The following is a 144,179-nucleotide window of genomic DNA, read 5'->3' as shown; positions in this document are numbered from 1 at the left end:
AGTAAAAGTAGCAAAAATGGTGACAAATATCAGTTTAATTTTGTACAGGGGTCAAAAGTTAAAGTTGCTCCAATTTTTATATATATATATATATATATATATATATATATATATATATATATATATATATATATATATATATATATATATATATATATATTATATATATATGTGTGTGTGTGTGTGTGTGTATGATTGTGTGTATTGCAGAGATATAGATTGTAGCAATATTCAGCATGCAGATGAGGTCAAATTATCCTACATTGACATTATCAAGTGCCTTAAAAATGTTGGGAGTCAGGTCTTCAATGATGTTTTGAACCAGAGTAGATTTAATTTGCCTGGATGGAAGAAACATGGGGCCGATTTATATAAAGCCTCACATGAAGTGAGAGAAGTCTGGTTTGGTGCAGGCAAGCCTGAACAGGACCAAATCTTTGACTTCCACAAAAAAGCCAAAGCATGTAAGTATGCCATAAGATTTATAAAAATAATTAAAACATTATGCGGAAAGAATCACTGGCCAAAAAGCTTTCCAACTTGGATGTAAAATCCTTTTGGAAGGAGGCTAAAATAATGAATTGAAGCAACACCCCTCTGCTGACCACCATATGGAGTGTCAGGTGATGCTGCCATAGCTGCAATTTGGAAGAGCCTCATTGAGGACCTTTTCAACTGCCATAAGCAGGCACATGATAATTATCATGACAAGGTAAATAGCAGATATGAAGAGATTTTTGTGTCTAGGGAGGAGATTGGGAGGCCATCAAGAACCTGGAAAAGAACAAATCTTGTGGACTTGATGGTACAGTAGTGTTCAGAATAATAGTAATGCTATGTGACTAAAAAGATTAATCCAGGTTTTGAGTATATTTCTTATTGTTACATGGGAAACAAGATACCAGTAGATTCAGTAGATTCTCACAAATCCAACAAGACCAAGCATTCATGATATGCACACTCTTAAGGCTATGAAATTGGGCTATTAGTAAAAAAAAAGTAGAAAAGGGGGTGTTCACAATAATAGTAGCATCTGCTGTTGACGCTACAAACTCAAAACTATTATGTTCAAACTGCTTTTTTAGCAATCCTGTGAATCACTAAACTAGTATTTAGTTGTATAACCACAGTTTTTCATGATTTCTTCACATCTGCGAGGCATTAATTTTGTTGGTTTGGAACCAAGATTTTGCTCTTTTACTAATGTACTTGGGGTGTGCCACATGGGGTGTGCAGCCAGTACATTCTGAGTGCCGGTCCCAAGCCCGGATAAATGAGGAGGGTTGCGTCAGGAAGGGCATCCGGCGTAAAACAAGCCAACCCAACTATGCAGACTCAGAATCGAATTCCCATACCGGATCGGTCGCGGCCCGGGTTAACAACGTCCGCCACCGGTGCTATTGCCCAACAGGGTGCCGGTGGAAATTGGGCTACTGCTGGGCGAAGACGACGAAGAAGAGGAGGAAAACATTGCCACGAACAGCGGGAGAAGAAGAAAACTAGAAGGGTGGAAATGAGAGTGGGGACTTTGAATGTTGGTAGTATGACTGGTAAAGGGAGAGAGCTGGCTGATATGATGGAGAGGAGAAAGATAGACATATTGTGTGTGCAAGAGACCGAATGGAAGGGAAGTAAGAGCAGGAGCATCGGCGGTGGGTACAAGTTGTTGTACCATGGTGAGGACACGAAGAGAAATGGTGTTGGGGTCATTTTAAAGGAAGAGTATGTTAAAAGTGTGTTGGAGGTTAAGCGAGTGTCTGACAGGGTGATGAGTGTGAAGTTGGAAATTGAAGGGGTGATGATGAATATCATCAGTGCATATGCCCCACAGGTAGAGTGGAGGAAGGTGCACACAGGTGGACTACATTCTTTATAGGAGATGCAAGCTAAAAGAAATCACAGACTGTAAGGTGGTAGCAGGAGAGAGTGTCACTAGACAGCATAGGATGGTTGTTTGTAGGATGACTTTAGAGGTAAAGAAGAAGAGAGTGAGAGCTCAACAAAGGATCAGATGGTGGAAGCTGAAGGAGGAAGACTGTTGTGTGAAATTTAGCGAGCAGGTGAGAGAAGCACTAGTTGGAGGGGAAGCAATTTTGGACAACTGGAAGAGTACTGCAGATGTGGTGAGGGAGACAGCTAGGGCAGTACTGGGTATGGCATCTGGACAGTGGAAGGAAGACAAGGAGACTTGGTGGTGGAATGAAGAGGTCCAGGAAAGCATAAGGAGAAAGAGGTTGGCGAAAACGTTTTGGGATAGTCGGAGAGATGAAGAAAGTAGACAGGAGTACAAGGAGATGCGGCGTAAGGCGAGAAGAGAAGTGGCAAAAGCAAAGGAAAAGGCATATTGCGAGCTGTACAAGAAGTTGAATAGTAAGGAAGGAGAAAAAGACTTGTACCAATTGGCCAGACAAAGGGACAGAGCTGGAAAGGATGTGCAGCAGGTTAGGGTGGTAAAAGATGCACATGGTAATGTGCTGACAAGTGAGGAGTGTGTGCTGAGAAGGTGGAGGGAATATTTCGAAGAGTTGATGAATAAAGAAAATGAGCGAGAGAAAAGGCTGGATGATGTGGTGAGAGTAAATCAGGAAGTAAAAGAGATTAGCAAGGAAGAAGTGAGGGCTGATATGAAGAGGATGAAGAGTGGAAAGGCAGTTGGTCCAGATGACATTCCAATGGAGGCATGGAAATGTCTAGGAGAGATGGCAGTAGAGTTTCTAACCAGATTGTTTAATAAAATCTTGGAAAGTGAGAGGATGCCTGAGGAGTGGAGACGAAGTGTGCTGGTTCCTATTTTCAAGAACAAGGGTGATGTGCAAAGCTGCAGTAACTACAGAGGCATAAAGCTGATCAGCCACAACATGAAGTTATGGGAAAGAGTAGTAGAAGCTAGGCTTAGAAAACAGGTGAAAATCTGTGAGCAGCAATATGGTTTCATGCCGAGAAAGAGCACTACAGATGCAATGTTTGCTCTGAGAATACTGTTGGAAAAGTACAGAGAAGGACAGAAAGAGTTACATTGTGTGTTTGTAGACTTAGAAAAAGCTTATGATAGGGTGCCAAGAGAAGAGTTGTGGCATTGTATGAGGAAGTCTGGAGTGGCAGAGAAGTATGTTAGGGTAGTGCAGGACATGTACAAGAATAGTGTGACAGCGGTGAGATGCGCAGTCGGAATGACAGACTCATTCAAGGTGGAGGTGGGATTACACCATGGATCAGCTCTGAGTCCTTTCTTGTTTGCAGTGGTGATGGACAGGTTGACAGATGAGATCAGACAGGAGTCCCCATGGACTATGATGTTTGCAGATGACATTGTGATCTGTAGTGAGAGTAGAGAGCAAGTTGAGTCTAGTCTGGAGAGGTGGAGATATGCTTTGGAGAGAAGGGGTATGAAAGTCAGTAGAAGCAAGACTGAGTACATGTGTGTGAATGAGAGGGAGCCCAGTGGAATAGTGCAGTTACAAGGAGTAGAAGTGGTGAAAGTAGATGAGTTTAAATATTTGGGGTCAACTGTTCAAAGTAATGAAGAGTGTGGTAGAGAGGTGAAGAAGAGAGTGCAGGCAGGGTGGAGTGGGTGGAGAAAGGTGATTTGTGACCGAGGAATATCAGCAAGAGTGAAGGGGAAAGTTTACAAAACAGTAGTGAGACCAGCTATGTTGTATGGTTTAGAGACAGTGGCACTAACAAAAAGACAGGAGGCAGAGCTGGAGGTGGCAGAGCTGAAGATGTTGAGATTCTCTTTGGGAGTGACAAGAATGGACAAGATTAGGAATTAACATATCAGAGGGACAGCTCGGTGGGACGGTTTGGAGACAAAGTCAGAGAGGCGAGATTGAGATGGTTTGGACATGTGCAGAGGAGGGACCCAGGGTATATAGGGAGAAGGATGCTGAGGATGGAGCCACCAGGCAGGATGAGAAGAGGGAGACCAAAGAGGAAGTTCATGGATGTGCTGAGAGAGGACATGCAGGTGGTTGGTGTGACAGAGGAAGATACAGAGGACAGGGTGAGATGGAAACGATTGATCTGCTGTGGCGACCCCTAACGGGAACAGCCGAAAGACAAAGAAGAAGAAGACTAACGTGCTTGGGGTCACTGTCTTGTTGAAACACCCATTTCAAGGGCATGTCCTCTTCTTCTAACTGTCACAGCACTTACAGGTAACTCCAGACTGTCTTTGATCATCCTGGAGCTGATCAATGGGTGAGCCTTTGCCATTCTGGTTATTCTTCTATCCATTTTGATGGTTGTTTTCTGTTTTCTTCCACACGTCTCTGCTTTTTTGTCCATTTTAAAGCATTGGAGATCATTGTAGATGAACAGCCTATAATTTTTTGCAGCTGCGTATAAGTTTTCCCCTCTTCAATCAACTTTTTAATCAAACTACGCTGTTCTTCTGAACAATGTCTTGAACGTCCCATTTTCCTCAGGCTTTCAAAGAGAAAATCATGTTCAACAGGTGCTGGCTTCATCCTTAAATAGGGGACACCTGATTCACACCTGTTTGTTCTACAAAACTGACGAACTCACTGACTGAATGCCACACTACTATTATTGTGAACACCCCCTTTTATACTTTTTTTAACTAATAGCCCAATTTCATAGCCTTAAGAGTGTGCATATCATGAATGGTTGGTCTTGTTGGATTTGCGAGAATCTATTGAATCTACTGGTACCTTGTTTCCCATGTAACAACAAGAAATATACTCAAAACCTGGATTAATCTTTTTAGTCACATTGCACTACTATTATTTTGAACACTACTGTATGTGTGTAAATCAGTGTGTATAGTGTCTGTATGTCTATGTGCTAATGTGAGTGTATAAATGTATGATGGTTTATCTAATCTAATGCTAATCTGACCTCAATCTTTCTCTCTGGTTGTCAGTCGGTGACTGTAGTCATAACGCACAACCAAAACTCTCCTCCTCTGAAAAACGCATGAAGTGTAGAAGGTTTGTACCTGTTTATAAGCACAGAGAGTTTAATAACTCCTGCAGGCCTGTATTCAAATCGGTGTGACACCTCGCTGATACGCGTTTGACATAATGAAGCTTCATTGGGGGTCATGTGATTTTTTTGCAGGGTAAAGCGAGACATCGAAAGATCTCACAGCAACATTTCTGCTTTGAAATATCGATCCTGTGTCAACTTATCGTCTTCGAGCATAACATCACGAGCAATTGTGATCTTTTGACCAATCACTGGCATTTGCCATCTCCCAGACACATGATTTGGCAAGAACCTCTAATGGCGTGATTTATTTTATAAAAACAAACATACATGGACATAAGCTGGATGACACAGAAAGTCTGAAGACTTATTTCCATTGTGGGCCTCAACAAAGTAGAAAACAATATTATGTTATACATAAAAACAGTTCAATAAAAAACAAATATATTTACACAGACAACATCTCTAAAAACAAACCAAACTGTTGTGTGGCTGGGGTGCCTGGCTGGCTTTTGTTTCTGTCTTCTGTTTTTCCTTCCAGGTGGCATGCGTTCAGGACTGAGTGGCTGTGTGGCTGAGTTATTAGGACCTCACCCTGATTACCTGAGGCTGGTCATGTGCAGCTCGTCAGGACTCACAGCTGTGGTGCATCTATATGGATTGGGGCATGGTTGCATTTAAGTCTGGAGTACACAGTGTGTATTTGCCAGAGACTCGACCTTGTGACCAGATGGGTGAGATCGACGTTCGGAGAACCATCTCATCATCATGGACGCAGAGACCGTACCAGGTTTGATGCCATGGTCTGTGAAAGAGGAGGGGGTGAGGCCTCACGCTCTTCAACACACTTCCTGAGGTACTTTAGGTTTTGTGACTAACATGAGTACAGTCAGTAGCTATGGTGTCCCTCACACCTTATTACATTGAGCTGTTATGTTAGTCGTTTAATCAGCTTCCACTGCAGTGGAGAATTGAACTGGGTGTTCCATGCCTGCAGGGTGGGAAGCTGATTGGTGATTAAGCCAGGAAGTGTTTGCTGGTTATGTACACCTTTGAGTGGTCTCTCTGTGTGTGGAGTGGTGGACTCACATTATGGTTTCTTCTTTCACAGACTCGGTTGGTCGCGGCCACCTGGGGGGTGTCGGCGGGGTCCTTGGGTCTGAACTGTTCTGGCTCCGGACCGTTTGTGCTGCTGGGAGCGCACCGTTTTTCCACCTCGCCAGACCGCGCACTTATTTGTTAAGCACTCACTGTTATGTCATTAAATTCTGTTATCCTTTGAACCGTGCTCTGCTTCCTTTATGCTGGGTCCTACTGTCAAACGATGGTCGGTTCTCCGACTGCGTCCGACACATAACACAAACATTAAAAACATGATTTGTCAGTCTCTTTTTAAAAAAGAAAAGCTGGCAAACTGAACATCACATTAACTAAAACAGCTACATTTAATAGTGCCTAAAATATCTGCAACATTCATGAAAATCCTGGCCAATGGAAAAAGTAATGAAAAATTTAAATGCTTAAAATATTTTATTTAAAACTAAACCAAAACAGCAACTATAAAATAAATAAAACAGGCCAAATACATCTAATACCAGCAGTTTATCAGTAGATATATCTTCTTTTACGTGGAAGAAATGCTTTTTTACTGTTTGAAGCAATGTTTGTCTATATGTGAGTTGTGATAGGGAGTTTTTCCTTCCCACTGTGGCCAAGTGCTTGCTCATAGGGGGTCGTTTTGACCGTTGGGGTTTTCATAATTATTGTATGGCCTTGCCTTACAATGTGGAGCGCCTTGGGGCAACTGTTTGTTGTGATTTGGCGCTATATAAGAAAAAAGTTGATTGATTGATTGACTGGCATCCTGTCCAAGGTGAACCCGTGACCCTTAATTGGAATAATAAATGAATGTTGGGACTCAACCAGCCTCATGTGGGTGGGTAAGTTGTTCCATGTCTTCTATGCTGTGTGTAGAATTTATTATTTTTTTGTCCCGTATTTGTAAATCAGGGTATCTGTACTGGCGTTTGATTTTGCCTGATCGCCTAGCTGTGAATTTCTATTGTTCAGGCTTTGGTATGGCCTTCAGGTATTCAGAGGGCTTGAATAATATCACCTGGGAGTGAGGTATGACCAAGTAGCAGCAGGACTGCCATCTGGTCTGTACAAACTTGAAGCTGGACGATGGAAAAATTATTCTACACAATAACCAGATGTTCAATATCTGATATTTATTCCTACCTCAGACACACCAGGTATTTATGAAAGAATATACCTAATGTGCAGGCAATTTTGAAACAATTTTTGCTGTTACTAGTGTATAATTTTAAATCTAAGACTAAGCTTATCACTAACAAGCATTTTATTTATCCTTGGCAAAGAGCATCAATACATTTATTACATACTCGGTGAGGTCAAAGTGCTTCAGAACACTGCAGACTGAGGTGAAATCGGTAGCAGACAGTGTAATTTGATGTGTTTTTTCATTTTCACCAGTTTTTGTTTTGTTTGGGCAATGCGAGGCAGTGGGTTGTACTAACAAAGTGAGAAAGAAAATTAAAATCAATCACATCACACCAGGAGTATACATCATATCGCTCAGTATCATGTGCTACGTTGGTGGGAAACAATCAGCAGCAGACCACTCTGCTACGATATACAATCAGGTGTGAAGGAAATAAAACACCAGAGCTGAGTGAGAACGAGCCATTTTCTTTGGGTGAGGCAATATGGCGGACAGTGACTTCAGGGCTGTCCAATCTAGTGTGTTCAGCGCCTTATGGAATAATACCACCATCTGATGGATAAATAAGGATACAGCAACAACATCTTGTTCCATCTGGTTTTATTGTATTTATTGAAGCACATCGCATTCATTAGATAAAAAAAAGACACCTTATCTAATAATTACAAGAGATCAGGAAAGGGGCCATGTTGACCACAGCTTCACTCAGAACCACAGACTGACTGCACATCCACAAAGAAAATGTCTTTATGCAATTCCATTGCTTCCAATCCCTCAGCGTGGAAATTCCCGAGCGATAATCGAAAATTGGCCGATTTATAACTGACGATGGTCCACTGTGATTGGTCACAAAGTGTGGCTTTCCCCTTAAGGTGTTCCTGGATGAATGAAATTTCTCCAGGGAAGGGCACGGGGCCCCCAGACTGACGTGCCCGGCTGGAGGTGAACTCCTCTGAATCCCTGAGTGGTCGGTGGGGCTGTGGGACAAAAAGCTGGAAGTCTGGAGGGGGGCAAGTAGCAGGCTAGGGTTAGGCGATGGTAGTACAAGATCTTTTCTCATAATTAATAGATCCTGATGTTGTAATCTCGAAATAAGTTACCCAACATTTTTAGAGGCGTGGGTCTTTTTTCATTGAGGTGGACATTTTTATTATTAGTTGTTACTCTGATTCAAGTAAAAATAAGGATCACCTACTGGAAAAGATTCTATCCTTGGTGGAAAATAAAATATCACACAGAGTCACATCAAGTCTCATCACCAGCACATAATGATGTTTTTATATTTTGTATTGAAGCAATTTACGACTAATTCAACTATGTGAAAAAGCAGCTGCTGTATGTACATTTATCTGACACACACGTCTTGTGCAGTCGCTGCATCAGCATTTTGTCTTAAGCAACCACTGACTGAGCAGCTAATGGGTGAAATGGTTCAGCAGATTTTTCAGAGTCCAGTATGTTAAAGATTGAATTGTTTGTCAGCTGTAGTGATGCAAACTTTGTGAAACTGAATGTGGGAAAGACAAAAGAATTAATCATTGATTTTAGAAGGAAGGAGGATCTTTCCCCTGTTATTAATTAGGGTCAACAGGTAGAGCTTGTTGAAACTTGCAAGCATCTCAAGGTCTGTTTGCCAAATTAGACAAAGAACACTAAGGTGATGTTCAAGAAGATTCAGCCAAGACTGTTCTGAGGTGAGTTCCTTATTTTCCATATCGTCCAAAGATTTTCTATTTGGTGATGCTGGAGCTCTTCCTACTGGAGATTATTTTCACTTTGTGCCGCTAAAGCTGCAAATATCACAATAACCTGTTTAAGAAAAAAAAAACAAAACTATACAACTATGAATCAAATACAATAGGCAAAAAGATACCCTTTTACAGAGTGATATGCACTGTTATTAAATCTACCTTTTAGAACAACAGAGGACATACAAACATCATACTAGTTATCTGGGATCAGGTTGCAGGAACAACAGAGGACAATTTTTGGGAATTTAAAAATGACTTGAACATGTTTGAATTAAAGAAAAATTCAGACCTGCTGTGTCACATATTTAATTATATCTATGGGAATGTGACAAGTCCTAGAAAAGACTTTTTGCTTTCATTAACTTCCTTGCACACCGAGCTTCAAACAACGATCTGGACCCTCCTCTGAAGATTCTCCACCACGGAGACATTCTGCTGGTTTGTTTAGGCTCGAAGGCTCCCCCGTCTCAGCAGCTCTGGAGAGGACGGTCAATCAGTTAGAAATCACAACTGATTTTTAAAAATTAACCAACACTCAAAATGTGTGCTCATGCACGCATACATTTGCGTTCAAAATGCCAGCAGTGTGTTTATGCCTTTTATTTCCATACACACAGATGCATTGTGAACACTGTATATTCGATTCCAAATCAAAACAGGAAGAACAAGAGCAATCTGAGATTTCTGACGTCTGCCAATACGGATCAGATCACCTCCAAAATTCAGTGGAGCTTTCCAGGCCCTAATATCTATCTGTGGTGCAAATGTGGTGAGAATCCGTGAAGTAGATTTGACATAATCCTGCTAACAATCAGACAAATAAACTCCAATGATTTTATTACAGCATTACTTTTCTGTGCTCAGACAGAAAAAACGAACGTTTGGCTGTTCAAAAACAAATAGTATCTGCAAATGCTTTAAGTTTTCTCTTTCCTGTGAATCACTGAACTAATATTTAATTGTATAATCACAGTTTCTGAGAACTGCTTCACATCTGTGTTGCATGGAGTCGGCCAACTTCTGGCACCAGTGAACAGGTATTCCAGCCCAGGACTACATTCTACAATTCCTTTGCATTTCTGGTTTTGCCTCAGAAACACCATTTTTTTATGTCACGGCACAAGTTCTGTATTGGATTAAGATCCTGGAATTGGGCTGGCCACTCCATAATATTAATTTTGTTGGTCGAGAACCAAGATGGTGCTCACTTTTTGGTATGTTTGGGGTCGTCGTCTTGTTGAAACAACCATTTTCAAGGGCATTCTTCCTTGGATTCGTCTAAAGTTTTTAAATTCCCCCCATGTGCCAGTAACAGCCCCATTATCTCTGCCTCTTTGTATTGGTTATTGGTACACCAACAGTTTGATTTGGTGCAGGAACTATCAAATATGGCGATAACAGACACCACAAGTGTGGTGTTTAATGTGACACAGCACCAGTGACAAAAAAAGTTTTTGGCAAGGGCCAAAGGCCCGAAACTCCTGGCGGAGGTTCTGGGTGTTCTCCCCGAGAAAAAAATTGAGATCTCGGATGCATTCTGGTGCATTTTCAGGTCTATTTAACCCCCCCAAAAGCCTCCAAAAAAAATTCAATTTTTTGTTGGGTCAGGTCAGTTCTCCACCCCAGTCTTTTGACACAACTTGTACTGTGCTACCAGCGTTTAATCCAAAAAACATACACTGTGGTTCAGAAAAGTACACTGTAAAAGAAATGACAATTCAAAGAACTCAAAAATAATAATGATTCTCAGTATCAATTCAAATGGATCAACAGGAGTATTTATGGCACATTAATGCATCAACTTGTTCAATCTTCGCTCACTTCTGAGTTTTCCGAGTTTCGCCAGGAGCTAGGGCTGCAACAAACGATTATTTGGGTAATCGATTAACCTGATGGGGTTTCGACACGATTAATCGGATTAGCGGGGAATTTTTTTAAAATGTGCCAGGGAAACAATTTTTCCTCTCCTTCCATCACTTTATTTAACAACAGAACATTATTTGAAAACTTAAAATACTTGAAAATCAACAAATTGTCAAATGTCCCTTGGCTGTTGAAATATAAAATAATAAAGAATGAAACAGTTTATAATAAAGAACAAAAATAATTATTTCAAATGGCATTGCTTTATCAAAGTGCTGAGTTGCCATAAAACAACATTGAAACATGTTATAAAATATATGGTGAAAAAAGAGGTATTTTATTGCTGCAAATGAGCAATTAGCATAACCAGTTAACCATAAAACCTAAATCAAAAACTGTAGCCTGACTCATATGTGCAACATTCTCTGTATAACTTTTTCACAATGACACACGTGACTCATCCCACCTCTCTCTCTCCCTCCCTCTCCCACACCGTATTTGAGCAAATTTTGGAAACATGAACTCTTTCAACAGTAAAATAAAGCCTATAAATGAATTTCTGGAGCTCGTTTTATGTTTAGACTTTGACGGAGTTTTTTTCCCCACTGCAGCGCTGCTCGGCTCTGTCTGCGGGGGGGGGGGGCACTTCTGCAGAACTACCTGACAGCACGGCAGAGTGTGACGGCGCTGTCAGAACACTGATGGTGCGGTGTCGTTGTTCCACTGTCTGGGGAGATTGTCCGCTGCGTGGAGTGTGGCAGGAAAAACCGAAGACTTTCTCTCGCGAGGTGCGAGAAGAATTTGAACGTTTTAACCAAGAGAAAAAAAAAATGCCACTTGTCCGGTCGGACAATGATTTAGAGCTATTACTTGTCCGATCACATTTTACACTTGTCCCGGACAATCGGACAGGTGTTAATGTTGATGGTAGGACTTTGACAACATTAATAAAAAACTGTCAGTGCTGTTACTGTTCTTTCTTTTTCTCTCACTCTCTGCCCTTCAACTCACTGCTCTGGGAGACGCGCAGACAGCCTGAGCCTGATAGAGCCAACCGTCAGGCTTCATATCACTGCCTGACTTGTCATACTGAGACGTTAAGGCTGCTTACACAAAAATAAACAAACATTTGTTAACTTGCCCAGACACTGAGCTCTCCCCTTCCTTGTTGATGACTCCGATATATACTCAACAAAAATATAAACGCAACACTTTTGGTTTTGCTCCCATTTTGTATGAGATGAACTCAAAGATCTAAAACTTTTTCCACATACACAATATCACCATTTCCCTCAAATATTGTTCACAAACCAGTCTAAATCTGTGATAGTGAGCACTTCTCCTTTGCTGAGATAATCCATCCCACCTCACAGGTGTGCCATATCAAGATGCTGATTAGACACCATGATTAGTGCACAGGTGTGCCTTAGACTGCCCACAATAAAAGGCCACTCTGAAAGGTGCAGTTTTATCACACAGCACAATACCACAGATGTCGCAAGATTTAAGGGAGCGTGCAGTTGGCATGCTGACAGCAGGAATGTCAACCAGAGCTGTTGCTCGTGTATTTAATGTTCATTTCTCTAACATAGGCCATCTCCAAAGGCGTTTCAGAGAATTTGGCAGTACATCCAAACAGCCTCACAACCGCAGACCACGTGTAACCACACCAGCCCAGGACCTCCACATCCAGCATGTTCACCTCCAACATCGTCTGAGACCAGCCACTCGGACAGCTGCTGAAACAATCGGTTTGCATAACCAAAGAATTTCTGCACAAACTGTCAGAAACCGTCTCAGGGAAGCTCATCTGCATGCTCGTCGTCCTCATCGGGGTCTCGACCTGACTCCAGTTCGTCGTCGTAACCGACTTGAGTAGGCAAATGCTCACATTCGCTGGCGTTTGGCACGTTGGAGAGGTGTTCTCTTCACGGATGAATCCCGGTTCACACTGTTCAGGGCAGACGGCAGACAGTGTGTGTGGCGTCTTGTGGGTGAGCGGTTTTCTGATGTCAATGTTGTGGATCGAGTGGCCCATGGTGGCGGTGGGGTTATGGTATGGGCAGGCGTCTGTTATGGACGAAGAACACAGGTGCATTTTATTGATGGCATTTTGAATGCACAGACATACCGTGACGAGATCCTGAGGCTCATTGTTGTGCCATACATCCAAGAACATCACCTCATGTTGCAGCAGGATAATGCACGGCCCCATGTTGCAAGGATCTGTACACAATTCTTGGAAGCTGAAAATGTTCCAGTTCTTGCATGGCCAGCATACTCACCGGACATGTCACCCATTGAGCATGTTTGGGATGCTCTGGACCGGCGTATACAACAGCGTGTACCAGTTCCTGCCAATATCCAGCAACTTCGCACAGCCATTGAAGAGGAGTGGACCAACATTCCAGAGGCCACAATTGACAACCTGATCAGCTCTATGCGAAGGAGATGTGTTGCACTGCATGAGGCAGATGGTGGTCACACCAGATACTGACTGGTACCCCCCCCCCCACCCCCCCCCCAATAAAACAAAACTGCACCTTTCAGAGTGGCCTTTTATTGTGGACAGTCTAAGGCACACCTGTGCACTAATCATGGTGTCTAATCAGCATCTTGATATGGCACACCTGTGAGGTGGGATGGATTACCTCAGCAAAGGAGAAGTGCTCACTATCACAGATTTAGACTGGTTTGTGAACAATATTTGAGGGAAATGGTGATATTGTGTATGTGGAAAAAGTTTTAGATCTTTGAGTTCATCTCATTCAAAATGGGAGCAAAACCAAAAGTGTTGCGTTTATATTTTTGTTGAGTATAAAGAACCGCACCTATAACAGTGTTGTTTCATACAACACTGTTATAGGTGCGGTCAGACATCTGGGTCCCTGATGCGAGTGCACATACCAACGCACATAGTAACCAGTGAGCCGCTGAAAACAAACCGCTGTCACGCTCATTTCCTACTTGACGTCCATCACGCTCGCAGCGTTCTGACGCGACTTTTTCTACTTAATATACACCAGTTTTCATAGAGAATGCCACGATCGTGTGTTGCGGTTGGCTGTACCAACCACGATAAAAGATCAAAAAGTGCGTTTTTTTTGAGCTCCCAAAGCGCCACATTCTGCTTCTCTCCTCATTCAGCTCGGCTCGCAGGAACGCATTCTGTCTTCAGCTGTGAGTTCTCTTTCAGGCGTTCCAACTCTTCCTTTTAGGACACCTGTTCCATGTTAATGTAATCATGTGGCGCAGGACAAGGGGATTCCTCATGGTCACTCAGGTCAGCTGGAGGCAGGAACTCTCTGGGTGAGGTTACTGCTGTAGCAAGTTCAAGAGAGGCAGCTGCTATGAGTGCGACAGCGGTTTGTATTCAGCGGCTCGCTGGTTACTATGCGTGTTGCTATGTGCACGCACATCAGGGACCCGGATGACCAAATCAGCAGGCCTTTGCGAATTAACAGCAGTAAAGATGACTATATCAACAATGGTTGTGAGTGTGCGTACAGTTTGTTTTCAGCGGCAACCCAAAATGGCGAACATAGCTATGCAGAAGTGACGTAGGCCCGACCATACCATTTTCTTTGATTACTTGATAGTTAAAAAATAAAAAATCTTGACTTTTCTTGGAGTGACAGCAGTAATTTCCAGAAAACTAATCACTGCAGCACTGACAATTTCACCATATCAGGTGAAGACTGTACACAAACAGACCCAAACTACTGTTTACACACGAGAGCAAGCGAAGAGCACGTCAACAATAACTACACTACCAGTAAGAGATAGTTTCATCTACAGCCAGAAAACTATAAAGTCACCTGACCCACAAAAAAAAAAAGAAAGAAGAATCCAGCATAACATCACCTGCTTCTACATAAAAGGCTCTTTCAACAGCAACTATTTTATTATTTTTTAAAAAGCTGTTTCATTTTATATTTTAACAATAAATAAACGGATCATTAAAAATGTCCACGAATCAAAGTCAAAAGACATTTGCACAAGTAGAAGCTCTCCACTTATTGTGCTTAAATTCATATTTTAGAAATGACTCTGTCCTGATAACAACATTAAAGGCAATTACACATTTTAGCAAAATTACAAGTTTAAAATGACTATATATATATATATATATAAATCATCATGAGGTTTATGTCACAGAAATCTTACTTTACAATCACACTGCAGTCATTGTTAAATTATTTCCCGTGGCATTTATAATAAACATTTGTATTTATTTAGTGTCTGTTTTTCTGGCTGAAGTTAGATAAATCTACCAGACTTAAAAAAAATGTACAAATTTCCACGTTATTTTGTCTAAAAATAAATGTCCGAGGTTCCTTATGTTAAACAAGAAATTATCTAATATGAAATAACAGGTGGTTTTAATTTACAGATGAAAGGTTTCTAACAAACCATTTATTAATTTATTTAGCTATTTTAATTACAAGTGTTCTAAACTTTTTTTTTTTTTTAACAGTAATCAGAAATTCTGAGGTAACAAACAACAAAAAACATTTCCAAGGATTTTTGTTCAGAAAACTGCTCCATAAATGAGCAGTCCTGTGACACTTTTGTTTTGTACAGATCAGTGCTTTCTGTAGCAATCCGTTTTGTAGAGATCAGTGGTTTCTACACTGATCCTTTTTGTAGAGATCAGTGGTTTCTGCCACTAGTTTTCTGTGTTTTGGCCCGACGCATCGCTCCTATTGGACAACGCAAAGGTATGTCACAGCTCAGAGTGTCGAAAGTTGGACTGAACTTTGACTGCGTCAGCCTGCCGAAAAGCGGCAAAGCGCGCTCCTGTCAGAAGCACCGGTTTAGCTCGGCTTGACGCGACACATCTGATGCATCTAAAAAGCAATGCGTCTCAATGAAAATAATTCTTTTTAGACCGGTTTTTGACGTGTCTGACGTATTCAGTGTGAAAGGCCCATCAGAGTGAATCACTCCCCACAGAAACCCATGTTAAATTCTCCAACTTTACACCAGAAACGTGTTTACAGCCTGGTACCATAAAAGTTACGAGCAGGGTGCAACGCCCTGTAGTGGACTAGCAGGAAGAACCCCGTGCGCTAATAGTCAGTTCTGTGTTTTTTTTGGGGGGGGTGGGGGGCGGGGGTGATTCAGTGTTGGCCTTGTGGCTGTCAGTAAACTGTGTGATCCAGATATTTTGAAAGGAAAATTATGACTGGAGCTGCTTCTTTTGCTTAGAACAGATGAGAGCAGCTCATTGACAGCAGCTGGCTATGTAGTTTTAAAACAAGTGTTTTTAGTTTGCTCAGGTAAACATGGACCACCTTACAGGGGCCTGTACTACGAAGCGGGGTTAACTTACTCAGATGTAGCCCAGGGTCAACCTCTTAAACCGGGGTTGACAAAACCTGGTTTTCTCAAGTGGTGTTAATCGGTACTACGACGCTGAATAAGATGTTGATTTGTTGAACCTGTGTTAACCTAATTGGAGTTTGTGCGCATTCAAATAAAAGGGGCAGGTTGCAGCACACGTCACCATTTTTCAATGATGGCGCGGTCACCTTACTTTACCGAAGAAGAATGCACGTTTATTACGCAGAGCTACGAGGAATTTAAATTAATGTTAAGGGGGAAATCGAACACATCGTCTGCCAATAAAGCAAGACAGGCTTGTTGGCAACGTATTGCTGATCGGGTAAGTGCGTACGTACAACCTGTGGAATGTCTAATATGTGTAAAAAAAAATGACCTTTAATTAATTACACCCAGATGCAACACGATTCAGAAGGGGGCATAGGCCTACTAATAAATGTTAGGTTAATTTAATGTTTCCTAAATAGGCTACCTTGACTGTATGATTGCTATTCCTAATCCTGTCAATATTTCAGATACAATAGCAGTGCCAAATGCACCTGGCAGCAGGTGAAGATGAAATATAAAAACATCCTTCAGAACGGTAGGTTTATATTCATAGCTTGATAAGCCCCACTTCGCCTAATTAATGGACATGCATTAGACCTATTTTGATATTAGCAATTACCCGCGATTGTATAAAACCCTTCTTTGATTTGCATTGCAGATAAATGGCCATGGAAAACGAGAAATGCATCCAACAGTTTAGATAGAGCAAGTACTACCTTGCGAATCATACGACATACAGTATTCTTGCTCAGATGTTCAGCATCACTGATGGAATACATAAATTGTCCACTGGCAAAATAGGCACATTATCTGCTCGATCGTCGGGGAATTGCTACACTGTAAAAAAATGACTTGTTTTTACAGGAAAAACGCTGGCAGCTGTGGTTACCAGGGAATTCCTGTAAAATATACAGCAGCACAGTAGATAACATTACAGACATAATATGTATATGGATTTACAGTGAATGAACCACAGCTTACTCACATTAAAAGAACTGTTAAATCTACAAACAAGAACTCTCTTTTTGTACATTTAACTGCTGTATTTTTACAGGAATTCCCTGGTAACCACAGCTGCCAGTGTTTTCCTGTAAAAACAAGTCTTTTTTTTTTACAGTGTACGATGGGTGATGTTACAGACTTCTGGCCCGATCAGCTGACAAAGATAACGAATTCCCTCGGCTGAGAATCTATATCTTTCATAGAAAATATCGTCCGGGTATGTCAGCGGATTCTGGCGGTCTTTAAAAACCCTCGCCCTGCGAAGAGAGCCCCTCAATTTCTGCCCCAATATCAAACGGATCATCAAGGTAGGCCGGCATTGTCTTCAGAGTGATTGAAGGTGGATGGACGGTACTTATAAAGGGAGTGGTTAAGCGAAAACCTCAAGCTAACCGAGAACATAACCTGCTTTGAGCAGGTTTGGCACACAGCATAAATTGCCATGGCAGCATACCTCGATCAAAACCTATCCACCTTTCGTAGTACGAGTTAACCGGGAAGTGTCTCCACACGTCATCAACTTACTCTCGAGGTTACCCTGATAAGCCAGTAACCCCGCTTCGTAGTACAGGCCCCAGATCCCCTCTATGGTGCCAAACAAACTTTTAAGGACACTGTTGCCTGTTCAGTGGTTTACTCTGATACTTTTAACTCGTCTCATTTGCTTGGACTGTAACTAACCTTTAGCTTGCAAGTTCCATGGTTCTAACTCAACACTGAAACTGTTTTTGTCCAGAATGAAAAGTTGAGGAAAACAATCCAAAACCAGAAGGTAGGTGTAAAAAATAAATAAATAAATCCCAGAGTTGCTCTCGTACTTGTGTGGTCATTTGTGGTCAGTGCACTGTGAAAAAACTTCATGATTTTCTCAGAGACTCTAGTCTAAAGAAGTCATCATTCCACAAAAGACCAACCTATTCAAAATTTATTCTACTGACCAAGAGCTGTGCCGTTGTTCTTATCCACATACCTGCAAGTACAAACACCACAATTAGACTCGACTGTGCATTTCCGCTTTATATTCAGCAAACACTCTACATGTTCAGTGCACTGTGAAAGAGCTTCATGATATAATCAGAGACTCTAGTCTAGTTAATCATCATATTTGCTTTAACAATCCATTATTTACAGAACGTTTCATACCTGGTACTCGCCAGCTGTTTGCTGCATAAACTGCACCACTGCAGGGACCCTGAAAACACAAGTGGTCGCTAGAATTACACCTGCAGGTAAAGAGGGTGATCCTCTCACACGGTGGAAGGTATCAGAGACAAAAGTGGTGACAAAAAAAAAAAAAAAAAAGTGAAACCCTAAATCAGTTGGTTAGTTAGTTGGTTTTATCTTTTCTGTTGTGTTTTGTTTAGTCAGGTTCTTTTTGTGTGCCTTTTTCTCAAAAGTATACTATAGCATTATTAGTTGTTATTACTATTATTAACATTGTTAAATAAATAAATAAATGGTAAATGACTGCACTGATATAGTGCTTTTCCATCTGCATCAGATGCTCAAAGCGCTTTACACAGCAGGACTGCCTGTGTAAGAAAAAAATGAAAACCCCATAAGTGTGAAGTAGATAACTTAGAAAAACCCACACATGCACAGATGTGTTGTGCATTTCAGTCACGCTCCTTAAAAATGAAGAGAAAACGCGCAACTGATTTTGCAGTCAGATCAGCTCGGGTGATCCTAAACCAGTGATGTCCAAAGTATCCCAGAAAGAGCCGAGGGGGTGCAGGTTTTCTTTGCAGCCACTGACTCCAGCAGGTGATTTCACTGATGAACTCATCCCACCTGCTCAAAGTGATGTTAAACAGTGAAATCACAAGAAAGAAAACCTGCACCACCTCAGCCCTTTCTGAAATACTTTGGATGCCACTGTCCTAAACTAATCTAATCCAGGTCTTTTTCTGACAAATCAAGTTTTTAAACTGCTTTTTAAAATTAAATTGCCAATAACAGCCCCATTATCGCTGACTCTTGTGTTGGTACACCAACAGTTCAATTTGTTGCAGGGACTATTAAATATGGCGAAAACAGAGACCACAAGTGTGGTGTTGTCATGTGACAGCACTGACATTTTCACCGTATCAGGTGTAACCATGACACAGAGACTGTACACAAACAAACCTGAACTATTGTAGTCACACAACAGCACGAGCACGTCAACAATAACTACACTACCAGTAAGAGATAGCTTCATCTACAGCCAGAAAACTATAAAGTCACCTGACCCACAAAAAAAAAAAATATTTGATGTGAAATAAGGAGACAAAGGTGTGCTAGACGGGGGACAGTGAGACACATTAAAGTGTAATCTGATGAAATGAATGAAGAAGAGCCGGGGCCTCAGCCGTACCAACCTCATGTCTGATGTCCATCCACTGATCCACTGCGGACAGCGCTGATGAGACACAGACAGACTCTGGTTCAGAGTTCCACTCAAACATAAAGTCGTCCACAGGACTGAGGACTCAGTCTCAGTGCGCTGCGAGAAATCATCATCTAATCTCAGTAGAACCGAATAAGTGAATCATCACAGACTTTCTTAGCCACAGGACTAGCTACTCTGGACGGCTTGTTACCTGAGGAGTTTAGCCGACTCGCTCACTGCGCTCATCTGATTCAAGGAACGACGGCTAAAAGACAGAAATATGAGAATCACAATTAAGACCAAAAATCCCTTAAAAACACAGACTGTAAAACCCAGCAACATAAATCCACAAAGTATCAGTTCATCAATAACCCATCACATGTTTACAGGAGAGTCGGCAGGACATCTATTTTAATGGTACTACCACTCTGAGCAGTAATGATCATCCCCAGTATTTTAACAGTATTCTTAGCACTTTTTGGAGAGATAAAGAAAAAAGTAAAGGTATACAATTAACTGAATGTCCTTGAGTGGTCCAGCCAGAATCTGACTGAACATCTCTGGAGAGATCTGAAAATGTCTGTGCACCAACGCTCCCCATCCAACCTGATGGAGCTGGAGAGGTGGTGCAAAGAGGAATGGACAAAACTGCCCAAAGATAGGTGCACCAAGCTTGTGGCATCATATTCAAGAAGATTTGAGGCTGTACTTACTGCCAAAGGTGCATCAACAAAGTATTGAGCAAAGGGTATGAATACATGCAATTTTTTTAAAAACATTTTTTCAAAAATTTCAAAAGCCCTTTCATGTTGTTATTATGGGGTGCTGTGAGTAGAATTTTGAGAAAAAAAATTAATTCACTCCATTGTTGAATAAGGCTGTAACATAAAATGTGGAACAAGTGAAGCACTGAATACTTTCCAGATGCACTGCATACCTGGGTTTAATCTGGGCGGGGGTAAATTTGGCCTGCTACACCTGGTTTCAGTAGCTATCCTAGTACAGTAGTGAGAACAGGTACAACCCCTGGCAAAAATTATGGAATCACCGGCCTCAGAGGATGTTCATTCAGTTGTTTAATTTTGTAGAAAAAAAAAGCAGATCACAGATATGACACAAAACTAAAGTCATTTCAAATGGCAACCTTCTGGCTTTAAGAAACACTATAAGAAATCAAGAAAAAAAAATTGTGGCAGTCAGTAACAGTTACTTTTTTAGACCAAGCAGAGGGAAAAAATATGGACTCACTCAGTTGTGAGGAATAAATTATGGAAATTTTTTTGTAAATTTTCATCCCCAAAACTAACACCTGCATCAAATCAGATCTGCTCGTTAGTCTGCATCTAAAAAGGAGTGATCACACCCTGGAGAGCTGTTGCACCAAGTGGACTGACATGAATCATGGCTCCAACACGAGAGATGTCAATTGAAACAAAGGAGAGGATTATCAAACTCTTAAAAGAGGGAAAATCATCACGCAATGTTGCAAAAGATGTTGGTTGTTCACAGTCAGCTGTGTCTAAACTCTGGACCAAATACAAACAACATGGGAAGGTTGTTAAAGGCAAACATACTGGTAGACCAAGAAAGACATCAAAGCGTGAAGACAGAAAACTTAAAGCAATATGTCTCAAAAATCGAAAATGCACAACAAAACAAATGAGGAACGAATGGGAGGAAACTGGAGTCAACGTCTGTGACTGAACTGTAAGAAACCGCCTAAAGGAAATTGGATTTACATACAGAAAAGCTAAACGAAAGCTATCATTAACACCTAAACAGAAAAAAAACAAGGTTACAATGGGCTAAGGAAAAGCAATCGTGGACTGTGGATGACTGGATGAAGGTCATATTCAGTGATGAATCTCGAATCTGCATTGGGCAAGGTGATGATGCTGGAACTTTTGTTTGGTGCCATTCCAATGAGATTTATAAAGATGACTGCCTGAAGAGAACATGTAAATTTCCACAGTCATTGATGATATGGGGCTGCATGTCAGGTAAAGGCACTGGGGAGATGGCTGTCATTACATCATCAATAAATGCACAAGTTTACATTGATATTTTGGACACTTTTCTTATCCCATCAATTGAAAGGATGTTTGGGGATGATGAAATCATTTTTCAAGATGATAATGCATCTTGCCATAGAGCAAAAACTGTGAAAACATTCCTTGCAAAAAGGCACATAGGGTCAATGTCATGGCTTGCAAATAGTCCGGATCTTAATCCAACTGAAAATCTTTGGTGGAAGTTGAAGAAAATGGTCCATGACAAGGCTCCAACCTGCAAAGCTGATCTGGCAACAGCAATCAGAGAAAGTTGGAGCCAGATTGATGAAGAGTACTGTTTGTCACTCAAGACCATGCCTCAGAGACTGCAAGCTGTTATAAAAGCCAGAGGTGGTGCAACAAAATACTAGTGATGTGTTGGAGCGTTCTTTTGTTTTTCATGATTCCATACTTTTTTCCTCAGAATTGAGTGATTCTATATTTCTTTCCCTCTGCTTGGTCTAAAAAAGTAACCGTTACTGACTGCCACAATTTTTTTCCTGATTTCTTATAGTGTTTCTTAAAGCCAGAAAGTTGCCATTTGAAATGACTTTAGTTTTGTGTCATGTCTGTGATCTGCTTTTTTTCTACAAAATTAAACAACTGAATGAACATCCTCCGAGGCCGGTGATTCCATAATTTTTGCCAGAGGTTTTACAATGTACAGCTTAGAGGTGGTGGGACTAAAGGTGCACTGACACATGCATGACTTTGATTCACATCATGTCGTAATGATGATCCCACCCGCTGTGTTCCCTGCTGGATGCCGTGCTTTGTTTCACCACCTGCCATGCACTGTACACTGGATGCTGTGTATATAAAATAATTATTTCGTAGCGGATTCATCATTTTCTCTGCAAGTTGTCTGTTGAAAACGGCTCTATTCGCTTCCTGAATCACAGATGAACGCTCCAACAGCGCTGTTCTGAATGAGCTTGAGAAAGCATTGGAGCTGTCTAAAATGGTAATTATTTGTCATGTTTACATTGTTGCGGCTTGGTAAAATAGTTGCATTTTCTTTCCTTCTGGTCTGCAGCTGTTAAAAGTATGTTTATGATAGATTTAACATCTTGTTGTAATCGTTTAGATGAGCTGCGCATCTGTTGACGCAACCGCTCACTCTGTTCACTTCTTTACTCCACTTGACGAGTTGCACATCGTGCTGGTGAGCAGATCACACCACATAGCACGACATTCATGCGTGAAGGATTTTCTTGAACATTTCAAAATTCTCTCTGCGCAATTGCACTTTCCGCCGCCCCTCTCATGTTCAGTGTGCACCCGTTAAAGATAAGTTTGCTCTCCTGCATGAACCAGGTCACGCAAGTGCGTGAATCAAAGTTTTGCACGTGCCAGTGCACCTTAAGATAAAGACAGAAGGCAGTGCTCAAAATCCTGTGACTCCTTGGGGCGTGACTAGGATGGACATGATTAGCAAAGAACATATCAAAAGGAGGGTATATACAAGGGTAGGCTGAAAAGTTCTAAGGCTCACCAAGAAGGAGAAATGTCATTTCAATAAAACTTGGCATGCATTAAGTTCAACTCTTCTGATGACTGTTATTTTCTTCCAGGTTGTGAGGTAGTTACTGGTTCATAGCCAAGTTTGAAAGTTCGTGGTAGAGGGAAACGGCAAAAATGGACAAAATCTGGCATCGCGGTATGATTAAGTACCTGCATAAGAAGGGGTTAAAGCCCAAGGACATTCATGCGGATATGGTTGCTACATTAGGGGATGAAGCTCCCTCCATATCTACAGTGCAGAAGTGGGCAGCTGAATTTAAGAGGAGCAGAGAGAGCCTTGAAGACGACCCAAGGTCTTGTCAGCCTGCAACAGCCACAACCCAGAAAAACATTGACCGTTTTCATGAAATGGTGATGGATGACAGACGATCGACGATTAATCAGCTAATAGGTGCTGTGGGAATATCCCGTTAGAGAATTGAACACATTCTGCATGAAGAACTTGGCATGTCAAAGGTGTCAGCTCGGTGGGTGCCACGTCTTTTGACGCCTGATCAGAAACGCACCAGGCTAGTCATGTCGAAGGCAAACTTGGCACAATTTGAAGAGGATCCATCCAATTACATGGAACATTTTCTTACCCAGAATGAGTGTTGGGTTCACCAATTTGAACCAGAGACAAAAAAAAAAACAATCAATGCAGTGGAAACACCCAAGGTCACCACCTCCAAAGAAGGCCAAGGTTGTTTCATCTGCGGGGAAGGTCATGGTTTCAGTTTTCTGGGATGCCAAGGGCATTATGTTCGTGGACTATCTTGAAAAGGGACAAACCATAAATGGACAGTAATATTCTAACCTACTGAGACAGTTACACGGGGCTATCAAAAAGAAGTGACCAGGAAAGCTGACGAAAGGGGTGCTGTTCCATCAAGACAATGCCCCAGCTCACAAGTCAACAGTGGCCATGGCCATTATCCACGAGTGTGGATTCGAACTGGTAGATCACCCACCATACTCCCCTGACTTGGCACCCTCGGACTTTCATCTGTTCCCAAACCTGAAAAAAACTTGGCTGGGAAGCACTATCGGGGGCAATGATGAGGTGATGGCTGCCGTTGAGGACTATTTTGACTCAAGATGAAAGCTTCTATGTCAAGGGAATCGAAGCACTCAAGCACCGCTGGAAGAAGTGTGTGGAGTTACAGGGAGACTATGTAGAAAAATAACCCTGAATTTGTTCAATTCGACAACTGCATCATAGTCAGCTTTAGAACTTTTTAGCCTACCATAGGGAGAAAGATGATGATGGATAGTGGTGCAGCTTAGCTACAATTTCCATTAAAAAAAAAGTTCATTTTGTGATAAAAGCATGGAATTTGGCACACATATTCTATGTGTGCCAAATTCCATGCTTGAGCCTGGAATTCTTTGGGTTTGAGTCTGTCGATCGGCGCTTGGAGCGCGGCGCGCTCTCAGCAGTTGTGGGCGGTCTTTAAACCGGCTGGAGCACTCCTTAATCTGTGTAATCCCCATAAAATCGTCCCTGAAAGCCATATTAATTTTCCGAATGGTGTCCAGCTGGAGGTCTCTCAGTTTCTGGAAAAAAATTGATTCACACATGATTCAAATCCATACGTTTTTGAAAAAAATAAAGAGGTCGGATACTTTTATAACAGACCTCGTGTACTGCTCACGGAGGACATCTCCACGTCCACCCACAGATGGATCGAGCACGCATGCAAACGCTGGCTGCATCTCCGCAGTCACAGGAAGAATTATAAACTATAAGAGAAATCAGAGTGCACACCTGCAGCGCTGCACAAGAAGAAATCTAAACTAGAAGAGAAACCAGAGTGCACACCTGCTCATTGCAGCCTGGCTGCAGCTCCTCGGCCCTCTCACCTCCTCAAGCTTCTCACCCCCCCGCTGCGTGCAACTGACGCAGATATTCCTGCATTATTAGATACGCAGCATACGCAACTCAAAGCAGGCCTGGTGTGAAAGTTGGCTTTACTCTAATATTTTTAACTCATCTCATTTGCTTGGATTGTAACTGGCATTTAGCTTGCGAGTTCCATGGTTCTAACTCAGCACTGAAACAGATTGTATTTGTCCAGAGTGAAAAGTTGAGGAAAACAATCTAAAACCAGAAGGTCCGTAAAAAAAAAAAAAAAAAAAAAAAATCCCAGAGCTGCTCTTGTGTGTGGTCATTTGTGGTCAGTGCACTGTGAAAGAACTTCATGATTTTCTCAGAGACTCTAGTCTAAAAGAAGTCATCATTCCACAAAAGACCAACCTATTCAGAATTTATTCTACTGACCAAGAGCTGTGCAGTCGTTCTGATTCACATACCTGCAAGTACAAACACCACAATTAGACTCGACTGTGCATTTCCGCTTTATATTCAGTAATAAACACTCTGCATGTTCAGTGAACTGTGAAAGAGCTTCATGATGTAATCAGAGACTCTAGTCTAGTTAATCATCATATTTGCATATTTGCTTTAACAATCCATTATCATTGGTGGGCACAGTTCAACTAATCCGCTAACCAATAATTATCAAAGCTAATGTTTTCTTAGCGGATTAGCTTTTCAGATAACCTTTAAAATCATCAGTGGACCAATTAGCTTCCAATAAATTAATTCTGATAACTTTCAATCCAATAACATTTTTTTGTTGGTAAAGTGAGCAAAGTTAAACGGTCAAAAATGTTTGTAAACCCCAAAATCAAACATTATAGTCCCTGTGATGTTTGTGGCAGACTGGCTGTCGCTTGCTGATGACATCATTAAGCGCAAGGCGTGATTGGCTGGTCGCTGCATGGAGCATTGTGGGTAGTGTAGTTCGGGTTTACTTTGGACGTTACAGTGTTACCGTCTGCTCGACACAGAAACAAAACGGACTAATTTTAACATTATTTTATTTCTTTGTGGCTGACAGGATAATTTAATTGCCAAGACTCGGTGGGAGAGAGGAGCTCTCACGGTGCAGCTGTGTTAGAGGGACTTTTCTTCACCATTTAGACATCATTTTAGATAATCAGGACATTTTATGTGGATTATTACTTTTCTTCAGAATTTAATGAATCCCACCGAAACTAACAGGTAAGAATTTATATTTACTACATGTCTTTTACTCTGCCAATCAAAGCATTAATGGATGCATTTCGGTTGTTTAAGCCACAGGGTTCAAAGCGTGTGAATAAAGCAGCAACTTTTAGTTTGTAAATCATGGTGTATCTAATACCGAGATAAACTGTGACTTCTAATACTGTGTTTTACTGCTTTTCAAAGATGATGACAGTTTTTGGGGTTTTATTTTTTTATTCATTTATTTTTCATGCATTCTTTTTGTGTTTGTGATCCTGCCTGGGAATAACTTGATCTTTGAGTTTACCCAGCAGCCCCTGTGGCGCTTAAAGTGAAACCGGTTTATCAGAAGCCGACAGTGTAATCTGATGTGGCCGCATCCAAATCAGTACTAAAAGTTATCGGTTATCTGTAACTTGCATAAATTTTTTTAGCAGCTTATCGATTTAACGCTGTAAGAGATAACTTTTCAGTTAGCAGATTAATGGTTATCAAGCTAACTTTTTGGTTAGCTGTGCCCACCACTGTCCATTATTCACAGAACATTTCATACCTGGTACTCGCCAGCTGTTAGCTGCATAAACTGCCCCGCTGCAGGGACCCTGAAAATAAAAGTGGTTGCGAGAATTAGACCTGCAGGTGAAGAGGGTTGACCCTCTCACATGGTGAATCACAAACACACAGGTATCTGAAAGGGTGTTTGGCACAAAGGGTAAAAATTGTGAGCTGAAAATGGTCAGCAGATGCCTGCTGCAGTGAATTTATGTCCTTGTCAAAGAATCCGAACTATGTCTGTGCATGCAATAAGTGTACAATTAAAGATCAAAATGAAACCTATTGACACACAGCAGCAGCATGTCCATGAAAAAAAGTTGCACAGACAAGAAATCAGGGTTCCTACACAATTCTCCATTTTAAAATTCCAGACTTTTTCCATAATTAAATTTTCAGACTTCATAGAATTCAAGTGGTTAATGTGCTTGGTTTCAGTTCAGAAGGTTCCGGGTTCAAATCCCACCCCTGCCACATTTCTCCATGTAATGTGGAGTTGCGTCAGGAAGGGCATCCGGCGTAAAACCTGTGCCAATTCAACATGCAGATCCACCTTGGATTTGCTGTGGCGACCCCAAGTGCAAACAAGGGAGCAGCCGAAGGGACTTACTTTTATAGAATTCACCGCACAAAAAAAAGACTCCTTTTTTAAATAAATTATTTAAAAATCCATCTGTAAACACGTACCTTATGACACACTGTAGCATATTATACAAATGATGAATGTTTGAGTATATTTCTACTGACCATCTTTCACTGCATGAAATACACTCAAAATATAAACGCAACACTTTTGGTTTTGCTCCCATTTTGTATGAGATGAACTCAAAGATCTAAAACTTTTTCCACATACACAATATCGCTATTTCCCTCAAATATTGTTCACAAACCAGTCTAAATCTGTGATAGTGAGCACTTCTTTGCTGAGATAATCCATCCCACCTCACAGGTGTGCCATATCAAGATGCTGATTAGACACCATGATTAGTGCACAGGTATGCCTTAGACTGCCCACAATAAAAGGCCACTCTGAAAGGTGCAGTTTTATCACACAGCACAATGCCACAGATGTCGCAAGATTTGAGGGAGCGTGCAATTGGCATGCTGACAGCAGGAATGTCAACCAGAGCTGTTGCTTGTGTATTGAATGTTCATTTCTCTACCATAAGTCGTCTCCAAAGGCGTTTCAGAGAATTTGGCAGTACATCCAACCAGCCTCACAACCGCAGACCACGTGTAACCACACCAGCCCAGGACCTCCACATCCAGCATGTTCACCTCCAAGATCGTCTGAGACCAGCCACTCGGACAGCTGCTGAAACAATCGGTTTGCATAACCAAAGAATTTCTGCACAAACTGTCAGAAACCGTCTCAGGGAAGCTCATCTGCATGCTCGTCGTCCTCATCGGGGTCTCGACCTGACTCCAGTTCGTCGTCGTAACCGACTTGAGTGGGCAAATGCTCACATTCGCTGGTGTTTGGCACGTTGGAGCGGTGTTCTCTTCACAGATGAATCCTGGTTCACACTGTTCAGGGCAGATGGCAGACAGCGTGTGTGGCGTCGTGTGGGTGAGCAGTTTTCTGATGTCAGTGTTGTGGATCGAGTGGCCCATGGTGGCGGTGGGGTTATGGTATGGGCAGACGTCTGTTATGGACGAAGAACACAGATGCATTTTATTGATGGCATTTTGAATGCACAGAGATACCGTGACGAGATCCTGAGGCCCATTGTTGTGCCATACATCCAAGAACATCACCTCATGTTGCAGAGGATAATGCACGGCCCCATGTTGCAAGGATCTGTACACAATTCTTGGAAGCTGAAAATGTCCCAGTTCTTGCATGGCCGGCATACTCACCGGACATGTCACCCATTGAGCATGTTTGGGATGCTCTGGACCGGCGTATATGACAGAGTGTACCAGTTCCTGCCAATATCCACCAACTTCGCACAGCCATTGAAGAGGAGTGGACCAAAATTCCACAGGCCACAATTGACAACCTGATCAACTCTATGTGAAGGAGATGTGTTGCACTGCATGAGGCAAATGGTGGTCACACCAGATACTGACTGGTATCCCCCCCAATAAAACAAAACTGCACCTTTCAGAGTGGCCTTTTATTGTGGGCAGTCTAAGGCACACCTGTGCACTAATCATGGTGCCTAATCAGCATCTTGATATGGCACACCTGTGAGGTGGGATGGATTATCTCAGCAAAGGGGAAGTGCTCACTATCACAGATTTAGACTGGTTTGTGAACAATATTTGAGGGAAATGGTGATATTGTGTATGTGGAAAAAGTTTTAGATCTTTGAGTTCATCTCATACAAAATGGGAGCAAAACCAAAAGTGTTGCATTTATATTTTTGTTGAGTGTATTTGTTCCATTGAAAGAATGAAAAAAACGTTCAACTTGTGACAAGTTGTGTGAAAAGACTATTTTCCCATATTGGCAAGAAGACAGAACAATAATCCCCAGTCTGTCACATGGACTAGAATACAGTGTTATTACTGTTTGATATATATATATATATATATATATATATATAAAAAAAAATCATATTCCCTTTGGACTAATACTGTTCTCTCTCTACATTTATCTCAACATTTGATTTCAGCAATGATTTTATAAGAACTGATAGTGTCTTAAAATAAACTAAAAGGTGATGGTCTAGTGGTTAAGCGTTGGGCTTGAGACCAGAAGATCCTCGGTTCAAATCCCAGCCTGACCGGAAAATCACTAAGGACCCTTGGGCAAGGCCCTTAATCCCCTAGTTACTCCCAGTGTGTAGTGGGTGCCTTGCATGGCAGCAGACTGGCATCAGGGTGAAGGCGAGACATTGATGTGTAAAGCATTCCGAGTGTCTGATGCAGATAAAAAAGCGCTACATAAACACAGCCCATTTACCATTTATTTAATGCTTTGATTGTTGAGAAAGGTGTGTATAAATTAATTCATTATAAGCAAGTACTACAACCCCAATTCCAATGAAGTTGGGAATTTGTGTAAAATGTAAATAAAAACAGAATACAATGATTTGCAAATCCTCTTCAACATATATTCAATTGAATACACCACAAAGACAAGATATTTAATGTTCAAACTGATAAACTTTATTGTTTTTGTGCAAATATTTGCTCATTTTGAAATGGATGCCTGCAACATGTTTCAAAAAAGCTGGGACAGTGGTATGTTTACCACTGTGTTACATCACCTTTCCTTCTAACAACACTCAATAAGCGTTTGGGAACTGAGGACACTAATTGTTGAAGCTTTGTAGGTGGAATTCTTTCCCATTCTTGCTTGATGTACGACTTCAGTTGTTCAACAGTCTGGGGTCTCTGTTGTCGTATTTTGTGCTTCATAATGTGTCTCACATTTTCAATCGGCGACAGGTCTGGACTGCAGGCAGGCCAGTCTTGTACCCGCACTATTTTACTACGAAGCCACGCTGTTGTAACACATGCAGAATGTGGCTTGGCATTGTCTTGCTGAAATAAGCAGGGACGTCCCTGAAAAAGACGTTGCTTGGATGGCAGCATGTGTTGCTCCAACACCTGGATGTACCTTTCAGCATTGATGGTACCATCACAGATGTGCAAGTTGCCTATGCCATGGGCACTAACACACCCGCATGCCATCACAGATGCTGGCTTTTGAACTTTGCACTGGTGACAATCTGGACGGTCTTTTTTCTCTTTTGTCCTGAGGACAAAACATCCATGATTTCCAAAAACAATCTGAAATGTGGACTCAGACTACAGCACAGTTTTCCACTTTGCGTTTGTCCATGTCAAATGAGCTCGGGCCCAGAGAAGGCGGCCGTGTTTCTGGATGTTGTTGATGTATGGCTTTCACTTTGCATGGTAGAGTTTTAACTTGCACTTGTAGATGTAGCGACGAACTGTGTTAACTGACAATGGTTTTCTGAAGTGTTCCTGAGCCCACGCAGTAAGATCCTTTACACAATGATGTCGGTTTTTAATGCAGTGCCACCTGAGGGATCGAAGGTCACAGGCATTCAATGTTGGTTTTCGGCCTTGCCACTTACGTGTAAAAAAATTCTCCAGATTCTCTGAATCTTCTGATTAAATTATGGACTGTAGATAATGGAATCCCCAAATTTCTTGCAATTGAACTTTGAGAAACATTGTTCTTAAACTGCTGGACTATTTTTTCCACTCAGTTGTTCACAAAGTGGTGACCCTTGCCCCATCTTTGCTTGTGAACAGCTGAGCTTTCCCCATTCTTTTGTTGCCCCGTCCCAACTTTTCTGAAACGTGTTGCAGGCATCCCTTTCAAAATGAGCAAATATTTGCACAAAAACAACAAAGTCTATCAGTTTGAACATTAAATATATTGTCTTTGTTGTGTATTCAACTGAATATAGGTTGAATAGGATTTGCAAATCATTGTGATTTGTTTTTAATTTACATTTTACACAATGTCCCAACTTCAGTGGAATTGGGGTTGTATTATTAATAGCAAAGTTGTGATTTTTCGGTATACAAGTCGCATCGGTGTGCATGTTGCATGGCCTCCCAAACTAGCTAAAAAAAAAGTCAGAGTTGAGATTTATAAATTTTTAGTTTTGTGTTTTTAGGAGAAATGTGTATGAAGCATAATGCATTCACTTAAGAAAATCTCTTAAATTTAAAATAGTGTTTGACAAACACTATTTTTATTCACAGATAGTTGATATTAATATTGCAATAAATTGTTTTAAAACATGTTAAGTCTCGGTCCCACCGAATAATAACCCATGAATAATGAGCGACACTTAGGTGTGTCAGCGATTATTTGAAGAATGATCCACGTTTTAAGCAGTCACGTATCTGCTACTAAGGCGCCTCTATGTGCCTCTCTGTACCTCACATGTGCAGGTATCAGGCTCCAGCGAGCTACAACCGACCTGTCAGTTGAGCCCTGTCCAGCCTCGAAGGGCTCGTGTCGCCGCATATGATCCACGTCAAGCCACATATGATGTGTAGCTGGATGGTGATGCACATTTAGGCATGGATATGGTCTAAACCTCCAGCCCTCCCACACTTGCTTCCCCGATCCGATTCCGAGTCATCTGATTTTGAGTATCTGCCAATACCGAGTCCTGATTCGATACTTTAAAAAAAACTGAATGAACAATGAACAAATGCTAAATATATAATAATTTCATTTTAATCACCTTATTTTATTATTTATCACTTCAACAGTGCACTTCTCCTTGAGGTAGCTTGAACAATCAAGTAATAATCTACCAGACTTAAAAAATGTACAAATTTCCATTTTATTTTATTTGTCTAAAAATAAATGTCCGAGGTTCCTTATGTTAAACAAGAAATTATCTAATCTGAAATAACAGGTGGTTTTAATTTATAGATGAAAGGTTTCTATAGAACCATTTAATGATTTAGCTATTTTAATTACAAGTGTTCTAAACCTTTTTAAACAGTAATCAGAAATTTTGAGGTGACAAACAACAACAACAACAAAATATTTCCAAGGATTTTTCTTCAGAAAACTGCTCTATGAGCCATAATGTGACACGTTTCTGTTTTGTACAGATCAGTGTTTTCTGTCACTAGTCTTCCGTGTTTTGGCCCGTTTCCTATTGGAAGCTATGTCACAGCTCAGAGCGTCGAAAGTTCAAAAGTCTACTTGAAAAGTAAAAGGAAAAAAAAAAAACCCTTACATTTGCATCCTGACAGTCCTCAGTGTACCCCTCTGATGCTTTATCAGTGTTCAACAAGTTCAGAGCATGAATGTGAATGAAGACGGAAGCTCTTTAAGACGCGTTCCTAAGAGTGATGAGTGCGCACGTCGCTCATGCACACACCATCTCTTGCTCCGTTTTGCAGACAAACGATCACAGGACAATTAGTTGTTTTCTTTTTGTTAATCAGATGACAGATCGTCGTCCTGAGGACTTGGTCAGCACCAGGTCCTGCTGCGCACGGAAGGATGACTTGAGCAAGCGTTTCGGTGGAAAAGTGTCCATCATCCTCTTGTCAAACAGCAGAACTGAAAAAAACAAAAAAACAAAAAAAAACTTTGAGCGCGTAACTCCCCCCACCTCTGTCCGGGTTACAATTCCATCTCTTCTTCCCAAATTCACTGCGCAACGCTTGTTCCCTTTTCTCCTCTGGAACTGCATGCGTGTGCAAGAATGTCCGGTTGAACTCGTTTTTTCTTTTGTTCAATTAAAAAAAATAAATAAATAAATAAAGATTGGGTTGAACTTTGACCGCATCAGACTGCCGACAAGCGGCAATGCGTGTTCCCGTCAGAAGCATCGCGTCAAAAGCCGAGCTAAAGCGACGCTTCCGACGCCTCTAAAAAGCAACGCGTCTCATTGAAAATAACGCTTTTTAGACCGATTCCTGACGCCTCTGACGCTTCCGTGTTAAAGGCCCGTTAATCTGCAATAATGAGCTTGAAATAGCACTGATCAAAATAATTAAGGATAAAATCTATATCGGATTCCTGATCGGGATGCAACGTCCGATTTCGATCAAGTCTGAAACCACGTGATCGGGCCCGATTTCCGATCACGTGATCGGATCGGGACATCCCTACTTTAAAGTGTGGGTTTTCAATTCACAGCATCCATTCAAGATGTCACATTTTTAAAATGCAGTCCAAAAAAGACGCTTTACTGAGTGAGTGTGCACTCCCGCGCCAGGGGATACGAATTCTGACGGAGACAACTACTTTGGCAGGATACTGGCCAGTGTGCACATCCGTGCGCCAGGCTGCTGTTCACCTTTGTTCCAGAGTCATTAAATAAGGTGGCTGTTTTAATTATATACACCCGCTGCTACAACTGTGTGGATCACTTGCAAAAAACAAAAAACAAAAAACCCACATCCATAACCAGACCACCTAGAACCAAACCACAGATTCCTGGACAGTCGCCTCTGATGTTTCTTCTCGCTGGCTTTATTTATTTCTTCCGCGGCTTACAGTCACCGTGATCCAACTTTTAACTTTGTGTTCGTCCATTATTAACTGCAAAATCACTCTTTTGCAAGCATTGCGTAAATTCTCGTCTTGAGTGCCAGTCATTGCGTTCGTGCACACACACATCAGAGGTCATCTGATCCACTATAATAAGATGGTAAATTTATCAAAAACATACGTTTACAGCTGTTTATAAAGAAGGAATGAACATGCAACTGTTTTACCAGACTATAATCCGCTACAAAATAATATATATTTATATACAGCGTCCGGCGTACAAAGCAGGTGGAATAGTAGTGCGCAAGAGAGCCTGTCCTCGTAGCTGCCAAGTGCTTGGATAATGGGCTTTTAACAGCCTCGACCCCACGCTGTTGTTGCTAAATTTTGAACTTCTTGAAATTAGCGCCACGCTCAGAGATGTGCCCCGTTAGCCAAATATTCTGCCTCTAAGAGCCTCTCAGAGCCACTATTCTCCCACCATAGTTGAATGCCTCCTCTCGTAACAAAAAACATGCTGTGTGGCTCATTATTCGGTGGGACCAGGGCTTTAAACATTACACATTTTAATTTTTCATTCAGGAACACAGGCCAAATTTCCATGTTTTCATTGCTCATTAAGCTTCCCGCCCCCCCCAATCTGAAAATTGTTCAATTAATGGCAGAAAAAAAACTTAGACCCAAACACCGGGCTTTGCAATCCGTAACACCCCTAGTCATTACTTTTCCAGGCAGTCAACCTCCCTTTTCACACACTTACGCCAACAACGGAAAGTCTTTTGGATTGTCTGAAGAAATCAGGCATCTTCTCAGGGCACCAGAGACACACAGCTGCATCATGAGTGTAATGGCATCCCTTCAGATGTTCTTTCAGCTTTGGAAAAAGGAAAAAGTCAGAGTAAATGGACTGCATTTATATAGCACATTTCCATCTGAATCAGCATAAAGTGCTTTACAATGATGCCTCACATTCACCCCCCCCCCCCCCCCCCCCACACACACATTAGCGACTGGGAGATTAAGGACCTTGCCCAAGGGTCCTTACTGATGTTCTAGTCTGGCATGGATTCGAACAGTGGATGCTCTGGTCTCAAGCCCACTGCTTAACCACTACACCAGGGGTTCTCAATCCGGTCCTCAAGGACCCCTGAACCTGCATCTGTCCCTGCTCTGCCACAAGCTGATCTGCTAATTCAGGTGTCTGTTACGAGTTGATTGGCCATGCACCTGTGTCACAAGATGGCAGCGCGCATAGACGCTGCGGCTCAGTGCTCCCTAAAACCATTTTGCTTATTGAAATAATCATGCTGGAAGTTACACGTACATAAAAGAACTCCAGATTACAAGCCACACCAACAGTTCCAGAGAAAAAACCAGCATAGGGCCTACAAGTTGTACCAGTATTAAAAGCATATTAAGTGAGCATGAGGATAATAATTTATATGGCTGTTTGGAGCTGTGTTTTCATCTTGTTGGTCTTGTCAGTGTAATAAAATTCACTCCAAGAACGGTCCCCTCTGTGCTGATAATTTCTTTGTTCGCGTTTTGTTTTTTGCGTGCTGTGAAAATGGTAAAAGTCGCAAATCTGATGTGATCTGGATCGATTGTCATGTAACGGTCTGATAAGGGAAAATATCAGACCGTAAATCAGCCAATACTGTTGTAGCCACATAATAAAGTACGTACAAAACTGTGGATTTCAGTGGCAGTGGATACTGCACATTAACAAACACTGCACTCATTTCAAGTGTGGCATGTGATATTCAGCGGCATTCATCACTTTAACAGTGGAAGTGTAGAACCAGGGATGAGATTGGCAAATTTGATTTTCAGAGGAAAATAAGCCAGGGTCCAGGGGCCGCAGGCCCCGGCAGGTCCAGGGCAGAGCATTTTTGCTGTTTTAGAACATGTAAATTGCACTAAAATGATATTAAAACTATTATAAATGCCAGGTGTTCATATCTATAATTCAAACTATAAACCCTTACTAAGACCATCTACTGTACATGTGTGTTTTTGTGACCAAAATATTTTTTCATAACTAGACTTACTTGATTTTCAGCATTCTCCACTTTCAGCATGGCACACTTGTCAACAAACATACATGTACATGTATATCCTCAAATACATGTACATGTATAATCCAATGTTCTATGTCCATTGAACTGTCAGACCATATAAGGTTTATATTTAGTCGATGTGATCTCCACCTACAACACTGTCATCACGTGTATACATGTATATAATATACACACACATACATGTATATATAATTACAATGTTCTAGCACACTACAATAACGTCAAAATGTCTGTTTACATAATCCACTGACTGTGTGTGTGCGCAACACCAAAGAAAGGGCGGGAGAAATGCATATGAGTATATAACCTTTGCGCTGATTGGTCATAAGCTTTGTAATAACCAATGAAAACGTGCGTAAGTAATAGCTTCGACTGAGCTTCGATACTGTCTCAGTTTTTATGATTTGTTGGAGGGAAAACTACCGAATACAGTGGTCCCTCGTTTATCATGGGAGTTGCGTTCTAAAAATAGCCCGCGACAGGCGAAATCCGCGAAGTACTCAGCATTATTTTTTACAATTATAGACGTTTTAAGGCTGTAAAACCCCTCACTACACACTTTATACACTTTTCTCAAACAGGCATTAACATTTTCTCACTTTTCTCTCCTGTGTAAACACTCTTAAAGTTCAAACATTAGTAGAAAAATAAGTCCAGTATTATAGAATGAAACCAAAGATCAAAACCTGTTTTCAGGCCCAAACATTTGTTTGAGAAATAAAAATAGAACATTTTCCTATAAATAACTATGATGGCTTTTAGAACTAACGAATTTCATTTTAACAATCAACCTACGAGGTTGGACACATAAGAAATTATTAATAGTGACTGACCAGTATTCCACAGTTCCTCTGATCGCGCCTCTGCGTCCTGGCGCCGCTCCACTCTTTCCACTGAGTCACACCTCACTGCAGGTGTCTTTTTCCGAGTGAAGAACACAGTTATGGGTAGTTGTTGGCGCTCTTTTTTCTTCTGGGCGAGAAGCAGAACACAATGCGCATGCTGTTTCTTCGCTCACTGCCTCAGCTGTTACTGTTGCGAGACGGATGCGGGACCCGCAAAGAAGCCAAGTCAATAAAAAGATACAAACTTCTCTCAGTGGCCACGGAGCTCTGCGGTGCGGTTACCGAGACCATGCAGCGCTGCGGATTTTTCCGCAAGAATTCTATCCTTGCTGGAGCGCTCTGCATCAAAACAGCGAGCGTAGTCTATGGACCTGTTGCCAGATTTTGGGGGCATGCGCTGTCTAAAAAAAAAAGAAAGAAAAAGAAGCATGCAAAATTGCACTAAAAAAAGTAACTGAGAGCACGATATAGCGAGGGACCACTGTATTGGAAGTTGAAAGACTACACAGTTACCTTCCTAACACATGCTCATTGTGCACCTACTTCATACTGGTCACTGTCAGCACAGCGTTACTTCCGCGTTCGGCTGACTGACGGACTGATCGAACTTGCTGCATCGGTGATAAACAAAGACCACTCAGTGTTCTGAATAGATGACAATTTTATTAAACAAAGGTACTCCAGGCATTAAATTTTTTTTTTTTGCATTCTTACCCTCCCCCCCTAAAATTTTCTCACCGGATTTGGACGTTTCACAAAATCGACCCCTGGGACTGTCAAATCCATGGAAATCCACGGAAAAAAGTCTCATCCCTGTAGAACCTATTTTTCAATCTAATTGTTCTTAATCTATTTGTTGTTGCTTTAACCCGTCAGTATTATCAGTGCTTTAATATGGGATTTGTGGGCTTTGATGTGGTGTACTTTTTATTTCTGGCATTTCTTCTTTTAATACAGAATTTGTTGAGTGCTTTGATTCCTGGGAGACTCAGACATAAACAGTCATTATTAGTAATAATAAAAAAAGAATGTGCGTTCCCCCCCCCCCAAGTATATAAGTGAGACTGGACTAGAAGTTGTTGAATCTCTAAATAGTTATAACCCCCCCCCCCAACCCCAACAAAAATGGATTTCCTAGTCCAGCCCCTGGAAACCTGTAGTCACACAAGATGTAAAATATCCGTTTACCTTTTTACAAGAACACAACTTTCACAAAGCTGAAAGCGCCATTTCAGACAGCGCTGGTGGGCTGGAACATAAAAGTGAGGCACTTTGAAAATCTGCTGCATGGAAACGCGCTACAAACATGCAGCTGGAAGACGACGCAAAAAGCGGAGAATCCGTGTCTCAGCAGAGTTTATCTGGTGAGTCTGAAGCTAACTTGAGCGTCTTCACTCGATACGCTTCAAGGTTTCATTAAGACGTCACTAATGAAACTATCGTCTGATTCCTCAACACCTATCAGAATACATTTTCACTGCAAGTCAAAAAATAGTTTTAATGTAAAAAAAAAAAAAAAAACACAGAAACGGAAATAACACTCACCAAGTCAGAACACAAAGGAAAAGAAAGATCGAACCACAGCGCGTGGTCTTTTACGCAGGGTTCTTCACAGCACCGCCCATTTTGGTATCCAAAGTACTGCCTGTTAAAGTTTCTCACAGGGATTACTTTACTTTTCCACTGTTCCACACGTTGAATGAATGAATGAAAACTGTTTATTTCGAACATTTGATACAACAACAAATACAAGATAGATCAGTGAAGACAACAACAAAAAAAGTTCCTACTGTGTACCCAACATGTCCGAAAAGGGGTAGGGTGAAGCATCAGCTTATTTATCCCTATTTCTTCTTCCCCACAACCAGTAATACCCTTTGCCACATATACACATAGATTCCTACACACCTAAACCGATATATATATATATATATATATATATATATATATATATATATATATATATATATATATATATATATATATATATATATATATATATATATATATATATATATATATATATATATATACCTACTTACATACAAAATACTATATATTTACAAGCAGAAGCAAAAAACAAAAACACCCTAACCCTCATTACCCTTCCTCCTCCCTATACCTAGAAAAAAACATATTTTTTCTAGGTATAGGGACGTTTCCACACTTACACCACCATCTTGGAGGTATGCAGTTTATTCAACAGAATAAACTTGTTCAATCCAGGCCTGGATCCAGACCGGTTTGGAACAATGCAGTTACATCGGTCAGATTCACTGAACTCAGTGACTCTACACTCCGTGCAGTGGGCCCGATCGATCGCACCTTGATTGGCCCAGTCATCATCAAACCCCAAAGCTGTGAAGACTCTTGATACGCTAAATTATTTCAAGTGCTGACAGGTTATCTTTTTATATTTATTTATTTTATGTTTTTCTTTATTCGTTGACCCCTAGCATACCTTTGTACTTTGTGTAATTGTTTATCTTTAATCTTTTTTTAAAAAGACACTGTGTTGCACAACTTCTCATTCAAAAAAAAAAAAAAAGATACAAATGTAAAGAAAGTGTGAAGCGAAAATGAACAATTTTGAACACAAAATGCTGACACTTTCTTGTATATCTTCTTGGCCTTGTGTTTTGTTCGTTTGTTTATTGTATTTGTTGAAATAAAGGTTTGGATAGGGAAAAAAAAACCTTGATTGGTATGGAGCTAAATCAAGGCCAAAAGTGTTGTAATCTGAAAATAAAAAAGATTGAAAAAATAAATTTTGAAACTGAAAATTAAAGTGTTGTAATCTGAAAATAAAAAAAGATTGAAAAAATCAAATTTGAAACTGAAAATTCAATGTTTGTTCTTGAATTTTATAATCATTTAAAAAAGTATTATCAAAATAAAAAGTGTAAGATATATATTTTTCAGTTTAAATAAATTTTTGATTCAGCTCTGTAATTTTTTTGATCAAATAATTTATTTTCATTCATATTTCTTTTTTTCACTTTCAGATCTTATTTTTTTCAGTTTCAAACTTCTGGCCCTGTTCTGGCGTGGGAGGGCGTGGCTTCGATTGAGAGGGGCGTGGAATTGAGAGTGACAGCAGAGCAATCAGTCCTCACATGATGTTGCTTTCAGGAAACGTGGTTACTTTGATAGATAATGACTCTGCTCCCGTCTCCATCGTGGATTACAACGCGGCTGGCGCGTGAAAGAAAACAGAATGAAAGCTTATTACGAGGCTTTATACCCTCTAGATAAAGCTGTTTATTGTGAGCGATGTGTTGCAGTTGGTTCAGTGGATCCGTATGTTGTACCGGATAGTGACTTTAATGACGATGTAACAAAGTGGCCGGCAGTTTCACAGCGTAAACTTAATGTGACCAGAACCAAGCAGACCGCCTGTAAATCCAAAGCCAAAGCCAGAAGAGCGCTCCGGCTACTGGCGGTGTTTAGAAGCCCCACCCTTACAGGCTCGGCACTGAGGCGCTGAGAGAGATCCACCGCCACCAGAAATCCACCGAGCTGCTGATCCACAAGCTGCCGACCAGGTCAGCCTCGCCGGCCTCCTGCAGAACATCATAGCGGAGCTCTGAAAGCGGAGGTCGGTCTTGAAGTCCTGACCGACTTCTCTCACCAGGTGTTGGAAGGGCAGCTTGTGGATCAGCAGCTCGGTGGATTTCTGGTAGCGGCGGAGTGCCGCGGCGGAGTGTCACGGTGCCGCGCCTGTAGCGGCGAGGCTTCTTCACACCACCGGTAGCCGGAGCACTCTTCTGGGCGGCTTTGGATTTCCGGGCGGTCTGCTTGGTTGTGTCCATATTAAAGCTTTCTTCAGATCTGCTGAGTCAGGTCTCTCTGTGTGTCACTTAAAAAGCTCGTAACACTCCACTGCAGCCTGTAAAATGAGCGACCTGCCTCATTTTCATGCGGCGATGCTGCGCTGCGTTCACGGTCTTGTGTGTATTTGGGACACATCGGTTTTTTAGGTATAGGTGTTAAACTTTACAATCTTGCATATTTTCCAGTTTTTAAACATCAAAAATGACCGAGAGTGGTCTAGAATTACTTGTAATAGACATCTTTAGCATCATTTTTTTTTTACAGGTATCAAGACAACACAGTGGAGAGAAAGTGTTAAGTCATTATCTATCAAAGTAACCACGTTTCCTGAAAGCAACATCATGTGAGGACTGATTGCTCTCCTGTCACTCACAATTCCACGCCCCTGGTGGTCCCCAGGTGAAAAAAAGAAATATGAATGAAAATAAATTATTTGATCAAAAAAAAATTACAGAGCTGAATCAAAAATTTATTTAAACTGAAAAATATATATCTTACACGTATTTTTATTTTGATAATACTTTTTAAATGATTATAAAATTCAAGAACAAAACTTTAATTTTCAGTTTCAAAATTTATTTTTTTCAATCTTTTTTTATTTTCAGATTACAAAACTTTTGGCGTTGATTTAGCTCCAAAGATTGGCCCCTGAGGCGTGAAGCCGGCGGAAGTACAGAAAACGCCATCTTGTCTCCCCCAGAACTTCGAACGCCGATATAAAAAAAAGACGCTCGTAGCACACACAATTTAGATTAATATTCGCCGATTTAGCTTTGTTTGCACCGCAAAATGCCCTCTTGCGCTGCAATTAATTGCACGAATCGTGATACTCGTGAAAATCGTGGGAGAGGACTTACATTTCACAGGTATGTCCCAGCCATATACTTTCATGTTTGTTTGTTTCATGTTTGTTTGTTAATCAAACTGTGCCATGACGCTGACGACTACACTCTAAGAAATAAAATGTTGAATTTAATTGATAAAGGTAATGTAACTTTTTCTACATAATTTTGTCAATTAAGTGCAACACAATATTGGGATTTAAGTAATAATGTTTCATTTGATTTAATTCATGTCAATGACAATGTTGTTTTGCACTTAACAATGTTATGTGGAAAAAGTTACCTTAACTTTATCAATTAAAATCAACATTTTATGCCTAACAGTGTATGTTTCATTTCTAAGAGTGTATGTCAGGACTTGTCCCATCACTAATTCATCCCATTTCGTTGAAACATTGGATCGAGACAGTAGATACAAAGTACATCTATGTCAACATTGTTTTCTAACGTTAATATTTAAATGTAAGAAGCAGGTGGTGGCATAATTAGTGTAGATCTTGTTTGATTGTTCACCGACTCTCATTCTCAGTGTCTCGCAAAGTCACAGATAAAGTAGTCTAAAGTTACAGACCAGTATGTTTTTTTCTTGTATTAAAAAAACAATGTTGAATGTAAATATGAAACATCCCAATAATTTAAAGGCAACCATGTTCTCTGATTGCTCAATGTGTGAGATTGGACTACATGTAATCTAATGCTTGATGGAGAGGATGATATTGTGATCGTGAACTGCATAGATCCAAGTTTCTTTTAGACTTCCAGATAGCAAATTGTTGCGAGACAGCAAAGTACCAGTTGAGCAATACATGACACACATTGCAATTTGTATCTCATCGTGCCCCAGTAACTTGATCAAAACTAACTTCAGGATTACATTATGCCCCTTATTGCCCCTTATTCTCCTTCAGATTTCCACGCTGCAATGCACATCTTCTCAAGCAGTGGGTCCTCAACATGCAGCAAGATAGGTGGATTCCCACAGCCAGATCCCATCTCTGTTCAAAACATTTCACTAATGTTGGGTCCTGTGTCTAAAAGAGACACAGGTCTAAAATTTGATAAAACTGAAGAGTCCAGGTGTGGTTTTTAAGAAGGGGTCGAACCACAGCATGTTTAAAAGCAGCTGAAACAGACCCTGATCTAAGACAAGCATTGATAAAAGTTAGGACAAGAAAAGTTAGAGGACAAAGGAAATCGAGGTTCTTTGTCCCAGGTGTTTTCATGTGATCTGCAAAAGATCCCAGCGCTGAGATGACTCTTTGTATCAGGGTTTGAACTTTTCAGTACAACATCTAAACTTTGAAGTCCATTTCCTGTCCAATTCTTTTGGAGATCACTCACCACATAAAAGAAACTAACAAGCTGAAGGTAAAACTGCACTTTGTTTCTCCCGGCTCCATCAGCGCTTTGAAGCTAACTAAAGCTTTCCACGAAAAAGTAGGAACCATGAACGTCAAACCACTTCATGACGGGGGTTTAGTGGGTTTACGTGTAGTAATTCCAAACAAAGGGACAGTTTGATTAAGCTGACGGTTTTGGCGGGAAAGAAAGTGAAGTGTTCTATGGGAACAAAAGAAGCTAGCGGGAGGAGTGATCACAGGAGTTACAACGGACATAAGGAGTGAGGAGATTCTGAACCATGTAACAGGAGCCAAGGCAGTGAAAGCTAAAAGACTGATGTACACCAGAGACGGAGTTAAGAGAGTCTGCCCATCTCGATACTTTTTGAGGAGAAGATATTACCAACAAAAATCAAAGTCGGGTCCATGTGTTTTCCAGTTCGACCATATAGTTGTATGCAAAGGTTTTGGCACCCCTGATAATTTTCATGATTTTCCTTGATAACGCATTGGTTGTCAAGATCAGAAATGTCAGTTAAATATAGCAGATAAACACACTGATATTTGAGAAGTGAAATGAAGTTTCTACTATTTACAGAAAGTGTGCAATAATTATTTAAACAAAATTAGGCAGGTGCATAAATTTGGGCACCCTTGTCATTTTATTGATTTGAATACATTTATCACTAATTATTGGAACACAAAATTGGTTTGGTAAGCTCACTGACCCTTGACCTCCTTACACAGGTGAATCCAATCATGAGAAAGGGTATTTAAGGTGGCCATTTGCAAATGTTTCTCCTCTTTGCATCTCTTCTCATGAGTGGCAACATGGAGGCCTCTAAACAACTCTCAAATGACCTGAAAGCAAAGATTGTTCAACATCATGGTTTAGGGGAAGAATACAAAAAGCTATCTCAGAGATTTCACCTGTCAGTTTCCACTGTGAGGAACATAATGAGGAAATGGAAGACCACAGGCACAGTACTAGATAAGGCCTGAAGTAGCAGGTGATAAATTGCTACTCAGAAATGACCAGTGGTGGGCACAGCTAACCAAAAAGTTAGCTTCGATAACCGTTAATCTGCTAACTGAAAAGTTATCATTTATAAAACTAAACCAATGAACCCCTTTAAAAAAAAAATAGCAAAAGTTACAGCTAAAAGCTAAACTAAAAACTTTTTTAGCATTGAATCTAGTACACTGGCAGCTACTGACACAACGAGCCAGAGCTTCGGTCTCAGATAGCCTTCTCTCAGCAAAAGAGACCCGGTATCAGAGAGAAAGGAAGGATAGCAGCAGCAGTTGAAGAAGAAAAAGCATTTACAGTTGTATACAAAAGTTTGGGCTCCTTGATAAATTTTCACGATTTTCCTTTATAAATCATTGGTTGTCTGGATCAGAAATCAGTTAATACAGTTAAATACAGTGGGGAAAATAAGTATTTGACCCCCTGTCAATTTTGCAGGTTTTCCCACCTACAAAGAATGGAGAGGTCTGTAATTTTTATCGTAGGTACACTTCAACTGTGAGAGACAGAATCTAAAAAAAAATCAAAAAAAAAAAATCCAGAAAATCACATTGTATGGTTTTTAAATAATTAATTTGCATTTTATTGCATAAAATAAGTATTTGACCCCCTACCAACCAGCCACAATTCTGGCTCACACAGACCTGTTAGTTTTTCTTTAAGAAGCCCTCTTATTCTGCACTCTTTACCTGTATTAATTGCACCTGTTTGAACTTGTTACCTGTATAAAAGACACCTGTTCACACACTCAATCAGTCACACTCCAACCTGTCCACCATAGCCAAGACCAAAGAGCTGTCTAAGGACACCAGGGACAAAACTGTAGACCTGCACAAGGCTGGGATGGACTACAGGACAACAGGCAAGCAGCTTGGTAGAAGACAACAACTGTTATGATTATTTATTAGAAAGTGGAAGAAACACAAGATGACTGTCAATCTCCCTCGGTCTGGGATTCCATGCAAGATCTCACTGTGTGGGGTAAGGATGATTCTGAGAAAGCTCAGAACTACACAGGAGGACCTGGTCAATGACCTGAAGAGAGCTGGGACCACAGTCACAAAGATTACATTAGTAACACATGATGCTGTCAAGGTTTAAAATCCTGCAGGGCAGCAAGGTCCCCCTGCTCAAGCCAGCACATGTCCAGGCCCATTTGAAGTTCACCAGTGACCATCTGGATGATCCAGAGGAGGCATGGGAGAAGGTCATGTGGTCAGATGAGACCAAAATAGAGCTTTTTGGAATCAACTTCACTTGCCATGTAACTTCAGACATCTAACTTCTTCTTTTAAGAAGCTCTTCTGTCCTCCACCTGTTACCTGTATTAATGGCATCTGTTGGAACTTATGTGTATAAAAGGCACCTATCCACAACCTCAAACAGTCAGACTTCAAACTCAACCATGGACAAGACCAAAGAGCCGTCGAAGGACACCAGGAAGAAAATTGTAGACCTGCACCAGGCTGGGAAGAGTGAATCTACAATAGTCAAGCAGGTTGGTGTGAATAAATCAACTGTGGGAGCAATTGTAAGAAAATGGAAGACATACAAGACCATTGATGATCTCAATCTGGGGCTCCATGCAAGATGTCATCCCGTGGGGACAAAATGACCATGAAAACAGTGAACAAAAATCCCAGAACTACATGGAGGGACCTGATGAATGACCTGCAGAGAGCTGGGACCAAAGTAACAAAGGCAGAGAGGGACTCAAATCCTGCAGTGCCAGGTGTGTCTTCCTGCTTAAGCCAGTACATGTCCAGGCCCATCTGAAGTTTGCCAGAGAGCATATGGATGATCCAGAAGAGGACTGGGAGAATATCATGTGGTCATATGAAACCAAAATAGAACATTTTGGTAAAAACTCAACTAGTCATATTTGGAGGAAGACGAATGCCTAGTTGCATCCCAAGAACACCATATCTACTGTGAATCATGGGGGTGGAAACATCATGCTTTGGGGTTGTTTTTCTGCGAAGGGGACAGGACGACTGATAGGTGTTAAGGGAAGAATGAACGTGGCCATGTATCATGAGATTTTAAGCCAACACCTCCTTCCATCAGTGAGAGCATTGAAGATGCAACATGGCTGGGTCTTCCAGCATGACAATGATCCCAAACACACCACTCGGGCAACGAAGGAGTGGCTCCGTAAAATGTTTTTCAAGGTCCTGGAGTGGCCTAGCCAGTCTCCATACCTCAACCCCATAGAAAATTTGTTGAGGGAGCTAAAAGTCTGTGTTGTCCAGCGACAGCCCCAAAACATCACTGCTCTAGAGGAGATCTGCATGGAGGAATGGGCCCAAATACCAGCTACAGTGTCTGCAAACCTGGTGAAGACTTACAGGAAACATTTGACCTCTGTCATTGCCAACAAAGTTGAAGTTGAGTTGAATTTTTGTTATTGACCAAATACTTATTTTCCACCATAATTTACAAATAAATTCTTTAAAAATCTGACAGTGTGATTTCCTGGAATTTTTTTTCTAATTTTGTCTCTCACAGTTGAAGTGTACCTGTGTTGAAGATCATTTTTGCTGTCTTTTTGGTGGAACTGCTAGAGTTCCTGCTTGCGCTGTGGTGGGTGGGGGAGGTTCAGTCATCAGGTCATCTGTTCAGATTCAGTGGCATCTCAAATGGCAAATCTGTTTGCAGGCCAGACCTGATCAATGAGATTCTTCAAAGCCTATTTAAACTACAGCAACAGAATATTTCATTGTGTTTCATGTGGGTTCCATCTCATTCTGGGATTGAGAGTAACGAAGCGATAGATCAGCTGGCCAAAGCAGCTCTCAAATCAGAAATACCAATCAATGTACCACTTAGTAAATCTGAAGTCAAAACAATCGTCAATGGTCAGTGTTTGAGGTGCTGGAGCATGTGTTAACTGGAGTGTCAAGCGGACAACAGACAGAGAGGAATTCTACGAGACAGTGTCAGAACACAAGGACAGAGCAGTTTAATGCTTCAAGGATTAAATTATTTTTCTACAATTACACCGCCAGCTTGGAGGATGTACTGACATATCTAAAGGGAACAGGGTTATTAAGAGAATTTAGTATAGAGTAACTTCCCTCACCGTTTTTTTTTTTTTTTTTTCTCCCATCCCTCATGTCCTCAGAATCCAGTAGTGCTCCACTTCTAAACAGTTGTTGGCGGTAATGCACCGTGTTGGCTTGCAAACCGCCAATAAAATCTGAAGGAGAACAACAACAACTTTGTATGCAGAGGATAGAAGGGTCATGTTTAGTGGTTTGGCATATTTGGGTTTTAGTACCTTTTTCGTTGAGGACATTACTAGGGCATGGAGCCTCCCTAAAGGAGAGAGCGAATTTGGTGCTTTTGTTTTTAAAAAATTGTGGCTTTTATTGGAAAATATAGGAGTGCTGTCTCTATCTCATTGACGTTTAGTAGGTGTTCTGTGTCTTGTGACCTGAGGGGGGCAGCAATGCACTGAACATGCCTAGCTTTCCGACAACCAAGAAGAAGAAGAAGACGAAGAGGAGGAAGAGGTCGTTGTTAAGGAGGGCGAAATAGTTTATTTTATTTGGTAATTAATGTTAAATTTCTATGTGGACCCCCTCCCCCCGAAAACGTTTTACGGAATGTGTCGTATTACTCTTCACGTGTTGCGTCGCGGCTGGTCACAGTTAAAAATCTTCGCCTGCTAACACGATAAGCTAAGTTAGCTTCGATGTTAAGCTGACGTCGTCAAATTTGATCGAAAGTGTAATCACTGTTTTCCTCGTTTAGCGAAAGTTAGAAAAAGTTCACTTTACTAATTCATCATTTTTAATCAGCTAACAACGAAATCTGTGTGTTAACTAACTCGCGTCGAAGTTGTCCCATTTTTAACGCACTTTAATAATGGTGTTCTTTCATTTCTTTTGTCTCTCTTTTTTAAACAGGTATTGGAAGCAGACGGTGGAGCTGCTGCTAAGCTTCACGATATTGTCGTTTTGAGGAGGCCCGGGCAGCTCGCAGGTAGCCGGCGCTAAAATGCTAAGTAGCGTGCTGTTTGTGCCGCTGTTGTCAGGTCCTCTGTCAGCTGTAACACGGATTTGACCATCACAGCCCCACACATTAGCCTGAAGTAATCTTCTGCATTATATGAGGAGGCAGCCGTCCCCAGTATATGTATATTTTAAACACAGCTGCAGGTGAGTCCGCAGCTGAAGGGCATCACTGTGCCCTGGACAGAATCCTGTGAGCAAGAATTACCACTTCACAATTCACGTTCCATGCATACTTTTGCAGTGAGCTCACTGAGCTGCTTGATCTGCTGGAGCAGGAGGGGCTGAAAGTACCTTTTCAGCACGTCATTAAATTGCAGGAAGCTGAGCAGGTATGATGGCGGTGGCAGGCCAAGCATGGTGGTGGCTGCGTTCCTGGAGCAGCAGCACTGCTGGAGCCCAGAACACAAAGACAGCAGCAGGACACCAACACAGTGGCATCTTCAGCAGCTGGACATCCTGGATCTGGGGAGTACCCAAAGATCTATGTGATCCAGACAGCCCAGTTGAGGAATACTGGGAGGCATGTGAGAAGCTTCAGCAAATAGATACTGAAGACATGGGTGCTGAAAAGGAGACAGTAAAATCCAGATGGTGGAATAAAATCCTCCTAAGGTTCTACATTTACTTTCCCACAAAAACAAAGTCAAGTGCACTACAGCGAAGGAAATGTGATCCATGTGGTGATGTTGATGGAGACGTTTCTGATTATGGAACACCTCCTCCATCTCCTGTTCCATCTTCACGTCTGTCATCGCCTTTTCGTCTCTTTGCACACAGCTGGAATGTGGAAATTCTACCAGAGCATTATGAGATCTGCTTCAATTTCCTCCGACACCTGTTTGATTTGTTTGTGGTGGGCTTCCTTTGGACTGTGTCGCCCCCTGCCAAGCTGATCCTGGAGGTTTTTGGGATTCAGGGAGCGCTGAGATTGTGGTTTCATGGAATGGCTATGTTTTTTGTCTCCACAATTGGTATGGCAGGATTACTCTGGTTGATCCAGGAGTATCTTCCTCAGTTTGCTTTGGTGTATGGAATCTTGCAAGCATTGGTGATATCTGTCAGCATCCGACAGAGTGTGATCCTTGGTGTGGATGAAGAAAATGATGAGGGAAAGAAGGATGAAATGAAGGACAAGAAAGACCATAAAGAAAAGCTTGTGCTGCCTGTAAAGGAGACTGAAGTCAAGTTGAAATTTTGGTAAGTTCCTTTCATACTGGTCTACAAGCTACATTTTGACTGTCTGGAATTCAGATCTTTCCTTTTTGTCTTGGCCAAGGTGACATTAGTCCAGAGCATTTGCAGTTCGGGAAGATGTTTATTTTTCCTCCATCAGCCATTAGTCACCCTTCTTTCTTCTTCACGGGTTATATTCTCTGTTTAAAGGGCTTTCAATAGAAAGTATTAGATATCAGAATCTTGACACACATCTTGATGTTTAATAATGTAACAAAAGTGGCACGTGACTCACACACAAGCAAAAACAACTAACCCCACCTTATTCCTCCCAGAATTAATGTTGCATTCATGAGGATCAGTGGCACAAACACTAATGAAACTGAGTAGTAGGGCTGGGTGATATGGCAAAAACTATATTCATCATGACCCCAACCCACCCCCCACAGGGGTCTATACTGGATCACGGTATTACTGAAGTACTAGTATAAGACGTTCAGTACATGTACCGGTAATCCCATCCCCATATTTTTGATATATCAGCGTTGGATGTTGTGAGCAGTTGTCCATTGTTTTGTGCAGTAGCTCTGAGTTGAAAAGGCAGTTTACGTTGTCTCTGTTTCTCTCAATGTGGTGGCAACATAGTGAGTAAGAGCAGCACATCCCTTATGAGTTTTACAAACATTTATGCTTTGCTTTTCCACAAATGCTTTAGCACATCTAAATCAGGCAGCAGTGAAAAGCAGCAGCACACCTGCGGCAAGTAAAACAAAACAAACAACTAAAACAACTTTTTCTTCCCTCCTTCCTTGAAATACACTTGAAGATGGTGCGATAAAACTGTCAATCGGGTTGCGCCACATACATACACAAGCTTTCCATTCTTCCTAGAGACTCTGCAAACCAGAAACTTATCCATAGTGATGTTATGTTCGAAGTACACGGATTGAAACAGTATTGATCTTTCAAAGCAGAAGTGTTGCTGCATGATGTTTCAATGCCTTCCTTCACCCTGTGAAAAATCATGCAACTCCCCAAATGACGCTTTGTTACATCACACGTATCTGCGATGTGTCACACCGATTTTAATTCAGGGTGGGAGTTATCAAACTCTCGTAGTACTTATAAACGGGCACAATCCCTCTATATTTTGTGGGGTTTTTGAGAGGAGAGTTTTGGTGTGTTAGTATAGTTTCGATTGACAGCCAGATTTAGGTCACATTAGCATTAAATTAGATAAACCATCATACATTTATACACTTGTATTGGCACATAGACATTCACCACACACTATATACACTAGGCATGTGAATCTCAAAGTTAAGTTATTATTATTAATTCCGACCGAAATCTGTGCAGCTCTTTGGAGCTGTGCACTTAGTCCAAGGATATTATTTCCTTTACCTGATGGACACCATCAGTTTACGCACTGGCTGGTGCTCACACCAGTGGACTTGCCGCTTCTGAAAACCAGCGAAGCAGGACCAGCGAACAGCGGGTCGAAGCGCTGCTTCGTTGCTTCAGGAAGACGACAGACCCCCTGCAGTCAACGCAGAGAAATAATCCTTTTCTTGATGAACACCCTGAAAACTAACGGCTGCTCCGGTGTCCCAAACCATCCATCGTGCATTCGATGTGCCTCTGGAAAAAAATCGATGCAAGCAGGCAGCGAGCGATGCAACACGATTCAACTTGTCAGTTGAATCGATACTCGAATCACGCACGTTTGTATCTAGATGCGATTCGTATCAATCTCCCCATGCCTAATATACACTGATTTATATACACATACATACTTACACATATTAAGTACACATACAGAGAAAGATTAATAGGGTAGTAAGTGTAAAGTGAATGTGAGAACATTAGAAAATGTTTGTGTGTTAATCTGTAGTGAGTGAGAGTGTGAGGAGAGAGAGAGAGAGAGGATGGGGGTAGCTGTTTATCCAACTTTTTACAAGCTGGACAAAATCTATCTTCATATGCCAGAAACTTCTGTGCTGTGTGAGAGGGTCTTCTCCAAAACTGGAGTGGTAGGAACAAAGAAGAGGAACAGACTCAAGTCTCTAGGGCCTATCACACTGAACACGTTTAGGGCATTAAACCGCATCATGCATCGCTCTAAAACTCATTCTTTTCAATGAGAAGAGTTGCGTTTTTGATGCATCAAAAACCAAGTTGGCGTGATGCTCTGCTGGGAGCACACATTGCCACTTGTCGTCAGGACTTGACGCGGTCGCTGTGGTCAAAGTTCAACCCAGTCCAACTTTCACCGCTGTGACGTAGCTTTGCGCATCCAATAGAAACAAGGCATCAGGCCAAAACTAGTGGTGGGCACAGTTAATCAAAAAGTTAGCTTCGATAACCGCTAGTCCGCTAACTGAAAAGTTAACTTTTATAATGCTAAACCAATATACCTCAAAAAAATGTGGAAGTTACAGCTATATGCTAACTTTTAGTACTGTTGGCTAGTTTAGAGTTTAAGCAGTTTTAACTTTAAGGGGTGGGTCATTTACTTTCAACATGCGAAAAGACTGACAGTGTGGAGGAGACATGCAGCGCAACACACTTTTCACTTATGGTTTTACTCATGAACAACTAATTCCAGACAGCTTGACAATATTAATGGTAACCGTGTCATTTTTACACAGAGAAAATATCATACATATGACATATCTTTGAAAGGAATGCACTAAATTCTGAAGATTTAAGCTTTAACAGATGTACTTGCCCAAGGCTGCATGGGAAAAATGAGTCTCCTTCACTGGCTGGTTTATTTGTATAAACCAACACAAGTTACTGTAACGTGTGTGTTAGTTTTTACAAATAAAACAAGGGAGCATCCGAAGGGACTTAGTTTTACTTAAAAGCCTATTCACCTTATTCAGCCCTGCCCACTTTTACAGCCGAGGCATTTCCATTTTGGAGTAGGACTTCCGGTGAGCAGTGTTTTCAATACATAACAACGGAAGATATTACATGGATAGAAACAAAAACCTTTTTGAAAAGCTCAAAAGGATCGACTCTGGCTCACCCACGGGTCATAACAGAGTGGGAAGATGACATGAAAAAGTGGCCCTCGATTATTTTTAACTACTTTGTGTTGTCACTCAGCGTGGACAGTTTCGCTATGAGGAACTACGAGCTCCGTGCCGCACAGCACCGCTGAAGCTCGTATAAAAGCACAATCGACTTAAAATACTACCTGACAAGTAGTATCACTGTAATGTCAAGATTACGTAACGTTAATATACGTATAGTGTTATTTCATGCAGTGCTTGGTTGTAGCCAGAAAATGAGTAAATAAGAAAGCGGCTAACGCTACAAACACAGCTTACCCGTTTCTCTCACTAGCATCCCCAGTGGCTTCTTCAACGGAGCGTTATAGTCCAATAATTTCTCTGAGTAAAGATCCAGTGGTGTGGGGGGGGTTTTCTCCATAAAATAAAAAGAACAGACAGCGACATCTGGGTGGATTTTTCAAATTCAGCACCTTCAGCCAGCACTGGAGATCCTCGTATTTCAATGGAGGAGGGAACAAGTTAAATAAATGCTGGTCCACAGCACTCAGATCTCTGCTTTCCATGTTCAAAACATCGTTCTGAAAGTGATAGTTTCCTCTTCTTCCAGTTGTTGTGGCACCTACAAACTGAACAATTAATGCCGCTCATGTTCGGACACTTCTAGTGTACTGTGTTCCCACAGAGATGATTACTGACGCAGTGGCAAACTGGAAGTTGCTTGACAAAATGACGCCGCCCACCCTGACTTCCTGAATAAGGTGAATAAAGTGAAACCCTGAGCCAGAATCCAGACCCAGATCTGGATCACCTTCAAAAATTGTTAGTCTTCCATGGCCTAATATGTATCTGGTGCAGATTTGGTGAGAATTCGTGAAGTAGTTTTGACGCACTCCTTGCTAGGGTTGCGTATCGAGAATCTGTTCTTTTCGGGTATCGTAAAGAATTGATTCGATCCACTGAGATCAATAGCCTTTTTGCTTAACAATTCCCTTATCGATCCTTCAGAATTGCTGTTGTTTTTGAGGGTGTTTGTTTGAAAATGTTCATTTCCCTACATTGATTACAGACCCTGCAGCGGCTCTGTAATCAACCGCTTCTGCAGCACGACTCCACTTTGAAGCGTGAACCAATGAAGCAGTGCTTCGATCCGCTGGCTCGTTGGTTCTTTGACTCGAGAATCATCCTCCGTTCCGTTGGCACAGCTCCAAACACTGTGCGGCTCTCTGCTGAGACAGTCCGTTCGCAGTTAATAACTTCAAAACGATTGCCACTTTAAATAAAATGACACCTTTTTTCCAAACGCTGTAATACAGACAATAAACTACAGTCGACTAAAACTTTTTTTTTCCTCCCAAATTGAGACGTCCTGCATTCTTTATGAATTACATTATGATGTGCAGCACAGCTGGCTGCAAGAGCTCAGCTCAGAGGTATGGAAAGACATCGGTGGGCACAGATAACCAAAAAATTAACTTCGATAACAGATAATCAGCTAACTGAAAAGCTGTCTTTGATAAAGCTAAAACAATAAACCACCCAAAAATGTATCGGAAGTTACAGATAACCGATAAATTCCAGTATTATCTCCAGTACACTTGCAACTACTAACAAGCTGATTTGAGTTGTAACACCATGATGGCTTCTGGAAGCATCAAAGGTGATGACAGACCCATATAAAGAGTCAGCACTTCTGTCTTTGAGCATCCTAGCCCCTGCTGGAAGCTCCAGTTTACTACATGGCTTCCAGCACAAACGCAGCTGAGAGGAGCCACAAAGCTCAACTCGCTACTCAATCACAAGGCTGCCGTCAGGCGGAGGTCTTGGAAAATAAAGCAATGCTGACTTGTGGTTTGGTGTAAATAAAATGAATACTGATAGAATAACTCCATTAATGTCAATTCTGTCATTTGTGCAAAGTTAAGATATAACATATATCTTTTAATGTTGAATAATGCACTAATTCTGAAGTTTTGTAACAAACACAGACAGATGGTGTTCTGGGTAAAATGTGCCTCCGCTACACTGATTGGTTGACTCATTCATTCTATGTAAACCAACAAGTTAATGTGAGGTGTGTCGTGTGTTGGTGTTTACAGATAAATGTGCTTTTGTAAAATATGCCCTTTTTTATTTGTAAAAAAAAAAAAAAAGGCATTTTAAAAAAAAAAGCCAAGTTGTAATTAGATAGCCATCTGATATAACCGGTGTCAAAATAAATAGAACACTGCCATGATCTACTGGTGCGAGTTTTGGCCCTTTTTCAGCTGATTTTTCATTCGTGCGAGAATTTTTTGGATCGCACAGAGTTTCAGGTTAATCCCACATCCTACATCGTTTAGTATACATGGAGTAACGAGCTGCGTTTAGCATCTCACGACCACCTCCTGATCAGCGATCGTATGGTCAGATGAAAATCAAACCTGTTTGATAATTCTGGTCGGCCGTCGTGAGGGTATCACGCTGCTGAAGCGCTACAAGCGTCCAACCTCTCAAACTGTGCCTGTGCAAACACAGCAGACCTGTCTTGTAATGTTTTGGGTTTTTTTTTGTTTGTTTTTTTTACTTTGTCTCCCATCGAGAGTTTTTGTAAATTAAGTTTGGGGGGGAAAAAAGCTTCTGTTTATGTTTTGCTTCTGGAAACACGAGTCCGACGTGTGGTTTTTGAACGTACGTGTGTGAGAACATAAATCAGGCACTCTGAACTTTTACACCGTGCGGTTCTGTCGTACAGTTTGAGCTGGAACCAAGTACAGTGATTGAAAATATCAGCCCAACTTCAGGGCGAATACTGCCATGAGCACTACTGGCCAATAGATGGCAGTAGAGACCTTGAAAACTTGCCAAAACAAAATTCCAGATAATCTGCGTTGCTACGTTTAAGATGCGTGGAATTTAATAAACGCAAACACAATGACGTCTATAAACCCAGAGAATATATTCACGAGTTTTAGGCACTAGAGTTTAATGCTGTTGTCCGTGGAGCCTGATCAGAGTGTCTCATATGCATTTCTCATGTTGTGAACGTACTGAGATTACCCTATCCTACCCATAATGCACCTGGGCACAGCATGTCCACATTAAAACCTTAAAAATTAGCACATTACTTTAAAACTAAAATATATATCTGATATTTTCACTTTATAAAACTTCAGATGTGACGTTAATTTAAATAACTTGTCTGAAATTAGTTTGGTTAAAAATGTATGCCCCTGGATGACTTGGGTGATATTGCTTATGTATCAGTATGGGGTTGAAAGAATTTTTTTTTTTTTTTTTTTTGGACCAGTTCTCCTTTGCCTGCAGAGGATAGAGCAGTTTCTTCTAGAAGCAGCTCTCCTGTGTGTGCAGAGGGTAGAACTACACATCTGCTACAAAACATTTAACAGGTAGGTGCTCAACTGATTTAAAATTTTCTAAGTGTTTGTAGCTGTTCAGCTTTGTTTACCACGTTACAGTCTAAAAATTATCGGACAAAAATTTATCGGAAGATAATTAGTCTGATAATGGTTTTCAAAGTTATCTGAAAAGATAATCCAATAATGAAAACACTGTCTTCGATAATTATCGGATTATCGGAACTGTGCCCACCACTGAAAGACATTCATGCCAATAATGTCTGAAAGGAAATGCTTTTGACAAACTACAGATTTTGTTGATCTCTGGACGTAAACACAAATAAAGGCTCCACCATGTAGAGTTTATTATGTCCAGAGTTTAAGGATCCAGTGACCAATTTCATATTTATTTACTTTAAGACTCAATAAAATGTTGTTGACATAGAAAACCTGTAAAGCCTATATTTAGTACACAGAATATTCACAAGAGGTATCGATAAGCGGAATCGATAATGGCATCGATATCAATACCCATCCCTACTCCTTGCTCAGAGTTGCTGTCAGACACGTCCTGGATCACTCTTAGGGTAAGAAAACTTGCCAGGAATTTTAAGATTCCTTGCCAGGACTTTTACGGTAACTTGGGAGCTCTCTGAGAGGACGGATATGAGCCCAGGCCTATAGCGAAGCAGACAACGTGCGTGTACGCATGTGGTGACTTGAGGTTAATTAATCCGATACAGGCCAATCAAAAATGTTTTAATCCAGCATTTCTGCTCAAGGAGGTTTGTTTCTGCTGTCATGCACACTGTTAGTGCTGTCAGGCTTCCTGATATCTCCAACTTTGGGCTGAGGGTCACAAAGCTCTGTTGGTTAATCACACATTATAAATTAGTAGTGGCGTTAAAAGGAATTTGCATTAATGCATTATCACACTAACTTTGACGGCCCTGAAGTAAGTGTGTGTGTGTGCACCTCCAGCTGTACCTTTTGAAGCAGCAACCTCCTGAGCAGCAGGCCGATGGGCGAACTCTAGGAAACAATCTTTACATTTTGCCTACAGCTGTGAATAACATCTTCATTTTTATCAGTGCAGGTTAAAGGCCTGTCGGTGCAGAAAATGAGCTTCTGCCGGTGTGACTAAACACTCTACTCTTCTTCCACAGATGAGGTTCTGGGGGAGCAGCTGCTGTCCCGTATCAGAACTCCTGCAGGACTTTGGCATCTTGTAATCCAGGACGTCACAGACTAACACTACACGGCACCTTGGCCATTTTATTGCACACGTACTGCAGAATCAGTATGTTGTAATTATACCACTTTTGTGCAGCACTCTCTGATACAAATGTTTTACACTTTGATTTTAGTTTGTAATATGACAGCATATGTCCTGGTACTCTAAGCAGCAGGAGCGGATGTCAGTCCGGTTCTGGAGTTCTGTGCTTCAGCTGCACGATGTTTATGCAGTTGTCAGGCGAAAACATCATGATACATCTGCAAAGCCAAAGACAACATGGGATTGTTTAGCAGCACTTCATGCTGTCAACACTTTATGAGAGCCAACAGAGCGTTGGTGGGTGGAGAAAACACAAGTGTAGGAAGAGGCATTATCATCACACACCTTTCTGTGCCCCTGAGGCCTGTGGTTAGTAAGTTTGTAAATAGTTTAACAGGTTCATGCCAGTGCATGAGCTCGTGCTGGAGAAGAGAACCAGCTCCGCTGTGCTACAATATGTGTAACGTAAATGCATTTTTGAGTGGAAACCTGAAATGGAGCTCTTTCAGGATTATTTATTTTAAGGTCACTTTTAGTGTCAGAAGTGTGGAAATAAGGCCCCATTAATAATAATAATAAAAAAAATTAGTTTATCATCCCTGCCTACATGCTGAAATCGGCCTGCATCAGTGTTGTATTTATTTTTTTATTTTGGAGAATTTAATTGGCGGCGGTACAGCTGGTGCAAGAACCGTCACGTCCGCTAGGTGGCGACTGTGCCTTGGCCAAAGACGGTCACTGACAACCAGTTAGTTGCACGGTGTCACTCACACGCAGTGCGCATGTTTATCACGCTACCAGTGTGCAGCACATTGACTGTATTCAGCATGGAAACAAGGAAACAAGATTTATTTGAAAAATATATTTTCAGTTCCTCATCCGGTATGCAAGTGCTGTATGTGTCGTTTTTCAGGTTTGAAATGACACTTGACTGATGTTAAGGATGATAAACTTTGTTTTTTAATGGGGCCTAATTCCAAGCGACTGAGACTCCTCCTCCCTGTCTCCTTCTGGACTTTATCATCCTGTGCGCATACTTTCAGTAAAAACACTAATTCAATAAAAACACAAATTTAACAGGAAGCTAAAGGAACGTGACACCATATATTTATATAAAGCAAACACGTGACGACATGTATTAATAACCAAACCCAGAGTTTTCAAGCAGCCACAGAGCGTGTTTGTCTGCTCGCCTCTCCGGCCTTGTTGTTTTCACCAACGTGGCCAAGTGGTTAGTGCACTTGGTTTCAGCATGGAAGGTTTTCGGTTCAAACACCCTGCCACATTTCTCCATATAATGTGGAGTTGCATCACGAAGGGCATCCAGCGTAAAAACTGCCAACATCAACATGGAAACCACCACAAAACGGGAACTTCATTCTCTTCTGGCAGAAGCTGAAACCAGCACCCCCCCCCCCCCAACACTAATAAAAATGTATATAACTCCTCCTGTAACTGACAGACAACAGGACAGGCCTCCAGTCAACACAGCACCATGAAATAAAAAAAAACATTCTTTCAGGGTCGCGTTTTTTTTTTTTGAATATGAAAGAAGAGTTACAGTACAGTGCTGTTTTCCTCTGTGCATATGTAGGTCTGCGTAGGTGATTGTGTGCATGCATACAGGTTAGCTAGGTAATTTTGTACATACTAGTTACATGATCTTTTTAATCATACTACAAAAAAATTTGGCAAAGGTTCAGTCCTGTTTGACCCAGTCATGTATGTTTAGCGCAGGACGTCTAACATTTATGACCGATTCACGTGGAATGAGAACATTTGCTGTAGATGACAGATGGGAGGGGCTATGCATTAAACAGGCCTGACATGCTGCCGTCACTCTTCAAAAAAAAAAAAAAAGGTAAATGTACTGCATTTATACAGCACTTTTCCATATGAATCAGAAGCTCAGATCGCTTTTCAATGATGCCTCCCATCTGTACACATGCCACCAATGTCAGGGTGCTGCCATGCAAGGTACTCACTACACACTGGGAGCAACTTGGGGATTAAGGACTTTATCCAAGGGCCCTTTAGTGATTTTCTGGCATGACAGGGATTTGAACCGTGAATCCTCTGGTCTCAAGCCCACCACTTTAACTGCTAGGTCACTAAAAGGAAGAAAATTCACTGACTAGACTGAACAGAGATTTATCTCTATGGTCTGCTTTTTATCGTCAACCTGTTGGTGAAGTCTTTTTCTTTCTTTTTTTTTTTGCCTGTTTGGGTTGTGTGCAGAGGTGCACGCCGCGTGGAGCAGTGTGTGCAGAGTACTGAAGTGAGTAGGCTGATCACCTGGTACACGCACAAAACAAGCGCATTCCATCTCTCTGACATGGCGGTTTTATTTTTGATAGCAGCGCGCTCTGCCCATGTACCAACGATGCACTGAGGTGAGATGCTGACGTGTACGTGATCACGATTTCATACCTGTGATGTGTAAACACATCGATGCAGAAATAAAACGTGAACATCAAACGTCGTGATCATCTTCAAAATGCCTCATTCAGCACCTCCAAAGGAGATAAACGCCTTTTCCACATATGACCGATAAGTTGAGGACATTTTTCTGGATTGTCAGAAAATTGAAGATGCTGGAATTTTTGCAAACGTGAACGCACACGCAGTAAAATCACGGATAACATCTGCTAAAAATTACTTTAGTCCACCTCACAGTGTAACATGAATCCTGTCTGAATCGGGTTTTAGTCATATAAACATTACCAAACATGATATGCCAAGATTTAATTTATTATTTAGAGGTACCTTCATCATCGCTTCACGAGTTACTCCACAGGACAAACCACAGCCGCTCCAAAGTTCAGGGTCATTCAGCTCAGCTTGAACTTGGGCGGGGGGTGGTGTTTCTATTCTAGTAAATGCATGTTTCAGTCCCACAGTTAATATTTAAATCAAATAATTGAAATAAAAAGCTGTGTTTTTTTTTTTATTAACACAGGAAAATTAGAAACGCGTCAAAACGTGATGGAAATTTTCACCCATAAATGTTTGTAGGAAGAGGTCAGAGTTCACACGTTTAGATTGATGTTCAGAAGAGATAGCTGTCTGTCTTACTTTTTTAAGTTTCAGCGCACAGTAACTGACAAAAACCTTTGCACAGTAGTGTTAATTTGCTCATTTTTCTTACTGCTGCTGTTTATGATCTTGCGTGTGCTTCATTGCGCCATGAATAACCAGCTGATGTTCTGACAAATGTGTCAGTGCACCACTTTGTGTGTGATCAGAACCGTGATCAAGGCCCAGAGCCTCACATCCGGCTGCGGGAGTGACGACAGGTTCTCTGCTTGGGAATGTTCAGTCGAGTCATCATTAACCAGAGTTAGACAAGTCGCTGCCATGGAAACGGCACATCCTACTGACTTCATACAAATAATGTCTCATAATCAGAGAAACCAATAATCTCATCCAGATGGGCACGAATCATCAGACGGTGCGCTGCCACATGGGGATCTGAATGGTCAAATCCCACTACATCATGGAAGCGAGACTATGCCGCCCCATTCAGTGAAGAATCGTGACAGTCTTAAAGTCGGTCTTTGTCCCTGCACCAGTTTGACTGATTAAATCGGGATCCAGTTGGAAGCTCGTTGTTGAAGTTGAAATTGTTCCTTTTCTGAGTGACGGTTGAGTTAATAAGAGTTTTAAAAAGGAATAATCTGCATCATCGGTCATGCTTAGTTATGTTAGGAGGTAACGTCACATCATAGAATCCAATGGATGTTGACCTTGTTTCACCTTTACTTTGCAGACCAAATATTCAGTACAGTCAAAACTATTACATTTATTAATTCTATTAACCAATCATTTGCACCACTTCTTACCAAAATTTCAGCAACTTTAACTTTTGACCCCTGTACAAACTGAAATTGACCTTTGTCACCATTCTTGCTGTTTTTACCCCATAACTCCAGACCATTGAGTCATAGATAGTCCAAACTATACCTTTTTGGAATATTTATGATCAGACAATGTATATTTTTCCACATGATTGGAACATTTTTCAGTGTTCATTTTGTAAAATGGTTGCTGTGAATGACATTGATCATTCATGATGACCCAATATCCAGTTTATTTTGGACCTCCTTTGCCTGTATGTGCACCAGATTCTATGCTTTTATCCCAAAATGCACAATTGTTATGTAAACTTTAGCTAAGCTGCACCACTAAAGTGACTCAGGGTTCCCTCTTCTTCTCGAGCAGATTTGCGTGAACGGAGGGCAAACTGTCACTTAGAAAATGAAAAATGTCAACTTCAACAACAATATTCTAACTGGATCCAAATTTGGTGTTTTGTCATGCCAATTTTTTTTTTTTTTTTTTTTTTTGCTATGCTGCCCCACTACTTCATTATGAAGCTGGTTTGCTTGGTAAAAAATTTACTCCCTCAGCTTGATCTTTTGTTGTTGTTCCCATGTCATACTTACTGTGTTCACTTCTTGTGTTCTGCCTTTTTCAGTAATAAAAACAGGGATGAAGATGCACTGACTGATATTTGAAACTCTCACACATACACACATATCTACATTCATTTTCTATACGTGCTTACTCCAGTCAAAGGACACTAGGGCTGGAGCCTATCCCAGCAGTCATAGGATGTAGGATGACAGTGAGTCAGTAACACACTACCGCCTTGGTCTATGTAGTTATTTACATAAATGTTAATTTACTGTCTTAATGTATTTATAAATTTAGGTTTTTGTTATCATATACACACTAATATTACCATTATATTATATATTACTTTATCATATTATTTTTTTCTTTTATTATATTTTGTCATTCAATTTTAAATGGACCACAAAGAAAATAAGTGTTTTCACTTTCTTGTGTCATGCATGTATTTTTCACGTATTCTCAATTATATTATGTACTCGCAATGAACGTACTAAAACTCGCACTCAAAAGTTGGCTCTTTGGATGAACTCAATTCAGTTATGGACATGATTTCCATCTAATAAATATATGTAGTCCCAACTCAGTTTAATTACGTGATCTTGCATGGATGTGTTTTAATTTGATTTGCGGCTACATATATTTATTAGATGAATCCAATCCAATGAGTCAGTTTTTGAGTGTAACACACAAACAAATGACTCATTTGGTGAACTAAATTTAATTATGGGCAGGATTTCCATATAACAAATACGTAGTCCCAATTAAATGATCTTGCATGGATTTATTTGAATTGGGGCTACATATATTTATTAGATGGAAATGCTGCACATAATTGAATTGAGCTCATCCAATGCATCAGTTTGAGTGCATGCACGCACTCTAATATATAGATAGTCTGCATGTGAAGTTCATTCAAACATTTTCAAGCTGTGTAACCATTCATTTAATTTTGCTTGGTTTCATCAAGTTGTCCTCACGATTACACATCTTAATGCAGTTCAGGTTAGATGATCAGTTGATTTCATTGTCCATTCACAACTAGGAGGGTGAAGCACGTTTGCATTTTTTATTTTTCCTCCCCTGTGACAACCAATCACAGCTCTTAGAGGACTGTGCCATACCTAGCAACGGGGTCAACCCCGCCTCCTCACACAGGTAGGAGTTTCTGTCCTTTCTTGGTCAGGTTGTTCTCAGACACCTGCTTGCTCACTCTTAAGCCAAGATTCCTTGCCAGGAAATTTTAGGTTAAGTTCAGAGCGCTTTGAAAGGACTTTGAGCTGCTTTGCGGATATAGGCTCTGGAGTTTTGTCTCAATATTAAAACTTTAGGTTTGAGGTTTAAAGAATGAATTTCTTCGGCAGTGGTCCAACTACACTGAGGTAATTATATGAAGTTCAATAATCTGAGCAACTATGAAAATAAAAACTTGAGTAAAATTTATATACTCAGATGCAGTAGTTTATAACTGCAGAAAGTATACTCAACAAAAATATAAACGCAACACTTTTGGTTTTGCTCCCATTTTGTATGAGATGAACTCAAAGATCTAAAACTTTTTCCACATACACAATATCACCATTTCTCTCAAATATTGTTCACAAACCAGTCTAAATCTGTGATAGTGAGCACTTCTTTGCTGAGATGATCCATCCCACCTCACAGGTGTGCCATATCAAGATGCTGATTAGACACCATGATTAGTGCACAGGTGTGCCTTAGACTGCCCACAATAAAAGGCCACTCTGAAAAGTGCAGTTTTATCACACAGCACAATGCCACAGATGTCGCAAGATTTGAGGGAGCGTGCAATTGGCATGCTGACAGCAGGAATGTCAACCAGAGCTGTTGCTCGTGTATTGAATGTTCATTTCTCTACCATAAGCTGTCTCCAAAGTCGTTTCAGAGAATTTGGCAGTACATCCAACAAGCCTCACAACCGCAGACCACGTGTAACCACACCAGCCCAGGACCTCCACATCCAGCATGTTCACCTCCAAGATCGTCTGAGACCAGCCACTCGGACAGCTGCTGAAACAATCGGTTTGCATAACCAAAGAATTTTTGCACAAACAGTCAGAAACCGTCTCAGGGAAGCTCATCTGCATGCTTGTCGTCCTCATCGGGGTCTCGACCTGACTCCAGTTCATCGTCGTAACCGACTTGAGTGGGCAAATGCTCACATTCGCTGGCATTTGGCACGTTGGAGAGGTGTTCTCTTCACGGATGATGCGAAGGACATGTGTTGCACTGCATGAGGCAAATGGTGGTCACACCAGATACTGACTGGTATCCCCCTCCAATAAAACAAAACTGCACCTTTCAGAGTGGCCTTTTATTGTGGGCAGTCTAAGGCACACCTGTGCACTAATCATGGTGTCTAATCAGCATTTTGATATGGCACACCTGTGAGGTGGGATGGATTATCTCAGCAAAGGAGAAGTGCTCACTATCACAGATTTAGACTGGTTTGTGAACAATATTTGAGGGAAATGGTGATATTGTGTATGTGGATAAAGTTTTAGATCTTTGAGTTCATCTCATACAAAATGGGAGCAAAACCAAAAGTGTTGCGTTTATATTTTTATTGAGTATATATGAACAAATCCCAACCAGCTCAGCACTCATCTCCAAATTTATGGACACTGCTGCAAAAATTTGGTGAAAATCCCCTGGACTGTAGTTTCTGTAGTGCTAGACCTCTTGGCCAAACTCTGTTGTACCTGCAGCAATGGTAAATGTTGCTCCATTTCAAGAACCTTGAGACATCGCAAATGATGGCCAACCTGCTGCTTATATTAGTCGATCAGTAGTTTTGGATGTCTCATGTCTGACTTGTACTCCAGTGCAACTTATTTACTGAAAATATTAAGACTTTCCCAGGAATAAAAGCAAAACAACATAAATTCCAATAATAAAAGAAAAAAATATCTAATAAAAATACACAGCAACAATGCACAAATATCTCAAAAAGCTGATTATAGAGAAAAAAGATGGAACAGAAAGGAGCAGACCCTAAACAAGCGGGTTTCTGATTTTCCATTTGTAGTTCTGGAATGCAGCTCAAGCCAAACCCACTGATGTCACCACGTTTTGCATAAACAGATTCATTTGGTTTTGAATAAAGTTGACAATCTAGTTGGAAAAAAAAAAGGCCACAAGTGAAAAAGCACTGATGGAATATTGAGATTTAGGTTGTAATAAACCATGTCACATTTGGACTAATTGTGACATCATTGCTACGCCTGCTTACAGTTTCACTCTGCACACCAGGGCACAGTATTGGAAAAGCTTGTTTTTTCTGTATGGGTGTAAAATCTATGGAAGTCCATTTCCGTCACAAAAAAAAAAAAAAAAAATCCAGATTACTAAATCGTAATTACGAGATAAAAAGTCGTAATTACGAGAGTCATAATTATGAGAAAAATAAAAAGTCGTAATTATGAGATAAACATAATTACGAGATAAAAAAAGTCGTAATTATGATGGAAAAAAAATCATAATTACGAGATAAAAGTCAATTATGATAAAAAGTCGTAATTGACTTTTTATCTCAATTACGAGATAAAGTCGTAATTATGGGTTTTCCAGTGCATGTGCATCACTCCCTCACAGATGCAGAGGCTCAGCGAACCTGTTTGCTTGACTTGCTGTGGAGTTTCCCTCAATCAATCAATTTCAAAATCATTCAAAAGTCACAGCACCACCAACTCTGTCATCAAATTTGCTGATGACACGACAGTCGTGGGACTGATCAGTGACGACAATGAAACGCCCTACAGAGAGTAAGTGGATTCACTGGTGACATGGTGCAGTGAAAACCATCTCTACCTGAATACCAAGAAAACGAAAGAAATACTAATTGACTTTCGGAAGGCGCGGGCTACACCTCACCATGCTCTGATGATCAAAGGGGAACGGGTGGAATGTGTCCAAGAATTCAAGTTCCTAGGACTACACATCTCTGAGGAAGTTGGCTGGACAGCCAATACCAATCATATGGTTAAAAAGGCCCAGCAACGCCTATTTTTCCTAAGAACATTGAAAAAGAACAAGCTGCCTCCGCCTCTGTTGAAGAATTTCTACAGCTGCACCATCGAGAGCGTACTCGCATATGGATGCACGGTGTGGTACGCCAGCTGCACCGCATCTGAGAAGAAACAGCTTCAGCGAGTGATTAAAACAGCTCAGCGGATCATCGGTTGCCTGCTCCCATCCCTGGCTGAGATTTACTCAAAACACCTTCTCAGACGGGCCACAAAGATCACGAATGATCCCTACCATCCGGGACACTCCCTCTTCTCTATCCTCCCATCTGGCAGGCTCCGGGTTATCCGAGCCCGCACAAACAGACTGAAGGACAGCTTTTTCCCAATGGCTTTGAAAAGACTTTTAGAAGAATATTGACTACTTGTATCACACTGGGGATTACACTGCACTGTTTTTATTATTGCACCGGATATTCCCTCCACTGTTTTATTCTTTAAAATATGTATTTAATATTCATTATCTTATTTATACTGAGTTTTTAACAGACTATATATTTTATATGTGATAGTCTATTGTATATTGTAATTTATCTGTGAGGGAGCTGCTGCACAGGGGTGTTGCTGAATGACATTTCATTGTGTTTTTTATACAATGACAATAAAGCTTATTCAATTCAATTTTATTTATATAACGCCAAATCACAACAAACAGTTGCCCCAAGGCGCCTTATATTGTAAGGCAAGGCCATACAATAATTACAGAAAAACCCCAACGGTCAAAACGACCCCCTGTGAGCAAGCACTTGGCAACAGTGGGAAGGAAAAACTCCCTTTTAACAGGAAGAAACCTCCAGCAGAACCAGGCTCAGGGAGGGGCAGTCTTCTGCTGGGACTGGTTGGGGCTGAGGGAGAGAACCAGGAAAAAGACATGCTGTGGAGTGGAGCAGAGATCGATCACTAATGATTAAATGCAGAGTGGTGCATACAGAGCAAAAAGAGAAAGAAACAGTGCATCATGGGAACCCCCCAGCAGTCTAAGTCTATAGCAGCATAACTAAGGGATGGCACAGGGTCACCTGATCCAGCCCTAACTATAAGCTTTAGCAAAAAGGAAAGTTTTAAGCCTAATCTTGAAAGTAGAGAGGGTATCCACTTTTGGATAGATCTGTTTGACAAGCTGAGAGACGATGGACACTTTTCAGACAGCTTTCTTGACAAGTCCTTGAGCCAGTTTTGCTTTCTTCAAACAATAGGTAAATGACAAGTGTGATTGCTTTTTTTTTTTTTTTTTTAAGAACCACATTTGGCTGTGTTACTGAAAAGAGATGTATCAATATTAGCTGAGCTACTCCTACAGTAGTGTTCAGAATAATAGTAGTGCTATGTGACTAAAAAGATTAATCCAGGTTTTGAGTATATTTCTTATTGTTACATGGGAAACAAGGTACCAGTAGAATCAGTAGATTCTCACAAATCCAACAAGACTAAGCATTCAAGATATGCACACTCTTAAGGCTATGAAATTGGACTATTAGTTTAAAAAAAAAAAAAAAAAAAAGTATAAAAGGGGGTGTTCACAATAATAGTAGTGTGGCATTCAGTGAGTGAGTTCGTCAATTTTATGGAACAAACAGGTGTGAATCAGGTGTCCCCTATTTAAGGATGAAACCAGCACCTGTTGAACATGCTTTTCTCTTTGAAAGCCTGAGGAAAATGGGACGTTCAAGACATTGTTCTAAAGAACAGCGTAGTTTGATTAAAAAGTTGATTGGAGAGGGGAAAACAGACGCAGGTGCAAAAAATTAGAGGCTGTTTATCTACAATGATCTCCAATGCTTTAAAATGGACAAAAAAAAAAACAGAGATGCATGGAAGAAAACGGAAAACAACCATCAAAATGGATAGAAGAATAACCAGAATGGCAAAGGCTCACCTACTGATCAGCTCCAGGATGATCAAAGACAGTCTGGAGTTACCTGTAAGTGCTGTGACAGTTAGAAGACGCCTGTGTGAAGCTAATTTATTTGCAAGAATCCCCTGCAAAGTCCCTCTGGTGGAGATCTGCTGATAGCTGAATCCAAAAGTAAAACTGACATGGTAAGAAAACAACAAAGACGTACGGTGGAGAAATTGTACCCTTTAATTTCATTTAATTATGTACATCTCAATCATCATCTGTTCTTGACATGCTGACGTTTTCAAGAAGCCTCTACATTTACCCAACATGTTAATCTGATTTTTTTTAAAGTTCTTTAGGTGTTTTTAAGGGTGCAAAAATGAGGTTAAAGGTTAATTCATACGTAGCTTCAGCAAAACAATGGTTTCGTGGTTGTTGGCAGATTAGCAGTTATCAAAGTTAACTTGACGGTTAGCCGTGCTCACCCCTGACCTTCAGTTTTTCAGGTTTGAGTTGATGGATCTGGTAGTTTAACCAAATTAACCCACATAAATCCTGCACATTACGCTGAAACACGTACAGTAAATATATTTACAGGTTTGTCCCGCTTGTGTCAGAGCTAAAAGTATCTACAATCACAAATACTGAATAAAACATGAAGGAGGAAGTTAGAGGTTTGGCAGCAGATGAGTGGTGAGTTACACAAACGGCACTCCGGCCTCACGGTCCTGATAATTGTTCATATTCAAAAACCCACAAAGATCACATCAGGAGTTCTGGCTTCTAACCCACGTGGACACATAAAATCGTGCACACACACACCCCGTGCGACGACTGTACACAGAATGAATGTGCGTCACACGTTCAGAGCAGCCTCAACCTGACCATCATTTAGAGAGAAAAAAGAAATCAGAGTTCACATTTCTACTCAAGAAAATATTATTTCTGTCCACAAACACACATCAGGACTAATATGTCCACAAACTCCTGAACAACAGAGTGTGAGAGCTTCATCAGCCGTCTCATTTTTATGTGTCAATTGTCAAGTAAATATTAGTGACACTTATTAGGCAAGTTGTACCCCCCCCCCCCCCCAAAAAAAAAAATCATTTTCTATACCTGCTTACTTTAGGCAAAGGGGAGTTGCAGTCTGTCCCAGCAGTCATAGGGTGAGAGGCGGGTTCACCCTGTACAAGATGCCAGTCTGTCACCGGGCCGGCCACACACACACACACACACACACACACACACACACACACACACACACACACACACACACACACACACCTTAGAGCAGGGGCACTGCCAGGGATTTTGGCCCCATCTTACTGAGCCCTCCGGAAAATTTTGACAGTTTTACATAAAACTATGCATTTTGTGAAAAGAAAGACGTGATTTGGAGGCACTGAAAATACCATGAAATTCATTTAGATTCAATTATTAGCTGCAAGACTGATACTCTGACAAAAATACATGAGGCTGGTTGTTGCTATTTAATAGAAATGTTCTCTGTTCCTTCCTACTGAGACCAGGAGGATGACAGTCCCCAAACTGCTGACCAAACATTGTATTTCAGTGATAGCTGATGCTTTTTAAACCATTAAAATCATTCTGAAATACAAAACTATAGAGTTTAATTTTAGAATGATTTTTTTAATTCTTTAATGTCTTTTATCAATCGATTAATTCGACACAGCTGCTCACCTCAGGGGTTCCTGGGCTTGTTCAGGTGGGGCGGGGGGACATTAGTCATTTTTTGAGCAAAGCAGTTTGCTAAATGTTTGCTTGATTAACTCCCCCCGTCTGCATATATAGTAAATGCCAGAATGACAGAACCATTTATACATGAAAACACATACATGAAATTTGTTCTTGCAAGACAGATAGTATGTAGTGCGAGTGAACATCTGCCCTTCCCAATCAGCCTACATCATCCTACTCAAAGCTAAGTGACAATATCAGGAAGGCCCATCCATCAAAACAACATATCCGATCACTACTGTGGCTGGTGGGTTGGCCCAAAACAAAAGTATAGAAACTTACCATGTGATGTGGACCACTCCGGCATGTCAGGAGCCATACGGTCAACTGCATGCAACAGATGCAAATGGGTCTAGGATGCAGGGCCCCAAGAGAAACGAGGAGAAAGAGGACAGTAGAAGGGCACAGGGGCCAGGAAGGGCAGCGACCAGGGCCACTGGGGTAGCCCGACAAAACCACCAGGGGAACGGCCCAGGCCGCGCCAGAACGCACCCCCACACCGCTTCCCCTCATGGAGACACAGGAAGCAACCCCACACACCAGGGGACGCACACAAGGCACCGGCATAGGCCCACAAAAGGGGCGCCCCAGAACCACACCACCTGGGCCACAGCCCACAAAGGGAGGAGTGAGCGGCAGCGGGGATGAGGGGCCAAGGAGCCAGCACAATTGAAGCCCGGGCAGGGACCACTAAGCCAGTGAAATGTATAAATCCAGAGCTTTCTTCAGAAATATGAGCGAACATAGAGAGAAAAGTGAGCTGGCTTATAGACAAAGTTAGGAACAGACAACAGGCTAACATTCCAGAACTTCCCATCAAATCAAATCAATTTTATTTATATAGCGCCAAATCACAACAAACAGTTGCCCCAAGGCGCCTTATATTGTGAGGCAAGGCCATATAATAATTACGGAAAAACCCCAACGGTCAAAACGACCCCCTGTGAGCAAGCACTTGGCAACAGTGGGAAGGAAAAACTCCCTTTTAACAGGAAAAAACCTCCAGCAGAACCAGGCTCAGGGAAGGGCAGTCTTCTGCTGGGACTGGTTGGGGCTGAGGGAGAGAACCAGGAAAAAGACATGCTGTGGAGGGGAGCAGAGATCGATCACTAATGATTAAATGCAGAGTGGTGCATATAGAGCAAAAAGAGAAAGAAACAGTGCATCATGGGAACCCCCCAGCAGTCTAAGTCTATAGCAGCATAACTAAGGGATGGTTCAGGGTCACCTGATCCAGCCCTAACTATAAGCTTTAGCAAAAAGGAAAGTTTTAAGCCTAATCTTAAAAGTAGAGAGAGTGTCTGTCTCCCTGATCTGAATTGGGAGCTGGTTCCACAGGAGAGGAGCCTGAAAGCTGAAGGCTCTGCCTCCCATTCTACTCTTACAAACCCTAGGAACTACAAGTAAGCCTGCAGTCTGAGAGCGAAGCGCTCTATTGGGGTGATATGGTACTACGAGGTCCCTAAGATAAGATGGGACCTGATTATTCAAAACCTTATAAGTAAGAAGAAGAATTTTAAATTCTATTCTAGAATTAACAGGAAGCCAATGAAGAGAGGCCAATATGGGTGAGATATGCTCTCTCCTTCTAGTCCCCGTCAGTACTCTAGCTGCAGCATTTTGAATTAACTGAAGGCTTTTTAGGGACCTTTTAGGACAACCTGATAATAATGAATTACAATAGTCCAGCCTAGAGGAAATAAATGCATGAATTAGTTTTTCAGCATCACTCAGACAAGACCTTTCTAATTTTAGAGATATTGCGCAAATGCAAAAAAGCAGTCCTACATATTTGTTTAATATGCGCATTGAATGACATATCCTGATCAAAAATGACTCCAAGATTTCTCACAGTATTACTAGAGGTCAGGGTAATGCCATTCAGAGTAAGGATCTGGTTAGACACCATGTTTCTAAGATTTGTGGGGCCAAGTACAATAACTTCAGTTTTATCTGAGTTTAAAAGCAGGAAATTAGAGGTCATCCATGTCTTTATGTCTGTAAGACAATCCTGCAGTTTAGCTAATTGGTGTGTGTCCTCTGGCTTCATGGATAGATAAAGCTGGGTATCATCTGCGTAACAATGAAAATTTAAGCAATGCCATCTAATAATACTGCCTAAGGGAAACGTATAAAGTGAATAAAATTGGTCCTAGCAGTGCCTTTAATACCTTTGGCATGCTCTAATCTCTGTAATAAAATTTTATTGTCAACAGTATCAAAAGCAGCACTGAGGTCTAACAGAACAAGCACAGAGATGAGTCCACTGTCTGAGGCCATAAGGAGATCATTTGTAACCTTCACTAATGCTGTTTCTGTACTATGATGAATTCTAAAACCTGACTGAAACTCTTCAAATAGACCATTCCTCTGCAGATTGTTGTGTGGGCCGCCAGAAGAGGTACTGCTGGCCCACCACCAAAGGGCGCCCTGCCTGAAGTGCGGGCTTCAGGCACGAGAGGGCGCTGCCGCCACGGACACAGCCGGGAGTGACAGCTGTCACTCATTAATTCCTGACAGCTGTCACACATTCTTCATCATCACACTCCATAAAGACCAGACGTCATCTCCACCTTGTTGCCGAGATATCGTACTTCATTGTAGGCAATATCCTCAGCCTTTTTGTGTTTATCTGTAATCTGTACATTGTGAGTGTTTGCAGGCGTACCGGTTCCTTGTTTTGTGGAAGATGAGTGAGTGCAGGACGGCACTCTTTTTCTGAGGGATCACTGCAAACACATCAGCATATTGAGTGAGAGGTGGAGGTGGCATTCCCACCGTTATTGTTACTGGGTGTACACACACCCACACTTGACTGTCTTTGTTCTCGCCAGCAGTACCAGATCCGACAGTCGGGGACGGTGATCACCTGGGAATTCGGGACTTGGCGGCTCCAGTATTCTCTGGGTTCGGTGGCGGAGGAAATCGTGTGGTTCCGGTTCATGTGTGTTCAGATGACAAATGTTCTGTTTGAGTCTCTTTCCAGAGCTCAGTCAGCTGTTTGGGATTTTCCTCTTCCTCATTTAACAGTGTATTATCAAACTTCTATCCTCGAGCCTGCCCACACGTCACCTTTGTAATTTGACTGTAATTATATTCTGAGGTTGTCTGTATATTCGTTGTGCACGTTTCACAACATTAAATTGTTACTTTTTGGCTCATCTATTGGCCGTTCATTTGCGCCCCCTGTTGTGGGTCCGTGTCACTACACTTTCACAACACAGATGATCAGTTAGCTGTTTTACTACCCTTTCAAGAATTTTAGAGAGAAAAGGAATGATGGAGATTGGCCTATAATTAGCTAAGATAGCTGAGTCAAGTGGTGGCTTTTTAAGTAATGGTTTAATTACTGCCACCTTAAAAGCCTGTGGTACATAGCCAACTAATAAAGATACATTGATCATATTTAAGATCGAAGCATTAATTAATGGTAGGGCTTCCTTGAGCAGCCTGGTAGGAATGGGGTCTAATAGACATGTTGATGGTTTGGAGGAAGTAACTAATGAAAATAACTCAGACAGAACAATCGGAGAGAAAGAGTCTAACCAAATACCGGCATCACTGAAAGCAGCCAAAGATAACGATACGTCTTTGGGATGGTTATGAGTAATTTTTTCTCTAATAGTTAAAATTTTATTAGCAAAGAAAGTCATGAAGTCATTACTAGTTAAAGGAATACTCGGCTCAATACAGCTCTGACTCTTTGTCAGCCTGGCTACAGTGCTGAAAAGAAACCTGGGGTTGTTCTTATTTTCTTCAATTAGTGATGAGTAGTAAGATGTCCTAGCTTTACGGAGGGCTTTTTTTATAGAGCAACATACTCTTTTTCCAGGCTAAGTGAAGATCTTCTAAATTAGTGAGACGCCATTTCCTCTCCAACTTACGGGTTATCTGCTTTAAGCTACGAGTTTGTGAGTTATACCACGGAGTCAGGCACTTCTGATTTAAAGCTCTCTTTTTCAGAGGAGCTACAGCATCCAAAGTTGTCTTCAATGAGGATGTAAAACTATTGACGAGATACTCTATCTCACTTACAGAGTTTAGGTAGCTACTCTGCACTGTGTTGGTATATGGCATTAGAGAACATAAAGAAGGAATCATATTCTTAAACATAGTTACAGCGCTTTCTGAAAGACTTCTAGTGTAATGAAACTTATTCCCCACTGCTGGGTAGTCCATTAAAGTAAATGTAAATGTTATTAAGAAATGATCAGACAGAAGGGAGTTTTCAGGGAATACTGTTACATCTTCAATTTCCATACCATAAGTCAGAACAAGATTTAAGATATGATTAAAGTGGTGAGTGGACTCATCACAGACCCACCTTGCCTATGAAAGAACTGGGTCGACCCTTTGCTTCTTTCTGAGCTTTTTCTTTTTTTCTTTTGCTCTGAGCTCTTTTGCCACTCATCCTCAACTTCTTGTCTGTGAAAAGTTTCTGCAGCAGTCTGAGGGAGCAGGTGGACTGAACCATTTTATGTAAATACAGGGGGTGGGGTGGTGAGTGTTGAGAAATGTTTCCAAAACAAACTTAGTGTTACTAATACATTGTAAATAAAATGCGTAATTGCAAGTTTATAACCGAGTGTCATATAATTTTGTCAGTATTGTATTAGGGGCCTCTCTGGGACCCTGTCAATCATGGGCCCCTAGAATCCTTCTCCTTATTCTCCCCTTTTCAGCACCCCTGCCTTAGAGTTCACCTAACCTGCATGTCTCTGGATGTGGAAGGAAGCCGGAGCACCTGGAGGAAACCCACCCAAACACAGGGAGAACATGCAAACTTCACACAGAAAGGACCAGGTGGGAATCAATCTAACGACCTTCTTGCTGTGAGGCAGCAGTGCTAACTACAGCCAAAATGTTAACCAAAATGTTAAGAAACCTCACACCTGAATGTTGAACAAAGGAAACATGACTTGACTTTCTCAAGTGGAACATACGTATATATGAACAATTATTAGGCAAGTATTCCTGTGGAGAATTATCATGCACTTATATGAACTTGTTTAGACTGGCACCTCAAACCCAGTGACTGCTGGGATGGACTCCACAATGACCTCTGATTGGAGTAAGCAGTAGGTATAGAAAATGAATGACTAGACCTGTTCAATTTCATTTGTTAGAGTAAGTACGACAAATAAAGTAAGTCCGGTCAGCTTCTCACTTGTTGTCACGTGAGGTCGCCACAGCAGATCCAAGGTGGATCTGCATGTTGATTTTTGGCAGACGTTTTATGCTAGATGCCCTTTCTGACAACTCCACATTGCATGGAAAATGGGCAGGGGTCGGGCTTAACACAAGAACCTTCTGCACCAGAAACAAGTGCACTAACAACTTGGCCACCAAGTAAATATGACAAATAATTGAACAAAAACTTTTGACATTTTAAAAATACTCAGTGACTATGTTATTGCTGCCCTTCTTTTCATTAACTGCCATAATCCTTCTATCCATGGAGTCTGTCAATTTGTAGATTAACGTTTGGTGTGGCAGCAACCACAGCCTCCCAAATGTTGTTCAAAGAGGTGCATCATTTTCCCCGACTGTAAATCTTGTGTTTAAGAAGAGCCAAAATGTTGTCAGTAGGGTTTAAGTCAGGTGAGCGATGGGATGTGTCATCATTGTCACCTTTGAGGCCTTTGTTGGCTGATCAGTGGAGGACTTGGATGTGTCTGATGGAACATTCTGTCCTGCAGAACAATCATGACCTTTTTGGATGATGCAGACTTTTTCCTGAACAATTACTTGAAGAAAGACTCTTCTAAAAACTGGCAGTAGGTTTGGGAGTTGATTTTAAGTCCATCTTCAACCCGAAAAGGTCTAACTAGCTCATCTATAATTGTAGCAGCCCATACCAGCACCCCTCCTCCACTTTGCTGGAGTCTGACTGAAAGTGGTGCCATGTGTCCATTAGTGATACAGCCATGGGTCCATCCATGTGGTCCATCAAGAGTCACTCTCATTTCTTCTGTCCATAAAAGCTTTGACAAATCTGCCTTCAGATATTTGCAACCCAATCTTACGGCAGTTCGCGGTGGCAATATGAAAAATAAGTTAATCTATGGTTCGTCATACCGTCGCGAAAATGGGGCACTTTTGGTGACGGGGCACAAATTCATTTCATGCACGGGCACAAAATGAGGGGTGACACGGGAGGTCTGGGGGGGTTATGGTTACGGTTGGGAGAAGAGAGATTTAAGTTATGGTTAGAGTTAGGCGAAGGGGGTTGGATTCTAAATAGCAAAATAAAAAAATAAAAAAATCTGCATCCTGAAAATGTGCCTCATTTTGTGACGGGGGCATGAAAAAAGCGTGAGACTGGGCTAGATATTTATCGGTCCATTCTTGATGTTTCAGCTTGAGAGTCTTGTTCAGTGGTGGCCGTGGTTCAGCCTTCCTGACCGTGGCTGTGTCCATGAGCCCTGGACATCTTGGACCTCGGAACATTCCAGGTGGTTGCAGTTTTGGAAAATGGTGGCACTGGAGGATAGCGGGTTCCTGTAGCATCACGTTTAATTCTTCTCAAAGTCTTTAACAGTTAATTTACCTAGTTTCCTTCTTCCACACGTGTCTTGTGACCCTGTTGACTATTTGCAACAAACCTTTGATTGTTCTGTGATCGCGCATCAGTCACTTAATTATTTCAGTGTTGCATCTCTCTCAGAGGAATGTTTGACTTTTCAGTGTCTGTTAGGTCATTTTTTTAGGCCATTTTATCTGAGGTAAAGAAGCTGAATAATAATTAGGCAACTTCTTGATATCAGGTGTCGATGACTTTGGACCACAAACCCTCCCTCATTACACCTTTACATATCACCTGAAAATGTTTAAACCCAATAAACATTCAGGCTTGTAAGCTTGGAGATGAAAAATATTAAAGACTCAGAATTCTCACTTGCCTAATTATTATGCACGTAGTGTACAGTCGTGCGCAGAATTAGTGCCCCCACCCATATATTTTATAATCTGTTCGGAAATAAATACAAACCAACCAATTCTGTATACAGTCATTATATTTTTAAAGGTCCAGAAAAAAATTGAACAGAAAAAAAATTGAAGTCATAAACTGAAATAAAAACTAGCACACACTTTACTGCAATGAGTCATTAAACTGTCTGACACAAAGTCATTCCAGCGGTACCCAAGAATCCTCTGGAGACCTGGTACCAAAGACATCCAGTTGTCACCTGAGATGGCTGGTTCACATCCAAGTCTCACGAGCGTACAGTGAGACAGGAAGCACCAGAACCCCAAAGATGTGGACATTTGTTACCCTGCAAAGCTATCAACATCACAACACGTCTGTCCAGCGAGCTCATGACTCCGTAAGATCTTCCTCATCACCACTTGAACTCAAAGTCCAAGGACCCAGAAACATGAATGTTACTGCTCATAGTCCTGGAGAGAAAATTCTCTAATTAAAAACTTTTCTTTAAGTTAGGGGATGAGTCCCAGAGCAACTTTCTCCAGGTCTTAGTGAAAATGTGAAGCGAGTGAAACAAGCATGCAGGTGGACAGCTGAAGAATACGTTCTCTAACAGGTTTGGAAAAAAATTCACAAAGTCTTTGGAGGGAAAAAAACAAAACAAAACACAGAGGTGCATTCAAAAAGTATCTCATCTTATTTTATGCCATGGAAGCAAATGAAGCGTGTGAGTTGTCTTTTAGTGGGGAGGTACAGGGGACCTTCTTGCAGATGCATGAATTTTTTGTTCCAGCCTGCAGAGTGCATCATTTGCTGGCAGTCAAACTTTGCGTGAACATATGTACTGAGCACCCATCTGATTCTCATTTGCTACAGCATGACGGAACGACTCGAGTGAAGGCACTGCATCAAATTTTGCCAAAAGCTTGGCAACATCCAAGTGGAAACCATTCACAAGATTCAGCAGGCTTTTGGCGATAGTGCCATGAGAATAACACCAGAGTGGTATCACCGCTTCAAAAATGGAATCAGTGGAGAGCAAAGCATGTTCTGTTCGACCACCCACAGCTGAAATGACCAACCGATTGACAGAATACAGACTTTGGTCACGGATGACAGTCGTGCCACTATCCATGGACTTGTGGACGAGGTGGGAATAAGCACAGGTTCGGTATATTTCATTTTGATGGGGGATTTTGGGCATGTGGAGAGTGTCTGCAAAATTCGTGCCGAAGCTGCTAAAACCTCCTTTACACAGGAAGGGGGTCTGTCCAGTGCTCCTTGTGCGATCATCAAATCATGTCAAACAACCGGATACCAAAGAGCTGCTCAGCTGCCGCCAGGACCTTACAAGGTCCACTCGGAATCCTCTCACAATCTGTCATGATCGCAATGGTCGCTGTGAAGTATGAAGCTGCACCTGATTTCCACAGAAGAGTCGCCAAGCTCAGACGACGCACAAACACCTCACAAACCACCCCGGGACCGCCCGGGCGTGCAATGACGACAGCGAAACAACAGATTGTCAACAGCTGTGTGCCATAATTTTAGAAAGTTTAGTGAAAGGTCTTAATTATCCAATGACGTCATTTTTCTGCAGATTTAGCTAACGCCGCCCGTGAATGACAGAGAAAAGCGCATACCCACACAAGATCAATCCAAACTGACAAGCATGAAAAATGAACCTTTTAATATTTAGCTTGTTTTGTTCACTCTACTACTATTTTTTAGGGTACTAGGATTTCAGATCCCAGGTGAGGATTTTTTGCAGCCAAAGGTAGGATACTTTTTGACTGCACCTCGTATGTATCAGGGCGTCGCCAATCTGCCTATGGAACTAAAGGGTTCCACAGTGTGCGACTGGCTGTAATCATCATTATTACTTTTGTTATTTGGGTTAATCATCTCAGCGCTAATGATCAGAACACTGACCGATTCATTTTTTCTTAATCGGCTAATAGTTTGAGGTCTTCAGTCCACGAGGGCTTGCTGGACACTTGGACCCTGGAAGATGGTGGTGGGACATTTTGCGTGGCTCGCTGTGTCTTTTGAAAGGATGATATTCACCCTGTCAGCAGAGTTTAGAAACAGTTCTGGAGTCTCACTAATTCTAATTCAGATTTTGTTGTTTAGATGTGTGCAACTGTAGAGGATTGAACAAAAGAGCCTTTAATTACTGCTGAGTAAATTCCACTTGTCAGCGCTGCATGACCTTAAATATGAGGAATTCCCATAACACAAACTTCAATAGCAGACTAGACTTATATTTTCTCTCCATCAAAGCTGAGTAGTTGGCACATTACTGGACATGGGCCGGGGTTGTGAATGAAGCTAAATAATCCAAACTTCAGTGCAGAGATTATAATCCTGATGGAGCAGCTAGGTAATTCTGATATGGTGACGCAGCGCAAGTCCTGCTCACTGATGAGGCTAAACAAGGAGAAAATGTGCAGTTATGAATTGTATTGTGGTTGTCATAGTGACAAATCTGTCAGACCCCAAAGATCAGGCCACCGTGCTCATCAGTGTGCATGAGACCCTCTAGAGTTTGGAGGCCCGGCTGTCCCTGCTCCTCCCCTCTGTCCGTGGCCTCTCCTGCCGTGGCCCATGATACAGTGTGCACTTCCACAGCCTTCATCATCGTCGTCGTCTCCCTCGCTTTCAGAGGAGGACTCGCCGAACTGCCGGGGCTTCTCATAAATACAGCAGCCTGGAAAACATGGGAAAAGTTCTGTTTCATTCATTGGGGACGTGCAGGATATCGCATGACACACAGACAGAGAACATGGTCAGAAATCATGTTGAACCAACACCACTCCTTATGTTTGAACCAGCGTGTTGTGGTTATTGTGGGCCTGTTTTTGTGATGTCAACCTTTCACACAATAAATCTCCCCCAGAGATAAACAGGGATGTCCTGGTCAGGCTTGGGTTTTTTTTTTTTTTTTGCCCCTGATCCCAGTCAGAGTCATTTAATATGGAATATTTGCAGATACACAGTCCTGGTCAGATACCTGTATTTTCCTCGATATACAGGGGTAACTGAGTAGGGTGTGGTTCTCCATATTTTGGATTCTGAGAAACCAACATTTCTCAATACTGCAGTGAGTCAAAATTGGCAATTGCCAAGCAGCTTGGTGAAAAAAGATCAATTGTTGGAGCAATTATTAGAAAATGGAAGAAGCTAAACATGACTGTCAATCTCCCTCGGACTGGGGATCCATACAAGATCCCACCTCGTGGCATATCAATGATCCTAAGAAAGGTGAGGAATCAGCCCAGAACTGCACGGGAGGAGCTGGTCGATGACCTGAAGAGAGCTGCTACCACTGTTTCCAAGGTTACTGTGGGTAATACACTAAGACGTCATGGGTTAAAATCATGCATGGCACAGAAGTTTCCCCCTGCTTAAATCAGCACACGTCCAGGCCCGTCTTAAGTTTGCCTATGACCATTTGGATGATCCAGAGGAGTCATGGTAGAAAGTTATGTGGTCAGATGAGACCAAAATAGAACTTTTTGGTCTTAATTCCACTCGCCGTGTTTGGAGGAAGAAGAATGCTGAGTACCATCCCAAAAACACCGTCCCTACTGTGAAGCATGGGGGTGGAAGCATCATGCTTTGGGGGTGTTTTTCTGCACATGGGACAGGACGACTGCACTGTATTAAGGAGAGGATGAGCGGGGCCGTGTATTGCAAGATTTTGGGAAACAACCTCCTTCCCTCAGTTAGAGCATTGAAGATGGGTCGTGGATGGGTCTTCCAACATGACAATGACCTGAAGCACACAGCCAGGATAACCAAGGAGTGGCTCCATAAGAAACATATCAAGATTCTGGAGTGGCCTAGCCAGTCTCCAGACCTAAACCCAATAGAAAATCTTTGGAGGGAGCTCAAACTCTGTTTTTTCAGCGACAGCCCAGTAACCTGGCTGATCTAGAGAAGATCTGTGTGGAGGAATGGGCCACAATCCCTGCTGCAGTGTGTGCAAACCTGGTGAAAAACTACAGGAAATGTTTGACCTCTGTAATTGCAAACAAAGGCCAAGCCCAATGAGCAGCCCAGGGATGAAAGTGGTGAAAAACAAAAAAGCTGAAACCCAAAATTACTCGCTCCCCCGAGAAAAATTTTAAAATCTAGAACCTCTGAGATGCAGTCTGGGCTATTCCAGACAATAAACTGCAGTGAGTGCAGCACCCATTTTGGTGAGGGGGAGGAAAAAAAAAAAAAAAAAAAATCAGTTTTTCTTAAAATGACTCCTCTAGTAGCATCCTGTTACAGTTTGTCTTATGCATTCATTAGCCCGCCTGTATCGTCAGTTCAAATTTTGCCTGATTGACCTTTCTGTACTGGTATCTGCAACAAACAAAACACAATACAACTGAGAAGGTGCGCTAGCTTAATAAGCACGTTAACTTGAACTAGAAGTAACAGTTAGCAAGTAGTTAGCATGTAAAAACACCAGATAGACACCGCTATACAAACATTAGCTTATATTAGCGCCAAAATTAGTAGTGGTATTTGCATATTGAAAGAACAGATTAAAGATCGTTAACGGACCGTTATAAACCACATTTATCGCAAACACAGACAGTTATCAATGTTAAAGGGACAAGAATGCCGCCAACGGCTTAATAGTATAATCCGATGACCCATTAGCTGCCCAACAAAGTGCCTGTTGTAAAAAAAAAAAAAAAGTGCCGCCCCAGTGCCGCTGTACAGACCAGACAGTGGCTTTGGATCAAGAGGAGAGACATCCACACCTGCCAACATTTGAATTTACCAGTGTGGGACAACTGCACCAAGGGTGTAAAGTGTAACTAGTGGGGCCCGGGGGCGTTCCCAGACTGACACAACTGTGGGACTAATGGGCATCCCACACACACTCATGTGGCACACGGGGGTAAATACTGGGACTGTCCTGCCCAATGCAGGATGGTTGGCAAAGCCGAGACATTACCTGGGCTCCTAAATAACACTCACTCCATCATGGTGACTAATGAAAGTGAAAAGCAGAGGGGGTGTTTCTGCAACACCAGATATTGCTAATAAGCCCACTGGAGGTATTATGGGGCTATCATCCAAACACCTAATAAGGAGGGTGCACACATGATGACCACAATAAAATCAATCAATCAATCAATTTTTTTATATAGCGCCAAATCACAACAAACAGTTGCCCCAAGGCGCTTTATATTGTAAGGCAAGGCCATACAATAATTATGTAAAACCCCAACGGTCAAAACGACCCCCTGTGAGCAAGCACTTGGCTACAGTGGGAAGGAAAAACTCCCTTTTAACAGGAAGAAACCTCCAGCAGAACCAGGCTCAGGGAGGGGCAGTCTTCTGCTGGGACTGGTTGGGGCTGAGGGAGAGAACCAGGAAAAAGACATGCTGTGGAGGGGAGCAGAGATCGATCACTAATGATTAAATGCAGAGTGGTGCATACAGAGCAAAAAGAGAAAGAAACAGTGCATCATGGGAACCCCCCAGCAGTCTACGTCTATAGCAGCATAACTAAGGGATGGTTCAGGGTCACCTGATCCAGCCCTAACTATAAGCTTTAGCAAAAAGGAAAGTTTTAAGCCTAATCTTAAAAGTAGAGAGGGTGTCTGTCTCCCTGATCTGAATTGGGAGCTGGTTCCACAGGAGAGGAGCCTGAAAGCTAAAGGCTCTGCCTCCCATTCTACTCTTACAAACCCTAGGAACTACAAGTAAGCCTGCAGTCTGAGAGCGAAGCGCTCTATTGGGGTGATATGGTACTACGAGGTCCCTAAGATAAGATGGGACCTGATTATTCAAAACCTTATAAGTAAGAAGAAGAATTTTAAATTCTATTCTAGAATTAACAGGAAGCCAATGAAGAGAGGCCAATATGGGTGAGATATGCTCTCTCCTTCTAGTCCCCGTCAGTACTCTAGCTGCAGCATTTTGAATTAACTGAAGGCTTTTTAGGGACCTTTTAGGACAACCTGATAATAATGAATTACAATAGTCCAGCCTAGAGGAAATAAATGCATGAATTAGTTTTTCAGCATCACTCTGAGACAAGACCTTTCTGATTTTAGAGATATTGCGTAAATGCAAAAAAGCAGTCCTACATATTTGTTTAATATGCGCTTTGAATGACATATCCTGATCAAAAATGACTCCAAGATTTCTCACAGTATTACTAGAGGTCAGGGTAATGCCATCCAGAGTAAGGATCTGGTTAGACACCATGTTTCTAAGATTTGTGGGGCCAAGTACAATAACTTCAGTTTTATCTGAGTTTAAAAGCAGGAAATTAGAGGTCATCCATGTCTTTATGTCTGTAAGACAATCCTGCAGTTTAGCTAATTGGTGTGTGTCCTCTGGCTTCATGGATAGATAAAGCTGGGTATCATCTGCGTAACAATGAAAATTTAAGCAATACCGTCTAATAATACTGCCTAAGGGAAGCATGTATAAAGTGAATAAAATTGGTCCTAGCACAGAACCTTGTGGAACTCCATAATTAACTTTAGTCTGTGAAGAAGATTCCCCATTTACATGAACAAATTGTAATCTATTAGACAAATATGATTCAAACCACCGCAGCGCAGTGCCTTTAATACCTATGGCATGCTCTAATCTCTGTAATAAAATTTTATGGTCAACAGTATCAAAAGCAGCAGGTCTAACAGAACAAGCACAGAGATGAGTCCACTGTCCGAGGCCATAAGAAGATCATTTGTAACCTTCACTAATGCTGTTTCTGTACTATGATGAATTCTAAAACCTGACTGAAACTCTTCAAATAAAATTTGCCTAATAAAATGGTGCTCAATTTTCTGGGTCCCACTGACCCAGAAAAAGTAGGGCATGGTTCTGAAAAACCAACATTTCTTGAGAATGCGTGAAATTTTGACTCACTCGGTGCAATGCAGAGAAATGTTGGTTTCCTCATAATGTAAACACCCTCCTTTTTCTGGGTCAGGCTAAAAAACTTCTCAATCACCCCTCATACCATTATGGTACCCAGATGAAAACCCTAAGCACATTTGTCCCCACTCAGGTTATCTCAGATAGATGCACTCTGCAAGAGATTGTATCACCTAGTCCTTAAAACATACCTGAATACTCAGAAAGGACTAAGGTGATTGTGGAGAGAAGCAACACGAGGGGACCCAAAGAAAGATCCAGAGAACCTTTCTGTCCCCAAGAAAGGGACAGAAAACTTACACTCATGGAAATAGGAGTGGAATCAAGGGGCAAAGAAGAGAGCGTTCCCAAGAAAATAAACATCACTGAATCAGTGGAGCAGAAAAAAGCTCAAAAAAGAAATGCCAAGAGAGGAAGGTGAAGGGAGCCCAAGAGAGGGACACAAAGTGGGCTTAAACTTTTGAAACATTGTGGAAATACATCCACAATAAACATAATTTTACAGATACATTAATAACTCATAAGAAAGAATGAAAATTCAACCATTTTACCATTCCAATATATATTATAAATAATTACGTTTGAGATGATTCCAAATACGTTCTCCACCTCATGAAGCACACGAGAGAAGCAGCAGCTGCAGATAATTTCACTGTGATTCCCAGAGCGATGCGAGATCGTTTCATCAGCCACGTTCCAACAGAAAATGCATCATTGGCTATGAAATAATTATTTTATGTAACGTAGTGTCCAATGGGACAGAACACAGCATAAAAGCGGGTCGCATTGGCACAACGAATTGCATGGCAGTGCAGGGATTAAATTCGTACAAGTGTCAAGGTGCCTTTAGATGTTATAATATAAGTAAAGAAACTCCAGCTGGTGCAAGAGTTTCTACCTGGCATCACTGTTGCCCTAATATCTCTAGCCAAGAGATGGTTGTGCTCACCTCCATGCATATTATGGGCTCTGGAACTAAGCTCCACGACAGGGTCTGGATGTTCTCTTTCTTTGGAGTTGTCTAGGGTGTGTGGCACCGGGCAGGTGTGAGAACACTCAAAAGTCACTGGATGAGTTTTTCCTTGGTGAACAAGAGGGCTGCCCCAATGCCACTTTGTGTCACAAAGAGGAATCTGTCAGCTCTTTGTGCATAGGGACAAAAAAGCCGTTTGGACACAAAACAGTATTCTTGGACACTCGAGGTGGGTTCAGCGAAAAGGTTCCTGCTCGGGCTCCATAGTTCTAAATGGGGGTCTTCAATGCTCACATTAGCAATGATGGAGAAACATGAAGGTTGGGTTGGCCTCCATTATTGAAGTAGTTGGTTTACATTGTGGTCGGACAGTTGTTGGTGCTTGTCACAGCAGCAACCCAAGAACTCCCTGATGGAGTCCTGCAGTAAGGTCAGCCGTCAGGCTGAAGAAGAAGCCCTTTCATGCCTTGCTGGCAGAGAAGTCCCCGGAATGAGTGGCTCAATACTGGCAGGCCAGTATAGGTGAGAGGAGTTTGGAGAGACCATGGAGAATAACTCAGGAATCACTGCTGGCTTAGGCTGTTCTTAGCCTAAGCCAGTTTCAGTAAGGCTGGAGAGCTGCTTACCTGCCCTGGGGAAAACATCAGGAACACTTTGACAATCTCCTGAACCCTACTGACAAGCCCTCCTTTGAGGATGCAGGGATGGAAGACTTGGGTGGATCTGGTGCCATCAACCTAGCTGAAGTTAGAGGTTGCCAAAAACTCCACAGTGGCAAGTAGCTGGGGGTGGACGAGATTCGTCCTGAGATTCTGAAGTCTCTGGATGCTGTTGGGCTGTCATGCATGTACAATGTTGTATGGAAGTTGTAGACAGTACCTCTGGATTGTCAAACTGGGGTGGTGGTCCCCATTTTTAAAACAGGGGACTGGAGAGTGTGTTCCAATTAAAAAGGAATAACACTTCCCAGTCTCCCCAGAAAACCATATGCCAGATCACTATAGAGGAGACTTAAACAGATAGTCAAACATCATATATAGGATTCTGTGTCTAACGTGGACACTTTCCGGTTCCTGGCATCCACCATCTACCAAGATCTTAAGTGGACCTCCCACATAGACTCCACCGGAACAAAGGCAGACCAGAGGATGCACTTCCTCAGACAGCTCAGGAAGTTCAACCTGCCCCAGGAACTGCTTATCATCTTCTACACATCCTTCATCCAGTCTGTCCTGTGCATCTCCATCTGTTTGGTTTCCCTCTACCTCCAAATATGACAGGCGAAGACTTCAACCAACTGCGAGGTCTGCAGGAAAAAAAAAAAAAAATCAGAGCCAACCTGTCCGAATCCAGGACTTATACCGGTCCAGGACCAGGAAGCAAGCTGGTAACATCCCTGCAGACCCCTCACACGCTGGACACACACTGTATAAACTCCTCCCCCAGGTTGACATTACAGAGCTCTTTACGTCAAAACAACCAGACACAGGAACAGTTTCTTTCCACAGGCCGTCACACTCGTGTACAATTTAACTTCAATCTTCTGTTTCACACATTTTTTTTCCCTCTTATTGCACATCGTATTTTACTTGCACATTTCATTTGCACTTTTACACACATTTACACATTTTTTTTACTGTGAATTATTCAGTGTTTAGTGTATATTTATACATGCCCTATGGAGAGAGTGCAGCTCAAACCGAAGTCAAATTCCTTGTATTATGAATGGTGGACCCTCTTCACCCTCACACAAATGTTTGATGGGGCACAGTAGAGCGTTGTGGGTTTTGTTGACTTGGAAAAAGTCTGATTTGTTTGAAGGTGAAAATAAAGAAAACCAGCAATCTGATGACTAATAATGATCAATAATATATGCAATTAGTTTTAACAATGATGTACGATGGCTTTCTAAAGTTAGAAAACATGAATGTGGTGTGTGTGTGTAAATATTACATGTAATTTGATGAATGTATTCTGTGGAAGTGAAACTCACACTTTGATGACCTCCGTCCCAGATGCTCATTATCCACTGTGTCACTGGACCACTCTACCTTCTTGTCAGTCTTTCTCTTTCTCAGTTTGATTGTCAGAGTCCGTCCATCCTGTAAGAGTCAAATGTCTACCGTGAATCAGTGGACAACTGTAGTTCCTCTGTGTGGTTCTGTGGATCAAATCTGTGGCCTCACAATCTGAAAGCACCATGGCCCTTGTTGGGCAGGTTTTCAGACCCCCGAAAGAAGGGCACAACCCCAAGATACAGTGACTCAAAGCTGACTGGACAATCAGGCACAAGATCTGGAACTACAGTTTAAAGATTTACTTGTCAGGGCTCTGTACATTAACTTTTGGAAACACATGCCCATGAGTCAAGTAACCATAAAAATTATTTATTCCAAAATGGCTCAATAGTTTGATGGTGATGATAACAATAACAACAACAACAACAATAATAATAAGCACTTTAGTGTTAAACTACTGCGACAGACTGGCGTCCTGTCCTGGGTGTACCCTGCCTCGCGCCCTATGACTGCTGGGATAGGCTCCAGCCCCCCGCGACCCTTAATTGGACTAAGCAGTAGAAGATGAATGAATGAATGAATGTTAAACCATTCAAAGTTTTTTACAATATAAATAATGGAAAAGTTACAAACAAAAAAAAGTACATACAGAATTGAAGAACAAATAAACAAGTAAAATAAAATATATTTTTACAATTATACTTACAGTTGTATGCAAACATTTGGGCACCCCTGATAATTTTCATGATTTTACTTTATAAATAGATAGATAGATATTTTATTTATTCAGCGACAGAAATGGCAGCAGCAGCAGCAGCAGCATCAGCAGCAACTGCAGCAACTACAACAGCAACAGAGTCTGTAATTTATAAGACACATCAAAAAACACAAGAAATTTAAACATATAAAACAAACTCAAACAAATAAACAAATAACCCAACAATGCAACTGAAAGGGTGTGGGCAGAAGCAGAAGCTTATAAACGCCCACCCCGTACATCATACAATATTTAAATGCAAACACAATCACACACGATACAAATGTAGCACTATTAACAAACCAAAATACAAAGGCAAAAAAGAAACAAATATATTATTCACCATTATTATAACCAGAAATGATTAATTTTTTATAACACTTCTTAAAACAGGCCAATGATCCACATAATTTAATTTCCACAGGACATTCATTCCAAATCTTCACCCCTCTAACTGAAGCACAAAACCCCTTAACATTAGTACGTACAGGAGGCTTCTTAAATACCATACAACCACGTAATCTATATCCCAATTCCCTACTCTTAAACAAGTTCTGGACATAAAAGGGCAAAGCCTGGTTATTAGCTTTGTACAAAGTTTGTATCAGAATATAATCCACTAAATCCCTAAATTTCAATAAATTTAAATTCCTAAACATGGAATGTGTTGACTCAAAATGATGTATATTACCAATAATTCTGATGGCACATTTTTGTAGAAGAAATACAGGATTAGTGTTAGATTTATAGGTATTACCCCAAAGTTCAATACAATATATCATATATGGTACAATTAAAGCATGATATAATGTAAGTAACCCAACCTGGGACAATATGTCCCGAACCCTATACATAATAGCAATAGATTTGGACATTTTTAACTTTATATAATTTATATGGGGTTTCCAACAAAGTCTATTATCAATTATAACACCTAAGAATTTATACTCAGATACTGTCTGTATTTCGATATTATTGATAGTAACATTTTTACATTTGGGCATAAATTTATTTCCAAAAATCATACATTTAGTTTTTCCAAGATGAAGTGACAATTTATTAGCATTAAACCAAGCCATAAATTTCCCCAGTTCATCTTCCATAATGTCCAAAAGCTGTTCAAGATTATCCCCGCTACAAAACACAGTCGTATCATCAGCAAAAAGAATGCACCTCAATACCTGTGAAACCAAACAAATATCATTTATATATAAAATAAATAACAAAGGACCTAACACCGAACCTTGAGGCACCCCACACGTGATTTCCCTGAATTCAGAATCAATGTTATTATATTGAACATACTGATACCGACCATGTCAATAACTATCAATCTAATCATATGCTAAAACCTCTGATTCCATATTTCACCAATTTATTTTTCAGAATTTCATAATTAACAGTATCAAACGCTTTCTGCAAATCCAAAAAAACACATACAGTATATTGCTTATTATCAACTGCAGTCGCAATATTTTCCACAAAATCCATCAGTGCATGTGAAGTAGTCCTAGATTTCCTAAACCCATATTGCTCTTCACACAATATCTCATACTTAAGTAAATAATTATTTAACCTTTTAACAAAAATTTTCTCCAATATTTTTGAAAATTGAGGTAAAAGTGAAATAGGTCTATAATTAGAAAAAATATGTTTGTCACCAGACTTAAATAAAGGAATTACTTTGGCTATTTTCATTCGTGAAGGGAATTTACCTAAACTTAAGGATTTATTACAAATGTAAGTAAAAGGTTTTACAATACAATCAACAATTTTTTTCAAAAGAGCCATATCCAAATTATTAAAATCCGTAGATTTCTTACTTTTTGAGTTCTGCACCAAATCAATAATTTCTTTTTCATTTGTTGCACCAACAAACATTGACACATTTTTATTAAATATTATCTTATTTGCAATGAATTTATCACTCATTGAATCAATCTTAGTATCAAGATTTCTACCTACATTAACAAAATATTCATTAAAATGATCAGCAATCATCACATTATCATCTATCACAGTATTATTAAAAAGAAAATAAGAAGGATAATCTTTACCTTTTTCATTCTTTTTAATTATATCATTTAAAATATTCCATGTATTTTTTATATTATTCTTGCTTTTAACAAGTAACTCACTGTAATATTCTTTCTTACTAGATTTCATAATATGAATTAATTTGTTCTTATACATTTTATATTTACTTTCAGCTTCATTTGTTCTCAATTTAATGAATTGCTTATACAATCGATTCTTCTTTTTACATGCCCTCTGAAGACCCTTAGACATCCATGGTTTATTACTAAATCTATTATTATCTAACTTATTTACAAGAGGACAATGTTTATCATATAACTTAGAAATAATAGAAATAAACCCATCATAAGATTCATCAACATCCTCAACATAAACATTATTCCAATTCTGACATAATAAATCCTCCCTAAAATTATCAACAGTCCTTGGTGTTACATTCCTACTCCTTCTATTGCAATCCTTTTGGAGCACTCGATCTTGAGATGCAAGGACAGTAAATACAGGCAGATGATCACTAATATCATTTAACAATATTCCCGCATTAAGATTACAAGTTATAACATTAGTTAAAATATTATCAATAAGGGTTGCAGTATTCGAAGTTATTCTACTTGGATGAATGATGGTCGGAAATAATCCCATGCAATATAACGAATTAATAAATGAAATAGATAAATCATTGGTTGTCTGGATCAGAACATTCTGTTAACTATATCATATAGCACAGTGGTGTCCAAACTATTCCGGAAAGGGCAGAGAGGGCACAGGTTTTCCTTGCAGCCACTGACTCCAGCAGGTGATTTCACTGATGAACTCATCCCACCTGTTCAAAGGGATAATCAGTGAAGTCACCTGCTGAAGTCAGTGGCTGCAAGAAAAACCTGCACCCTCTCGGCCCTTTCTGGAATAGTTCGGACACCACTGATATAGCAGATGAACACACTGATATTTGAGAAGTGAAATGAAGTTTCTGGTATTTACATAAATTTGGGCACCCTTGGCATTTTATTGATTTGAATACATGTAGCATTAATTATTGGAACACAAAATTGGTTTGGTAAGCTCACTGACCCTTGACCTCCTTATACAGGTGAATCCAATCATAAGAAAAGGCATTTACAAATGTTTCTCTTCTTTGCATCTCTTCTAATGAGTGGCACCATGGGAGCCTCTAAACAACTCACAAATGACCCGAAAACAAAGATTGTTCAACATGATGGTTTAGGGGAAGGATACAAAAAGCTTTCTCAGAGATTTCAGTTGTCAGTTTCCACTGTGAGTAACATAGTGACCACAGGCACAGTACTAGTTAAGGCCCGAAGTGGCAGGCCAAGAAATCTCAGATAAGCTGAAGTGAAGAATCGTGAGAACAGTCAGTCAAGCCACAGACCTGCTCCAAAGACCTACAACATGATCTTGCTGCAGATAGTGTCTCTGTACATCATTCAACTATACAGTGAACTTTGCACAAAGAGATGCTGTATGATGCTGTAATGTAGAGGAAGCCTTTTCTGCGTACATGCCACAAACAAAGTCGCTTCAGGTATGCTAAAGCACATTTGGACAAGCCAGCTTCATTTTGGAATAAGGTGCTGTGGACTAATGAAACTAAAATTGAGTTATTTGGACATAACAAGGGGTGGTATGCATGGCTGAAAAAGAACACAGCATTCCAAAAAAACACTTGCTTCCTACAGTAAAATTTGGAGGTGGATCTATCATGCAGTGGGGCTGTGTAGCCGGTGCAGGTACTGGGAATCTTGTTCAAGTTGAGGGTCACATGGATTACAGTCAATATTAACAGATTCTTGAGAACAATGTTCAAAAATCAGTGACAAAATTGAAGTTGCGCTAGGTCAACAACAAGACAACAACCCCAAACACTGATCAAAATCTACTAAGGCATTCATGCAGCGGAACAAGTACAATATTCTAGAATAGCCATCTCAATCCCCAGACCTGAATATTATTGAAATCTGTGGTGTGATTTTAAGCGGGCTGTACATGCTCGGAAACTAACAAAACCTGACATGTTTTGTAAAGAAGAATCGTCCAAAATAGCTTCAACCAGAATCCAGACTCTCATTGGAAGCTATATAAGTAAGTAATTAAGTAAGTAAGGTTTATTTATATAGCACCTTTCAAGATAGAAATCACAAAGCGCTTCACATAAGAACAGAGAAATTAAAAACAGCAGAAACATAAAACGATAAAAACTAGGTAAAAGCCAGCCTATACAAAAGGATCTTTAGGTTCACTTTAAATGTTTCAACAGAGTACACGGAGCGTAGGTCCAAAGGCAATGCATTCCACATTTTAGGTGCCACCACCTCGAAAGCACAGTCTCCCCTGGTCTTCAGTCTTGTCCTAGGCACAACCAATAGGCCCAGGTCCGAAGACCTCAGACACCTACTTGTCACATATGGATGTAATAGCTCGGTGATATAAGATGGCATTTGACCATGCAGAGCTCTAAAAGTCAGTACTAGAATTTTAAATTAGAGTCTGAAATGGATGAGGAACCAGTGCAAGGAGGAGAGGACTGGGGTTATATGTGACCTCTTTGATGACCTCGTCAGCAGCCTCGCAGCCGCATTCTGAACCGTTTGTAAGCGGTCCAAAGAGGACTTGCTAAGGCTAAAAAATAGAGAGTTACAGTAATCCAAACGTGATGACACAAATGCATGAATGATCATCTCCATCTCCACCTGAGACACGATGCTGCGCAGACGGGCAATATTGCGCAAATGGAAAAAACAAGACTGTGCCAGGCGGGTAACATACACGTCAAAATTGAGGGAGTGATAGAACGTAACACCCAAGTTTCTCACTGCTGAGCGAACAAAAGGGGCCAGAGAACCAAGATTTCCAACCACAGTGGGAACAAACTCATCAGGGGCACAAACAAGGACCTCAGTCTTTGCTATATTTAAGGACAAATAGTTGGCCGCCATCCAGTCACCAATAACTTCAACACAGTTCTGAAGAGCAGATACCCTAGAGACCGTTTGAGGAGTGAATGAGATGTACAGCTGGATGCTAGAAATAGTTTAGAGGTTATTATTTCTGCAAAAGGAGGCTCTACTAAATATTGATGTATTTTTTCTGTTGCGGTGCCCAAATTTATGCACCTACCTAGTTTTGTTTAAAGAATTATTGCACACTTTCTATAAATCCTATAAACTTCATTTCACCTCTCAAATATCAGTGTGTTTGTCTATTATATGCAGCAGTGAGCACAGATAACCAAAAAATCAACTTCAATAACAGATAATCAGATAACTGAAAAGTTATCTTTGATAAAGATAAACCACCCAAAAATGTATCGGAAGTTACTGATAACCGATAAATTCCAGTATTGTGGTACATTTGCAACTACTAATAAGCTGAATTTGAGTTTTAACACCACGATCACTTTTGGAGGCATGAAAAGCGACTAAAGACCCAAACAATGAGCCCGCACTTCTATGTTTGAACATCCTGCCCCCTGCTGGAAGCTTTTGTTTACTACACAGCTTAAAGCACAGACGCAAGCTGAAAGCAGCCACAAAGCCCAGCTCTCTACCCATCACAACGCTCCGGTCAGGCGGAAGTCTTGGAAAATAAAGTCATACTGACTTATGGTTTGGTGTGAATACTAGAATAACTCCATTAATGTCAATTCTGTAATTTGTACAAAGTTAAAATATAACATATATCTTTTAATGTTGAATAATGCAATAATTCTGAGGTTTTGTAACAAACAGACAGATCTGCTAAACAATGATTGGTTCACTCATTCATTAAATGTAAATCAACACGTTAATCATGTGACGTGCATCGATTCGTGTGTTGGTGTTTACAGATAAATGTGCTTTTGTAAAATATTCCATTTTATTTGTAAAAAGAGGCATTTTTACGGAGTCCTGGAAGTGTCATCGCAAAATGTTTTGCATGTGGAGAAATGGGTGCTCATCAGGCTGGGCGAATTGGAGACTCGGCTCCGCACCTTGGAAAATCCTACAGCTAGCCAGGCCCCTGTAGTTGGTGCGGACCAAGGTAGCTTAGCCGCCGTTAGCTGTCCCCCAGCAGATCCTGAGCAGCCGGGAAAGCAGGCCGGCTGGGTGACTGTGAGGAAGAAACGTAGTTCTAAACAGAAGTCTCCTGTACACCACCAACCCGTTCACATCTCTATCCGTTTTTCCCCACTCGGCGACACACCCGCCGAGGATCAAACTCTGGTTATTGGTGACTCTGTTTTGAGAAATGTGAAGTTAGCGACACCAGCAACCATAGTCAATTGTCTTCCGGGGGCCAGAGCAGGCGACATTGAAGGAAATTTGAAACTGCTGGCTAAGGCTAAGAGTAAATTTGGTAAGATTGTAATTCACGTCGGCAGTAATGACACCCGGTTACGCCAATCGGAGATCACTAAAATTAACATTGAATCGGTGTGTAACTTTGCAAAAACAATGTCGGACTCTGTAGTTTTCTCTGGGCCCCTCCCCAATCGGACCGGGAGTGACATGTTTAGCCGCATGTTCTCCCTGAATTGCTGGCTGTCTGAGTGGTGTCCAAAAAATGAGGTGGGCTTCATAGATAATTGGCAAAGCTTCTGGGGAAAACCTGGTCTTGTTAGGAGATACGGCATCCATCCCACTTTGGACGGAGCAGCTCTCATCTCTAGAAATCTGGCCAATTTTACCCTCCAAATCGTGACTATCCAGGGATTGGACCAGGAAGCAGAGTTGTAGTCTTACACACCTCTCTGCAGCTTCTCTCCCCCTGCCATCCCCCCAATACCCCATCCCCGTAGAGACAGTGCCTGCTCCCAGACCACCAATAACCAGCAAAAATCTATTTAAAGGAGACCTGTATTGAAAAAAATGCAGTCAGATTTTTTGAACAAAAAATGACTTACATTTACACATGAGATCCTTCTGAATGTAGTAAAGTAAATCTGCAAGCCCAGATCTGTCATTCAACGGAGAAATCTTCATTTGAAAATGACAAATTTACAGCTAACATTTAGCCCTCCGCAAATTGTCCCTCTCATCATGGACGCTGCCGAGACGTCACGGACAAGACCCTCTCCCAGCATGCATTGCGCCAACTGTAATTTGTGGATTTATGTCAGTTTGCATCTGCACCTTTTCCTTGTCTTATACGGAAGGATCTACTTTTTTTTTTAAACTTCATATTGTCTTGCGGCACGTTTGGCGAGTACACATTTCTTTTATTTGTGCTTGAAAATTATTTTGGGGGACTTTTTCATACGCCCGTTTGATTGAGTGGTGTCGCAATGAAAATCTACTGTCTTTCGCCTCCGGTACCATCGCGGGATATGGAGGCGAGACCCGCAAAGAATCCCAGTCATTAAAAATATATAAACCTCTCAGCATCCATGAAGCTCTGGGGCTCCGATTGCCGAGACGTGTGGTGCTGTGGATTTTGCCGTAAGAAGTCTGTCCTTGCAGCAACAGGCGTACCGGCCGCTTCGCATTAAAACAACGAGCGTAGCGGAGGCAGAGAGCGGGAGAGGAAGAACGGCGCCCACTGTCGATGTCGTTGCTGATCTGAGCACACAGATCTGTATCTCACATTCATTGCAGCTTACTTTTGGATGTTGAAACCAGGACGTGTATAAGTAACATTACTAACAGATAAAATCAATTTCAATGCGGGATCGGACTGAAGGCGGGAGCGAAACGTCTTGTCCCTGATGTCATGGAAATGATACGGCTGTACAAACTGTTTTCACAGAGGGCTAAATTTTAGCTGCAAATTTGTCATTTTTAAACCAAGATTTCTCCACTGAATTACAAATTTGGGCTTACAGATTTACTTTACTGCATTCACAAGGGTCTTATAAATACATATCAGCTATTTCTTTCTGAAATCTGACCACATTTATTTCAATGCAGGTCTACTTTAAGCATAAAAATTCAAAAAGAAAAAAATAATATAGCACCTTCAACTGCACCACAGACTAAAACAGTTAAATGTGGTCTATTAAACATTAGGTCTCTTCTAAGTCCCTGTTAGTAAATTATGTAATAATTGATCAACATATTTATTTTGCCTTACAGAAACCTGGTAACAGCAGGATGAATATGTTAGTTTAAATGAGTCAACACCCCCGAGTCACACTAACTGTCAAAATGCCTGAAGCACCGGTCGAGGAGGAGGAGTAGCAGCAATCTTCCACTCCAGCTTATTAATCAAAGACCCAGACAGAGCTTTAATTCATTTGAAAGCTTGACTCTTAGTCTTGTCCATCCAAATTGGAAGTCTCAAAAACCAGTTTTATTTGTTATTATCTATCGTCCACCTGGTCGTTACTGTGAGTTTCTTTGTGATTTTTCAGACCTTTTGTCTGACTTAGTGCTTAGCTCAGATAAGATAATTATAGTGGGTGATTTTAACATCCACATAGATGCTGAGAATGACAGCCTCAACACTGCATTTAATCTATTATTAGACTCAGTTGGCTTCGCTCAAAATGTAAATGAGCCCACCCACCACCTTAGCCACACTTTAGATCTTGTTCTGACATATGGCATAGAAACTGAAGACTTAACAGTATTCCCTGAAAACCCCTTTTTGTCTGATCATTTCTTAATAACATTTACTTTAATGGACTACCCAGCAGTGGGGAATAAGTTTCAGTACAGTAGAAGTCTTTCTGAAAGCGCTGTAACTAGGTTTATGAATATGATTCCTTCTTTGTTATGTTCTTCAATGCCATATACCAACACAGTGCAGAGTAGCTACCTAAACTCTGTGAGTGAGATAGATTATCTCGTCAATAGCTTTACATCCTCATTGAGCACAACTTTGGATGCTGTAGCTCCTCTGAAAAAGAGAGCCTTAAATCAGAAGTGCTTGACTCCGTGGTTTAACCCACAAACTCGCAGCTTAAAGCAGATAACCCGTAAGGTGGAGAGGAAATGGCGTCTCACTAATTTAGAAGATCTTCTTTTAGCCTGGAAAAAGAGTCTGTTGCTCTATAAAAAAGCCCTCCATAAAGCTAGGACATCTTACTATTCATCACTAATTGAAGAAAATAAGAACAACCCCAGGTTTCTTTTCAGCACTGTAGCCAGGCTGACAGAGTCAGAGCTCAATTGAGCCGAGTATTCCTTTAACTAGTAATGACTTCATGACTTTCTTTGCAAATAAAATTTTAACTATTAGAGAAAAAATTATTCATAACCATCCCAAAGACATATCTTTATGTTCGACTGCTTTCAGTAAGGCTTTCTTGTAGTTCCTAGGGTTTGTAAGAGTAGAATGGGAGGCAGAGCCTTAGGCTTTCGGGCTCCTCTCCTGTGGAACCAGCTCCCAATTCAGATTAGGGAGACACCCTCTCTACTTTTAAGATTAAGCTTAATACTTTCCTTTTTGAAAAAGCTTATACTTAGGGCTGGATCAGAACCATCCCTTAGTTATGCTGCTATAGACAGACTGTTGGACGGTTTCCCATGATGCACCCAGTGTTTCTTTTTATTCACCTGTTTTTGCTCTGTATGCACCACTCTGCTTTTAATCATTGGTGATTGATCTCTGCTCTCTTCCACAGCATGTCTTTTTCCTGATTCTCTCCCCTCAGCCCCAACCAGTCCCAGCAGAAGACTGCCCCTCCCTGAGCCTGGTTCTGCTGGAGGTTTCTTCCTGTTAAAAGGGAGTTTTCCTTCCCGCTGTCGCCAAGTGCTTGATCATAGGGGGTCATTTTGACCGTTGGGGTTTTTCTGTAATTATTGTATGGCTTTTGCCTTACAATATAAAGCGCCTTGGGGCGACTGTTTGTTGTGATTTGGCGCTATATAAATAAAATGGATTTGATTTTATTAGTGCCGTGCGCACGTTTTATTATATTGTAAAACGTGCACTAAATATTGTCTTGACACATAAATGTTGGCTTAACACTGTGCGAGTTTTGGTCCTTTTTCAGATGATTTTTCATTCGTGCAAGAATTTTTTGGACTGAGTTTCAGGTTAATCGCGCGTCCTGCATCGTTTAGTGCACATGGAGTAACAAGCTGCATTTAACATCTCACGACCACCTCCTGATTGCCGATTGTATGGTCAGATGAAAATCAAACCTGTTTGATATTGTTCTGGTCGGCCGTCGTGAGTGTATCCTGTTGCTGAAGAGCTACAAGCATCCAAACACTCACACTGTGCATGTGCAAACACCGCAGACCTGTCTTGTAATGTTTTTTTTGTTGTTTTGTTTTTAAACTTTGATGTCTCCCATCGAGAGTTTTTGTAAATTAACTTCAGACATGACAGTAATTTTAAATAACTTGTCCAAAATTAGTTTGGTTAAAATTTGAACCATAAGTTAAAAATGCATGCCTCTGGATGACTTGGGTGATATTGCCAGCGTATCAGTATGGTGTTAAAGGAAATTATTTTTTTGTGTGTGTGTGTGTCCTGTTCTTTGCCTACAGAGAGTAGTTTTTCATAGAAGCAGTTCTTCTGTTTGCAGAGGGTGGAACTATACATCTTTTAGAAAACTTTTAACAGGTAAGTGCTCAACTGATTTTAAATGTTAAAATTGTTTGCTGCTGTTCAGCTTTGTTTACTACCTTATTGGTCTAAAAGTTATCGGACAAAAATTTATCGGAAGATAATTAGTCCAATAATGGTTTTTAAAGTTATCTAAAAAGATAATCCGATAATGAAAACATTATCTTCGATAATTATCTGTTATCGGATTATCAAAACTGTGCCCACCACTGATTATATAATATATTTAACTGAAATTTCTGATCCAGACAACCAATGACTTATAAAGGAAAATCATGAAAATTATCAGGAGTGCCCAAACCTTTACATACAACTGTATATATCTATATTATAATAACCAAGTGGCCTCTGTTTTTGTGTGTATGGACTCAATTCCGCCTCAACCATGGAGAGCTGACATTCGCCATTTGGTATGCTCATGTCTTTTGGGTCAAGGATGAATGCTACAAAAACAATAAGTTGATAGGACAAATATTTTTGGAGAAATTAGTCATTTTAACTGACCAGTAAGGCCCCATTTAAAAAAACAAAACAAAAAACAAACGGTTTATCATCCTTGACATCAGAAGAAAGTGATAAGGGAGGGCAAACTTTTTTTCTCATTAGAAACAGGTACATACAACATCATTCAATCCTGAAAAACGACACATAAGCCACTTTTCCACTACAAAGCACCAGTACTACTCGGTTTGGTTCCAAGCGCGAGCTTTTCTACTGCAAATAGTACCTCTTCAACCTGGGCGGGGTCAGCAGAGCAAACTGCAGTGACGTAGTTTTATACGCGACACAAACAAACAATGGCGAACTCCGTGTGTTTACTGCTGTGAGTTGTTAAGAGAAAGTTGCTGGCGGCGAGAAAAACACGCTTGAGACGTACAGAAGACTTTGGGAATTCATATGAAGATGAAGACGAGAAGGTACAAGCTGCTAGAGATGAAGAGACAAAGCATGACGGTAAGCTAATTGTTAGCTTCCTAAGTAGCTCGTAAATAATTAATAACTGTAGGCTCTCGCTATTAACTATTAAAATTGTGGCTGTCAAAATAAAGCGTTAATTTAGATTAATTACAATACCTATCAGGCCTTCAGTCACACTTTGCTCCATTTTGTTTTGACGTCAGTGACTTGGTCTGTAAATAAAGACGCGTTTCTGAGCATTAAACGTGTTAATGTCCATACTTTTTTTTTAACCAAAGTAACTTGCTTTGATAACTTGTTAAATCTCAAATGTGGGAGTTTGTGCATTTACTGACGTTCACGCACAAAATGTTGATTCGGTTTTAATGACCGTTTATTAACGTCGTCACTGAACTCGAACAGGCTTAAAACATTAAAAACGTTTGTTTTTCATCCGGATTTTAATGTTCAATGGACAGATTTAAAATATGAAATCTAATAAGATAATTATTAAAGGAGTCATATTGTGCAGAATCAGCCTCCAAACTCCCACAATTGTTTTTATAGACATTCTTTATAATATTCTTTTGTCATTGTACACATAAATACAATGAAATTTGCCTGCATTTAACCCATCCAAATTACACTCAGACAGTTCTCCCAATTTAAGACCAATTTACATCTTGTTTAATACCTCCTTGATATGTAACAAATAATCCTGATCCTTTTTTACCTGATTATTAAATGCCCCAAACACACACAGATCTGAGTTTTTTTTTTTAAATATACCTGCAATTAAATGATTCATTTAGATTAATCACAAACCTTGTAATCAATTACATTATTTTTTAATAACCTGACAGCACTAATTAAAATATGTATGCTGTGTGTGTGTGTGTTTCAGATGGTTTTCTCAGAGTCACCGCTGCAGAGGTTCATGCCACGGAATGGGACACCTTTGTCATCATCATGTTATACACCAGTTATGTTTCACTGTGAATTTTGAATAAATTTTTGTACTTTTTGCTAAAATGTCTCCACTTCGGATTTGTAAAAGTTACCAAGGTTTACTGATTTAAAGGCTAACAATTTGAAAAGCTGTTTAAGCATAATCCAGTAGTAAAATAAGTTTTACATTTAATGGTGTCATAAATGTAAATGTAACAGACAGTAAAACTGGTTGTTCAAAATTCCTTGATGTAATGGTGCCTTCACTGAAGGGACTAAACCTTTTTGTTTGTTAAATACCATTTGGTAAAATCTCAGTTTGTGATTATTCCAGCATCTGTGTAAAGATTCAGCCAGGTGTAGTTGTGCAGTGTCTTCTGGAGCAAAACCCAAATTAAAAATTCTTAGAAATGAACCAAAATGTTTTTTACTGTTGACTCAGAATGAAATGACAAATTATGATACAGTCACATGAGTCAAATTGTTTACTGCAACAAAAAAGAGCAAATACACACACAAAAAAAAGCAACACAAACTATACAAAAGTTTCATGTGTCTGTAGTCTGGGGTGGGGGCGCAGGTCACATGCCCTAGTCATGCATCGTGTGCACAAGGTCACCCAGCATGCCAAGATATGCCTGATTAAATGCAGCTTCCACCACTGTTGCTTCCTCAAGGATCAGTCAGATGTGTCGATCACACTGAACCCAGTTCAGCTTCAGCCTCAAGGTCACTCAAGATGGTGAGATTCTCCTGCTGGAACAGGCTCCCTTTATCTCTTGCCTGGACAATAATGAAGGTAGAAATGGGAAAGAAAGTTTAAAAAACTAAAAAACAAAAAAAACCTTCAGTCTCTGTATGATCATTCCCCAGAGTTTCAGTTATCTTGGTCACTTTGCATAAAAATTATGTTCTTTCAAACTTATCCTCCAACAAATCAGATCATTTGGCGCATCATTTTGAAAGAACATGACTTTTATGCAAAGCGATCAAGATAACTGAAACTTTGTGAAGGTCCAGCAGACCTTTGTGGGATTTATGACAATATTTATGGGTTCTGGATTTATTATTATTTTTTTTTTTGGTGGGGGGGGGGGGGGGGGGGTCACCCTGTATACATACCGTACTTGGGAAAGTTAAGGTGATGTGAGACACGTTATTCTTACCTGTGATGACATGTTGCTGTGGTGCTGGACGTTGTTATAGATGCTGAAGCTGGTGTTCGAACCCTTCTCGCTTATGGAGCTGGATTCAACAAACACACAAAATGGCGACATGTAAAAAAAAAAAAAAAAAACATCACCGTAATGGCACTAAATGAGTCAAATGTACACGTTTGTTGTCTTGCTGACTTGAGGTGTTTCTGTGTCAGAAGTTAATACTTTGGAGCACGGAGTTAGCTAGCTCGCTAGTTAGCAGTCAGCTGGCTCACTGTGTCCGCGTACATGAGACAACGATGTTACTTTAACACAAGTTTAGACTCATAATCTTCGTTTGTTAAAGTGTGCTTCCCACCAATGGGATAAGGAACGTTAAACGGTGCTTTCAAGCAAACTACAGTGACAAAAACACTTACCATCCGTCGCTTCCAACAAAGCCGAGTCGCGGTCATTCTGCCTCCCGTTGCTCGCCGGTCGGTGTCCGTAAACAGCGTTCCTGCGGTCGAACCGTTTCCAGCCCCTACGGTCCGACCTACTCCGGTCATTGTGGTCCTTTAATCACTTTTAAGCTTTTTCAGCTGTTCTCTGAGTTGCTGTAATGTCCGGTGAGCCGAGTGTGGCCTCTTTTCGGATCGCTTCATCCACCTCTCTGTATTCTCTCCTCCGCCACCAAACATAAACGTCCGCAGCTTATCCACAGACCACGGTGTGGTTTTGTGCGAGTAAAAAAAAAAACAAAAAAAAACGAAAGAAAACGACGGTCGCTGTAACGCCGCAGTGACTATTTAAAAATGGCGGGTTTTGATTTTCCTCTCGGACGGCGCACTCATGACTCGTCCAGTGACGACATTCTCTGACCAATCAGTGGCCGGCATCCTGTTGACGTCACATTTTAGTATCAGCTCGGCTCGCGTGGAACCGCTCCCGAGCAGGTACTAAAAAAAGGACCCGGTATCAGATACTACCGTAATGGAAAAGCAAAAAAACCGAGTAGAGTCGAGCCGAGTAGTGCTACTTTTGTGAAGTGGAAAAGCGCCTATACAGCACCTGCATACCAAATAAGGAACTGAAAATATCAGCTACTTTAAGGGCTGGTATGATTTAAATCAGGAATACAATCGCTGTTTAAAAAAAAAAAAAAAAAATCATAAAAAGCTTTTAGAAATCAGTAAAACATCACAGAAATATTAATTAATGGTACGTCTACATGTTGTATTTGCACTTTTATGTTTTAATATGTCAATAAAGATTACAACTTACGATATTTGTACAGTCTCATGTAGAAGAGTGAAATAAAAATGAACGATTTAAATCAATAAGTCAATTTAAAACAAAAAAAGATATATATTTTTTTTTTACAACTCCAATGTAGTTGGGACGTTGTGTGAAATATAAATAAAAACAGAATACAATGATTTGCAATTCCTCTTCAACCAACACTCAGTTGAATATACCACAAAGACAAGATATTTAATGTTAAAACTGATAGACTTTTTTGTTTTGTGCAAATATTTTCTCATTTTGAAATGAGAAATTATCATTTTCCCGACAAACACCCTAAAAAACAATGGCCGCTATGAAGGACCAATAAGTGAATCGTTAAGCAAAAATCATGTCGGTGGATCGAATCATTTCTTAATGATAGCCGAAAAAAAAAAAAAAACGGTTCTCGATTCCCAACCCTAGCCATGACCACGTTCTCTTTGAAAGATTGCTGACAGAGGAGTGAAAAGAATCATCAGAAGACTTGTCCAAGAGCCAAGGACCACTTGAGGAAAGCTTCAGAAAGACCTGGATGTAGCAGGTACAGTTATATGAAAGAAAACAGTAAGTAATGCACTTAACCACCATGGCCTGTATGCACGCTCACCACACAAGACTCCATTGCTGAAGGAAAAGCATGTTGAAGCTCGTATAAAGTTTGCTGCACAACATTTAGACAAGCCTGTGAAATACTGGGAGAATATAGTCTGGTCAGATGAGACCAAACCTGAACTCTTTGGATGCCAAATGGCAATACACATCACCCCAAAAACACCATAACAACAGCAAAGTTTGGAGGTGAGAACATGGTGTGGGACTGTTTTCAGAAGCCGACACTGACAAGCTTCTTCCAATTGAAGGAAGAATGGATCAAAAATTGTACCAAGACAGTCTTGATTAACCCTCAAGCAACCAAGGTATTTTAGCAACTAATATGACCCCATTGACCTTATATTCTCGTAAATGATTGTTTTATGGTTCTTCATATTTAGTACACTCCCTAATATAGTTGTCCATCATCTAATGTAGTAAGGCATGGAATGATATTTATTTTTACCAAAAAAGTAGGCAAAAAACATGTTTCAAAAAAGCTGGGATAGGGGCAACAAAAGACTGGGAAAGTTGCTGAATGCTCAAAGAACACCTGTTTGGAACATTCCACAGGTGAACAGCTTAATTGGAAACAGGTGAGTGTCGTGATTGGGTATAAAAGAGAACTTTCTACACGTAAGCTGCCAGTCTGAAAACCAACACTGAAAGCCTGTGACCTTCAATCCCTCAGGCGGCACTGCATTAAAAAAACGACATCATTGTGTAAAGGATCCTACCGCGTGGGCTCAGGAACACTTCAGAAAGCCACTGTCAGTTAACACAGTTCATCGCTCAGACCAAAGAATCGAAATTTTCTGGTCTGAGAGTTCTTCAGGTGTCTTTTGGCTGCCATGTACTTTTTCGCTAAGGAGTGGCTTCTGTCTGGCCACTCTACCATACAGGCCTGATTGGTGGATTGCTGCAGAGATGGTTGTCCTTCTGGAAAGTTCTCCTCTCTGCACAGAGGAATGGTGGAGCTCTGACAGAGTGACCATTGGGTTCTTGGTCACCTCCCTGACTAAGGCCCTTCTACCCCAATTGCTCAGTTTAGACAGTGGCTAGCTCTAGGAAGAGTCCTGGTGGATCCAAACATCTCCCATTTACAGATGATGGAGGCCACTGTGCTCATTGAGACCTTCAAAGCAGCAGAAATGTTTCCGTATCCTTCCCCAGATTTGTGCCTCGAGGCAATCCTGTCTCAGAGGTCTACAGACAATTCCTTTGACTTCATGCTTGGTTTGTGCTCTGACATGCACTGTCAACTGTGGGACCTTATATGTAGACAAGTGTGTGCCTTTCCAAATCATGTCCAATCAACTGAATTTACCCCAGGCGAACTCCAGTTAAGTTGTAGAAACATCCCAAGGATGATCAGTGGAAACAGGACACACCTGAGCTCCATTTTGAGCTTCATGGCAAAGGCAATGAATACTTACCGTATTTTCCGGACTATAAGTCGCACTTTTTTACATGTTTTGGCAGGGGGTGCGACCTATACTCCAGTGCGACTTATAAATGAAAAATATACCGGTAGATTCTCAATTAATTTACCGTAATAAAACAATTTTACGTGACAGAGTCGCTCTAAGTTTTAAAATGGCCGGAAATGCAATGCATCATGGGCACTGTAGTATGGCAGCCGTCCTATAGGTCATGCTGGTCGCGATAACCAATCAGAGAACAGAACATTGGACGCGTATTCCTCACTTCACCCAGACAATGATTGTGAAACAGCGTGTGAAGCAGACGAACACGGTGCTTATTCCGGGAGGGCTAACAAAACAGCTTCAACCCTTGGATATCCGTGTGAGCAGAGTTGATGCTCAGAGCTGTGTGGGAGCACTGGGTGAGCGACGGCGGAGGATTAGCATCTGCACTTGGAAGGAGCTGGCTTCGACACCACAGGGAGGTCATGAGCTGCGCAGGTAGGTGCTGCATGGTTCGGCTCGCAATGTGGTCCGCAAAATGCAAACATATCCATAGGTAAAATGCAGCTCACAAGAGGGCGCTCAAGGCTTGTGTGACTATTCCTGCGACTTCTGACTACCATAGAAAAATAGAAATTTCAACATTACTGATAACTTAACAAGACAATGGAGAAGGCCAGAAAAAAATGCCACCAAAAAGAAAAGGATACTCTGCAGATTACAAGTTGCGACTGGTGAAATATGCATCCGAAAACGGTAATTGATCAGCAGTGAGAGTTTGGAGTGAGTGAGAAACTTGTGAGGGACTGGAGGAAAGCGGAGGTTACTCTAACCACCATGGAAAAAAAACAAAAAAAAGCTAATCGCGGGCTAAAAGCTAGACAGCCACAGCTAGAGGAACGAGTCCGCACATGGGTGCTCGAACAATGTGCAGATATTATCATCATAATATTATCATCTGAACTTTCATGTTAAGTTAACATACCTGTATGTCCATGCGACATACTCCAGTGCGACTTATCTATGGTTTATTTTTCTTTATAATGGATAAAGTGGCTGGTGCGACTTATACTCCGGTGCGACTTATAGTCCGGAAAATACGGTATGTATTCAAAAAAAAAAAAATTTTTTTTCCATTTTCATTATGGGGTATTGTGTGTAGAAGTCTGAGGAATTAAATGAACTAGCGTGTTGCCTGTGGGGATCCACAGGCTCTAGATTGGGTAGTGTTTATAAAATAGGTAGCTGGCATTTTTCAAGGGTGGTAATAAATTAAGTAAAGCTTGTATAATGAGTTGGAATGGTGTGTGAGTCCAGAATGTATTTAGAACCTTAGACCTCAACAGTTTTTAGAGAAAGAACTCAACCCTTTTATTTCCTGTTAATGATGTAATTTTCTAATGTTAATTTACTGTCTTAATGTATTTATAAATGGTTTAGGTTCTTGTTATCATATACACACACACACACCATCATTATCAGAGATGAGAATGGGCAAACAACAAAAACTGAAAATCTGCGGGGTTCCGGGGGCCTACAGGTTTTGAGCATTTTAGAGGCATTTCGGGGCCACTGGAGAGACCTAATTTAATGAATTTCCATTGTATATTTTTTCTATGTTGGGGTATGTGGAAACCTGACTGTAAAAATAATGCGTCTATGTAGACCTTTCAGTGATACCTGTCTCGTGCTAGCATATGTACTTACTTTAAATGCCATAGCATTGGACAGATATCACTGAACATGCCAAAACTATTATTTAAGTGTCTTTTCTTAGCCTGCAATGAGCTCGAAATACGAGGTCTGTTAGAAAAGTATCCAACCTTTATATTTTTTTCAAAAACCTGATGGATTTGAATCACGTGTGCTTGCATGAGCCAACCTTGAACCTCAACATGCTGTGACATGCTCACCTCTTCCACCATTCGGAAGAGTCAGACGGCTTTCGGTGGCTTTTCAGTCGTGTGACTATCCGAGAAATTGTGGAAGAGGTGAGCATGTCACAGCATGTCCTGTGAGGCTTCAACACGATGGCGCTTTTGCTCCACCATCAGCTTCATGCCGAAGCCATCGGCATGAATTTCGCTGCAACTCTTTTCATGGCAAAATCTTTTGTCACAGTGGAATGTGCCGAAAAAGTGCTGATATCCACCTCTTCCACAATTTCTCGGATAGTCACACAACTGTCCCGCATCACCACAGCATTCACTTTGGAAATGATCTGGTCATTTCAGCATGTTGATGCCGACCAGGGCATGGCTCACTGTCCACCGCTGTGCGGCCGTCTTTAAACCGGTTGTGCCACTCCTTAATCTGATGCCCAGAGGATTGTCATGAAAGCCGTCTGAATAATCCAAATGGTTTCCACCTGGCTGTCGCCCAGTTTCTGGCAAAATTTGATGCAGTCGCGCTGCTCCAGAACGACGAGAGACTCCACCCATCCTCACACAAAGGCTGCTTACCAGCAAATGATGCAATCGACAGGCTTGAAAAAACTCATGCATGCGCATGAAGGTTGGCTCATGCAAGCACACGTGATTCAAATCCATCAGGTTTTTGAAAAAAAAAATAAAAAGGTCGGATACTTTTCTAACAGACCTCATATACTGAAACTACATGCAAGTATGTGTAAATCATTTAAAGAGATTAAAACCTATCAAAACATTTGTGGTATAAAACAGTGACTTTATTATTGTCCCATAATAAATTCCTAAATCACACCATGTGAGTTTGCAGCCCGACTACTTATGTAAGTCAGCAAGAAAACCCCAGAGGCACATACAGCATAGTATCATTAAAAAGCACACATCCTGTGCACAAGCTGTACCGCAGTCTATCAAATTCACAAAAATAAAAAAATAAAAGTAAAATTGATGCAGGCTGATTTCAACAGGCATGTTAATGGTTTATCTATTAAAGAGGAAAAACTGAAGGAAATCAATTGTAAGTCCTGAAAGAAGTTTCTGTAGGAAGTATTTAAACCATAAGATCAAATAAGAGGGGGACATGTTGGCTTTTTAAATACTTGAAAGACACTGGACTCATCGAGAGGATTTAGTGCTGCTATAACAGACTGATGCAGAAGGTGGCAGCAATGCAACAATAAGGATGCTGGCTGCAAAAGAAAACGCCACAAAAGAAGAAGGGTCTGTTTTGTTGTTCACCACACGGTCCCATTTTCAGGAAAAGTGCATTTCATGTCAAAATAAAGCCATTATATATATATATATATATATATATATATATATATATATATATATATATATATATATATATATATATACACACACATACACACATTTTTTAAGTTAGCAGTTTTATTTGAACATGGAAACAATTTTTGATGAAAATCCGTATACAAACGCTGGTTTTGCAGCCTTGAATTTCGCTTCAGTACGTGTACAGTATAAATAACTGCACCACATTTAAAAATTTGAGTGACTGTAAAAACATTTTAATTGCACAAATAGAATTATTGGACACTGCACATGTTGTCAGAGTCAGACAGAAAACTCCAAAACACAGTAGAAATAGAAATTTGTGATGTGACCTTTGTGTAATAGCAGACAGAAATTGCTAAGTTGAAGACAAACAAAAACGCACCGACCATTTTGTATATATTGTTCAAAATGTGCATTTGTGTTTATTGCTTGAACTTTTTTGTTGTACAGTCTTTCACACAAGATCTCACATTACCTTTATAAGGTGTCAAAACAACTGTTTATTATAGTTTGCTGTGTGTTTTGAATAAACGTGTGTGGAAAATTATTTTCCGCTTTACTTTTTCCTTTGTTATTTCTGATTATAAATGTTTATTACACTAATAAAACACAACAAAAGCATATATATTATGAAAGAACAGGTTGTCCTGAAAAAAAAAAAGAGACATAAAACTTGATTGTGGGATGCAGGGAGAGCTGTTAACAGCAATAATAAAACATTTATACCAGGCGAGTGAACTGTCCAAAAAATGCCCTCAGACCCCAGAGGGCTAATGACTCTGGAACACAGGTGAACTACAGCATGACGCAGGGATGCACACACTGGCGGGACTGTGCAGAAGCATCTTTTTTTGGACGGCATTTAAAAAAAAATGTGAAAGCATCTTGAATGGATGCTGTGAATTGAAAACCCACACTTTAAAGGGACCAAGTGTGGGAGGGCTGGAGGTTTGGATGAAAACCATGCCTAAACGTGGACCAATGTCGCATTACATGGCGCTACATGATTATATGTGGATGTGGATCATATTTTGGCGACACGAGCCATTCAAGGCTGGACAAGGCTCAAATGACAGGTCAGTTGTGGCTCATTAGAGGCTGATACCTGGCACATGCGAGGTACTTAGAGGCACATAGAGGCTTCTTCATAGCGGATACGTGATAGATTTATATGTGGATCATTATTTGAATAATCACTGACAAATCCATACATGGCTCATGGCTTTATTATGTGATGGGACCAAGGCTTTATACTTATGCCAGTGTTTTTTTAATATGGTTGGCACACGCTGGCTAAATCATCAAGGTGTGAGATAGAGATTTGGACTCCATCGCCTAATAGCGATAACACCCCGCTGAGTTTTTTGATCCAGGAAAACGTATGTGTGAAACACTATTGCATTGCTACAGAGGGTGAGTGTGGGGGGTGGGGCTGTTCTGAGCTGAGGTGTGTCTAATGTTCATGTGAAGTGTGCGATGCAACCAGCAGAGATGCTGAAAAACAGCACAGCACAGAGACACCGAAAACAGCAGTGTCTGTTTTCAGCATCTTTGTGCTGTCAGCTGCCTGTGCTCTGATCAGCTTGAGCACTTTGAACAGTGCCCGAAAAAAAAACCTCCATAAAAATCTTTCATTAAATAATAGTTAATCCAGTAATTCTGTGTCTGTAGCTACTGTACTTTCAGAAAGTTACGGTTTATTTTACAGTTGAAAGGCTTCGTGTTTCTAAAAAGCTGCCACGTTTGGTCGAAGGAGGAAAAGACGACAGTCTGACCTAGAGGAAGGGCGAGGCAGAGAGGACAGGACAAGGGAGAGGAGAAGCTTCACTCATTTTCACATAAGAAGAGTAACTGTACAAATTGTTTACCGTTTACAAATGATCTCAATCATGTGCATAAAGTTTTCTTTTATTCAGGTTTTATTTTTAAAAGCGCACATTTGACAAATCAGTCCAGGTTCAGCTCTTGTTCAAACATTGTTTTTATATTTAGATTTTATTTATTCTGTTAAAGAAAAGTAATGCAATCCCACTCAAAAATGTTGAAAAATCAAAACTATCCAACTATCCATGATGAAATAGTCATGTGTTTTTAACCTTTTCAGCATTATTTATGACCTTTTCAAGATCATTTATTTTATTAACTTAGACTTTGACAGAAACATGCAAAAAGTTTGATATTAAATATTACATAAATGTCATTTTCTGTCAATTATTCTTGCTTTCAATACATCTAAAACCACTCAAAATGAGTTAAAATAGGGCCTACCAATAACATTTTAGAGGCATTAAACCCTATAGCTCATCAATCCTCAGGTTTGAAAATGTGCCACATTAAATAAGGGTTTTTTTTTTTTAACCGAAGCAGACAAAATCAGCCAGGGAATGACAATTTACCCAGACTGACTTCAAATATGAATAAATTAAGTACTTTGGGGGGGGGGGGGGTGTTCTTGTTGCGTTGTGGGACACCACACCACTGATATAAAAGATGAACACACTGATTTGAGGAGTGAAACTCCAACCGAGATGAGAGGCCAGCTCCTACGGCTGAAGCAGAGGAAAGCAGCAGGACCTGATGGGATCTCCCTGAGGCTGCTGAGGACCTGTGCAGATGAGCTCTGTGAGGTCCTCAGCCACATCTTCAACAAGAGCCTCAGCCTGGGGGTGGTCCCCACCCTGTGGAAGACCACCTGTGTGGTCCCGGTTCCCAAAACACCACATGCCAAGGAACCAGCCCACTACAGACCAGTTGCCCTGACCTCCCACCTCATGAAGACCACGGAGTGGCTCGTCCTGTCTCACCTCCTCACCGTGGTGAGCGACATCCTGGACCCACTGCAGTTCACTTACAGGCCCAACATCGGGGTAGATGACGCTGTCATCTACCTGCTGCAGCGAGTGCTCACTCACACCTGGAGACCGGCGAGAGCGCTGTGAGAGTCATGTTCTTTGATTTTGATTGAACACGGCCAGCTGCCATCTCCAGAAGTTCTCTGATGACTCCGCCATTGTGGATCGTGTGTCTGAGGGGAACGAGCTGGAGTACCGGTCGGTCATCACAGACTTTGTGGACTGGTGTGAGCGCAACCACTTGTGTCTCAACACCAGTAAGATGAAGGAGATGGTGATCGACTTCAGGAGGAAACCACCACCTCACCCACCGGTGAACATCCAGGGGGAGGACATAGAGACTGTGGACAGTTTCAAATACCTGGGTGTTTACCTCAACAACAAACTGGACTGGACTCACAACACCGACGCCCTGTACAAGAAAGGCAGAGTCGCATCCACCTCCTGAGGAGACTGAGATCCTTTGGAGTGAGCAGGCCTCTGCTTAAGACTTTCTACGACTCTGTTGTAGCCTCTGCTCTCCTCTATGCTGTTGTCTGTTCGGCCCCGGGCAGCACAGAGCGGGAGAGAAAGAAACTGAATAAGCTGGTCAGGAAGTCCAACTTTGTCCTGGGCTGTCCTCTGGACGAGGTGGCTAAGAGAGGGTGTTAGCCAAGTTCAAATCCATCATGGACAACTCCTCTCACCCCCTGCACCGGACTGTAGTGGAGCTGAGCAGCTCATTCAGTGACAGACTGAGGCACCCTCAGTGCAAGAATGAACAATACCGCAGGTCGTTCCTCCCTGCTGCTGTCAGACTGTACAATAACACTGTGAAATAACCACATGCAATAATATGTCCACAAATCATGTTCAATATTATTATTTCCACATCATGTGCAATAACAACTCATTTACAAATCCCAGCACTAATGTCACCTTATCACATCTAAATTCCACTTCACATATTGTAAATAAGATGCTCCTATTTCTTTCAATTCCATTCATGTTTATATATGCATATGTACTTAAATATATACACATACATACACATATATAAACATATTCTATTTCTACCTTATTTTCTTATTTTATTGTATGGCTACAAGTATTATTATTGCTTATCCTTGCACACCATGTTTGATGCACATTTTCCTCTACTTGCAAGCATCTTGTGTTTTTAAGAGCTGATGTAACATGTGAATTTCTCCACTGTGAGATCAATAAAGTCTTATCTTGTTCAGAAAACTTACATTATAATTTCCCGTGAAGGGATTCAATTTATACCGCAATATGAATATTAGGTCACATCACCCAGCCCTACCCCCAACAGCTAATAAGCTAAACCTAGATTTATAAATAAGATCAAGACCCCCACCTTACCTCGCATCATGAGGGATGTGACGACGTGTACGCCGGAGGGCAGGCCTCATTTAAGGGGAGGACAGCTGTAGGTTTAAGCCAGGTTTCACAGAACCCAATCATATCCAAGTGGTGATCCATAATCAAAAGTGATTTTGAGGACAGTGGTCTTATGTTAAAGAGACCCAGGCGAAGGATGTTAGTGGGCTTGACAATTTTGAGGACAGTGGTCTTATGTTAAAGAGACCCAGGCGAAGGATGTCAGTGGGCTTGACAATTGGACTGTTTGGATTTAGGGGTGATTCCAGGGCAGCATATATAACATGCGTAGACGTAGGTTTAAGTTTGAGACATTCCACGCAGGTTGTAGGTAGACACAAAATATTTGATATTGCTGGAACAGCCAGCAGGCCATCCTCAATTTCAATGTCATCCAATGTAGTAATGGGTATTAAGATGGCAAAGCACATCACTCTATGATTGTTATGGACACATCTGCAGAAACAGGACACAATCTGAACTTGACGAATTTACCTCTCTGCCACATAAACTGCACTATCACCATAGTGGATTTTCTGCACTAATTTCCCCGCGAAGCTCATGGATTCCCCATCGACATTTGTCGTAAGTCTTGCAGGGTCTCTAATCACCTGCTCCGTGGCCTGCTGTAAAGTCCTAATGTTACTCTCCCTGTAGATCTCTACCTATGTTTGCAGACAAGATGGTGGCACCTTCCCCAGTAGGGCGAAGGCCATCTGGTATCAGCAAGCCACAGCAGCCCCAAAACAAAGGCCAGTTATCAATAAAACTATTTAACAATGTCAACCTGCTAAATGTCTCATCATTACCCCAGACACTATTAATTGATGCAGACACCCGTGGCTTCGAAGGACTAACAACAGGCATATCCAAGGCTGAAAACCGCTTCAGTTCACAGTGACGAGTGTGATTGCGGCACCGCAACTGGGCACCAAGCCTTACGTGACTTCCTCTGCCTAACTATGGTCAGAAAACTCATCCACAGCCGGCGTTTCTAAGTTAATGCTAATGGGCACTCTAGCCGGCCCAACACTAACCTTGTCTGGAGTGCCTGTAACATCTAACTCCACTGAACTAAGAAGCTGTTCTACCTTACGGAAGGCTCTTTAATAGAGCCACCCTATTTGCCAGCATCGCGCAGGATTAATGTAAAGTGTAAAGTAGTGTACTAAGTGCACCAGAAAATCCAAGAGTGTAGCCAAGCTAGTGGAAGCTAACTGCTAACAAAAATGCTAACCACTCCTAAGATTCACAACAGGAGAAATTTAGTTAAATACGATTTGCAATAGATGCACTTAAAAACTAAAACAACTCTTAAACAGAAATAGAAGAAACACAAACAAATTTCCCACTAGTTGTACAACATTTCAGTAAGTGCATAAGCTGAATAAAATCTTTTATTATATGGCTACGATGCTACGCGCGCTCTGATTGGCTAATTACCAGTCAGATATTTTACCCATATTGGACCAATTTCCATGACAATCGGTCCAAAACACGTATTTTCTTTCTAAACCAGAAGCTAAAAACACGATTAGAAAAAGCATGTCGGACATGAACGTACTACATAAATATCTAAACAGCATCTTTAAAAAACACACAGATTGAAAGCTTACCAGCTAACAGCCGGACCATCTGTTAGCAAATTCAACTCCTACGAGTACCATCTTAGATAGTTAATGATAATAACCTTGAACAGTGTGAAGTTAATCATCAACTGACAGCAACCAAATGTATTATCTAATATCTTTCTTTGTTCAACATCATTTTACTTTGATATGCCAACACCAAATTGAATCCCGTTCTTTATTATTTTGCAGTGCAAGTGTTATTCCCCCCATATAAGTTTAAAAAAAAAAAATCCTACGGGCACTGCACTAGTTTTGTAAAAGTTAGCAAGAAATAAACACTTCTATATCTAAAAATGCTGTTTTTGAAACCAGATAACACCTCTGAGCTAATTTACAAGAGAACGTATGGATGTTAGTGTGCACACCCTGGGAACGTGCATCACACGCATGCGCACTTCCTCCTGTAGGAAAAGAAAATATTCACTATAGACTTCCCTCCACCAGGTAAATATGTTCTCTTCATTAAAATGAGCTGCAATTATGCAACACGTTACAAAAATAAACCTACACTATAATGCTTGGATTTTGGTAGAAACTAAATTTAGTCAGCTTGAAAGGCCGTACAGCTTTAAAGTCGTTACTGATGTCCAGTCATTCCACCCTGGCAAAAGACAGTACAAAGATGTCATTAAAAGCCCAAAATCACTATGACATGTAAACGTTTGACCTCAACTGAATACTGAGAGGCACAATCACGTAGCTGCGACAGCACACATCTGTGGAAAACACAGATTGGATACCAAAGTCGTACCAAAGTCCGACTTGGGAATATCACTAATGTTGGCTGAGAACAACAGAGCTAAGGTGTGGTGTAGGACTGCACCCAATAAACCTAACCATTAGTTTTGATTAATCTATTATTTTTGTTATGAGTACTATAACAATGATTTTATCAAAATTACATTTTAAAAACGTGTCATTTATGTCTCATTTTTTTTCAGTTGTCTTCTATTTAGAACAAACAAACAAAGGTAGTGCGCGCCACTGGACATTATTCCACAACAAAAAAACTGTCCACTTTTTCCTGGTCATCTGTCTTTTACAATAAGTATTGTCCAACAGTCTACATTTAGCAAACCAACAGTAAAGTAAATGAAAATGTAAAATTCAAGTTAATTTTTAGAAAATAGAGCAAACAGAGCAACATCTCACAGTAAAATGTGGCATTATATTTCATGTCAAAAGGTTTTAAAACATAATATTGGATGGACACAGTATTTGCTGCCATCTTGAAAACTTACAGTAACTTTAATCGAGTGATGCAGACAGTTTTCTTACCGCCTGACAGAGCGGAAATGCAAACTTTTTTAATTGGATTACATCCCGTTATCCATGTTGGATTAAGTTACTGTATTCCTAGAATTTGTTCTCTATGTTTGTGTCCATAGTACACAGTACTGGTGATGATCACACTGGATCAGCCCGAGCGATCCAGTGTTGCCGACCGAACGGTCCTCTCACATCAGCATGTTAGACTCAGACGTGCTGCTGCTGCTGCGCCTGCGTTGGTAGCGATTCACCGATTATTGCCTTGTTTCATCTTAAAACAGCCTCATTTCTGCTTAAACCTGACTTTACAATAATTTAAGAGGTTTTAATTTGTCATCTGATGGTTAATAATCACATTATTCCGTTTGGGTGAAGAGAGTCAGACTCAGTGAAGGCAGGGCAGACCAATTTTAGGGGGGGACCGTTCGGTCGGCGACACCGGTGTGGAAATAGGATTTATGATTTGCATGTTTGGTTTAGTGGATGCCTCTCCTGACATAAGCCGACTCATTTATCCGGGTCAGGGACTGGCCCTGAGCATGGGCTTCTACACCCCATGTTTCTGAGTTTGTGTGATCAAATCGAGCCTGAGTGGCCACTGTTGCTGGTTTAAACTATGTCGGCAAAGCAGAGGACTGTTTTCTTGAGGAGCAAATAAGTCACTTTTGTAAGCTCGTTTTCAGATGGTGGCTTGTTTTTCTGTAGAAATCTGGCAACACTGGAAGCATAAGGGAGGCGTTCCCGCTGTTAAATATCAGCACCTTGTGTCACATCACAAAATGTCATTGAGAGACCGTTACCATGTCAGGGTTCCACTTTAAGCAGTGTGGCCTGAACGCTATGTTGTTGTTGGTTACCTGTTGGGGCGGCGGCGGCGTGCTGGTCTGAACCGTCTCCGTTATGGTCTCGCTTGATGTCCCGGGAACCTCCGCCATCCCTGGAACTGCTAATGCTAATGCTAATGCTAACGCTAATCTTAGCACCAGCACGGGGGTTCGATTTCAGACCGAAAACAGCTCGATTCACTTTAGGATTCCAGCGCCACTGTCGCTCTGTTTCATTTCTGTGATAGCTCCTTCGGCCTCGGCTGATCCGGAATCCGATCCGATCCCTGAACACCGTTCCGGTTTGGGGCGCTTGCGGTGCACTTTAAAGCTGTTGATGCTGCAGAGCACTGAGTGAGCACTAGACGCTGCTCCGCAGACACTGCTGCGGTAAATGGACGTCAAACTGGCGGCCATATTGTGAGGGACAACACAAAACGCGCCAATTTCATAAACAGGTGTGTGTGTTTTGCCTATATATATATATATATATATATATATATATATATATATATATATATATATATATATATATATATATATATATATATATATATATATATATATATATGACTGCAGTCCGTTGTCGGCAAGTGGGCAAATGCTCACATTCAGTGGAATGACCTTTTATTGTGGCCAGCCCAAGGCACACCTGTCCAATGATCATGCAGTCTAATCAGTATCTTGATATGTCACACCTGTAAGGTGGGATGGATTATCTCCGCAAAAGAGAACTGCTCACTAACACAGATTTAGACAGATTTGTGAACAGTATTTGAAAGAAATAGGCCTTTTGTGTATATAGAAAATGTTATACATCTTTGAGTTAAGCTCATGAAAAATGGGAACAAAAACAGTTTTGCGTTTATATTTTTGTTCTGTGTGTGTGTGTGTGTGTGTGTGTGTGTGTATATATATATATATATATATATATATATATATATATATATATATATATATATATATATATATTCCTCATTTGAAATGTGTATCAGTAAATCAAGAAATTCTCTGAACAATTTTTGTGCACAGTTTAAAATAAGCATGCAATTTCACAAAATTAAAATTAAATTTGTATGATTATTTCATTAATCCAAACTGAACTTATTCATCTTACAATGATCATGAAATGCTGAACTTAAAACGATGTAACTTTCTATATTTGACATTTCTATTAAATATTTAATTGGTAATTCATGTTGTGTTTAGTATTTTAACATAGTGACTAGCGCACACACACACACACACACACACACACACACACACACACACACACACACACACACACACACACACACACACACACACACACACACACACACATATAAATATATATGCAATGCATCCGGAAAGTATTCACAGTGCTTCACTTTTTCCACATTTTGTTATGTTACAGCCTTATTCCAAAATGGAGTATATTCATTTTTTTCCCCTCAAAATTCTACTCACAGCACCCCTAATGACAACATGAAGTTTTTTTTTTATTTTTGCAAATTTATTAAAAATAAAAAAATAAATCACGTGTACGTAAGTATTCACACCCTTTGCTCAGTACTTTGTTGCTGCACCTTTAGCAGCAATTACAGCCTGAAGTCTTCTTGAATATGATGTCACAAGCTTGGTGCACCTACCTTTGGGCAGTTTTATCTATTCCTCTTTGCAGCACCTCTCAGATCCATCAGGGCTCTGGCTGGGCCACTCAAGAACATTCACAGAATTGTCTTGAAGCCACTCCTTTGATATCTTGGCTGTGTGTTTAGGGTCATTGTGAATGAACCGTCACCCCTCTCTAAGGTCAAGAGCGCTCTGGAGCAGGTTTTCATCCAGGATGTCTCTGTACATTTCTGCATTCATCTTTCCCTCAATCCTGACTAGTCTCCCAGTTCCTGCCACTGAAAAACATCCCCACAGCATGACGCTGCCACCACCATGCTTCACTGTAGGGATGGTTTCTTCCAAACATGACTGTTGTGAAAGTGTAGTGACACGGACCCACAACAGGGGGCGCAAATGAACGGCCAATAGATGAGCCAAAAAGTAACAATTTAATGTTGTGAAATGTGCACAACGGAATACAGACAATCTCAGAATCTAATTACAGTCAATCCACAAAGGTGACGTGTGGGCAGGCTCGAGGATAGAAGACGTCTGTCCTGAGAAGAGCCGGAACCACACGATTTCCGCCGCCACAGAACCTGGTGAATACTGGAGCCGCCAAGTCCCGAATTCCCAGGTGATCACCGTTCCCGACTGTCGGATCTGGTACTGCTGGCGAGAACAAAGACAGTCAAGTGTGGGTGTGTGTACACCCAGTAACAACAACGGTGGGAATGCCACCTCCACCTCTCACTCAATAACTTGCAGAGTACTGTAGATTCCTCAGGGGAAAAGAGTGCCTTCAGCGCTCTCTCAGCTTTCACCGACGGAGGTACCGGTACTCCTGCAAACACTCACAATATACAAATATTGTAATCACAAACGGCTGAGGATATTACCTCCGATGAAGTACGATATCTCGGCGATGAGGTGGAGATGACGTCTGGGTTTTATGGAGTGCGATGATGAAGAATGAGTGACAGCTGTCAGGAGTTAATGAGTGACAGCTGTCACTCCCGGCTGTGTCCGTGGCGGCAGCGCCCTCTCGTGCCTGAAGCCCGCACTTCAGGCAGGGCGCCCTTTGGTGGTGGGCCAGCAGTACCTCCTCTTCTGGCGGCCCACACAACAATGACGCCTGGTATTCACACCAAAAAGTTCAATCTTTGTCTAATCAGGACAGATAATCTTGTTTCATGGTCTGAGAGTCCTTCAGGTGCTTTTTGGCAATCTCCCTTGAGATAATTCTGTCTCAGAGGTCTACAGACAATTCTTTTGACTTCATGCTTGGTTTATGCTCTGACATGAACTTCGGCACAAAAAGGCACGACACAAATGGTGGACTCACACAGTGGTGTGGGATAAGAAAAAAGGTTTACTTCAAAAACAGGCAGAGGTCAGTACACAGAAAGGCAGGCAAAAATCAGCAGAGGTATCAAAATCATGAGACAAAACATGAAGTCAAAAACAGACAAAAGGTTAAAAAATACAGTGTGGCAATAACAACAAACAAGGACTATGAGAACCCTGGTTGCGACGACACAAAAGTACAACGAAGAGAGGGCTTAAATAACACGACGTAATGAGGGAAAGTGAGACACAGGTGTGTGAGAACATTCAGGATAGAGACATGGGAAACAAAAGGAAAAACACACCTAGACACAAGTCAAGAGAATATGGTGAACATGAACACAAACCAAAAACAAGCAAGACAAAAAACAAACACGAACACAAAGAAAATACAAAACCCAAACAAGAACATAAAGCAATGCAAAAACCAAACATGAAAATAGTCCCACATGACATCACCCCCCCCCCCCGCCCCCCCAACCCCCTTCAAAGGGGTCAGGGTCCGAAACAAGACAGAAGAGTGTTCCTCTGGACCATATCCTTCCAAGTCAACTAAATACTGGATCCCCTGGACCCAACAACAAGCAGACAGGAGCCGCCACACAGTGAACACCAGACTGCCGTCGATGAACCGGGCAGGTGGAGGGGCTCAACCGGAGGGCCGAGCATGCTGGTTTGACATTACCGGTGTGGAATGTGGGATGGACGTGCATGGTCCTGGGGAGCTTTAGCTTTGACAGCTACTGGATGAACCACTTTGGAGATCAGAAAGGGTCAGATGAACCCGGGAGCAAGTTTCCTGGAGTCTACACTTAGTGGCAGGTCGATAGCTAGACCTTCTGTCCTGGAACGTAGGAAGGAGCGGGAGTCCTTTTGCAATTCACAGCCATCTTGTAGATCGCCAGCGTGCTGACGAGAGACTGGCGAGCCTGCTCCCAGGTTCTCCTGCACCTCCTCACCAGGGCCAATGTGAATGGGACCAGGGAGTCAGAGTGTGCGGGTGTAAACAGAGATGGATGAAAACTGTGAACTATATGGAACGTGCGCGAGGCACACATGTGGGACTGCAATTATCACTCAGCCGTGTGTCTGTGTGTGTGTATGTGTGTGTATTCATAACGCTGCTCGAGTTGCGGGGCGCGCACGCTTAGTGCCACTGCACAGCTTCACCGAAAGTTTTCTGCCATGCTGTTCCCTGCATCAGATGGAACCTTTCCAGGGAACTTTAATTTCTTTTTTGCTCACTTTAGGAGCACAACGCAACTCTGGACACCGCGATGGTTGGATTATCACATGGGATTTATTTTTTATTTTGGGTGAGAGGATTTTGACCACAGGCTGTGGTCCCAGCTCCACATCCGCACTGTGGAGGTGAGATTCATGTTTATTAATGCTGTCACAGCCTGGCACAATCGTTCCATGTCATATCTCCTACAGAGTTAGAAGGTGATCATTTATTACAGTGTGAGATCCGTTCAGCTCCGAGCCTAACACCTGCAATGACACGTTACTGTGCACCACGGAGAGGTGCAGCTACCCGTGTTATATACAGTTATGATGGAGGTCCCATCTCGATGGCACCCGGAGGGTTTTGAACATGTGCACCACACTCGGGGCCGCCAGCCGATTTTGACCAACTGTGTGGACTTCTGCATATGGCTGTCAAAATGTTTTGGTACTGAAATCTGACACTTTTTGGATGCACGCTGATTTGTCATTCCGACGGCATTCAACGTGATTCTGGCTATGTGTGACGGGGGGTATTATGGTCGTTCCAGAACAAGAACGGCATCTGGACCCCCTCTAGTCAATGTCACCACTCCTCCACGGCCACTTTGATGGCCAGTGGTTTGCAGTCACCGCTGTTACAATTTCGCTCAGCTGTGGATAGTTTCTTGGACAGGAATGCACATGGGTGGAGCTTACCATCAGTGGGGCTAATTTGAAAGAGGGCTGCTCCAACCCCACTGTCTGAGGTGTCCACCTGGACCACAAACTGCTGACTGGAATCCAGGTGGAGCAGGATCGGAGCAGAAGTAAAACACGGCTTTAATTCACAAAAGACTGCATCACATTCTGGAGAACAAACAAAAGACCTGTGGGGAGAGGTGTAAATGTGAGACTAGGGTACTAAAATTACAAATGAACTCTATAAAATGAGTAAACGCCAGGTTGGATCCTTGCGGGTGTGTGGCGTGGTCCACTCAGCAACAGCCACTACCTTAGCTGGGTCCATCCTGACCTCCCCCTCAGTCAGCACAAACCCCAGAAAAGACACTGAGGGTTTGTGCAAATCATATTTTCCACTTTCACATACAGTTGGTTCTGGAGTACGTGCTGTAGTACAGAGCAAACATGCTAAGCGTGGATCTTGTCAATGGGGGAGAAAATCAGGATGTCATCCAAATATACAGACACACATCTGTTTACCATATCCCAAACGACATCATTCACCAAATTCTGAAATGTATCAGGAGCGTTGGTGAGACCAAATGGCATAGTGACCCATGGGCGTATTAAACACCGTCTTCTACTCATCACCATTCCATATGCTGACTAAATGGTAAGCATTTTGTAGGTCCAACTTAGTGAACACCTTCGCCCCCCCTGTGGTGGTTTTTTTTTTGCTCAGGTGCTGCTATAGATAGCTGCCTCTCCAGTTGCTCTCCAGGTTTATCTCTATTTATGTTACAGTCTGAACCCCATTGGAATGCTGGACCCAAATGCAGGAGACAGAAATGAAACAGAAAATGTCCAAAAATGGACAGAATTTATTACACAGATTACTGTAACTGGAAACTGTGCAACAGAATGAATAATCATAAAGAAGCCTGGTGAGCAAAGACACAGCCCACACAGCAGTGGAACCAGAGAGCCACACTTCGCAGACACCGGGACCACAGTGGTGTGGATGAGCCGGGTGGAGGACACAGGTGCGGAAACCCGAGCCGAGGTGCAGAAGGAGTTGTGGAGGAGATCCAGACCCAGGTGACTGTCCACGAAGCTGAGGGAGGAGATCCTGAGGAGGAGGAGGAGAGACACAGGTGAGTTGGTGTGCGGAGCACAAGAGTAGTCAGTACTGAGCGGTGAAATGCTCAAGTTCAAAGATGCCAAAAATAGCGGCGTGGGAACGCCAGAGAAAATGGCCAAAAAAACAGCAGCAAAAGGCAGCGTAGGAATGCCAAAAACAACTCTATTATGGGAAACAGAGAGGCCAGGTTACTGAGCAGGAATCACTGAGTTTCTGGGGAAGATGAGATGAATGACCGGGGTATAAATACACAGGCAGTGATGAAATACAGATGAGTTGCGGGTGTGGTAATCAGCACTCAGCTCTGTGTCAGCGACCTGGAAGAGAGAGAGAAAGAGAGAGACAAAACAGCAGAGACCAAGGCGACACACACCACATTTTAGCTCCTTTTTCAATTCCTTTTTACCCTTCTGCTCTTCTCATGAAAACATTGTGTGTTATACACATATTCCATGGATATTTCTAACTTTTCAACACTACCAGACAGTCCAACTGCCAACCCCACTGAGGTCCTTAGTCTGGGTCTCACTAACATAAGATCACTGTCCTCAAAATCATTGTTGATTAGCTATCTAATTATGGATCACCACTTAGATATGATTGGGTTATGTGAAACCTTGCTTAAATCTACAGCTGTCCTCCCCTTAAATGAGGCCTGCCCACCAGCGTACACATTTTGTCACGTCCCTCGTGATGCAAAGCAAGGTGGGGGTGTTGCTCTTATTTCTAAATCTAGGTTTAGTTTATTAGCTGTTGGGGATCAAAGTTATAATTCATTTGAACATCTGATTCTCCACTCTGCCCACGATGCTACATATTGCCAAGGTCACAAGAATAAAAATCAGCTGTATTACTTTGTCACTGTATATAGGACCCCTGGCCCAGACACTGAATTCTTAGATGAATTTGGTGAGTTTATCTCTAATTTGTCAACTAGTGCAGAAAACATTCTGATTGTTGGTGACTTCAACATTCATATAAATAAGCCTTCTGATCCTTGGGGGAAGTGATGGTCTAGTGATTAAAACATTGGGCTTGAGACCAGAGGATCCTGGGTTCAAATCCCAGCCTGACCGGAAAATCACTAAGGGCCCTTGGGCAAGGTCTTTTCATAGGTGTCAAACTGATTCCAGAAAGGGCCAAGAGGGCGCAGGTTTTCTTTGTAACCACCCACTACACCAGGTGATTTCACTGATTAACTGATTCCATCTGCTCAAAGTGATGTTAATCAGGCCCTTTCTGGAATCAGTTTGACACCTGTGCAAGTTGCGCCCGATGTGTAGTGAGTACCTTGTATGCACCCTCACATCGGGGTAAATGTGAGGCATTACTTGTAAAGCACTTTGAGCGTTTGATGCAGATGGAAAAGCACTATATAAATGCAGTCCATTATCCTCTCTGCAAATCATTTATGGAAATTTATGGATTCCACCAATGCATTCAGAATTCATTGCACATTAGTGGGAATACCCTGGATTTGGTTCTCGCATGTGGCATTGCTGTCACTCACTTATTAGGTTTACAGTTTCGCTGCCATGTTTAGTGGAACAACAACCTTATTTATCATTGCGGCAACACGTCAGCTCCTCAACTACAACTGAACTTGAGCTAGACTGCCTAATATCTTAGCTTCACTTTGGAAAATGCCAAATCAGTAGACAGTCTTGTGGATAGTTTAAACTCAGCGCTCAAAACTATACTTGACATGATTGTGTCACCTATATTAAAACCATGTCCCCCCAAAACACAGTCACCTTTGTTCAATGATTATATGCATGATCTCAAGCATAAGGTTAGAGGTCTAGAACAAAAATGGCGAAGTTCAAAATTAGATGTATTCCACCTCACATGGCATGATGCTGTCTTAGACTATAAGCATGCACTACTGGCTACTATTACGCTGATTTGATCAACAAAAACAAGCATAACTCAAAGTTCTTGTTTGACACAGTGGCAACACTTATTCATGAACAACTACCTGTAAGTCACTCTCCTTTTACAGCACAAGATTTCTTGGATTACTTTGAGAAGAAAATAGAAGACATTAGGTTAAACATATCCCTTATGCCTTAACCTAGCCACTACACTCTGCTGTTGAGGTGGGTGCCATCACTGAGATATTTCCTAGAATTACAGAATTTGATAGTATCTCACTAGGCGTGCTGAGGAAACTCGTAACGTCTACAAAAAGTAGACTGGGTCATTTTAGACTGTGGAGGCCATTTGACTGTTGAGAGAGGCATTTGAGAGGGAGTGGGGTTTCAAGCATGTCATGCCCTCCCCGAGACACCCAAAAGCTAACAGCAAAGTAGAGTCTGCACTGAGATTGTGAAGGGTCTATGCAGAAAAGCAGACCGTGCCAATGAGGACCCCTGGAAGGCTTTTCTACACTGGAGGAACACGCCCATTAAGGGCATGCACTGCAGCCCAGCACAACGGCTGATGTCATGGAGGATGAGAACTCTTTTCTCTGTGGCCAACCAGCTGCTAGAGCCCCAGGTCATCATCGGGGTTACAGACGAGCTAAGAGTGAAGCATCAGGCAGTGAAGCTAACTGATGACAGATCCGTGAGGGATCTGCTGGAGCTGAATATCCAGTCCATCATGATGAAACCACTTCTGGGTGACAGAATGGGCTGAGAGAGGAGAGCTGTATGCTTGCAGCAGGTGGGACCGCAGCACTGTCTCATCAATGTGGAGGGAACCACATATCGGCGGCGCAACAGGACTGGTCTCCGCCCAGGTAGCACCCCCCCCCCCCCCCCCCCCCCCCAGCCGTTAGCCCACACAGAACAGCTACCTGAGTAGCCTGTGAGCATGGGTGCAGCTGAAGGAAACCATGTGAGCGAGGTAGGATGGAGGAAGTTGTCAGCAGCCTCGTCAGCCCCAAGGTCACCGCCGTCTTACCAAGAGGTGGTGACCACTTCATGCCGTGTGTTGCAGGCCCGGACCTACTCCTGGAGTGGAGGCAGAGCTGTCATACACTGAGTTGAGATTGACACATATGCAGGACAGTGGACTTTATGTAGAAAAAAAAAGAAATGAACAAAACAAACAAAAAGTGTGATATCCACTGTGAATGGTTGTTTTGTGGATTCTCTGATACCACTATTCTGTTGTTATTGCTTTGCAAAGGTTCTGGTCAACATTGACTGATTTGCTGTCAGACACAGTTTTCAATGAAGGCGAGCCGGACAGCTGCCCGGGGCACTTTTTTTTCATGACACATGGAGGGCGGCACAAACACGTTAGAAAAAAATAAATAATCATCTGCAACACAAAGCGGTTATCATATTACTGTTGTGAAAGTGTAGTGACATAGACCCACAACAGGGGGCGTAAATGAATGGACAATGAATGAGCCGAAAATAGAACACTTTACTGTTGTGAATGTGCATAAGGAAAAATAGACGATTACAGAATTTGTATGTAGTCAGTCTACAAAGGTGACGTGTGGGCAGGCTCGAGGATAGAAGACGTCCGTCCAGAGAGGAGCTGGAACCCACACGATTTCCACCGCCACGAACCCGGAGAATACTGGAGCCGCCAAGTCCCAAGTCCCCAGGTGGTCACCGTCTCCGGCTGTCGGATCTGGTACTGCTGGCAGAAAGCAGAAACAATCAAGAGTGGGTGTATGCACACCCAGTAACACAGTCAGATCCGTTAGATTTCTCCTTTTGTGGGAGAATCTCCACCTCCGACACAAAAACACAGAAATGTGCAGAGAACGACTGTTACGTCTCTGGTTTGGAAAGAGGAGTGAAGTCCGTCACTCTTCCACGTCCAAAACCCAGCTCCCAGCTGACTTGAAGATAACAGGTACTCCTGCAAAGGTTTCAAAAGACAATGATAAGTGCGTTCTGCACAGACACGGCTGAGAGTTTTACCTTCTTCGCTTGAAGATATCTCGGCAGCGAGGTGGAGATGTCATCCGGCTTTATGGAGTGGTTGATAGATGACAGCTGTTGGTGATGATGATTGACAGCTGTCCTGAAGAGGCGGCAGCACCCTCTCGTGCCTGAAGCCCGCGCTTCAGGCAGGGCGCCCAAATACTGGAACCCCCAGCCCTTCCGATGGACGTCCAGGAGCCGGCAGACCGTCCAAGCCGGCTCCCCGTCGATGATCCGGGCAAGAGGCGGCGCCGGTCTGGGGGCACAGCGGGGCGAGGTGTGGTGTTGCTTGATCCTGGAAACATGAAAAACCGGATGGACCCGCAGTGAAGCTGGGAGCTGGAGCTTCACTGCGGCCGGACTGAGGACTTTGAGGATCTTGAATGGACCGATGTATCTGTCCTGTAGTTTGGGTGAGTCCACTTGGAGGGGGATATCCTTCATAGAAAGCCACACCCCCTGCCCGGGCTGGTATGCAGGGGCCAGGGAGCGCCGGCGGTCTGCATGGGCCTTAGCCCTTGTCTGGGCTTTCAGCAAGGCAGAACGGGTGGCGCCACAAACGACGGCATCTGCAGAGATGGGCCTGGACCGAGGGCACACCGACCTCTCCCTCCACCACGGGAAACAATGGGGGCTGGTACCCCAGACACACCTCAAACGGGGAGAGGCTGGTGGCAGAGGACACCTGGCTGTTATGCACATACTCGATCCAGGCCAGATGGGTAACCCAGGCTGTCGGGTGCAGGGATGTTACACAACGAAAGGCTTGTTCCAGTTCCTGGTTAGCCCGCTCTTCCTGTCCATTTGTCTGTGGGTGATACCCAGACGAGAGGCTCACGGTGGCCCCCAGTTCTCTGCAGAAAGTCCTCCAGACTTGAGAGGAGAACTGGGGACCACGATCCGAGACAATGTCTGTTGGTATCCCATGCAGACGGACGACGTGGTGGACCAGGAGGTCTGCGGTCTCCTGGGCCGTTGGGAGCTTCGGGAGGGCCACGAAGTGGGCCGCCTTGGAGAATCGGTCCACTATCGTGAGGATGGTCGTCATGCCCTGGGACGGCGGGAGGCCCGTGACAAAATCCAGGCCGATGTGGGACCAGGGGCGATGAGGCACCGGAAGCGGTTGAAGAAGGCCTTGACTCTTGGTATGGTCTGCCTTGCCCCTGGCACAGGCGGTACAGGCCTGGATATATTCCCGGACGTCGGCTTCCACAGATGCCCACCAGAAGCGCTGCCGGACCACTGCCACGGTCCTTCGCACCCCTGGATGACAGGAGAGCTTGGAACCGTGACAGAAGTCCAGGACAACAGCTCTGGCCTCTGGTGGGACGTACAATCGGTTCTTCGGACCGGTTCCTGGGTCCGGGCTCCGTGCCAGGGCCTCCCGGACGGTCTTCTCCACGTCCCAGGTGAGGGTGGCCACGATAGTGGACTCAGGTATGATGGGCTCCGGTGGATCCAACAGCCCTGTTTTGACTTCGTCTTCATGTACCCGGGACAAGGCATCCGATCTCTGGTTCTTGGTCCCAGGGCGATACCTAATCCGGAAGTCAAAACGCCCAAAGAACAATGACCAGTGGGCTTGCCTGGGGTTCAGCCGCTTGGCAGTCCTGATATATTCCCGGTTCCGATGGTCTGTGAAAACCGTGAACGGCTCCGAAGCTCCCTCCAACAGGTGTCTCCACTCCTCAAGAGCCTCCTTCACTGCAAGTAGTTCCCGATTGCCCACGTCATAGTTCCGTTTAGCTGGGGTCAACCTGCGAGAAAAGTAGGCACAAGGGTGAAGAACCTTGTCGGACTCCCCGCTCTGGGATAACACGGCTCCTATCCCTGAGTCAGAGGCATCCACTTCAACCACAAACTGGCGGCAAGGATCGGGCTGCACCAGAACTGGTGCAGTCGAAAACCGACATTTCAACTCCCTAAACGCGGCTTCGCACCGATCCGACCAGGTGAAGGGGACTTTTGGGGAGGTCAGGGCTGTCAGGGGGCTAACTACCTGACTGTAGCCCTTAATGAACCTCCTGTAGAAATTTGCAAAGCCGAGGAACTGTTGCAGCTTCCTACGGCTTGTGGGTTGGGGCCAATCTCTCACCGCCGCAACCTTGGCCGGATCAGGGGCGACGGAGTTGGAGGAGATTATAAACCCCAGGAAGGACAAAGAAGTGTGGTGGAACTCGCACTTCTCGCCCTTCACAAACAGCCGGTTCGCCAACAACCCCTGCAGGACCTGACGTACATGCTGGACATGAGTCTCAGGATCCGGGGAAAAGATGAGTATATCGTCTAGATATACGAAGACGAATTGGTGCAGGAAGTCCCGCAAGACGTCATTAACCAAAGCTTGGAACGTCGCGGGAGCATTCGTGAGGCCGAAATATCCTGTTGTGAAAGTGTAGTGACACAGACCCACAACAGGGGGCGTAAATGAATGGACAATGAATGAGCCGAAAATAGAACACTTTACTGTTGTGAATGTGCACAACGAAATACAGATGATTACAGAATTTGTATGTAGTCAGTCTACAAAGGTGACGTGTGGCAGGCTTGAGGATAGAAGACATCCGTCCAGAGAGGAGCCGGAACCCACACGATTTCCACCGCCACGAACCCGGAGAATACTGGAGCCGCCAAGTCCCAAGTCCCCAGGTGGTCACCGTCTCCGGCTGTCGGATCTGGTACTGCTGGCAGGAAGCAGAAACAATCAAGAGTGGGTGTGTGCACATCCAGTAACACAGTCAGACCCGTTAGATTTCTCCTTTTGTGGGAGAATCTCCACCTCCGACACAAAAACACAGAAACGTGCAGAGAACGACTGTTACTTCTCTGGTTTGGAAAGAGGAGTGAAGTCCGTCACTCTTCCACGTCCAAAACCCAGCTCCCAGCTGACTTGAAGATAACAGGTACTCCTGCAAAGGTTTCAAAAGACAATGATAAGTGCGTTCCGCACAGACACGGCTGAGAGTTTTACCTTCTTCGCTTGAAGATATCTCGGCAGCGAGGTGGAGATGTCATCCGGCTTTATGGAGTGGTTGATAGATGACAGCTGTTGGTGATGATGATTGACAGCTGTCCTGAAGAGGCGGCAGCACCCTCTCGTGCCTGAAGCCCGCACTTCAGGCAGGGCGCCCTCTGGTGGAGGCCAGCAGTGCCTCCTCTTCAGCGGCCCACACAACAATTACTGTGTGGGGAATTAGCTAATTGGTGGTCTCTCCCTGCAGCTGCAGGGGCTCCTGCTTGCTGAGGTGCACAGAACAGAACCAGTGTGAAAGGTTCGGCAGTTGTCTCCTGCGTTTTCCCCTGGGACAGGTTCTCTCCTCCCCTGCACTCTCCTCCGCTTTGACTCCGCACGGAGCATCCTGCAGTGCTCCCGGTTCTACGCTGTTCCCTTCAGTAGGCTCCTGCTGTTTGGCTCCATATGGATGACAAAGTTCACTTAGGACGCAGCACAGAACCAGAAGTCTGCGCCCAGCAAAGGCGTCTGAAAGCAGTATCAGGGTTTGAATTTTTGTCTGGTTTTCTGTTTGATTATTTGGTCTGTTTTCTTATTTTTCTGTTATGATGTGTTTTTGTTTTTCTGTATGTTCTTTCTCTTGCTGGGTTTTTCTGCTTGGGTCTGTCTGTCACTATCTCTCTTTTGTCTCTTGGTTCTTGGTGATGGGTATTTCCCTCTCTCTAGCCATGCCCTTGTTCTGGTGCTTTCCATGCAAATCTGTTTCTGATTTGCTGATCATCACCTGGGGTTATATAAGCTCACTGGGTGTGTTAGTTCCTCGCCAGTTTGTCGTGCCTTGTGCCTTCATTCCAGCTCTGTACCTGTGTTCCATACTCCTGCCTGCCTCCTTGTGTGTTCTTGACCTCCAGCCTGTTGCATCAACCATGCCTTTTTGCCATGATGATTTTTGTACTGCTGCTCTTCTTTTACCAGCTTCTCGTGTACCGACCTCTGCTATCCACAACAGTAAAGCTTTCTAAAAACCAGAGCTGTTTGTTCCAGCTGTGCATTTGTGTTTAGCAATTCGTGACCATCCAGCCTGATAGAACAAACTGGCCAACAGTGTACACAGCTGGCTCTGACTTGTTCCAGCTGGTGGTACGCCACCACAGCAAGAAGACCAGCTCACCGCACTTTCTTCTGGGTTTAGCAATCTCACTCAACGCCAGGACTTGTTTATGGTATCAGTGAGCACCCAGATGAGATGGTTACTGTCAAGATTCAGTCATCAGACTTCTTCTGGTACTGGCACCGGCAGAACCAGTGCACCACCACCGGGGCCATCAGCAGCCTCACCGGCTTCTCTACCTGAACCTGTCTACTGCAATCAGCTGTCTCCTCCTGAATGCTTCTCAGGCGAGTCTGGTGAGATCAGACCATTTATTACTTAGTGTGAGTTGCAGCTCAAGCTTATGTCATGTAAGTTCTCGTTCGATAGGATGAAGATAGCCTATATGATAACTCACCTGACTGGTCGTGGTGCGGCGTGGCTAACAGCTGAATGGGGTCATCAATCCACCACCTGTGCTTCCCTTCTGGCTTTCACCGCTGCGCTTCAAGAGGTGTTTCAACACACATCTCTGGGGTGTGAAGCTGCACGTACCCTGATGAGGCTGAAGCAGGGAGCCATTGACTTCTGCATTCTGGCAGTCAAAAGTGAATGGAATCCTGCTTGATGTCTTCTTCCAGGAACTGGCGGACAATATCCAGGACCAGCTCATAGCCATAGACCTACCCGAAGACCTTGACAAGCTCATTGCACTTCCCATCCGGACCGCCCGGCATCTCCAGGATCGTCCCCGCCGAGCAGCTCAGTTTCTGGACTGGCACTCCACCACACCCCCCACCCATACAACCTCCTCGAGCCACGTCGGACCAGAATCATCACATCGCAGCATGGAGGAACCCATGCAACTGGGTTGCACCCGTCTGTTGTCGGCTGAGAGACAATGCCGCAGAGAGGCCGGACTTTGATTTTACTGTGAACATTCTGGACACTTGATAACCAATTGTCAGGCCAGCGGTGCCACGGTGCAGCCACAGTCCGATTTATGGGTGAGTCAAAATTCTGTTCTCCACCCTCAGCACAGAATATTATTATGGCTAAATTATCATCTGAAAATTCGTGAGCTTCCGTGTCAGCTTTTTTGATTCTGATGCTAACTTGATGTTGTCCTCTCTTGCCAGGTCTCTGCACCTTATGCCATGTTCAAACAGGGTGCGACCAGACACCACAAATTTGCGTCAGTCGCGTGGCGATGGACGCGCCATCATCGCCCGGTGTGTTGCTCTGCTTTCGCTGCGAAAATTCACCCCGGTGCGTCATCAAATAGGAGGAGCTTCCATTCCACTGCCAGCTCCGGTTGTCAGTCAAGTTGACAACATGACTGACCTTGATCACATGAAGCGAGTTGGTGTGGAAAGCTGACAAACGTCATGAGACATTCTCGATTTTGGGAGTATCATTATCAACTGCAGGACCCAGTTTGAGGACCTCCTGTCCCGTTCAGGCGCGCACATGTAAATAATTTAAAAAAAAAAACTCCGCTGCCTGCTGTGGGACTGCTGCTCGCTCTTCCCCAAACAACTCTGTCATAATTGTGTTTAGAAACCAGTCACCATTTGCTTTATTATACAGTAGTGTTCAGAATAATAGTAGTGCTATGTGACTAAAAAGATTAATCCAGGTTTTGAGTATATGGGTAACAAGGTACCAGTAGATTCAGTAGATTCTCACAAATCCAACAAGACTAAGCATTCATGATATGCACACTCTTAAGGCTATGAAATTGGGCTATTAGTAAAAAAAAAAGTAGAAAAGGGGGTGTTCACAATAATAGTAGTGTGGCATTCAGTCAGTGAGTTTGTCAATTTTGTGGAACAAACAGGTGTGAATCAGGTGTCCCCTATTTAAGGATGAAGCCAGCACCTGTTGAACATGCTTTTCTCTTTGAAAGCCTGAGGAAAATGGGACGTTCAAGACATTGTTCAGAAGAAAAGCTTAGTTTGATTAAAAAGGTGATTGGAGAGGGGAAAACTTATACGCAGGTGCAAAAAATTATAGGATGTTCACCTACAATGATCTCCAATCCTATAAAATGGACAAAAAAAAAACAGAGACGTGTGGAAGAAAACGGAAAACAACCATCAAAATGGATAGAAGAATAACCAGAATGGCAAAGGCTCACCCATTGATCAGCTCCAGGATGATCAAAGACAGTCTGGAGTTACCTGTAAGTGCTGTGACAGTTAGAAGACACCTGTGTGAAGCTAATTTATTTGCAAGAATCCCCCGCAAAGTCCCTCTGTTAAATAAAAGACGTGCAGAAGAGGTTACAATTTGCCAAAGAACACATCAACTGGCCTAAAGAGAAATCAATCAATCAATCAATCAATTTTTTTATATAGCGCCAAATCACAACAAACAGTTGCCCCAAGGCGCTGGAGGAATATTTTGTGGACTGATGAGACTAAAATTGTTTTGGTTTTTTTTGGGTCCAAGGGCCGCAGACAGTTTGTGAGACGACCCCCAAACTCTGAATTCAAGCCACAGTTCACAGTGAAGACAGTGAAGCATGGTGGTGCAAGCATCATGATATGGGCATGTTTCTCCTACTATGGTGTTGGGCCTATATATCGCATACCAGGTATCTTGGATCAGTTTGGATATGTCAAAATACTTGAAGAGGTCATGTTGCCTTATGCTGAAGAGGACATGCCGTTGAAATGGGTGTTTCAACAAGACAATGACCCCAAGCACGCTAGTAAACGAGCAAAATCTTGCTTCCAAACCAACAAAATTAATGCCTCGCAGATGTGAAGAAATCATGAAAAACTGTAGTTATACAACTAAATACTAGTTTAGTGATTCACAGGATTGCTAAAAAAAAAGCAGTTTGAACATAATAGTTTTGAGTTTGTAGCGTCAACAGCAGATGCTACTATTATTGTGAACACCCCCTTTTCTACTTTTTTTTTTTTTTTTACTAATAGCCCAATTTCATAGCCTTAAGAGTGTGCATATCATGAATGCTTGGTCTTGTTGGATTTGTGAGAATCTACTGAATCTACTGGTACCTTGTTTCCCATGTAACAATAAGAAATATACTCAAAACCTGGATTAATCTTTTTAGTCACATAGCACTACTATTATTCTGAACACTACTGTACATCTGCGTAGTTAATAAATAAAATAAACTTCACGGATGATCAATCAATCAATTTTTTTATATAGCACCAAATCACAACAAACAGTTGCCCCAAGGCGCTTTATATTGTAAGGCAAGGCCATACAATAATTATGTAAAACCCCAACGGTCAAAACGACCCCCTGTGAGCAAGCACTTGGCTACAGTGGGAAGGAAAAACTCCAGCAGAACCAGGCTCAGGGAGGGGCAGTCTTCTGCTGGGACTGGTTGGGGCTGAGAGAGAGAACCAGGAAAAAGACATGCTGTGGAGGGGAGCAGAGATCGATCACTAATGATTAAATGCAGAGTGGTGCATACAGAGCAAAAAGAGAAAGAAACAATGCATCATGGGAACCCCCCAGCAGTCTACGTCTATAGCAGCATAACTAAGGGATGGTTCAGGGTCACCTGATCCAGCCCTAACTATAAGCTTTAGCAAAAAGGAAAGTTTTAAGCCTAATCTTAAAAGTAGAGAGGGTGTCTGTCTCCCTGATCTGAATTGGGAGCTGGTTCCACAGGAGAGGAGCCTGAAAGCTGAAGGCTCTGCCTCCCATTCTACTCTTACAAACCCTAGGAACTACAAGTAAGCCTGCAGTCTGAGAGCGAAGCGCTCTATTGGGGTGATATGGTACTACGAGGTCCCTAAGATAAGATGGGACCTGATTATTCAAAACCTTATAAGTAAGAAGAAGAATTTTAAATTCTATTCTAGAATTAACAGGAAGCCAATGAAGAGAGGCCAATATGGGTGAGATATGCTCTCTCCTTCTAGTCCCCGTCAGTACTCTAGCTGCAGCATTTTGAATTAACTGAAGGCTTTTTAGGGAACTTTTAGGACAACCTGATAATAATGAATTACAATAGTCCAGCCTAGAGGAAATAAATGCATGAATTAGTTTTTCAGCATCACTCTGAGACAAGACCTTTCTGATTTTAGAGATATTGCGTAAATGCAAAAAAGCAGTCCTACATATTTGTTTAATATGCGCTTTGAATGACATATCCTGATCAAAAATGACTCCAAGATTTCTCACAGTATTACTAGAGGTCAGGGTAATGCCATCCAGAGTAAGGATCTGGTTAGACACCATGTTTCTAAGATTTGTGGGGCCAAGTACAATAACTTCAGTTTTATCTGAGTTTAAAAGCAGGAAATTAGAGGTCATCCATGTCTTTATGTCTGTAAGACAATCCTGCAGTTTAGCTAATTGGTGTGTGTCCTCTGGCTTCATGGATAGATAAAGCTGGGTATCATCTGCGTAACAATGAAAATTTAAGCAATGCCATCTAATAATACTGCCTAAGGGAAACGTATAAAGTGAATAAAATTGGTCCTAGCACAGAACCTTGTGGAACTCCACAATTAACTTTAGTCTGTGAAGAAGATTCCCCATTTACATGAACAAATTGTAATCTATTAGACAAATATGATTCAAACCACCGCAGCGCAGTGCCTTTAATACCTATGGCATGCTCTAATCTCTGTAATAAAATTTTATGGTCAACAGTATCAAAAGCAGCACTGAGGTCTAACAGAACAAGCACAGAGATGAGTCCACTGTCCAGGGCCATAAGAAGATCATTTGTAACCTTCACTAATGCTGTTTCTGTACTATGATGAATTCTAAAACCTGACTGAAACTCTTCAAATAGACCATTCCTCTACAACTACCCTTTCAAGACTTTTTGAGAGAAAAGGAAGGTTGGAGATTGGCCTATAATTAGCTAAGATAGCTGGGTCAAGTGATGGCTTTTTAAGTAATGGTTTAATTACTGCCACCTTAAAAGCCTGTGGTACATAGCCAACTAACAAAGATAGATTGATCATATTTAAGATCGAAGCATTAAATAATGGTAGGGCTTCCTTGAGCAGCCTGGTAGGAATGGGGTCTAATAAACATGTTGGTGGTTTGGATGAAGTAACTAATGAAAATAACTCAGACAGAACAATCGGAGAGAAAGAGTCTAACCAAATACCGGCATCACTGAAAGCAGCCAAAGATAACGATACGTCTTTGGGATGGTTATGAGTAATTTTTTCTCTAATAGTTAAAATTTTGTTAGCAAAGAAAGTCATGAAGTCATTACTAGTTAAAGTTAATGGAATACTCAGCTCAATAGAGCTCTGACTCTTTGTCAGCCTGGCTACAGTGCTGAAAAGAAACCTGGGGTTGTTCTTATTTTCTTCAATTAGTGATGAGATGAAAGATGTCCTAGCTTTACGGAGGGCTTTTTTATAGAGCAACAGACTCTTTTTCCAGGCTAAGTGAAGATCTTCTAAATCAGTGAGACGCCATTTCCTCTCCAACTTACGGGTTATCTGCTTTAAGCTACGAGTTTGTGAGTTATACCACGGAGTCAGGCACTTCTGATTTAAAGCTCTCTTTTTCAGAGGAGCTACAGCATCCAAAGTTGTCTTCAATGAGGATGTATAACTATTGACGAGATACTCTATCTCACTTACAGAGTTTAGGTAGCTACTCTGCACTGTGTTGGTATATGGCATTAGAGAACATAAAGAAGGAATCATATCCTTAAACCTAGTTACAGCGCTTTCTGAAAGACTTCTAGTGTAATGAAACTTATTCCCACTGCTGGGTAGTCCATCAGAGTAAATGTAAATGTTATTAAGAAATGATCAGACAGAAGGGAGTTTTCAGGGAATACTGTTAAGTCTTCTATTTCCATACCATAAGTCAGAACAAGATCTAAGATATGATTAAAGTGGTGGGTGGACTCATTTACGTTTTGAGCAAAGCCAATAGAGTCTAATAATAGATTAAATGCAGTGTTGAGGCTGTCATTCTCAGCATCTGTGTGGATGTTAAAATCGCCCACTATAATTATCTTATCTGAGCTAAGCACTAAGTCAGACAAAAGGTCTGAAAATTCACAGAGAAACTCACAGTAACGACCAGGTGGACGATAGATAATAACACATAAAACTGGTTTTTGGGACTTCCAGTTTGGATGGACAGACTAAGAGTCAAGCTTTCAAATGAAATTAAAGCTCTGTCTGGTTTTTGATTAATTAATAAGCTGGAATGGAAGATTGCTGCTAATCCTCCGCCCCGGCCCGTGCTACGAGCATTCTGACAGTTAGTGTGACTCGGGGGTGTTGACTCATTTAAACTAACATATTCATCCTGCTGTAACCAGGTTTCTGTAAGGCAGAATAAATCAATATGTTGATCAAGTATTATATCATTTACCAACAGGGACTTAGAAGAGAGAGACCTAATGTTTAATAGACCACATTTAACTGTTTTAGTCTGTGGTGCAGTTGAAGGTGCTATATTATTTTTTCTTTTTGAATTTTTATGCTTAAATAGATTTTTGCTGGTTATTGGTAGTCTGGGAGCAGGCACCGTCTCTACGGGGATGGGGTAATGAGGGGATGGCAGGGGGAGAGAAGCTGCAGAGAGGTGTGTAAGACTACAACTCTGCTTCCTGGTCCCAACCCTGGATAGTCACGGTTTGGAGGATTTAAGAAAATTGGCCAGATTTCTAGAAATGAGAGCTGCTCCATCCAAAGTGGGATGGATGCCGTCTCTCCTAACAAGACCAGGTTTTCCCCCAGAAGCTTTGCCAATTATCTATGAAGCCCCACCTCATTTTTTGGACACCACTCAGACAGCCAGCAATTCAAGGAGAACATGCGGCTAAAACATGTCACTCCCGGTCTGATTGGGGAGGGGCCCAGAGAAAACTACAGAGTCCCGACATTGTTTTTGCAAAGTTACACAGCTATTTAATGTTAATTTTAGTGACCTCCGATTGGCGTAACCGGGTGTCATTACTGCCGACGTGAATTACAATCTTACCAATTTACGCTTAGCCTTAGCCAGCAGTTTCAAATTTCCTTCAATGTCGCCTGCTCTGGCCCCCGGAAGACAATTGACTATGGTTGCTGGTGTCGCTAACTTCACATTTCTCAAAACAGAGTCGCCAATAACCAGAGTTGATCCTCGGCGGGTGTGTCGTCGAGTGGGGAAAAACGGTTAGAGATGTGAACGGGTTGGCGGTGTACACGGGGCTTCTGTTTAGGGCTACGCTTCCTCCTCACAGTCACCCAGTCGGCCTTGCTTTCCCGGCTGCTCGGGATCTGCCAGGGGGTAACTAACGGCGGCTAAGCTACCTTGGTCCGCACCGACTACAGGGGCCTGGCTAGCTGTAGAATTTTCCACGGTGCGGAGCCGAGTCTCCAATTCGCCCAGCCTGGCCTCCAAAGCTACGAATAAGCTACACTTATTACAAGTACCGTTACTGCTAAAGGAGGCCGAGGAATAACTAAACATTTCACACCCAGAGCAGAAAAGTGCGGGAGAGACAGGAGAAGCCGCCATGCCTAAATCGGCTAAGAGCTAGTAGCTACGCTAAGCTAGCGGATTCCTAAAAACACGCAAAGTGAATAATGTGTAAATAATTTAGGGTGATTCAGCAGAAGGAGTGCTTTAGTTAAGGCACGTAAAGATTACACTGGGAAACAAATCGTAATCTAGATAACTAGATCAATCTAACTGCGCAGATTAAACAGCTAACAGATACAGAAAAACACCGCTGTGCTCCGGAACAGGAAGTGATACAATACCGCAGTGAGAGCCCACCACCAGTAGAGGCAAGCAAGAGCAAGAGCAAAAAAAAAAAAAAAAAACTCAAACTCCAACTCAATGATTCATCATTGAGTTGGATAAGAACACTCAAAACCCATTTGATGGACTGGCAGATGGCAACTGTATTGTCTGACCACTGGCAAAGCTGCCTCAGAAGAAGTAAAGGAAATCTGCTCTCTATGAGAGAAACTGGCATCAAATTTTGTGACAAATTCAAGGCTGAGTGCCTCACTGACCCTGAACGGTTTGAAAAACCTGTAAGTTCTAGGAAAGGGAAAGAACTTTTCAGCTGATGCTGTCCGAGTGAAAATGACAGGTAAAGACCAAGAACATCAAGGAGGCTGCAAGGTAATATGGATCTGTTTGGCCGGTTTGTTGTACCTCTCCCTAAAGAGCAATATGGACTTGTTCTCATTCCCTCTCACACCTGTGCCACTTTCCCTAGCTCACATTGATGGCACACCACATCAGACAAACAAAGCGGTCCTGATGCACACCCTGGAAGAGGGGTCAAAGGTCAGACTCAGAGTCCACAACAAGTGGATGCCCTGGTTGTGGATGCCATGTTTGTCATCAGATCCCAAGTGGAAGTGCCAGACACATTCGGTGGCATAGCTGAGGCGAGTCTCACCAGAGTGCTCAGTGGTGGCCTCAAGAGTCGACTTTGTGTGTGACTCTTACACTGATGCTCCTTCACTGAAAGATGTCCAACACCTTGCAAGGTGGTGACATTTCACAAGGTCAATTCAGAATCATGGGTCCAGAGCAGAAATGCCCTCGTGATCGTCAAGCTCAACTGACTTCAGAGGCATTCAAGACAGCCCTACTGCATTTCTTCATAAAGGAATGGGAGAAGCTCAGGTACAGTCCTTTGCTCATTGGCCACAACACTGTATGTTGGCATTGACCAGCAAGCTTGAGCGTTCACTGTGTCTGAGGATAACAAAGTTGTGAAGAAAGCAGTGCCAGAACTGATATGCCAGCATCAGGAGGCAGACACCAGGATAGCTTGGCACGTCAAGCACATTGCAGAGAGCAATCCAAACAGCAGCATTGTAATACATTGCAATGACACAGACATTCTTGTCATTCTCCTCCTGCATGCTGCCTGCTTTGATGCTCAGATCTACCTAGACATTGGTCTCAGTAACAAGAACACCAGGCACGACATTGAAGTCTCCTCCCTGGCCACTTCTCTTGGTCCTGCCATTTGTAAGGCCACAGCTGGCCTGCATGTGTTCAGTGGTTGTGATTATACCTCTGCCTTTTATCGAAAAGGCAAAGCCCGACCGTACTCCCTGATGTTGTCAAAGTTCAAGGATTCAAGGATTCAAAGGATTCAAAAGAATTTTATTTGTCATATGCACATAGGAACATGTTCCCTGCACAATGAAATGTGTTTACGCATTTTACCCATCCTAATTTGCCAGTTAGGAGCAGAGGTCGCCTTTTTGGCACCCGGGGACAACTCCAGATGTACATCCCTGCCTTAGGTCACGAGCAGGGCTGAGCAACCTGACCGGCCCTCATGACAAACAGACAACACCAATATAACACACACAACACACATAAGCTGGCCCGGTACATGAACACATATAAAGCACACACAGGTAAAAAATTGGGAAAGAAAAACCTCCAGTGCTGCTGCGTTGAACCACGCAGCAGCCCTGAAGAAAAAAAACCATCACACAGATAAACAATGACAAATCACACAAAAACAGACGACAACCGAGACTTGAATGTGTCCAGTGTTCAGACAGACAGCCGGAAGGCCGCCCTTGGCGTCATCAACAGCCTTATCTGTCCATCCTTGGGGGGGAGGGGGGCTCCCAGTCCTGAATCAGTCCACCAGAGTCTCAAGGTCCCACAGTCAACATCTCAGGACTGGGAGGAGACAGAGAGGCGGGGAAGACAAGGAAGACAAGGAAGTGAGGCATCAGAAGTGTTCTTCAGAGGAGGATTTTATCCCAGCGGCCTTGAAGAGCAGCTGGTGTTTGGGAACCAAATAGATATCCAGATTAGCAGACGCCTGAAAGATTCCACAGTCTGAAACAGAGTGGCTTCCAATACATCTGAATAGAGAAGAGGAGATGTGGTAATTACTGACGATCAAAGCGTTTTCCAGTGCAGCCATTCTCCCCGAGATGGATTCCAACGTGCGGTTAACACCCGCCGACTGAGCTGACACTGTCCTTCCAATCGAATCAATCATGTGGGGCAGCCTGACGGGCCAATTAGTGCTGCTTCTACCTTCTTAATTTTCCGGTAAACCAGTGCTATGGCCGCTCCACACAGCAGAAACCCGGTCACTACAGCCAAATAAATAGACATCTTCAACGTCCTCCACAGACAAAGTGTACAGGCACATGACTTGCCACCTCTTCCAAACTATCCATCACGTACCCCGCCACATGTCCTGGCAGGACAGGTCGGGTCCTCCGCTCCCGAGTGTCTTGTAGAAAAAATAGTGTCAATTGCGCTCAGAGACCACTTGATCAGATCCATTTTTGCCATTTCCAGAAGAGCAGAGCTGGCAGCCTCACAGACAACACGCTACAGAAGCAGGAAAGATAAGGAGGGAGGAGGGAGGAAAAATGCGACCGTCTCGACCGAGAGCAAGAAGGCTTTTTTTTGCACAGGTCCTTGGCGCATTCGGAGGATTCTGAGAATCTGAATGATGCCTTCATCACCAACATCGAGAAGTTTGTTTGTGCTCTGTATGGCAAACCACACATGAGCTCTGTCAACCTCGCAAAGTCTGCTCTCTCCACCAGCACTATGCTCCCAAACGTGGTTCTCAGGCTCTGGAGAAGGTCAAGGGAGTCGATCCAAGTAACTGCCTCCTTGCCACAGTGTTCTGCTAGAGAAAATGAAACGAACCAATTTGGTTGTGAGCATGTACAAGAGATCAGTCTGCAGAATACCACTTGTGTGGATCCAGAGAACCATGGCTGGACTGTGGTAGATGGCAAGTACACACCAAAGTGGTTCATGGGGCCACAGGTTCCTCAACAAATCTGCTCACGCCTGCCTGAGCACACAGCAGAGGATGAGGAAGAGGAGGATGATGTTGCGACCACTCCTTTTCTGATGGGTCAGACTCAGACTGAGAGCTGAGTTTGCTTTGCGTGGACATAATGGGTTCATGAGATAAACACCTAAATAGCTGAAAAAACTATTTGTAATTCACAAACATACTTACCCTTGTTTAAAAGCTATGAATATGGCGCTACTTTCTAATGCAATAAGAATCCTTAATGTGTTTAATAATTACATATAAATTTGCCATAAATACAGAGATATGATAGAAAATCCTCAACATTTTTTGCAGAATTCCAGCTTTCATGCCTTATAATGTTACGCAGACTCCACATTTCATACACATAATGCATATGAGTGGCTTTTGTAATAATGTTCCCTACATGTACATCTTTATTTCAGGTCACTGAGTGCAACGGCCACTGAGTTTGAGTGACAAACAGGTCGGAAGGTTGACTCAGTTGATCACACCCCAAAAATGACAAAAAGTCTCAATTTTTTCATGGTTCGCATAGCTTGCGACCATCAAGAAATGGGTTTTCATCCATGTTGGGATAGTGGTCATCTTATTATGAGGTCAAAACGTTTGTACCTTAACACAGTAATAAAACGTTTCCCATCTCCTAGACTATTGCCTCCTCATCAGGATACAACTGCTCTATTGAGCTTCTCCCTGGGGCAAACCACCTCGGGGAAAGTGCTTTTCCTCTGTCGGCACGTGAACACCACACCATGAATGAGTACATAAGGGAGTCTTTGGTGGCGGGCTTGATTAGACCATTGCCATCGCCTGCAGGGGCGGGGTTCTTTTTGTGTGAGAAAAAGATAAAACGCTGCGCATATGTATTGATTATTGGAGCTAAACGACATTCCAATTAAGAACTGTTATCCTCTGCCACTCTCTCCATCTGCATTCGAGTTATTACAAGGGGCCACAATCTTCACCACATTCGATCCTGCGTAATGCTTACCATCTATTTGGATTTAAAGCAGGTGATGAATGAAAAACCGCTTTTAACACCCCGTCTGGTCACTATGAATATTTAGTCATGTCCTTTTGCGCCTCACCAGTGCTACAGCTGTTTTCCAAAATTGAGTTTATGATGTGTGCAGGAATATTAAATAAATTCTTTTTGTATATGTCGCAAGATGAAGTCCGGATTGAAAAGACATTCCCACTAACTGGCTAATGGGGAATTCCCCTTTGGCTGACCTGGTAGAGTTCTGGTCTTTAGTTTGAGCAGTCCGGGGTTCGACTACTGTCGTCCCAGCCACAAAGGTCCTATGGTCACAATTGGCATTGTCGGCAGGATGTGGTTAGTCACAGAGCATGCTTAAATGCTCCTGTGACTTTGGGATGAAGTCAGAAATGGTGGGGAGATATGTAGCAAGATGAAGTCCGGATTGAAAAGATGTTCCACCTAGCTTGGCTAACGGGGAATTCCCCTTTGGCTGACCTGGTAGAGTTCTGGTCTTTAGTTCAAGCAGTCCAGGGTTCGATCCCACCGTCGTCCCGGCCACAAAGGTCCCGCGGACATGTATACTTGGATGACAGACTGATTTTGTCTCCCAATCCAGAAACCCACATGGTCACATGCGCACTGTATTGCAGAATTTGCTGCACCATAACCTCTTCGTCAAGGCCAAAAAATGTTTCATTCCAGGATGAGTCTTTGTCTGGTTTTCTGTTTATAATTTGGTCTGTTTTGTTATTTTTCTGTTTTGATGTGTTTTTGTTTTTCTCTTACTGGGTTTTTCTGCTTAGTTTTATGTTGCGTTGTTAATGCTGTTGTCCATGTGCAGGGGGTTAAAGTGCAGCCTGATCAGAGCGTCTCAATGCAGTTCTGCACTGCGGTGAACTTTATGAAGTTTTGGGAGATTTTGTGGGATTTGAAACATCAATAGAGCGAATGGAAAAGGAAGATGGTGAGAACAGGGTGCGATTGAGACTGAAGTTCTGCTGTGGCGCCCCCTAACGGGGGTAAGCCAACAGAGGATCCCTAGTGGTGTTATAAAATGTGTCAAGTTTTATTTGTATTTTTCATGGCAACGTTCATTTAACTCAACTTGCAATTTGTCAAGTGATAATCATATACTGATTAATGTGTTATTTTACACTGTAGTGCGTAGATGGTTAATTATTTCTGCCTTTTTAACTGATTTTTTTTTCCTCTGCGGGCCACAAAAAGGAAATACGTTTTACGTTTTTTTTTGTGCTATTGTCAGCTATTTTTGTTTCATTCAATTTATGTACTTGTTACTTTTATTGCCAAATCGAATCAATCTTCGTAATCATGATAATAGACACAACATTTGCGGAAACGCACAATAAATCTTCCAGCGCAAAGTTCCCCAGCAGGTGTTCTCTATTCTGCATCAGCGCAGGGGGAGAAATGATGGCGGATAATGACTTCGATAGCGTGGGGGAGACGATATGGTGGACAGCGACCACTGTGCATAGAGTTATATGATAGAAAGTCTGTTCTATCGTATAACTATGATTCAGTGGCAGCGATGGAGCGACAAAAGCAGGGATGTGTTGCGGGGAAGGTGATTTGGGACGGACTGTCGTCTTTGCTCGTATGTTCCGCCGGTATCCGTCCTCCATGTAAGACAGAAATGTATGTTTTTTTATGACTTCATAAAAGGCCGTATTACGTTGTTTCTGGTGCCGTGTTGCGTTTATGATGTCATGTTGCAGCGTTCTGACGTGGTTCCAGCAGCAGTGACGCGCTCTGAGTGAGTCTGAGGGAGACAGCAGCTGAAAGTGTACAGTACAGTAAGGTGTTTTTTTTTTTAAGGAAGCTTTTTCTCTTATAGTAAGACGTTTTTTTTAATTGTCTTCCACAGAAACACCAAATGATCAAATTAAAAACTCGTAGTTTTCTTTCAATCATTTTAAATGCTACCAGAATTTAATAACAGGTCCGCTTTATAATCAAAACAGAAAATAGTTAACAAGTTTGTCAGTTGTTCATTCTTTTATTGCACTATTTAATGTGTCTGCCACCAACTGTTGTACAATGTCAATGGAATTCAGACGCAACACCAGAAAGTCCCAAACCACATTTTATTTTGTTTTTTCTCAGTCAATGCCAACATGCATTTTGTTGTTAGGGTAAGTATCCGTGTGCAGAGCATAATATATATATATATATATATATTATAGATATATATATATATGTACACACACACACACACGAGGGCTGTCAATAAAGTATAGGTCTTTTATTTTTTTCAAAAACTATATGGATTTCATTCACATGTTTTTACGTCAGACATGCTTGAACCCTCGTGCGCACGCGTGAGTTTTCCACGCCTGTCGGTGACGTCATTCGCCTGTGAGCATTCCTTGTGGGAGGAGTCGTCCAGCCCCTCATCGGATTCCTTTGTCTGAGAAGTTGCTGAGAGACTGGCGCTTTGTTTGATCAAAATTTTTCTAAACCTGTGAGGCACATCGAAGTGGACACGGTTTGAAAAATTAAGCTGGTTTTCGGTGAAAATTTTAACGGCTGATGAGAGATTTTGAGGTGATTCTGTTGCTTTAAGGACTTCCCACGGAGCGGGACGTCATGCAGCGCTCCCAGGCGCCGTCGTCAGCCTGTTTCAAGCTGAAAACCTCCACATTTCAGGCTCTATTGATCCAGGACGTCGTGAGAGAACAGAGAAGTTTCAGAAGAAGTCGGTTTCAGCATTTTATCCGGATATTCCACTGTTAAAGGAGATTTTTTTTAATGAAAGACGTGCAGACGGATTGCAGTGTCGGCTCGCATCCGCCGCGATGCTCCGCCACAGGAAAAACACCTCGTGTTGATAACCATTTGTAAAATCCATGTGGCTTTTGGTGGCTTTCAGTTGAGTGAGTATCTAAGAAATTGTTTAACAGCAGGGCATGTTCCAACTTGTCCTTAACAACTGGGGAGCTAGCGATACAAAGACTTGGGTTATGCCAAACAGAGGCAAATGTGTGGAGATTGGGATCAAAGCCTAATATTAATGGAGTCCTCTTCCAGACATATTGTAGAAAAGACACAACAGGATGAGTCTTTGATTCAGGAGGGAGCTTTACTGTGGTAAGATGCAGTAAAGGAAGAGGACTGCATAAGTAGCTTTCAAGGGTATACCAAGGGGGGTTCTTTCAGGAGGGATGGTCCAATGCATTATATGTCTAAGGCTAAAAGCATAATGGTACAGCATTAAGTTTGGAAGCCCAAGTCCACCCGTATCTGTTTGTCTGTGCAGTCTCTGTAGCTTCACCCTGGGGTGCTTACTGTTCCAAATAAAATAATTACAAATCTACTGAACTGATGGAAATAGCCAACCAGGATCTTCACAGGAAGGGCCTGTAGGAGGTAGTTAAATTTTGGGGCACACATCTTAATCACATTAACGTGTGTCGCTTCCCCCCCCCTAACACATCTGGCATGCGTGTGTGTGTTTAGGTGGTGGTGTTTTTGTTTTTGTAAAAATGAGGCGTCTTATGAATGTTGAGCAAGCTCGTCAGTGTTTTTTTTTAGTTGGAGCAAGACAGAGTGTGCAGCGTGTCATCAGAGTCTGAACCAGACAGTGAGTATTCTGCTGATGAAAGAGATGATCCCTCTTTTGTTTTGAGCAAGCAACCAGAGCAGGTGGATCCACTGACGTGCGCACAGATCTCCGCAGTGGATTGGATCGCACGTTTCTCCGTCCAGCTTCTCCAGGACTCAGGCGCTGCAGAGCTCCACCCCAACGCTGAGTCCTGGAGCAGAGCAGGATGCAGACACACACTGCTCCAGCAGTGGCTCCAGATGTGGAGAACACAAGAGTCAGGGTAGAGATAGCCTGCGATGTAGCCTGGCAAAGGGAAGTAATGGGTCCACTGCTGGAGGTTTTGCCCCACGACCCAATCCTGGATAAGCGGATGAAGATGAGTTAAGCAGCTTGTGTTGAAGGTGTTTGTGTTTTTTTTTTCTTTAGGCATGGCAAAGCTGTTGAAGTGATAGACCTATACAATGGACTGACTTTTAATGTGATTACATTATGCTCTATGGAAGTGATGGAAGCAAATGCAAGTTTCACATCTGGGTTCTGTATCGGCAGTTACTCCATTGAACTACTCAGAACAGGATTGGACAAAAAAAAACCTTTATTGGGTCATCCCTAAATTGTTTTTGTTGGGATATTTGCTTAAAGGGGTTTCAGAGTGCATAAATGAAGGATGACAGTGAGTCTTTAGTTTGGTTGAGGTGACTGAAATGTGCTGTTGCTGTGTTGAATGGTCGGCCATGAGCCGTGCACCCACTGAATGCTTGCAATGAAGCATTCAGTTTTCATTCTGCACACACAAAAAAATTAATCC

General features: G+C 42.0%; 2 protein-coding genes, 1 long non-coding RNA gene and 2 other non-coding genes across 5 annotated transcripts; 2 read left to right on the top strand and 3 right to left on the bottom strand.

Moving 5' to 3' along the window:
* Nucleotides 1-18,038: 18,038 nt before the first annotated feature.
* LOC117502514 lies at nt 18,039-18,107 on the bottom strand. The gene has a single exon (XR_004558322.1). It is a non-coding gene; the product is annotated as a small nucleolar RNA SNORD52 (small nucleolar RNA).
* Nucleotides 18,108-25,305: 7,198 nt separating this feature from the next.
* Nucleotides 25,306-25,375, bottom strand: LOC117502515. Its single transcript, XR_004558323.1, has one exon. It is a non-coding gene; the product is annotated as a small nucleolar RNA SNORD52 (small nucleolar RNA).
* Nucleotides 25,376-47,124: 21,749 nt separating this feature from the next.
* c20h6orf47 (chromosome 20 C6orf47 homolog) lies at nt 47,125-60,988 on the top strand. Its single transcript, XM_034160101.1, has 3 exons — nt 47,125-47,217; nt 47,576-48,880; nt 56,381-60,988. Coding segments are annotated over exons 2-3 (867 nt in total). The 5' UTR covers nt 47,125-47,217; nt 47,576-48,014; the 3' UTR covers nt 56,382-60,988.
* Nucleotides 60,989-77,246: 16,258 nt separating this feature from the next.
* ppp1r11 (protein phosphatase 1, regulatory (inhibitor) subunit 11) lies at nt 77,247-114,480 on the bottom strand. The gene is made up of 3 exons (XM_034160102.1): nt 114,177-114,480; nt 85,348-85,456; nt 77,247-78,188 (listed from the first exon to the last, which is right to left on the bottom strand). Exons 1-3 carry the CDS (start codon nt 114,252-114,254, stop codon nt 78,001-78,003), a joined length of 375 nt encoding a protein of 124 aa, XP_034015993.1. The 5' UTR covers nt 114,255-114,480; the 3' UTR covers nt 77,247-78,000.
* On the top strand, nt 110,431-133,846 carry LOC117501262. The gene is made up of 3 exons (XR_004557986.1): nt 110,431-110,529; nt 119,008-119,017; nt 133,836-133,846. It is a non-coding gene; the product is annotated as an uncharacterized LOC117501262 (long non-coding RNA).
* The last annotated feature ends 10,333 nt before the right edge of the window (nt 133,847-144,179 follow it).

The sequence above is a fragment of the Thalassophryne amazonica genome, chromosome 20 (genome assembly GCF_902500255.1).
Source record: "Thalassophryne amazonica chromosome 20, fThaAma1.1, whole genome shotgun sequence".
NCBI classification, from domain to species: Eukaryota; Metazoa; Chordata; class Actinopteri; order Batrachoidiformes; family Batrachoididae; genus Thalassophryne; species Thalassophryne amazonica.
This window is presented reverse-complemented; position numbering and strand designations above follow the sequence as displayed.

Coding starts and splice junctions, on each gene's coding strand:
- ppp1r11 (XM_034160102.1), bottom strand. CDS start 114,254: ATGGCGGAGGTTCCCGGGACATCAAGCGAGACCATAACGGAGACGGTT. Junction 85,457..114,176: donor CGCCGCCGCCGCCCCAACAG/GTAACCAACAAC, acceptor TGACTCTTACAG/GATGGACGGACTCTGACAAT. Junction 78,189..85,347: donor GGGACGGAGGTCATCAAAGT/GTGAGTTTCACT, acceptor CATGTTTTCCAG/GCTGCTGTATTTATGAGAAG.
- c20h6orf47 (XM_034160101.1), top strand. CDS start 48,015: ATGATGGCGGTGGCAGGCCAAGCATGGTGGTGGCTGCGTTCCTGGAGC.